The sequence below is a fragment of the Neofelis nebulosa genome, chromosome 6 (assembly GCF_028018385.1).
Source record: "Neofelis nebulosa isolate mNeoNeb1 chromosome 6, mNeoNeb1.pri, whole genome shotgun sequence".
Taxonomy (NCBI): domain Eukaryota; kingdom Metazoa; phylum Chordata; class Mammalia; order Carnivora; family Felidae; genus Neofelis; species Neofelis nebulosa.
The window spans coordinates 29,148,216-29,291,920 of NC_080787.1; the positions used below are offsets into that span (position 1 = coordinate 29,148,216).

A 143,705-nucleotide genomic window follows, 5' to 3' on the forward strand; every position below is an offset into this window, starting at 1 on the left:
TGTCTTGGCAATGCCAGGTCCAAGTTGGTTTGCAGCCTGGTCATGGAAGGAGCAGGGATAACATGAAGATAGCCACAGGGGACAAAAGACCCTCTAGCCATATTTAACCTGGAGTCTCAATTTAAAATTTGTGATCTTTTGTGGTTCTGACTACAGCAGTCAGTTGTGTGAGTACCATTTCTATGTGTCTTACACTACACTGCAATCAGAAGGTACAACAAACTTGAGATATCACCAGAATGGCTTCCTGAATCTTCTCTTCCTTCTCAATTACAGCTCTGACCAGAGACCTCTTCTTATAGCTTCCACCTGCTTCAACTCATACTTGAAGAGTCTGGGGCTCCAGAAGGATCCTGGGGAGAAATATGCCTTGCCCAGGTCTTTTCACTCCCAAGCCTAGTGGACAGCTCATGCAAATCAGAGATCATCCCCATCAGACGGGTTAGAATAATCCTGTCTCTTTGATTCCACATACATTCATTCATTGGAGTTCTAGTATGTGCTTGGCACTATGGGATTTCCAATCCTGGTTCCCATGTTCGTGATGTGCACAATGTATTAGGGGGAACAGATCTGCCCAATCAACCCTGGAAAACAGAGTTCTCAGCCAGAATCATTCACAATCAATAATCAAAATCCAAGGCAATAATATGTGTGTTTAACAGGTACAGCAAGTGTAGGAGGGCCCATTTGGGGTGGGCCAGGAAGACTTCTCAAACAGGACATTTTTGAATGGAATTTTGAAGGATGCCTAGGATTTTCCAGAGAGAAGAGTCCGAGAGATTGCCAGAACAAGGTCATTGTGGGCAAAGCATTTGATTGTGTTGAGAGATCTCTGCTGGAGCATGAGGTCCGTGTGTGCCAGGGCTGGGCTATGCCTGAGGTTGTGGCAACCACGGGACGGGTAGGGAGCTTTGGCAAGAAAGCAGACTTGGGGGAAGTAGGGTTATATCACATAATGTCTTGCACGTTATTCTGGAGGCAAGAGGCAACACTGGAAGGTGTTTAAGCTGCAAGGTTAACTTAGAGCATGATCAGTTGTGTTTTAAAGACAACCTTTGGTAGCAGTGTAGAAAAGGGCAAGGTGGGAGGTCTGGCAACCAGTCCAGAGATGATTATATAATAATGAAAAATTCCAGGGCAATGTATGGCCCAACCTTGTGAAACCTCAGGGTTTCATAGTCTAAGGAACAACAACAGAAAGCAATTCCAGTCTTTCCTTATGCTTTAAAAAATTGCTAAAGGGAATACAATTCAAAGCACATAGCAACACATCTGGGTAGTTCTTCTGCTTTAGCAATTCACACTCCTTAAATGTGAGCATCTGGAGAGTAGGGAGTCTATCCATTTTATTCTCTGCCTCCATGGTTTTTAGAATAGCATCTGGAGCCTCACAGACACTGTGTCGGTAGTTTTTGACTCTGCTGCAGAGCTTCTCACACTCCAAAGCCAGTTCTTCCCACTCTTGACTCCTGTGTCCTTCTTCCGGCTTCCTTTCTTTGCACCTCATGAGCCTAGGAACTCACCTAACAGTCTGCTCTGCTTGGAGGCTGATGTAAAGCTCTGAGGATAAAGATGAGATCCTTTTGTGGGAAAGAGGCTGAGAACACTTAGATATAAATGAGGGGGCGCCTGTGTGGCTCAGTCGGTTGAGCATCCAACTTCAGCTCAGGTCATGATCTCACACTCCATGAGTTCGAGCCCCAGTTGGGCTCTGTGCTGACAGCTCAAAGCCTGGAGCCTGCTTTGGATTCTGTGTCTCCCTCTCTCTCTGCCCCTCCCCTGCTTGTGTTCTGTCTCTCTCTGTCTCAAAAATAAATAAAAACATTAAAAAAATTTTTTAAATAAATGATTTATGTGTCCGTCCCAGGAAAGATATTCCAGGTGAGAGGTGATGAGGACCTAAACCCAGGCACTGGTAATGAAGAGGAAAGCAAGAATGGCTAGGACCAATGTTATAGAGAAGCTTCTGCAGTTCTGCCTCCCTGTAGACTAGAAAGCTGGAGTGTCGTCATGACTAAAAGAAGGACTACTCTGATTTATTCCCTGAACACATATGGCCACATATATGGCCACAAAAGTTAGTAATAGAATTACCCACCATGAATCCCAGCATAAATACATGCCAGACAGTATACTACAATAATGCCTCTGGGCCAGCTAAATGCGCCCAACGTGAAGCTTGAACTCACAACCCTGACATCAAGAGGCACATGTTCCACCAACTGAGCCAGCCAGGTGCCCCCAAAACATTCTTTAGATCATACACATAACCCCTGTGAGGTCGCTGCTATCTATGTCTTACAGATGAAGAAACTGAGGCACTGAGATGATAGGTGACTTCCCTAATGTCACAGAATTAGTGGCAGAACTGGGACTCAAATGCAAAGCTGTACAGTGTCAGAGATCAAAACCATTAAGCTACAGTGTATTTAAGATTTTCAAATTGGGTCAGTCGGTTAAGCGTCTGACTCTTCAGTTTAGCTTGGATCATGATCTCACTGTTCATGAGTTCAAGCCCTGATTCGGGCGGGGCACTGACAGAGAGAAACCTGCTTGGGGTTCGGTCTCTCTCTCTCTCTGCCCCTCCCCTGCTTGCTCTCGCTTTCCTCTCTCTCCCTCTCTCTCTCAGAATAAATAAAAATAAACTGTAGAAAAAAGAAGAGGAGTTTTCAAATACTGATGTCTTGAGGGAAGAAAAATTAGCAATATGTCCTGGTGTCATAACTGTTTTCGAACTTTATTTGCTCTCTCTCTCTCTCTCTCTCTCTCAACCTACTATTGTTTGGGTGGAAAAGAGAGAGGGAGAGAGCAATGGTATATAAGAGCATATTTATGAGAAAACCCATCAGTGTAATTGCTTTAGGTAACTTATGACTTATTAGCTAATGATGTCAGATGATGTCGCATTAGTCAATCAAAAAAATTTTTGTGCACTTATTCTATTTAGATATCTCTACTAGACAATGAGAGAATCTTTGAGAAAGGCCAAAACCAATACAAATTTTGGGGCTGAATGGGGTTGTTACAGTCTAGTAATGTTGAAAACTCTTCTCAGGCTCATAAACTCATCTGGTCATCTCTTGGGCAGTGGCTCAAAGGGCTCATTTGTCTGCACTTGGACTGTGGGTGTCTGTTTATAACTTTGACATGTTAAGGGGGTACCACTAGTTCCCTTCCCTAAGCCCCATTCCTTAACCTTATTTTGCCATTCAATATATGGTCATAGTTGACTTCTTATGAAGAAAAAAAAGGAAATCTTTAAACACTGGATTAAAGCACTAATCTAGTAATTCATCAGTAATATCTTTTCTGTGATCTTCAGCTCAAAATCCACAGCATATGGATCAGAAACAGTGATGACTTTGCTCTGCTTGCTGAGTTCATCCCCTGCCACAAGGATCCTTTGAAAGACCCAGGTTCTTATGCACATAGATGGTGAGCACTGTCTGTTTTTTCCTATTTTTTTCTGATGTACAGTTGGCACAGTGTTAATTAGTTTCAGGTGTACAACACAGTGATTCAACGACCCTGTATGTCATGCTATGCTCACCACAAATGTAGCTACCATGTCACCATCCAACGCTATGATGATACAATTGATTCTGTTCCCTATGCTGGACCTTTCATCCCCATGATTAATTCCACTGGTGGGCACTTTCTCACCTAAATCTGAAGAAGAAAATAAAACTTTCTGGGGAAAAAATCCTCTTGGGCATGATTCAAGGAAGAAGAAAACTATTAGCAAATACTGTATTTAAGTGCAGCACCACATTCAAAGCAGAGAAATATGATTTTTAGTGCATAATTTTTGAAAATAGTGATCAGTTTACACTCTTTTAAGTGGTATTTGCAAGGTTCACATTCATAGGATTTTACAATTAGAAAATACAGTGGAATAAATCATGTCTTCTCAGGAGGAAGCAAGCAAACTTTATCAAAAAGTCTCATATATTTCAGTTATTTTAGGTGAGAGGTTTTAACCCTGTTCTTGTGAAAATAAAAATAGTTCATGCTGTATGCTGAATGACAGGGGCCTTCGGCCATGGCCACACCCTGACAAATATCAACCTGATTGTAAGAATGGAGTTATGTTTTCTTCTCCAAGCCACACTCAACCCACAGTGGAAAGAACTGACTTAAGATCCGGCAAGCCTGAGATCGCCTATGCTTTGGATGGTGATACAGGTTGCAGAGAGAAATCCAAACTGGTAATGACTCACAGGCTTTGCTTATGTCCTACACCTCACCACCCTTGGTATGGGGTGCTAGCATTTTAGAAGCCCCTGTGAGAATTTTCACCCTTCTGGAAGGCAAAATGGCAGATCCCTTCTGTGAAGGATGGGTTTCAACAAAAGCCAAATGCTGAAGTGTGAGCCAGGCAACGACAATTAAAATTATAAACTCTTGACTTTGAATGACTAGTTCAAGCCCTAAAAAGAGAATATGTACATAATGCTAAAATTATCGGTTTCAGGTCATTTTCCCAAGAATAGGAATTTGAGAATCAAGCAATGTTATTGTTGAGGTTTATAATCCTGTCCTAACACCCATGTTTCTTACTTGTCATGTCTTGGAAAGGTGTCCTTTTTATTTTTATGTTTTCCTGAAGATTTTATGGCTCCAACCTGGATATTCCAAAAACAAGGATCCTGTCATAGCTCCGGATTATCTGCCAGCCCTAACCCCTCAATCCTGACGTGTCCCTTCCCGGGCAACGAGGCGCAAAAGGTCCCGAGGTTGTGGGCGGCCCTGCTGCAGCTGCTGCCCGTGCCCGCGCGAGGGCGCCATAGAGTCAGCCCTACCTCAACCGCACCTAAGCAGTCCTCTGCGGCACCGGCTTGTCACATTTAAAGACTTCATTTTCTTCCTGTTAATCCATGGGTCCCTAAATACCTTTTTTAGTCGGGCTCCCCCCTACTACCCTTAAATTGCACAAGAACCCTGGGGGCTTTCGCAGGGTTTTTGCTTCCAAACCTTGAGATGTGAGAGACTTGAAAAGTCTGCTCTACCAGCACCGGTGTTTCTCTGACCCTGACGTTTGGGGGTTACTGTAGAGTATACGGCCTGCAGCCCTCACCGATATTTGTTCACTGGGATAGTCATGCCCTAGATGGATCAGAGCATTCATGGTCCTCAGATTCCCTACAGTGGGCTCCTGAGGGGTAATTCTTTCAGCTTTCATTCACTCAGCCATTGTCCCCAAAGCAGAACATCCTGCGACAGTGGTTGGCACCTAGATTTACTGTGTTATTCCTTTTTAAAAACAAACAACTTCACATATGTAAAAGTAAATGTTAAATAAATATGTATTAAATGAATACTCAAGTACCCACCATGTAATTTAACAAACATTAACATGCCTTTAAAGACTTGTGTGTCCCTTTCCACTACATTACTATTCTGAATATTTCATTATAATTCTACCACTTTAGTATGTGTCCCCAAATAATTTATTTGGCATGTTTTTTTTACTTAAAGTGATAGTGTGACCTGGTTTTTTCCCCCCACTCAGTTTATGATTATGAAATGTATACACCTTGATGTGGGTACCTGTAATTAATTTTTTAATGGGTAGTAAAATGAGTAAATGCTCTATTTTACACAGTGAGTTTTCTAAAGTTGGCTGTTTTAATTTAGATTATAGTCTCTATTTGCTATTTTTGCCAAGAATTTTAGTTCTACTTGCTTTTTAACTCTATGAACTAACTGTATGTATAGTTACTGTTTTATATAGTCATTGTTTGTCTAGACTCCCCCATGTTTACATTTTCCTTGCTCCCATTTCCTATTGCATTTCAGGTCTTCCTCCCTTTTGGAGTCATTGTCCTTCTGAAAGAAATGCAGCTTTCAGAAATTCCTCCAGTAATGTCTATGCACAGCAAACTATATTTTTTGATTTTGTAAAATGTCTTTCTTTTACTCTAATAACTGAAATAAAGGTTTAGATTTATAGTTATCTTTTTTGCAATGTGTTGATGATACAATGTCACTGATTTCTGGTTTCGGTTGCTGCTATTGGGAAATCAATTGTCACTTAAATTATTGTTCCTTTATAGGTGATCTGTCTATTCTTTCCATTTTTCTTTTGTGTCAAGCAGTTTCATGATGCTGTTCAGTGTATAGGTTTTCTTTTATTTATCCTGTTTGAGATGTGTGGTACTTATTAAATCCGTGGCTCTAATATCTTTCATAAATTCTGAGACACTCCCAGATATTGTATATTTTGAAATGTGGCACTTTCCCACCTTCTCATTCTAGAAACCCGAGTAAAAATACAGCAGGTCTTTGTATTCTTTATGCCTTCTAATGTATCTTTCATCCTTTCCATTTCATTCCTTATTCATCCACATCTATCTTTCAGTTCACTAATCTCTCTTCATCTGGGTCTAATCTAGTGTTTAACCTCTTCAATGAGTTATTTTTCAATCTATCTAGTCACTTTTGAATGCCTTTTATATATCGTTCAGTGTTTGATTCCATTTTTATTTCTTTAAAGATTTTATACATTGTCATTTTACATTATGTATCTCATAATACTAATGTTTGAAAGTCACAGGCGGTAAAATCTATTGCTTGGTGTTTCTGCTTGTTCTCAGTCATGATGTTTTGTTTCCTCATGTGTTTGGCAACTTGGGGGGCTTGTATTAGGCTGAATCAGGGAGTATCCTGATGGGCATGGGATGTTTTTTTTTCTACAGAGCAAATTTATGTTTACTTCTTCCTGAACTGAGGGTTGTCATCATTTGGGGCCACCTTATTCCCCTACTTTGTAAATGTGGGTAGAGTAAATTTCATTCCCAAACTCTATAGTACAGGAGAGTTTTTCTGTTTTTGTTTTTTGTTTGTTTTGTTTTTTTCCTCCTACCCAGAGCTGCGATGGAGATAGATTTGTTTCCTGTGTCCCTTTAAGGGCAGATGTAATCTTCCCATCTTCTCACAAGTGGCCCCGTTTATGTTAGGTCTCAGTTCAGTTGCCTGCATTGCACAGCCCCAACTCTGGTCTCTTGCTCCTTCTTGCTAGAGTATTGATAGCAGCATTTGACCCTGAGGCAGCCTAAGGTTCTGCCTTTGCTTATCCTTCTGCTTTTAGCCACTAGTTAGGTCTTTTGTTGCTGTGGGGCAAAGTTGGTGGGGGCAGGGAGAAAGGGCTGGGGACACACTTGAACATTTCCCTTAGTTTCTTATGATCTCAGCAACGCACTGAAAAGTTTGTCATGATTTTTCTGGCCTCTAGAAGTTTTTGCTGCAGGAGGGAGGGTTCTTCAGACATCTTATCTGCCACACAGCAGGAAATGAAAGCCTCAGTGGGGTTTTCAACCTCAATCTTAGCAAAAGAATCCTTGACCCAAAAAATATTAGGCCCTTATTGAGCAAGGGGCCTCAGCTCAGACTTCTTTTTCCACTATGATCTCCTCTATAGGGTCTTGAGGGTTATTTCTTTAAAATGGCTTCTGTTCAGAGCTGATTTCCCTCCCACCCCCACCCCCTGGGGCAGAGGTCCCTAACCTAAGTGGTTCTGATCATAAAGTCTGAAAAAGGCTGCTTTGGTTTGAGCCTCAGTTCTGCCCTTGCAGTGGTGGGACCCTGGCCAAGTTACTTCAACTCTATAAGTCTCAGTTTACCCATCTGTAAAATGGATATAATAAGAAAATCTTCTATACTACCAGCTCTTGCTGGGGGGAATCAGACAAAATGCAGTTCTCTCATCAATGATACAGGAATTCAAGTGACATGTGATCAGATTCCTGATAAACTTTGTCCTTAATTCATTTTAATAAATTTATACTTCAATGCATCCATCCCACTTTACAGAACGAAACAGTAAAAGATGAATAGAAATCAGACATACCATTCTGAGTCTGGATCAGCCCCAGGACTCTTGGGGATCCCAGATAGTATTTCAGACTGTTTCTGGGACCTTAGGAAAAAAAATTACAATATGACAAGGCTAAGGGTCTATTGGAATCTTGCACATCAGGTGGGGTAACTATGGAAGCCAGATTCCCCTTATTTAATAGATGGGGAAACTGAGGCCCAAACATGTTGATCAGCTTGTTCAAAGTTACTCAGTCCAAAAAAAAAAAAATCACTCAATTACTGGCAGAATTGGGACTGAACTCAGGTCTCTGTACTGACCTCTGCTGCTTCTCTTGCATCTCCATAATGTCAGATTTTCCACCTTCTCCTCCTTTGTTCATTGAACACTATATACTTAACCCATTTGGTGAGAAAAAGAATGTAATATATTAGTATAAATTTTATTCTAATCTTATATACCTCTATGTATGTTCCTATGTGATCACAATCAGATTTCAAAAGGAATTTGTGTTTTGTTTTCCCTGGAGTATTTTATGTTTTCATGGAGATACTAACTGTGCTTGTTGGATTATTTAGGATTGCTCTAATTGCAACTGTTATAAAACCATGTAAACCAAAAAGGGTGATATGTTGCCTTGTATGGCTGAAGAACTGAAGAAAGGAACCTTCAGGCAAGGATGGTTCCAGATGTTCAAAGGATGTCATTGGAAAGCTGTCTCTTTATATAGTGTGGATGAACTTTCCTCAGTGTTGGCTTTCCCTGCAGGCCAATGCTCTCTCTGTCATGGCACTTGGCCATGTCACATGGTCACAGCTCCAGGTCCAGACAAGTGTCTCCTTTCCTGGCAGATCAGTGAATTCCTGAGTTGCTGGGCTGGGCTTGTGTGAGGCATGGAACACTGATTGATCAGGTCTGTCAAGTGCCACTCCTGGGTACTAATGATATGTCACACCTATCAAAACCACATGGCTTGGTGAAAGGGCATGATTCCCAAAGGAAAATCCGGGTGTTACCATCAGAAGAAACAGAAATAGATGTGGGACAGCAAAGGTGGCTGTTCACAACCCCTGCCATCCTAATAGCCCAGTGAATGACCATGGCATTCTGTCATTACCCCCATCACAGGCACTTAGGTTGCCCAGAGAGGAACCAGATGCTCTGGGTTCAAATTCCACATCTGCTTCTCTCTAGCTGTGACCCTTGGGCAAGTGTTTTAATCTAACTCTGCCTCAGTTTCCTCATGTGTAAGGTGGAGACAGTAATAGGACTTGTTCACAGGGGTGTTAGGAGGATTAAAGGAGCTAATACACGTGATGAATTTATATCAGTCCCTGGCATATATTACATCCAGCACTTAGCTATTATTACTCACCATCATAACTAGCATTACTAAAAAAGCAAATATTTAATTTAGAAAATGGCATTCACTCTCAGGCACTTCCTTAGAATACTTCCTCCCATAGTTGGAATTTCCTGGGCAAAGCTCCAGCTGTGTTTCTAGCTCCTGTTATTTACCTCCAGGTGCTCTCAGCAGTACAGAGCCAATGAACAGTGTCACAGGCAGAGTGTCCTGGTGCTGTTGCAATCCTAGTGATCTCAAGCCCTCTAGTCTTGCCTGGAGTAGCACTTTCCTTTAAGGGCAAAACAAAATATCTGGAGCACACATCAGATAGCTGGAAGGCTGACTGGGATTGGCCGGGCTGACCCACGGTTCCTGCGTCTTCCCCAAACTGAATGCTCATAAGCCATCTCTTTCCTACCTCCCCATCTTGCCACGGTATCCTGGGGCCCATGCCCGCTCTTGAGACCTGTGCCTGTTTCCCTCTCCTACACTCTCCAGCTGCCAGGAACTACCCTGAATATCCTGAGACTTTTCTTACATTGAGCAACATAAGTTTCTTTACTAACCTCCACCCAAACTAGGTGCGGGACCTAACTACATAACCAAAGAGAACTTTCTGAATCCAAAATAGGCTTCATGCTTCTAAGAAAAATGTTGTCATTGCCTTACATGTGACTGCGGTTATTTTTTTTTTTTCTGTTGACAGCAACTCCTGCAGCCCTGCCAATGCTGTTTTCATTTTAAGTTTTTCAGCAATGAGATCTTAATTATTTTTAATGTTTATTTGGGGGGGGGGGGGTGGGTCGAGAAGGGCAGAGAGAGAGGGAGACACAGAATCCGAAGCAGGCTTCGGGCTCTGAGCTGTCAGAACAGAGGCCAATGCAGGGCTCAGACCCATGAACTGTAAGTTCATGACCTGAGCCGAAGTCAGATGCTTAACTGACTGAGCCACCCAGGAGCCCCTTGACAATGAGATTTTAAACCTCAGCAATGTACAAGGGTACTCGGTGCTATGGGAGCTACACTGAGCTATAATAAGGTCCTAGCCCTTGAAGTACAAACAACTTTGGTTGGAAGGCAGAATTAACATCTTTGGCATACAGGAAACCCAAGTTTTCTCATGGAAGTTGGGCTTCAGGAACTCGGGAAACAGTGAGGAGTCATCCCCTTTAACTTCGGTCCTCTAACTCCCTTATGGGAAGAGGCAGCATCCCCTGGCTGGTCAGACACTCCACCCCTGTGACATTTAAGAGTTGGTGACTTCAGAGACCACACGGTGTGGCACCTGCTTCCTGCCTTGAGGGGGCCCAGCAACCCCACACAGACTGCAGGATGAGGCTCCAAAGGTGGCTGTGCTTCCTGTCCACCTGTCACACTTGTGGCAGCTGCAGTCCGCTGGGCAGGAGGGAGGAGGAGCAGAGTTCATGCTGCCTAAATGGATCTCAGAGGGATCCGTGAAAAGAAGGAAGACAGCTGTTCAGGGAATTTCTCCGTGGGCTGCCTCTTGTCCCCAAACTACAGCCCCCATCAAGTGCCAGGGGCCAGTTTCAGCAAGCACGGGACCAGGAGAGAAACCAGGAAGTGAGCAATAAGGTCCAGTCACGTGTCCACACTTTCTGTCCACCTGGCGTGCACAGGGATATACTCTTAGCACAGGGAAACCACAGCCTTGCAGAGAGCCAAACTGCCGCTTGTGACCAAGCCTGGGGCCCCCAGCGGGTGCAGTGCAGACCTTGTTCCTCTGACAAATACTTAGGGAATACCTCCTGGGATGGGGGCTCCCCATACTGACGCAGCTTAAACAAGACTGGTCCCATCCATGCTTTCATGGAGCCAACAGCCTAGTGATGGACACAAACGTTAATCAGATGGTCCCTGTGTTTGACGTGTATGTGAAAATATCCTCATGTGTTTCCCAAGTAAACAAAACACCACAGAGATTTTTTTTTTTAAGCCAGAAGTACAGGGTATCAGACAGGATATCCAACTCCATGCAAGAGGTTGTGGTGGGTTTCCTTAATCAAGTGACACGGGAGGTGGCCTGGGTGACAAGATGGGGGAGCGTTCCTGTCAGAGGGAGCAGCCTGTGTCATAAGATGGAGATGGGCTCTTGGTGGGAGTAAGAAGTCAGGTATGGCTGGGATGGAGACACAGAGTAGCCAGAGTGCCTGGAAAGGAGACAGGGTCACACACTGTATTCATAGACTAGCTCAAGGATTCTGAATGTTTTCTGAGAGCCACGAGAAGCCTTTGAGGGATTAATAGGCCTCAAGAGTGGCACAAGCTGTGTGTGTGTGTGTGTGTGTGTGTGTGTGTGTGTACTAAAAGAATGTTCTAAGCATTTGTAGAAAATGGGTTCTAAGGGACAAACATGAATAAGGGAAAATTATCTAGGTGGTTGTGGCAATAATCCAGGCAAGAAAAAGCAGCATCCTGGGTGAGCATGGTAGAATCATGGATGGAAATACTGGGCAAATGAAATAGAGGCAGAAGCTGGAGTCAGCAAGACATGACGCTTGATTGAGTGGGAGCCCAGGTGAGGCCCAGGTTTGGGCCCCAAGCATTGGAGGAATGTTCCTGCCACTTACTGAAGTAAGAGGTGGTAGAGGGGGTGTGGGAAGGAGACTTGATTACTGTTGAACTGGAGGTGCCTGGAAGACAATCAAGTAGAATTCTCCAAGCATCGGAAACTTTTGAGGGATTCTGGAGGCAGAGTCTGACTGGGAAATAGCACCACGAAAGAAAGCCAGGCACAGTGAAAATACAAAAATGATGCCAGGCCTCGGACCTTAACTGGCGACACTGAGTCCGGGCGGAGTAAGCCAGCCCCTCCTTGCTCGTCTGGAGCTGCTCCCAATCTAGGAGGGACACATGGGCAGCAAGTACAGCTGAACAATGCAGGGGTTAGGGCACCAGCCACCACCCCCAGGGAGCCAAAAATCTGCGTGTAACTCCTGACCCCCCAAATTTAACTATAATGGGCTACTGTTGACCAGAAATATAGTCTATTAACACACATTTTCTGTCTGTATTTACTACATTCTTACAATAATACATTTTTCTTAAAATTTTCAGTATGTCTAATAGCCAAAGTATGGAAAGGGCCCAAAAGTCCATCAACGGATGAATGGATAAAGATGTGGTATATATATACAATGGAGTATTATGCAGCAATCAAAAGAATGAAATCTTGCCATTTGCAACTATGTGAATGGAATAGAGGGTATTATGCTAAGCGAAATTAGTCAGAGAAAGACAAATATCATATGACTTCACTCCTGTGAGGAATTTAAGATACAAAACAGATGAACATAAGGGAAGGGAAGCAAAAATAATATAAAAACAGGGAAGGGGACAAAACATAAGAGACTCTAGGGGCACCTGGGTGGCTCAGTTGGTTAAGCATCTGACTTTGGTTCAGGTCACCACCTCATGGTTCATGGGTTCGAGCCCTGCTATCAGCTCAGAGCCTGAGCCTGCTTCGGATTCTGTGTCTCCCTCTCTCTCTGTCCCCCCACTCATACTCTGTCTCTGTCTCTCTCAAAAATAAGTAACACTAAACACAAAAATTTTAAAACAACATAAGAGACTGAAATATAGAGAACAGAGGGTTGCTGGAAGGGTTATGGGAGGGGGGAATTGGCTAAATGGGTAAGGGGCATTAAGGAATCTACTCCTGAAATCATTGTTGCACTATATGTTAACTAACTTGGATATAAATTTTAAAATAAAAAGAAAGAATAAACAATAAGATATCACTTCAAAAAAATTTTTTTCAGCAGGTCTAGGCTACACAGTTCATCTGTGAGTTTTTTCAAATTATTGTAAATCTCCAAAAATTTTTCCAGTATATTTATTGAACAAAATCCACGTGTAAGAGGAACTGTGCAGTTCAAACCTGTGTTGTTCAAGGGTCAGCTGTGCTTGGATGAGGAATCTGCAAATGAGCAACTGCAAATTCGAGAACTATACAGAGACACCAAGAATTCCAGTGGAGAAACCCAGCCTTTCGAGGAGCAGCTGGCTGACATCCTTGCAGGCAAGAAGGCTTGGTTTAAGATCACTGGAGACTCCATGCCTGCATATCAGGCTAATGATGGTTTCTCAGTGATGGCAAATCTGCCACCAATGCTAAAAAAACCTCTGCAGAGAAACACCCCCAAACCACCAATCTCAAAAAGGAGAGAAAAAAGAAAGCCTTCATGTGGAAGACAGAGCTACAAATATAAATGCAACTGGTTTGCCTACAGACATTATGGTGGAGGCATTTATACAACTTCTGACTTGGCATGATTCTGAGATCTTCAGAGAGACTTTATGGTCAAGTTTTACAAAGATAACAAGGAAATCTTAAAGCAGATGGGCTTTGCAGTTATTTGAAGAGGGAATCTGTATTGTGCAATAATGCTTTTGCATGAAGATGAAATGAGAAGCTAGAAATCACATACTGAGGTAGCTAAGTTTCAACTGGAGGGGAATATGAGGCATCAGAAAGGAAGAGGTGCAAGCCCCACAGGAAGGATCTGGTTCTGGAATAAAAGCATCTGGACTGCTAGAACATCTTTAGTGCCCCATGAGGGAATGGTCATCACCAAAGTGTTTCATCCTATGGATTTTGAGGATGGTCCATTGGTGCTGATCAGGGTCAGAGAAAACCTTTGAGAGTGTTCAAAGCTTGGGTCAATCAGGAATCTCCTTCTCTTTAAAAGATACCAGATGGCATAACCTCGGTGTCTTTGAGGAAGCTATCTTTGTACTCAAACCTTCGATGGAAGGTGGTGTGATGGTCACAGGACCCCTGTCTAAACATGGGATGGGGCTACAGATGGCCAGGGTGAGAAGACCCATGGGATTCCCATACAGACATGGGGTGGGGGTATAGATGACCAGGCTGAGAAGACCCCAAGTGTAAGAGCAGAACAGCTTTGTGGAAGTCTTCCTTCCATATCCTGAGGCCTACAGAGGTGTTCAATGTTCAAATACTACCTTTGCTTCAAAAAGCAAGGCCTTCTAAGGTAAGGCTTTTCCAGAGCACCCTAGCACATCCAGGATGAATGCTCAAGAAGCCACAACTCACATGGCATTTGAAGAATCTATCCATGGAAAGATATTCGAAAAATGGGAAGATGGGAGAGATTTTGAAAATGCTTCCGAAAAAGATGCTAAAAAACATGGCCCCCAAAATGTCTGCAGAAGGCAGTTCCAGAAGTCTGAAGAGAATAGTTTTAAAAGAAGACCTTCAAAAAAGACTCTGAAGAGAAAAAAACAAAAAAGTCTGCAGGCAACCCTGAAAAGCAAACTGAAGAGGAAGACAGTCTTGGAAAGAGAATCTGAAGATTGCTCTGAAAAGGGCTTTGAGGAAGACTCCAAGAAATAACGAGCAGAAAATGGTGTTGAGAAGGAGTTAGGAAGGAACCATCCTGAGAAATGAGAATCTGGGGATGGCGGCTCTGAGTGGTTGGTGGGGAAGGCTGTGTGTGAAGATTCAGATGGAAAGGAGACACACACGGAGAATTTGGTTGATGATGGACCAGACAGAAACAAGAAGAAGAAAATGCAGATGGAAAAGGGTCTGAAGATGCTGAGGAAGAAAGAGGCGGAGCAGGTGACAGGCTGCTCAAAGATGAGGGTGCCAACAAGGAGTGTGATGAGGAGAGTCCGGTGAGGAGTGGTGTGGGGAGTCTGATGTGGGGACTGTGGGTGGGACTGGGGACGCTAAGGAAGGAGGGCCCCTGTGCATAGGCAGTAGCTCGGTCCTCAGAAGTGAGGAAGAGATTTAATCTCTTAAACTTGCTTTTAGGGAGACCCCTCCAGCTACATGTGCCTACGCTTCAGGGTAATCACTAGTAGTGTTACATAACACGTGCACAGGGGTAGGGCGCTCAGAGTGACACCTGGAGATTTTCTTTTTTTTTTCCTTTAAGTTTATTTAGACAGAAAGAGAGAGAGAGAGAGAGAACAAGAGAGGGGCAGAGAGAGAGAGAGGATCCCAAGCAGGCTCCACACTGCCAGTGCAGAGCCCAACTTGGGGCTCGATCCCACAAACCATGAGATCATGACCTGAGCCGTAATCAAGAGTCCGACGCTTAACTGACTGAGTCACCCAGGAGCGCTCCTTGGAGATTTTCATTGTAACCTGCACTCAATGATTTTAAATGCATGTGAAACAGCTGTTCAGTGAAAACTTCATAGCCATCATGCATGCAAGTAAAAAGAAAAAAAAAAAAAAAGGAAGAAATAAGTCCAAACGCAGCACTAAAACACTAGCTATGAAAGATTAAACTTTCGTATGAAAAAATAGAAATTTCCAAGTTGAGTTATGAAATTAAAAAAAAAAAAAAACTATGCCATTCCAGGAGAACTGTTTGAACACAAGAATACCCATGAAGGTTGAAAACAGGGAGATGGAAAGCTACTGGCAAAGAAAAGCAAGCCTGGGTGAATAATGTCATCCATGAGAGCACCCCCAAGTACAGCCTGCTGATGGCTGAAATGCTAGATCTGGCTACGACACTCGGTCTTGCCCGTCTTTCAATACATCCAGTTCGCTTGGTTGTGACCTTGTTTTATTACAGGACCCTGCTCCCTGTGCATATGCCTGCAGCTCCCCGTGTGCTGTTCCTGTGATGTGGACGTGGCACGAAGCATTACTGCCCGAAGTACCACGGAGGCGTGCAGTCGATGGGCTCTTCCTCCCAGATGGTTTTCAGCCTCTGGGCCCAGGAGGCCACCATCGCCTTTCTCTCTTCTTCTGATGCAATCTCGGGAGCAAAACTGATCTGAGGGGCAAGGACTTTAAATCCACAGAAGTGCAAGGCACCATGCTACAGCCACAAAGAAAGCAAGGAAGTGATTAGAAGACACCCTTTACGTATCATTCAGTTAAATAATCAAAGGTGGGGTGGGAGGTGGGGGGCTGATGGCCTGAAACAAGCCTTCAGAAAATATTAGAACAACTTAATACTATCAGGTAGCCGAAAACAACTGACCTGCCCTATAATCTTACAACGTGGGCCTTTACAAGTGATGTGAAGAACTTTGGTGGACGGTTAGAAGTTTCAAATCCTAATTGAGGTTAATCTGTAATCTTTGCTTCTGACTCCGATAGTAAACTTTATGGTTTTGATTGATTAGGCAAATTACGGTACAGTCATACAATGGATTATTCTAGAATGATGTGACATTATTCTAGCTATAGTGTATAATCATGGATGGTTGCTCGAGATATGTGTTAAATAAAAATGAGAAATTTGTAGCAGTATTTGTAGTATACCATTTATGTAAAGAACATAAGCATAATAACCCTAATAATAAAAAGCATACATATAAAAATATGTATGGGCCATAAAGAAATACATCAAATTATTAAAAGAAATTATTTTTAAGAGGCGGATTAAGAGGATGTTCTGTTTTATATTTTATAGTCTCATCTTTTTTTTCATAATATGTACTTTTGAAAACTGAGAAAGCATATACAAAGATCTTTTAAAAACAAGAAGAATTTAAGCTTGGCTAATAACCTCTAAGAGACCAATTGACCTGTGGATTAGAGAGTTTAGGCCTTAAGTTCTCTCTTTCTTCAGCAAAGCATCACTAAATGGAATCACTCTCCTGTCTTTCAAAGAAGACAACTTTTTTCTAGAAATATCACTCTCCCCCCTCTGCATTCCTTCCCTTAAAACCCTACCTTTGTCCAGACTTGCCCTATCAGGGGTAGGTCAGGGGATGAGGGGCCTACACGCCTGTCTACATTTTTAAAGTAAGCTTGCAAACTGCTGAATATGTGATCTCCTCCTCCCTGGACAAAGAGAAAAAGGTCCCTTCATAACATCCTGGAAGAATGGTTTGCATCTAGGTTTCTCAGTCTCCTGGGAGCTCAGAGCCAGGATGTAGCCACCTGACCCAGAGCCTGCTCTCTTCCTCCTCACCCCAGCTCTGTGCCTCATCTGCTTATGCTTTGCCCCCTGCCTTCCCCTTCACAGATCGCCCAGGGGTGTGCGGAGGCAGGATGATGTCTACCTGGGAGGGCAGGCCCAGAGTCCTGGAAACCTGGAGAAGGGTGTGGCTCTGGGGATAGGGCACAGCCCCCAGCTTCACGGACCCAACACCTGTGGTGGGTGTGAGGCTGTCTGGAATGCTGGCCCTGGGGCACCTCTTGCCTGGGTTCAAGGTTGATGCCCCCTTCACAATGCACTGCCAGTCAGTGTGGACAGCTACCCACCCCCACCATCCGGTGCTCCGCACACACACAGGGCCACCTTGGGGCAGTTCTATTTACCATAGAGCAGACATGAGCTAACCAGGTCTGGCTTAGCTTCTACCCAACAGTATCAAAGGCTATCATTATGTGTTTTCCCCACGGGCCAACTTTTTCAGTGCTAAGTAAGAAACTGAAAAGGGCAAAATGTTGTAACTTCTTGTATTCAGGTGGTAGATAAAATGGTCCGGGTTTCAGGCCTACATCACATCTTATTCTACATCTGGGGGAGTTGTAGGGGGAGTGGAGGGGAGTGGGGGTGCAGCAGGTACCTGGAGGGGCCACAGGAAGTATCGATAATCTCCGCTGACTCCAGTTTTCATGTACATCTCGGCTGTGCCCCCCGTGGTTAATGAAAGGAGGGCCAACTTATTCTGTGGAAGAGAAAGCAAATGCATTTGTGTGGCCTCCAGAGGAGACAAATGTGACCCCAGCACCAAGGTTCATAACCACTGGGAGGGAAAGCCTGAAGTCAGTTCCCTGCAGGGATGGACAAATGATAACATTCTCATCTGCCAAGCCCAGCCACAAGTGGCAACCATGTCCAACAGGGATGGAGTGGACCACATGGACACAGGGCTTGGATATGACCTGACTTCTGGTAGACAGCAGGCCTGGGACACCGTGTGGGAGGTGGGTAAGGCCCACCTGCCAACATCAGGGGCTGCTGTGAGGGCGAGTGAGGTCCCTGACACACAGGACCCTGACACTTGGGGCCCTGACACAAGGGATCCTGGCACACCGGACCCTGACATAGAGGTCCCTGACCTACAGGACCATTCACTAAATGGTGCACTATTTCCAACTAAGATGAATCTTTGTGACTCAATGTTTTCTTTATAAACACTTATAAAAGCATCTTCTGAGGCTTTTAGAATTTAAAACATCGTTAATTTCAGTAAATTATTTAGTATGAAATTCATAGCTACCGTGCACTGCGCATCTACCAGGTTCCATGCAATCCTCACCCTGTAACACGGGTGTTACATCATCTTGTTTTTCGTGGTACGAATGTGAAGCTCAGAGAGGTGAACTGGTGTGAGGTCATGGCTCACCTCTGCAGCACAGAGAAGACGCCCTCTCCTGAGCCAGAGCTGACCACCGTGCAGTCCTCCAGCCCTCCCGCCACACTAATTCCAGGCCCTTCTTGGCCACGCATGTACCCCTCACTAGACGAAGCCCTGTGACTTCACAAACTTCGCTTTTCTTACCCAGGTACAGGACATAGGGTTTTGCACATGGTGCTCAATCAGTGTTTATTTACAAAAAAGCAAACTAGAAATAGAACCTGATGAGACGTGCCCCCAGCAGTACACAGTGGTCCTCATCCCGGAGTACATACCTTGAGGAAACCGGAATCATAGAATCCTGGAATGTCGAAGGCAAACCCCTGGCACAGCACCCTGTCCATCCAGCCCTTCAGGATAGCCGGCATGCTGAACCAGTACAGCGGGAACTGGGGACACAACACAGGGAGAAACGAATGCTACGGGCAGCCTCGGGCTTCATATTTGGTGCTTCAGAAGGAACCCCACTGTCTTCCTCTTCCCAGATGGCTGGGCAGGCGAGTGTAGTAAGAGGGCAGCACAGGCAGGGTGTTTCTTCCCTTTCACTCTGACGCACCCAGTGTGGACAGGATGATGGTGGGGTGGAGCGGGCCAGAGCTGACAAGGGTCCTGGTTGCTGTTAACAGGTGGCTCTGTGTCCCCAGGGACAGACCCTTGGGCTGGTCCCTAGGCAGGTGGGGAGGCACTGGGGCGCTGATGGACACTGGCTCTGTGGCAGCTGTCCTGTGACCGACCCAATCAGGGGCACAAGAGGAAGGGTGTGGAGAAGAGTTTGTCCCTTTATGTGCTGGGGGTGAATTGCTGCCGTCTAGGAGTCACGCTGAGTTAAGTTCTGAGAAGCTTTGGATTTTGATACAAATTAAAGCTTTATCCTTAGATTCTACACACCGGTGGTAAGATGTCCCTAAAGTCCTCTCTGGTCCTCATGGAAGCCCTAACACTATATCCAATATCATTATCAATGAAAGGAGATGAACACAGATAATAATCTGTTACCAAAGGCAGAAGGAAGCCCATGCTTCATGCACTTTTGCTATAAGTCTAACACAGGAGTTGACATTGAAATTTAAGCTCCATAGCCCACTGCTGTGTGATGCTGACATGTTACTTAACCTCTCTGTGCCTCCTTTTCCTGATGGGCAAATAGGGCTAGTACAAGTTACTAGCTCACAGCATTGTGGGAAGGATTCAATGACTTATTACAGTGCTCTGAACAGAGTCAATGCTGAGTGAAGGGGAGTTGAGATCAGGACTAAGCAGCAGTGATGAATGAAATTTTTTCAGTGTTGAATGACAATGCAGACCCTCTGGGCCAACCATCAGGAAAGAGGAAAAGCAGAGGGAAAAGAGCTGTGAGATGCAGTAGGGAAAAAGAAAGACCAGTACAGAAAGAACAAGCTCTGGACTGCTTTAGCTATCCAGCTACAGGAGTGGAGGAGACGGGGGAGGGGAAACGGGCTCTGCGTGGTTACCCGATTCCAGGGAGATAGGAAGAGAAGAGCGAGAGCCAAGTATGGTTCCACCTAGTCCATGTGCCCAGACTGCTCAGCCAGTTGTGATAGAGCCCTCCTGTCCTGGCAAGGCTATTACTCTGGAAGCTAAAGCACATGGCAACCGAAGTACATGGCACTGGGACCCAGCCATATACAATCAGGATGGAAGAACATCTTGCACTTTGACCAGATTAGCAGCTCCAGGTTGCCCAGTAAAGGAAGGGATGGTGCCAGGAAGGGGTGGATGGAGGCAGCCTGGGCAGGGCGGAAGGGGACAGGTAAAGCATCCCCTCCTCCCATATGTGCAGGGTGATTTTTATAAAGGACATGCTGTTTCACCTGCAAACTGATCACATCCCTGCCCCTCACCCTCACATGGTTGTCTTGTTCTCCTGCCTGCTCCTCGCCCTCAAGCAGGGTTAACAGAGACAATTTGGGCCAATCAGATCCATCTTGGAGATTCTGGATCTAGAGACCTCAGTCCCAATGTGCAGTGAGAGAGGAGAACAGAGGCGGCATGCACACAACAGCAGATAAGAATCAGAGGGAAAGGCCAGAGGGGTCCCAGCACCCAGTTTCACTGCCCCTGAAGCCCAGCTGGCCTGCCTGTCCCTGAGTTCCAGGAGACCCGAATGACCAGGGCCCTTAGAATAAATTCCTTCTTTCTAGTGGACTTGGATTTCTGTCAACCCAACAGCTCCAGGAAAGCACAGGTTTATTTTGCTGCCAGGCTCTTGGTGAGCTCCACGAGTGCATGCCTGTCAGGCTGTGGCGGGCAGCAGCCTTGACGAGTGAGAGCCCACAGAAGCAGTGTCCTGGCTCTGTCTGCAGTGAGTCATGGCTTGGGGACAGTTTGTGAGTGAATACATAGAAGGTGGGTGGGTGAGGCAACCAGTGACAGGAAGGAACTAAAAGATTTTCCTCTTAATAATCAGGATGTTTAAGGCAGGACTTGCATTTGGCTTGAACTACCTTGACAAACACTCACGTAGACAAATCCTGTTTTCACGCAGCCTCTGCACGTGTAAGGTGGGCATCAGAAGGGAAGGAAGGCAGCGCCACCTGCATGATGCAGGCATTTCTTGGGCCACCGGGCTAACGGGAAATTACTATTTACTTGGGAGTCGAGATTTTGAGTGACCAATAGTGGCTACATTAATGTCCTTACCCAATTAGACATAAATAAGTGTGTGAATGTGCTAAAAACATTAATACTATTTCTAGGAGTGTGAAACTCCATACCTGGAAAGAGCTTGTACATAGAAGGACTCTAATTCATTATAATAATTAGACGAAACACAAACCTGAAATATCACTAGATCAGCTTCCTGAACCTTTTTCTGCTCGTCAATTATGTCACTGGTCAGAGCCCCCTTTTTATAGGCTTCGTATGCTTCCACCCCATAATTGAAGAACTCAGGATTAGAGACAGCACCTGGAGAAGAACAGGTGATATGTTCTTGCTCTCATGTATGCACCCACAGCCCATCCTGGCCAATCCCACCAGCATCACTGCCACCTGGACTCCCCGAAGCAAGTCACCAGGCATTTACGGAGACTCCAATAGGCGTTGGGCCCTGGGACCAGGCTATGGAAATAAAAAGAGAGGAAGCTACTGTTCTTACCTTCAGGGGACTCAAAGTCCAGTAAGAGAAGTAGATAAATAACCAAATGATCAACACACAGAACAACAGTTAGCTGGCTCAGCCTAAAGCTGTGGTAGGATAAGCCTCACATCTTATAATCAAGATGCACGTGGTCTAACTCAGGACAGCAGTGGCTGGCTCTCCTTGGGTGCATTGTCAATGGGCCCGGTTTAGGGCTTTGAAGATGGAGTAGGAGTTCACCAGGCAGTCTGGAGCACTGGAGGGGAGACAGAGGACACTCTGGGCAAAAGACAGGGAGAAATCAGCGTGTCCAAAAACCACACCAGCCCAGAAAAGGGCCACCAGGAGCACCTCTCGGGAAATGGGTGAGAGGCCAGGAGGGCTGCAGGTAACCTGAATGGAGAGATAGGTCAGCTCTCGTAAGCCTGGCTAAGGAGCTTGACTTTTTCCTGCACACGGGAGGCCATACAATTTAAGCAGGGAAAATAAATAAATACTCCAAATTCGGTTTGGAAAAGCTCACTGTAGCAGCAGTGATTCAAGAACAAGTGTGGTGGGCAGCAGGCAGTGGGGCAGCAGCAGTGGGTATGAGGAGGGGCCTTGGGCTAGAACTTACAGCACTGCCCATGACAGCTAACATGAAGGAGGAGTTATTCTGATCTACACCTTCAGGTGAAATCTGGCAGCCAAAAAGATTCATCGGAGGCATGAATCAGAATTAACAGTAGCTTACCATTTACTGAGGACTTCCTACCTATCAAGTGGTGTGCTCTACACACATTACCTTTTCTATCTTTATAATAACCATTAAGTGTAATTCCCAGTCTACCAGAGAGGAAACTGAGACTTTAGAGAGGCTGAGCGACTCGTTCAACACTACAGAGGTCTTAGCAGCCAGCAGAGGTAGGATGACAAGACCAGGTGTGAACCACTCCACCACATGGAGTCTGGAGAGCAGCAGACAGACCCCTGGCCGTGTGGAAAAGAACCAGAAAGAAAACTGAACCCACAGTCCTCCAACAGATTTGTAATTCAGAAATATTTCAGTGTTCTTTGTTTCCTCTTTTAACCTACTTGTATTTGATTTTCATTTAAAAAGCACACTTTGGGTGTGTCCTATGTATAAGGTTTTGTATTGACAAGAAACCCAAGGATGGTAACTGCTATTAGTGAAGAGATTGTGTTCTCTCAGGCAGGTTCCGGGTAGGGTTTTGGCCACTCAGAGTATGTGGAACCTATAGCAGACACTGGGGCGGTTCTGATAACGGTAAACAGAGATGATAAAATGTGCATAGGCCAAATATATTCTAATATTAACTACTAGAAAAACAGAGGTGAAATTATTATTTGCACATGATTTGACTGTAGATTGGGAAAGCTCCAGAGAATAAAATCTACTACAAAGAGCGAGAAAATTAGTAGTGGCTGGATACACACCACAGAGGCACACAGAGAGGCACACTTTCTTCATGCAGAGAAACAAAAACCAGCTAACAAGAACTGTGCAAGGTCTGTATGAAGAAAACTTATAGAGATCCGTAGGGTTGAAAAAGAAGATGTGAGGAAATGAAAAGGCACACCATTCTCTTGGATAAATACAAGTTCACCTGTAACTGGATTGGGATCTCAATGAAAATATCATCTGATTACTTTTTGAACCTGGAAAATTAATTCAAAAGATTTTATAGACAAGTCAATGAGAAAATGGAGAATATGCCCGTAATTGCCTTATACAGGACAGACCATCTCTGGAGGGATACAGAGAAAAGTGGGTACACTGGTGACCTTGAGGGCAGTGAAACTAGGTGGGTCGGGGCCAGGGATGGGAAGACCTGCCACATGGACTCTTTAGACTTGAGAATTGGGTATCATGGGCAATGGTAAGTTTTTTCAGAACATTTTTTCAATTAACAAAATAGAAGAAAGTTAAAACGTTTAGCCCCTGACTCACCAGTGATATCTTTCCTGGTGGCCCTCGGCTCAAAGTCCATGGCATACAGGTCAGAAACGGTGACAGTGCAGCCCTGCGCACCAAGTTCATCCACAGCCACTTTCTTCAAGGATCCATTGAAAGACCTGGGTTCTTGGTGCGCATAGACAATGAGAACTTTCTTGCCTAAATTGGAGAAGGGTTTCTCTTGAAGAACAATTCCTCTTTGTCAAAATTCCATGAAGACTAAGACAAAAACGAAATGTATATGTGCAATACAGGCTGAAGTTAAGAAATACCAACCTTTTTTAATGGATGACAGTTTTAAAATAATGAACATTTTTTTAAAAAATCCAGTTTTAACGTCATTGCTTGAGCTTGCTAATACATAGATATAAAATGGGTCATGATTCCTCAAAAATAACACCACAAATTTAAAAGCCCAATCTACTGTGGTTATCCTCTATAAGAGGTTTTAGCCCTATTTTCCAACATCAAAATAAAGCCACCATAACTGGGGGCATCTGGGTGGCTCAATGGGTTGAGTGCCGACTCTTGATCTCAGCTCAGGTATTGATGTCATGATCCGTGAGAGCAAGCCCTGAGTCAGGCTCTGTGCTGACAGTGAGGAGCCTGCTTGGGATTCTCTGTCTGTCTGTCTCTCTCTCTCTCTACCTCTCTCCCTGCTCACTCTCTCTCTCTCTCAAAATAAATAAATAAACATTAAAAAAATTAAAAAAAAAAAAAAAGAAGAAAGCTACCATAACTAACCTCTCACGCTAACCCTACTGGGCTGGCATCAGCTACTGACACACAGTTCTGCTTCTTTCTCCTCCACGGCCACTGAAATGTGACATGTAAACAAGGTATGGAAATCGGACCCCTAATCCCAGAGGGAGGCAAGGCCTATATGGAATCTGCTCTGGGTGGCTAAACTGATGACAAAAAGGTTCTAAGGAGAGTCAGGTCTTAAAGGTCCTGGATGTGTCATTAATACCAATACCCTCTGAAGCAATATTTCCTTCATTCAGAAGATTCTGTGAGATTAGGTACTGGTTTCTTCTGGGAAACAGCTTTGGCCTGGTAATGTCTAAGACAAAAATGTTTGAACTCCTGATTTAAGTTTTTCAGTTTAGGCCCTTAAGGAGCAGATACAAATGTTATTTGAAGCAGACAGTTTGGGGGCATTTAACTGGGTGTAAAGGTTGAATTCCATGAGTTAGGTTAATGGTTAACATTATTGTTACATAGGAATTCTACTAATGGATCCAAACAAAATAATCTCCATCAGCTGTTCTCAAGTAGGGGCAGGTTTGGCTCCCAGGGGACAGTTGGCCATGTCTGGAGACATTCTGTGTCATCACAGCGAGGGAAGAAGGTGCTGCTGGCATGTAGTAGAGAGACACTGGAACTGCTGCTAAATATCCTACAAAGCACAGGAAAGCACCACACCAAAGGATTATTTGCCTAAAATGTCAGTAGTATTGAGGTTAAGAAACCCTAATCTATGCCATAAGATGTAAAATAAGGTAAATTTTTACGTTCTGAAAAGATTTGTATGTCATACTGTTGACAGAAAAAAAGTTGCAGAATGGTGTGTGTGTGTCTGCGTGTGATGAGCAGGGACAAAAGTAAAAATTAAGTCATACTGAATTTTATTTTACTTTTTTTAGTGCTTATTTATTTATTTTGGCAGAGAGAGAGAGAGAGAGAGAGAGAGAGAGAGAGAGAGTGAGGAGGGGAGGGGCAGAGAGAGAGAGAAAGAGAGAATCCCATGGGGCTTAATCCCATGGACTTTGAGATCATGACCTGAGCTGAGATCAAGAGTCAGACACTTAACCAACTAAGCCACCTAGGTGCCCCTGGTCATATTGCATTTTAAACCACAGTTACTCCTGGGGCTCATTCACTCAAGAAGTATTTATTGAGGGGTCCCAGATGGCTCAGTAAGTTAAGGGTCTGACTCTTGATTTTGGTTCAGGTCATGATTTCACAGATCATGAGTTCAAGCCCCGTGTCAGGCTCTGCACTGACAGTGTGGAGCCTGCTTGGGATTCTCTCTCTCCCCCTCTTTCCCCCTCTCAAATTAAATAAATACATTTTTTAAAAAGTATTTATTGAGCCTACTACAGCCTGGGGATCATTCCAGAGGCTAGAAGCAGAGTAAACAAGATAAGCATGGCCCTCACTTCTAGTGGGGCTGAAATGGGCAGTAAAACGAGGAAGAAAATACGAAACAAGATAATTCCAAATAGTGATTCATGTTAAAACATGAAACAAGTTTTATACATTTCAGTCTTGTTTGGATTTTTATACATATTCAATTTCTAATTAAAATTTGTATTTAAAAATGTTTAATTTCCCCATAACTAACAGTCACCTGCCATGTTCTAAGAAGTTGGATTCTTCCCCTCTGACCACTGCCAAAGGGAGGGTCTGCTGTTAATCCTGGGCACAGAAGGATTCGCTGTGGCAAGCCCCAGGCTTTCAGCTGTAGTCACTCTTCTCAGTGACCCCGACAATCTGGAAGAGAGAAAACAAACACTTGAAGGACATGGGGAGAGGTAGTGGTGAGGTCCAAGTACCAACTCCAGGCCTCATGAAGGACATGCAAATGTGTCTGAAAAAAAAAAAAAAAAAAAAAAAAAAAAAGCCTTCTCAGCAGGGGGCCACCTGGAGATTTAGGCCTCAGAGGACAAATCATGCAGGGTGGCAACACCAGTACTTTTTTTTTTTTTTTTTGAGAGGACCCAGAACCTTCCGTGAAGGCAGCCCTAATGAACGGGTCCTAGAAAATGAGAATGACAAGAAGCAGGAGGCCGGGCCCTGTGTCCTTCCTCCCTCCCCCTCTCCCACATTTCCACTTACTACAAATAATCAACACAGCTGAACAGACAAAGGTCAGGAGTACAGGTGAGAAATTCACAGCTACCATGTCTACCGTGGTCTGCAAAGTGCCAGACAGACAGTACACACACATGGTGGCCAGCACAGAACAAGACTCTGGAAAAATGTCAGTTCTCCCCAGAGAGCCTCAAAGGCACAAGAGAGACCTGAATCCTACTCCTGGCTAGCCAACTCTGAAATAACTGGCTTCACTCTGGGAGAGACAAGGTATCTCCAACAAACCTACTCCCTCTGCCCCCAAAAAACAAACAAACAGTCCACAGCCTGTGAGTCAAGGTCAGTGTGGAGATGCTGTATGATACGTGCTGTATCCACATGACAATTTTAACATATCAGTGCATCTTTTTTTTAAAGTTTATTTATTTATTTTGAGAGAGGCAGAAACAGCGTGAGTGGGGGAGGAGCAGAGAGAGCCGGAGACAGAAAATCTTAAACAGGCTCTGCACTGTCAGCACGGAGCCTGGTGTAGGACTCAATCTCATGAAACCCGGAGATCACGACCTGAGCCAAAATCAAGAGACAGAGGTTTAACCAACTGAGCCACGTAGGTGCCCCTCAGTGCATCTTTATAGTATAACAAAAAGAACAGAGAGACAGAAATCAGGTTTATCCATGGCTACAACTGGAATCTGGAGCAGAGCCTGAATTAGCTTCTTCCCGGCCCTTGCATACCATACCTTCAGCTGTCCAGGAGCCCCAGGTAAAGGGCTGAGATATGCAGAACACTGTGAAGAAGTGGAAGTGGGTTGCAGGGGGATGAACTCTGCCCCAGGTTGGGTGTCCTGGGGACAGAAAGGAAAGGAAGTTTAAATAATTGTGGCTGGAGGTGAGTTGAGGGCAGGCAGGGCACTTAAACTGGAGAGTGGGCAAACAGCTCTGATCAGACAGAGGGTGGGAACTCCAAACACCATCATAAACTCAATGGTAAGTTTAATCCTTGCCCATTTCTTAAATTGACTGCTGACCGAACAGTTGGAAATCTGCCTCTTTGGCTACCCAACATCCCCTCTTGTTTTTTTAAGAACAGTCCCTGAATTTAGTCATGTGTCAATGTGCCCAGCTAATGACTACATGTCCCGGTCTTCCACTTAGGGGTGGCGAAAGAGGTGAAGCAGAAGCCATTAGGGGTGGCTCTTAGGACATATCCTTGAAGGGGCTGCCTCAGGGGTGGGGAGGGTGGAGGTACCATTTCTGCCCCTGCCATTGGCCTTCATCTGAGCTAGACTGTGGAATGACAGCTAGGGCTCAATTAGCCATCTTGGTACATGGGGGTAGAAGCTATAGACTAAGGATGGTAGAGAAGAAAAACAGGAAAGGAACCTGGATTCCAGATCCTTTCTTGGAGCCACGAGATGGTTCTGAATTGCCAATTTTCAGACATGGGAGATCAAACTCTGAATCCTGTTTAAGCCGTTGGAGTTGACTCTCCATTAATAGCAGTGAATGGGACAAAATTCCAACGTATGCATTCATTCAGCTTGGACCTACCCTCTGGCCAGGTACTGCACTAGGTGCTGAGGCTACAGCTGTGAACAACATAGGTGAGGAGAATGGAACTTTATTGGGGGGGGGGGAGGGCTGGGCACACAAAGGAAGCAGGCAAGGAGAGGCACCTTGGTGGCTCAGTCAGTTAGGCATCCGACTTCAGCTCAGGTCATGATCTCGTGGTTTGTGAGTTTGAACCCCCCACATCAGGCTCTGTGCTGAAGCTCAGAGCCTGGAGCCTGCTTTAGATTCTGTCTCCCTCTCTCTCTGCTCCCCGGCCCTGCCCCCATTCATGATCTGTCTCTCTCTCTCTCTCAAAAAATAAACAAACATTAAAAAAAAAAAAAAAAGAAGCAGGCAAGGAAAGCAACCATAAAATTCTAGATAGTGGTAAGTACTAATAATAATGCTAAGTGACAGCGATAAGAAAATAAAGTACTTTTGGGGCGCCTGGGTGGCGCAGTCGGTTAAGCGTCCGACTTCAGCCAGGTCACGATCTCGCGGTCCGTGAGTTCGAGCCCCGCGTCAGGCTCTGAGCTGATGGCTCGGAGCCTGGAGCCTGTTTCCGATTCTGTGTCTCCCTCTCTCTGCCCCTCCCCCGTTCATGCTCTGTCTCTCTCTGTCCCAAAAATAAATAAAAAACGTTGAAAAAAAAAATTAAAAAAAAAAAAAAAAAAAAAAAGAAAATAAAGTACTTTTGTGGTTAAAATGGCAGGGGTACATTTGTTATTTTAGATAGGATGGTCCAGGAAAGTATCTCTGAACAGGGATGATGATATGGACTCAGTCATGCAAAGATCAGAGGTTCAGGCAGAGGAAATGGCAAGTGTAAGGCCTGAAGTAGGAAATGGCCTGAGTGTTCATCTGTGGTTTAAAAAAAAAAAAGAAAGGAAGAGTTGGAGACATGGTCAAAGAGGTGGGGTAGGGTCTGTAGACCAGGGGCAAGGATTGTACTCTAAGGCTAACAGAAAGCCATCAGAGCACCTTAAGCAGGAGAATGACTGGAACTGAGTACCTTTTACAAGGTCATCTGTGTCACTGTAAGCTCAGGGAACACCTTATGCTGAGATCTCATTTTGGTCTGGATAAAATGCTTTTAATTTCAATGCCCATGGCAAGGCATCCCTTCTTCTGTATCCCCAGGCCTCACCATTCCCTGCTGTTTTGCTTGGCCCAGTTTATGTATTTACATCACATGTCCAGCCACTTGAGGAACTTGTTTGTGACTTTCCTCTCATCCATTCTCCTATTTGTGCAGATTAAGAAACAGGCCCAAGAAGTAAGCAACTTGTCCCAAATTACAGAAAAGACTCAAAACCAGACTTTTTACTAGCTAGTCAGTGTTCTTTACTCCCGGCTCACTCAACTCCCTTAACACCCCCCTCAACAGCAGTAGCATTCTCCTTTGTTAGGAATGATGCACTTACCCAAGTGGAAAAAGGAACCCTGTGGTCTGTGAAAATTAATAAAGGGAAACCTCATCTAAAATGGAATCAGGACACCCTATAAAGGGGCCTCTCACCCACAAACTTTCCCTCACAGCTTATCTCACATTCCTGGACAGGAAGAAGTTCTCTTTACAACCCAGCAGGAGGAAGAATGATTTTCTTTCTCTTTGGGGAGCAACAGCCTAGCCAGTGAGAAACTGCTACGATTCAGCCAATGAGAAACCATCGCCATCCTGAACTCTTCACTTTCTTCCAATAGAGGAAAAGCAGCCCGTCCCAACTTCCTCCTTTGTCTTTGTAAAGTAGCATGCCTCTCCTTTGTTCTCTAGACTGACCTATGGTTTGCCACAGCTTGCCTGTCCCAAATTGCAATTCCTCTGCTATTCCCGAATAAAGTCATTTTGCTGGTAAAATAACTAGCTCTTTTTTAGGCTAACACGTTATAAAACTAGGTATACCCACCTCTGATATTTTTTGTGTATATTATTTCACTTTAATCAGCACCCAGAAGCTATTTGATAATGTTTTCACTTGATTTTTGAGATGTTTAATAAAAGCAAACGTCATTTAGAAGGCAGTTGGAAGCCAGCAGGAGTAGCCCTCACACCTAAGGCTGGGGCAACTGCAGACCTAAGAGGAAGCGATGAACCTTGCACAGGTATCTACTGCCCTAGCAGGAGGAAGAAAGGTTTCCTCCTGCCCCCGCAACAGCCCAGCCAATGAGAAGCCAGTATCCTTGGACCTCCCACTTTCTGCCAATGGACTTTGTTTCTAACAGCCTTGGCAACCTGCGCTCTCCCAGCCTTCCTCCCCTTTCTTCTGGGGACTTGTCTATGACTTTGCCTAAACTTGCTTGTCCCAGATTGCAATTCTCCGCAATTCCCAAATAAACCCATTTTTAAAAAGTCCATTCTTTTTTTTTAATGTTTATTTATTTTTGAGAGAGAAAGAGAGAGAGATGGAGACAGAAGCAGCTTCAACTACCAGCCCTGGAACTCACCAACCAGGAGATCATGACCTGAGCCAGAATCGGGAGCTTAACCAACTGAGCCATCCAGGCGCCTCCAAAGGCGATTTTGCTGGTAAAATAACTATCATGTTTCTTTTTAAACTTAGTATTTCCTACATGCCTCTTTCCATTTAGACAGGCTCCAGCGCCGGTTGTTAATCAGCTACATAACATTTCATTATGTATGCATGCCCATTTGTGATTATTTCTCTCCCTGGGCACCTAAGTAATTTCTCCTACCTCCCCTCACCCCAACTATAAATAGCACTGCTAGCCGAGGTATTGTTTCATACACACTCTTCTTCACGCACTTCTCTGGCTAATCTCAGAAAAACAAAAAGTTAAAGATTACTTTAATAGTTCTGCTACAGACTGCCAAGAAACCCTTGGCAAAGGCCAAGCCAAAATAGAGGCGGGCTCCCTGCGGCCAGCACAGCCCCAGGCGGCGCCCCTTTGGCCTAAATGATGGCACCTTCCCCCTCCCCCGTCCAAACTGACCCTGTTCATTTGGGACCCTTAGGTAATCACACCACGGACCTCCTCGAGTAGAGGAGAGATTATATAAAACGATTCTGCTAAGCATTTATAACCGGACCTATCATGCAGTAGGGCTCAGGAAGAGGTTCGTACGATCCCAGGGTGGAAACGAGGAACGGCCTGCGAAGCCGACAGCAGCGCCCTGTAAAATGCCCCTCCCAAACACCCGCACCCCGGCGAGTGAAGGCAACTCACTCTGCGGGCAGCGCAGACTTCGGAGAAGCAGCGGCAGGACTCAGCCCTCCGCCTCCCGGAGCGAAGCTCTGGGCTTCCGCGCCCAGGTTCCGGCTGCGCGGGGCCACGCACACGCACTCGCACTCGCACGCGCCCGCCGGGCGGAGAGTCGCGGCTGCGCTCTGTGCTGCCCGGACCGCGTGGACTGGAGCGGGCCCCGCAGTTCCCCCGAGCCCGCCACTCCCTCATCCCAGCCCTCTCCCGGCGCCCCGCCCCGCGCGCCCCACGCTGGGCCCCGCCCTCGTCCGGGCCCCGCCTGGATGGCCCAGGCGGGTGCCCCTCCCCACCCTCGGAAGACCTCTGGCTTCCGAACTGGACGTAGGTAGTAGGTGGCGGGAAAGCCCTCCTGCCCTGTGTTCCTTCCTTTCTCCATCTCTAGGCAAGTATCCAAGTAAAACATGAAGGTCCATGGCGTCATGCACAGCAATAAAAGCAATGAACACCCAACAGCCTGTGAGACTCCAGAGAATTATGCCGAGTGAAAAAAGCCAATCCCAAGAGAGTTCCATGCTGCATGATTTAATTTATGTAACATTCTTGAAATGACAAATTATAGAAATGGAGAACAGATTAGTGCTGGCCAGGGCTTAGGTAGGGAGTGGCTATAGGGGCAACAGGAACCCTTGTGGTGATGGAAATGTTCTCTGTATCATTGCCAACATCCGGTGATATTGTACCGTAGTTTGACCAGATTTTTTCATTGAAGGATTCTCAAAAAGGACACAAGGGATGTCTCTGTGTTGTTTCTTTTTTTTTTTTTTAATTTTTTTTTTCAACGTTTTTTATTTATTTTTGGGACAGAGAGAGACAGAGCATGAACGGGGGAGGGGCAGAGAGAGAGGGAGACACAGAATCGGAAACAGGCTCCAGGCTCCGAGCCATCGGCCCAGAGCCTGACGCGGGGCTCGAACTCACAGACCGCGAGATCGTGACCTGGCTGAAGTCGGACGCTTAACCGACTGCGCCACCCAGGCGCCCCATCTGTGTTGTTTCTTAAACTGCATGTGAGTCTGCATGTTTCTCAAAAGAAAAAGTTTAATAAAAAAAAAAAAAAAAAAGGAGAAGGGGGAATGGGGAGGAGGGATGGGGAGGAGAGAGATGGGTGGGAAGAGGGGGGGGGAGAACAAGGAGGAGATTGAGGAGATTTAAGGCCTAGGATAGCCCTTAGAAGTCAGAAAGGTATATGAACCAGAGCCTCTGTGTGTGTGTGTGTGTGTGTGTGTGTGTGTGTGTGTGTGTATCAGAGACAGAAAGAGAGAGAGAGAGAGAGAGAAAGAAAGAGAGGTGCTGGAGAGCAGTTTAGGCTAATTATCTCTTTTTTTTTTCCAGCACTTTCTGTGCTATGGCTATAGGGGCAACAGGGACCTGTTCCCTTCCACTGTGACCTTCCCAAGGGCTCTCCCCAAACTCTGCTTTGATTTCTGGTGTCCTCAGATGACCATATAAAGCAGAAGGAAGGTTTCCTCTGTGTTCACAATGTTCCTAATGAAAACAACCACAGCTGCTTGTAGACCCATGTGTTGGCTTGCTATTGATGTTTTCTGCTGTTGATGTATTCAGAAGTGAGAATATGTGGGTGCCTGGGTGGCTCAGTGGGTTGGTTGAACATTTGACTTTGGCTCAGGTCATGATCTCCCGTTTTGTGGGTTTGAGCCCTGTGTTGGGCTCTGTGCTGACAGCTCAGAGCCTGGAGCCTGCTTTGGATTCTGTGTTTCCATCTCTCTCTGTTACTCTCCCTCTCACACTGTCTGTTTCTCTGTCTCTCTCTCAAAAATAAATAAACATTAAAAAAACAAAAAATAAATATAAATTTAAAAAAAAGTGAGAATATGGTCTCTCTGAGATGCTCTCATGCCAGCAGGAAACAGAGCCACCATGTCTTGTGAGCCCAGGAGATCCTGGAGGCAGTTTTCATTTTAGAATGACCTTTGCCAGAGGAAAAAGTGCTTGAGGCATTTTCGAATGTACTAGAATGTCTCCAAAGGTGGAATTTGTTTTGTTTTATCCCCCCTTCTGTTGAGACTCACCGGAGGGATGTCCTCCAATCATCTTTGTGTCACAGAAAGAAAGGAGTCATCCTAAAAAGGTAGGTGGCAGGCCCTCTAGAATAATTCAAGGTATACTTCCCTGGGAGGAGGGCAAATAACTATTGTCAGGTGTCTTGTGCTATGAGGACTTCTGAGACTTCTGGGTTGTGTGGATCCTGTGGGAAGGTCAGCGAACTGTGGAATAGCAAGTGCCAGACTAAGCACTTGTCTAGGAGCAGGCTTAGTCCTTGGTGTAGGAACTGAAAGAGTTGTGCTCTAAGGGAGACCGACACATCTCTGAAAACATTAGGTAGAGGGGAGGATTGGCAGCTGCGCCTTGGTTAGGCATCTGTGTGATCTGACAGCACCATCTTGTGGTAGTGAGGAGCAATCACAGATGTGGACTGAGCAAAATACTCCCTAGAGAATGGAGGGCCTCCCTTTGCCCTTTTGAGCAGTGTGAATACCCAAGGTGGATTCTAGGACAGTTCAGGAGGAGCCCATCTGCAAAGAGGAAATAACAGAATTTCCTGCTAATCTGGTATTGAGGACTGAGCATTTATAGCAAACAAGTAAGATGTGACCATATTTGTATTCCGAGTTTAATGAGGAGGTGGTGCTATTAAAACAAGATAAATACACTTAACAGAAACAATAAACGTCACCTCTAGGGGTTCTCAGATTTCCATGTTCATTTCACCCCTTGCTATAAAGAAATGCAAGAATCGAATTAGGCATTCTAGGCAAAGAGGCAGCTAAGCCAGTTATATGCTTCCTCTTGTCCACAGTTCAGATGAAAATGAATATCGAGGGCTTCATTAAAGCTAATATAAGCAGCTTGAACTCTCTCCTAGGGGAGTAGTTACCTTTGGTTTTATTTAATGACTTTTCTTTCTGCTAACAGCATCCCCTTTCCTTTGGGAAACAAATTCTTCCTAATAAATAGGTTTTTTTTTTTTTTATTGTAGTGAAATGTAAGAGTTGCCATCTTAACCATTGCAAACACACAATTCAGGGGCATTAATTATATTCACAATGTTGTGTAACCACCACCATTATATATTTCCAAAAGTTTTTAATCACCCCAAACAGAAACTCAATAAGCATTAAGCAATAACTCCCTACTCTCCCCTCTGCCCAGGCGCTGGTAACCTACTTACTTTCTGCCTCCATGAATTTGCCTGTTCGAGATATTTTGTACAAGTGGAGTCATATAATATGTGGCCCTTTGTGTCTGGCTTATTGCACTTAGCATAGTGCTTTTGATGCAGGCAAGCTGGGTCTGAGGACACAGAGGAGGGTCCCACAGGACCAGCCAGGAGGTTCTTGGCTTTCCACAGGATAGAAACCAAATATGAGTCAGAGAAAGTAAAAGCAGAATTTATTTAATAGTGATAGATTATGACAGAAGGAATGTCTGGGAAACTGGTAAAGGAAAAGAGAATGAGTCTTGTTGTTGCTTGGAGTTAGGGGTTTATACTGGAAAAGGGTCCAGAGTATGGTCTGATCAAAGAGGAATGACAGGTGAGTAATAAGTGTTATTTCAAAAATCATCAAAGGTAGGGACTATTGATGGCTGGGATTTGTTTGAATCTAATGTCCTGAATCATGTTTGGGACATGGTTCTTCTTAGATGTTATCAGATATTTGGGGGCCTAGGCAAAACTCAGAGAATGATTAACTGTTTTTGCTTCCCCCTTGGAGTGGGAACATAGCTTCTTTGGTTCACTTACATGCAAAATATAGAACATGAGTAAGAGGGGCCTAACAGAAAAACAGCAGAGAGGGAGCCTTTCTAAAACTGGAGTCCCCTCAGTTTCCCTATCTTATCTTCAAGGTTCACCCATATCATAGTACATATCAGAACTTCATTACTTTTTTTTTTTTTTAATGATATTCCTGCCCTTGACTACTGTGATGAGAAGGGGCATTTGAAGGGTGCTACGTGGATGGAACGTGCATGTGGCTTGATGAACTGTGATCCATGGACACTGGCAGGCACTAAGGCAGTACTTGAGGCAGAAATGAGTCACAGGATGAGTCACCAAGCAAGAGGCCAGCTGAGGCCAAAGCTTCATGATAGGCGTGGGCTCCCGATGCCCTCTCTGCAAGGTCTCAGCTCCAGCCAGAACTTCATTACTTTTTATGACTGAATAATATTGCATTTTGCATATGTAACACATTTTGTTTACCTATCCATCTGTTGGCTACTTGGGTTGTTTGGCTTTGTGAATAATCTTGCTAAAAATTTTGGTGTACAAGTATCTGAGTCCCTGTTTTCAATTCTTTTGGATATACACCTAGGAGTGAAATTGTTGGCTCTTACGGTAATTCTGTTTAGCTTTGTAAGGAACTGGTAAACTGTTTTCCACAGTGACTGTACTGGTTCACATTCTCACCAGCCATGTACAAGGGTTCTGATTTTTCCACATTCTCACCGCATTTGTTATGTCCCTTTGAAAAATTATAATAACCATCTGCTAACCTTAAAAATAAAAGTCAGTTATTTTACCAGCAAAAATGGATTTATTTAGGAATAGCAGAGAATTGTAATTTGGGACATGGAAGTGATGGCAAAACCATAGGCAAGTCCAACAAATGAAGGAGGGGAATGTTATTTTATGAAGAGGAAGGAGAAAATTGGGAGGGATTATTATTATTTTTTGGGGGTGGGGATTATTTTGAATGAAAGCCACTGCAGAAGAACAAGAGTTCAGGGTGATGACGATTTCTCATTGGCTGAATTTGCAGGGGTGGTTAATTTCTTGTAGGAGATGCAATCTATGTCTTTCCCCTTTGGGAGCTTGTAATTGATGATTATTCTTTTGGGGTCTGTATTTGATAATTCTGCCTGTAATTGGCATTGAGTGGTATTGTTAGGGGACCCCAAGACCAGGTTCTGAGTCTCAATGTCATAGAAATGAACATTGAACTCAGGAGAAAGCAAGCAAGTGGAGTTTATTAGAGAAAGCTTGTATACCAGGGACCTGACAAGAAGAATGTTTCTCCCCTAAGAGGCAGGTGTGCATAGCTTAAAAGGGCACTTTTGCAAAGGGTGAGGGGCTAGGAGTGGGACAATGTCCTTCAGTCATGGGATCATTATTTTGTGGTCATTACTCGTTAGAGGTCACAAGACAATCACAGGATGCTTTTCTTCTTGGCAGACATTTTTAGGGTGCCTGAAAGACAAATACTTGTTCAGGCAGGCTTAATATTGTTACTTCTGTGCAAACTGTTTCTTCGGTTTTTGCTCAAACAAGCATTACTCCCTGATGACTTGTTCTCTCTCCTTTGTTCTCTTTCAGAGAAGGAGGTATTTATCTCCAAGCATATGGAAACTTTTCACCCTTGCTTCCCACCAGTGACTGCAGGAATTAAGTCCCTTTCATTTTCCCCATAGTGCCTCAGTATGGCTCCCCTTTCTAGCCTCAGGACTCTTAGTGAGATTCCCCTTTATTAATTTTCACGCATCTTAATAGGTGTGAAGTGGTATCTCCTTGCTTTGATTTGTATTTCCCCGATGATTAACAAAGGTGAGCATCTTTTCATGTGCTTATTGGCCATTTATATATCTTCTTTGGGGAAATGTCTGTGCATGTCCTTTGCCCATTATTTAATTGGATTGTCTGTCTATTTTTTGTTGAATTGTAGCTCTTGATATATTCTCTATATTAGCAGGTAAAGAAGTTGCAAATGTTTTCTCCCATTCTGTACATTGTCTTTCACTTTTTTTGGTGGGGGGAGTCCTATTCCTCTGAAAGCAATTAACTAGATATTCTTTTTCTTAATTCCCTTTTATTGTTATTTCTACCTTGCTGCTGAGGTCTCAGGAAATCAATCTTGCAGGTAGGATGGAGGTATAACATTTGTTCAATGAACATACTGGTAGTTTTGAATATTTTCAGGTTTCTTGGGACATTTCAGGGTGAGCAGATGCTACAGTTTTCAGGGTGTTTTTTGTCTCTAATTGAAGATCATCCAAACTCTGAAATGTCATGAGGAAATCTAATGGTTTTTTCCGCAAACATAACTGGAAGTCATTGATCCCTGCCAGTTTCATTGGGAAATGAGCCATTACGTCCATCTCCTTATAATACCCCTGGTTTCTGAGAAGGTTCTCTCCCTATGGTACTTTGGAAAGGTCTGCTGTTTGTCAAGAGTGGTCAGTCTTGATTCCTCAAAAGCTGTGGGTAGAATTCTAATGGCAACATGGTATGAATTAGCTTTTTGCATTAATAATAAGTGTCAAGTGGATAGCTCTAGATAAAATGGTAGAGACTAGATTCACATTTTGTTATTAAATAGGTTTTTGATGTTAAGTAGCCATTCATACCGTGCATAATTGACTACTCAAATATGAGAACACAAACCTTTCATCTTATTTTAACTAAGGATTTAGTTGACAGCCAAATACTGGCAAATTCAATAAGCCTTTAGAAATCACTTTTGCATATACTTGGACCCAACCAAACCTTCAACATTGTATCACTACCCCAAATCAATCAGAACATTTTGGCAATTGTATGAATAGAGGTATTAGGCTTTCACAGTACACACTGATGTATAATGGGTAAAATTTTGATGAAACATTGGAGATAAATGGTACTTTAAAGATTATACCATTGGAATTGCAAATATAATTGGGCCAAAATTCTGTTCTATGACTTTTTTCCCACTTTCTTCATGACTCAGAGTAATGAAACTTGGATGAGGGAATGTGAATTCAGTAAGTGCTCCCTGCTATTTAAAGTTAAGCTGAGAAAGCAACTTAATATTCTGTGTAATTATTAGAAATAAGAATAGTGTGTGATAATAATCATTAGCATTTGCAGAGGGCTTACCATGTACTGGCAGTATGCAGGGTTATTTACTGTGTGTTACATCCTCACAGCAGCACCCAGGATGCAGTTTCTATTACAATTTCCATTTTACAGATGACAAAACTAAGGTCCAAAGAGTTTAGTAAAGATGCAAAGCAGCCTGGATCCAGAGCCCATCTTTTATGATGATAATGAATTAAAGTATACCCAATGGGATAAAAGGAAGCTGTGGGAAAGTAGGAGGTTATTCATTTTGTGTAAGATTAAAGCAAAGAAAAATCAGAACCACAAACCCTATAAAAATGGAGTCTATTTCCAAAGGAGTTGAGAATTGAAGACTTCCAGAGAAGTGCAACTCTTTATATCTTCTAACTTTTCACCTTTTAGGGCAACAGCAACCATAAAAAGAGCTCATCAACCTCTATGCCCCAGAAGCCTTTAACCTGATTCAAAGTAATTGTGTGGTGTAAGTATATCGCACATCCATGTCTGCATGGTTGGCTCTTCATTCAAGCTTGGTTTCCATTGTCTTTCACTTTTTTAAATAATGTCCTTTGATACACAAAAATAATTTAGTTTTGATGAAATCTAATTTATCTTGTTTTATTCATTTTGTTGTTTTGGCCTTGGACTTTGGTGTCATAGCTAAGAACCTATTGCAAAATCCACGTTCATGAAAAACACTCCTGGTTTTCTTCTAACAGTTTTGTAGTCTTGGCTCTTATATTTAGATTCTTGATTGACTTTGATTATTTTTATATATGGTATGAAGTAAGGGATTTCTTTGCATGAGAAAATCCAGTTGTCCCAGCATCATCTATGGAAGAAACTACTCTTTCCCCCATTGAATGGACTGGGCACCCTTATCAAAATCAATTTGCCATAGATGTATGGGTTTATTTCTGGAGTCTCAATACCATTCCATTAGTGTCTATGTCTGTACCTGTGCCAGGACCACACTGTTTTGATATCTGTAGCTTTGTAGTAAGTTTTGAAATCAGGATGTGGGAGTCTTCCAACTTTGTTCTCCTTTTCAAGATTGTTTTGGCTATTCAGAGCCCCTTGCAATTAATTCTATATGAACTTGAGAACTGGCTTTTATATTTCTGCAAAAACCTTAAAAATGCTGTTGGAATTTTGTTAGGGATTGCATTGAATCTGTAGGCTGCTTTGAGTTGTACTGATATCTTGACAATAAAGTCTTCTTATGTACTAACATAAGATGTTTTTCTATTTATTTAGCTCTTTGTAAATTTAGAAATATTTTGTAGTTTTCAGTTAAATGCACAAGCATTTAACTTCCTTGGTTAGATTTATTATTCTAGGTATTTTATTATTTTAGATGCTATTACAAATAGAATATCGTTCTTAGTTTCTTTTTCATATTGTTCATTACACATATATAGAAACACAACTGATTTTTGCACATTGATCTTGTATCCTGCAACTTTGCTAAATTTTGTATATTGGATCTAGTAGCTTTCTTACGGATTTTCTATATATTTTATGTATTTGGAATTTTCTATATATTTGAGATTTTCTAGATATTTTATATATTCTATATATTTCTATGTATAGGATCATGTAATCTGTGAGTAGCAGTAGTTTTACTTGTTCCTCGCCAATTTTGATGAGTTTTCTTTCCCTTGTCTAATTGCTCTGGCTAGAAATAGGTTTTTCATAAATTCAAACAGCTTGAATGTCTTTCTATTGCTTAGAGAATGATTTAAATTTTTTTTTCCATAAATTCCCTTTATCATTTTGAGGAAGTTCCCTCTACTCCTAGTTTTCCGAGTGTTTAAAATGATTATGAAAGAGTGTTGAATTTTGTCAGATGCCTTTTCTGTGTCAGTTGAGATAATCATGTGGTTTCTTTTGTATTCATTCTATTAATGTGTGTATTACATTAAGAGATTTTTTTCATGTTGCATTTCTGGATTAAATCTCAATTGGTCATGATATATAATCCTTTGAATATGCTGTTGGATGCAGTTTGCTAGTATTTCCTTGAGGATTTTTGTATCAATATTTATAAGAATATTAGTCTATAATTTTATTTTCTTGCAATGTCTTTATCTTGCTTTAGTATCAAGGTATGAGTTTGGGCATGTTCTCTCTTTAATTTTTTGGATGAGTTTGAAAAGGACTGGTGTTAATTCTTTAAGTGTTTGATAGAATTCACCAGTGAGACCATATGGTTCTGCACATTTCTTTGTTGAGAGGTTTTCTTTGTTTCTTTTTTTTTTTTTTTTAAGTTAACGTTAAATTGGGATATTTGGTTTGTGGGGAGTAGTCAAGGGGCAAGAGAGGGGCTAAGAAACTTATATACTTGAATCAGGTCTTCACCACCTCATAAGTTACAGTCTTAATTTTTACTTCCCTGTGATACACTTTCCCATTTCCTGGCTATTCTAAATATCATGGATAATTCAGTTTTCTAAATCATTGCTTTTCCCTGTCACACAATACTCAAAAAGCTTGGATATCTTTCTATTGCTTAGAGAATGATTTAAAAATTTTTTTTAGCCTTCCACTCAATATTTGCTTTGGCTATTTCTTACCCAAGCTCCAAAATAAACTGCTTTGGGACATCTTGGGTGGCTCAGTAGGTCCAGCTTCAGACTCTTGATATCATCGGCTCAGGTCATGACCCCAGGGTTGTGGGATCAAGCCCCACTTTGGGTTCTGTGCTGAAAGCTTAGAGCTCGCTTGGGATTTTCTCTCTCCCTCTCTCTCTCTCTCTCTCTGCACCTCCCCATTCTCTCTGTCTCCAAATAAATAAATAAACTTAAAAAATTATTAATGTTAATTTTATTAAAAAATAAATGAAATGAAATGAAATGAAATAAAATAAAATAAAATAAAATAAAATAAAATAAAATAAAATAAAATAAAATAACTGCTTCTACTGCAGTTAGAACTATGTTCTTGTCTTTTTGATACTAACCATTCTAACAGATGTGAGGTGATATATCTTACTGTGGTTTTGATTTACACTTCCCTGATGATGAGTGATGCTGAACATATTTTCATACCTGTTGACCATCTCTATGTCTTTTTTGAAAACATGTCTATTCAGATTTTCTGCCCATTTTTTAATTTAATTATTTGTTTGTTTTGCTGTTGGGTTGTATGAGTTCCTATATATTTTGGATATTAACCTCTTAGCAGACATATGATTTGCAAATATTTTCTCCCATTCAGTATGTTGTCTTTTCATTTTGTTGATGCTTTCCTTTTCTGTACAGCTTTTTAGTTTCATGTAGTCCCACTTGTTTATTTTTGCTTTTGTTGCTCTTGCTTTTAGTGTCTGATTCAAAAACTTATTGCAAAGACTTATGTCAAGGAGCTTACCAGGAGTTTTATGTTTTTTTTCTAGGAGTTTTATGGTTTTAGTCTTACATTCAAGTCTTTAATCCATTTTAAGTTAGTTTTTGTGTAATACGTAAGATAGTGGTCTAATTTCATTCTTTTGCATGTGGCTGTCCAGTTTTCCCAACACCATTTATTGAAGAGACTGTTCTTTTCCTATTGTATATTCTTAATTAACTATATATGTGTGGATTTATTTCTGTGCTCTCTATTCTGCTCTATTGATCAATGTGTCTGTTTTTATGCCAATACCATACTGGTTTGATATCCATACCTTGTAATATAGTTTGAAATTAGGGAGCATGATGCCTCCAGCTTTGTTCTTTTTCCTCAAGATTACTTTGGCTATTCAGGGCTTTTTAGAGTTTCATCTATATGTTAGGATTTGTTTATTCTATTTCTGTGAAAAATGCCATTGGAATTTTGATAGAGATTGCATTGAATCTATAGATTGCTTTGGGGTGTATGTACATTTTAACAATATTCTTCCAATCCATGAGCATAGATTATCTTTACATTTATTTGTCTTTTTCTATTTCTTTTATCAATGTCTTTATAGTTCTCAGTGTACAGGTCTTTTACCTCCTTGGCTATATTTATTCCTACATATGTTTTTGATGCAAATGTAAATGGGAGTGTTTTTTTTTCTCTTTCTGATAGTTCATTATTAGTGTTTAAAAATGCAACAGATTTTTGTACACTGATTTTGCATCCTGCAATCTTACTGAATTTATTTATTCCAACAGTTTTTTGGTGAAGTCTTTACAACTTTCTATATATAATATCATGCCATCTGTAAATAGTGACAGTTTTACTTCTTCCTTCCTAATTTTGGTGTCTTTTATTTCTTTTTCTTGCCTATTTGCTCTGGCTAGGAGTCCTAGTATGATGTTGAATAGAAGTGATGAGAGTAGGCATCCTGTTGAGAGGTTTTCAATTACTGATCCAATCTCTTTATTTGTTATATATCTGTTGAGATTTCCTGTTTTTAATTTCAGTCAGTTTATGTACTTTTTGAGCTTCTAGGAGTTTGTCCTGCGTAGGTAATTACATTGGTTGGCATACAATTGTTTATAGTACACTCTTGCCATTATTTTTATTTCTATAAAATCAGTAGTAATGTTACCATTTTCACTTCTGCTTTTAGTTATTTATATCTTCTCTCTTTTTTTTCTTTGTCAGTCTGGGTAATGTTTTGCCAATTTTGTTGTTCTTTTCAAACAACCAGCTTCTAGTTTCATTGATTCTATTGTTTTTCTATTTTTTATTTTATATATCTCTGCTCTAGTCTTTATTAAGTCCTACCTTCTGCTAATTTTGTGTTTAATTTCATTTTCCTTTCTAGTTCCTCAACTAGAAAACATTTGTGTAAAGTTAAGGTTTTGATTTAAGATCTCTCATCTTTTTTTTTTAAGTTTATTTATTTATTTTTAGGGAGAGAGAGAGAGAGAGAGAATCCCACTGTTAGTACAGAGCCCAATGTGGGGCTTAAACCCACAAACCATGAGATCGTGACCTGCGACGAAACTAAGAGTCAGGCACTTAATTGACTTGAGCCACCCAGGTGCCCTGGTATTTTTTTTTTTTAATTCATCTTTAAGTATTTTCTAATTTCCCTTGTGATTTCTTCTGTTTAAGACTGTGTTTTTCAATTTCCTTTTTAAAGAAAATTGTTTTCTAGCTTCATTCCATTGTGGTCAGAGAATATACTTTGTATGTTTTCAATCTTTTAAAATTTATTAAGGCTTGTTTTTGTACCCTAAAATATGGCTTATCCTAGAGAATATATATTTTGCTGTTGTTGAGTACAGTATGTTTATTAGGTCTTGTCAGTTTATAGTTTTGTTCATGTCCACTACTTTTTTTTATGTTTTTATTTTATTTTTGACAAAGAGAGAGACAGAGTGTGAGTGGGGGAGGGGCAGAGAAAGTGGGAGACACAGAATCTGAAGCAGGCTCCAGGCTCTGAGCTGTCAGCACAGAGCCCAATGTGGGGCTTGAACCCATGAACCATGAGATCATGACCTGAGCTGAAGTCCATCTCTTAACCAACTGAGCCACCCAGGTGCCCCCATGTCCACTACTTTATTGATATTCTGTTTAGATGTTTTATTTACTACTGAAAGTGGAGTATTAAAGTCTCTAACTCTTAATATACAATAATCGATTTCTCCTTTAAATTCTGTCAGTTTTTGCCTCTTATATTTTGAGGGTCTGTTCTTAGGTGTGTAAATGTTTTAAATGATTGTATCTTCTTGCTGTATTGAAACTTTTACCAATATATAATGTCTTTCATTGTCTTGTTACAGTTCTTGACTTAAAGTCTATTGTTTCTCATATTAGTATAGCCACCACAGATCTCTGTTATTACATTTTCCATGGTATATCTTTCTGTATCCTTTCACTTTCAATCTATTTGTGTATTTGGATATAGGTTGAATTTCTTGTAGATAGAATACAGTTAGATCATGTTTTATTAATCTATTCTGCCAACCTCTGCCTTTTATTAGAGACTTTAATCCATTAACATGCAAAGTGATTACTGATAAGGAAAGATTTCTTCTGCCATTTGGCTACTTGTTTTCTGTATGTCTTATAGGCTTTTGTCCCCCATTTCCTCTGTAATTGTCTTCCTTTGCATTTAGTTGATTTTTTTTTGTCTGAACCATTTTGATTCCCATATCATTTCCTTTTGTGTATATTCTTTAGATATTTTGTTGTTATTGTGGCAATTACATTTAATATCCGAACTTATAACAATATAATTTGAGTTGATACCAACTTAATTTCAATAGTTAAACTCTTTTCTACATAGCTCTGTCCTTTCCTTTATTGTTGTCATAGGTTATATCTTTATACATTTTGGGCCTAATGACATTGAGTTATATTTTATACATTTGTCTTTTGAGCATGTAGAAATAAAAAGTGTAATTACAAAATAAAAATACAATACTTGATTTTATATTTGCCCATGTATTTACCTTTACTGTAATCTCTATTCATACAGCTTTGAGTTACTGCCTGATGTCATTTCATTTAAACTTGGACTCCCTTTAGTGTTTCTTTTATGGCAGGTCTAGTGGTAACAAATTCCCTCAGGTTTTGTTTATCTGGGAATGTCTTAATTTCTCCCTCAGTTTTGAAGGACAGTTTTGCTGGATATAGAATTCTTTTTTTTTTTTTTATGTGTATTTATTTTTGGGACAGAGAGAGACAGAGTGTGAGCAGGGAGGGACAGAAAGAGAGGGAGACAGAATCTGAAGTAAGCTCCAAGCTCTGAGCTGTCAGCACAGAGCCCCACATGGGGCTCGAACTCATGAACCGTGAGATCATGACCTGAGCCAAAGTCTGACTTTTAAATGGCTGAGCTACCCAGGAGCCTCTGGGTATTGAGTGACAGTTTTTCTTTCAGCACTTCAAATATGTTATCCCACTGCCTTTGGGCCTTCATAATTTTGATGAGAAATTGGTTGTTAATCTTATTGACACTCCTTTGTATGGGAAAAGTTGCATCTCTTGCTGTCTTTATGAGTCTCTCTTTGTCATATAATCAGTTTACTATAATGTGTCTCAGTGTGGGTCTCTTTGAGTCCATACTTGAAGTTCATTGAGCTTCTTGGATTTGTAGATTCATGTAGGTTCATGTTGATACAAATGTGTCATTAAAAAAACCCCAAACTTACTGGTTTTATCATAAAGAAAATATATAATATATAGCTAAAGGTATGCTATTAAAGTTTCTCAAGAATATATTTGATAGTTTATAAATTACCATTCTAAAATTAAGTCTCCCTTGGGGAGCCTAGGTGGCTTAGTCAGTTGGGCAACTAACTTTGGCTCAGTTCATGATCTCACAGTTTGTGAGTTCGAGCCTTGTGTGGGGCTCTGTGCTGACAGCTCAGAGCCGGGAGTCTGCTTCAGATTCTGTGTCTCCTTCTCTCTCTCTCTGCCCCTACCCCACTTGCGTTCTATCTCTCTCTTCATCTCAAAAATGATTAAACATTTAAAATTTTTAAAAAAGGAAATAAAATTAAATCCCCCTTCTCTGCTACCTATTTTTAAAATATGTATACTGACACTAATGGAAAAACTAGTGAAATCCAAATGATATCTGGAGTTTAGTTCATAGTAAGGTACCAATGCTGGTATCTTAATTTTGACTAATGTGCCATGGTAATATAAGACTGATTAGAGAAAACTGTGTTGGGGGTGTATGGAAACCTCTCTGTATTACCTTTGCAACTTTTTTGTGAATCAAAATAAAATTTGTATTTAAAATTATTATATGTAAAAGTTTACACATACTACATCCCTGCTTTTAAAAAATCTTATGGGCTAGAAGAGTAAATTTCATAAATATATGAAACAAATTATAAGAAGATGTTATTAGTAATACTAAGATCTCCAAAAAATGTGTTTTTCTAATTTCTTTTGAAACCCCTACTCCACAGCTGCTTATCAGCCATTATTCTAATTTTAGAGACTGGTTTGTTATTCTAGGTTGGTTTTTTTCCCATATTTATCTAATAAAAAGAAAGATCAAATCTGACACGAACAGTGTATGAATTAGTACAAGAAAATCTGTTTTCTGAATCATATCTTGGTCCTGTAATACAGAATTAAAGAATGGTGTTATGCCTTACTACCAAAGGTAGAAAATTATGGCATTTTATCATATCTTTATGAAACACTTTGCCTCTATCATAATATCTCACATTAAGTATCAATGGAAGAAATCTTTTATTTTTGTGTTCTAGTAAATTAAAAGTCTTTAACTGTTTTATATTGTTGTGAACTCAAAAAACAAGTAGATAACAAGTGAACTGAGAACATAGAAACCAAAGCAGAATAAAGGAGGACGAGCACAACACTATCTCAAAGGCTGACAATTAGATCTTAAACATAATATATTAAAAAAAAAAAAACAATAAAAGTAAAGGTTGACTCTAGAAGCTTCAGATTGGTAACAGTCATTCATTCATTCATTCGTTCAAAAAGTGTTTACTATCCACCTTTTCTGTGTCAGTCACCATGAGGGATTCAATTCTGAGCAAAAACAGACAACTGATTCCTTGGTTCCCTGGTACCCTAGTGTACAAACCAATGGGGTAATGGATTGGAACAGGAGCTAATACAAAGAATGATTGCAAAAGAAATTAATGTGTGTGTATATGCATGTGTGTGTACGTGTATTTTTAATTCATGTCAGGATTTTAAAAGAGGTTTTAAGTAAGGAATTATTTGCTGATATTACATGTTTTCCCTAAGTGCAAATATATATAGTCTGTCTTTTTCACAGCCCTTAGGAACAGATAATATTCATGATCTGCTAACCTCATTTGTTCCCAGGGAAAAATAAAACAATTTCATAGTAGTGTCAGAAAGGGTCTCAGTTTCTGTTAGGGGTTTTTTTGGTTTTCTGGGGTTTTTTTTGTTTTTGTTTTTTTTGCATATTACCTTTTACTGATAGTATGGTTCTATTTTTGTAAAAATATTATATAAATGTAGATGTTTCCATGTATACATATTTTAATATACCTAAGGGTGTCTGTGGGTGGAATATTTCATTTTTTACTTTCTATTTACCTGGATTGCTTGATTTTGTTATAGAGACATGTTGCTTTTGCAACTTTACAGAGGTAAAGTGTATGTAGAACAATCTGGGCTGAACTTGGAGTGGAAGGGGAGAGGCTAACATTTGCAGAATTAAAATAGGATGAAAACATTCTGTTGGGGGAGGGCAAACTGAGCTCATGCTGAGGCCTTCACATCCACATCCCTACAAATAGAAAAAAAATATTTCAAAAACGAATAAATCCTTAGTCCCACTGGAAAACAAGAGAACCCTTGGTGGATCAGAAAAAGCTCTTAAAAAAAAAAAAAGAAATCTGGGATTAGCAAAGACCACTGATCAAAACATTCACAGGAGCATCTGGTTATAGAAGGTAGGAACAGCTCCAAGAAAGCCCCAGGCCTGCCCTGTACCCTAGGGGGGGACAGGGATACAGGTACAGTACCCTGAATCTCAGGTAACTCACTTCAGGTGACTGATTAGGGACCCCAGCAGGAGGAATCAGGAAGATCAGCTCTTGAACGACAGTGCTGTTCGCCCACCCATGTGAATAGCAAAACTTTACAATTCCTATTTGGGCTACTTTGAGCATAGTACACTAAGGTAAGTGACCAGCAAGATTCATCTAGTATTTTTTTTTTTTTTAAAGGTGAACCAGAAATGTTTATTGCAGAACTTTGGTCCAAGTTCCCATCAGGGAACTGGCCCCTCTTGGGTTTGGACTGGAGCCCTCTGTCCGGGGCTGCTCAGGTGAGACTGGAAGGGGAGAAAGAGTATGTCTGGGCCCAGGGTCTCAGAGCTGCGAGATGATGTTGGAGGCCAGGCTGCAGGTGAGCCCTGTACCATCCGGTTCCACATTCAAGGACTTCACTACGCCATCCTCTACCACCATGGAGAACCTCTTGAGGCGTCGGTTTCCAAAGAGAGACACCAGAGAATCATCTAGTAACAAACCTGTCTCCTTCCCAAAGGTCCCTGTGGGGTCAGCCAAGAGCCTAACCTTGCCTCCAGAGTTGTGAGCTCGTCCCCACTCTTCGGTGACAAAGACATCATTAAGGCTCAGACAGGCTATCACCTGGACCTCTTTGGCCTTCAGAGCCTCAGCCTGCTCCACAAATCCTGGCAGGTGGGTCTTGGAACAGCCAGGGGTAAAGGCCCCAGGGACTCCAAACAGCACTCCCTTCTTGCCCTTGAACAGCTCTGCCAGGTTCACCTTGTTCCCAGGTTCCCTTTCGAAAACCTCCACCGAAGGGATGGCCTCTCCTACCTTGATTGGGGCCATAGCTGGGGCGGCGCTTCTGAAACCGCAGGCCCCTCCGAGCGTCCACTTCCCTCCTCGTCGCCGATACCCTCCTGCTCTCGCCGCCGCCGATGCAGCGGACCCGATGGCAGTCGCCCGGAGGAGAGCTGAGCCCGCCCTGCCACCTAGAAGACGCAGCCCAGCCAACTGCATGCCCATACCAGAGACCACAATCGCTCCGCCCCCAGGCCCGAGCCTCCGATTCATCTAGTATTTTAAGAATTTGCATAGGATAATGGAAACTCAACTTTTGCGTTGAAGTTAAATTATTTATACCTTGTTTTTGTTTTGGAAAGTGCCATAAAAACAGTCTAAGGTATAGTTAAGATCTCAAATATCAAATTAGAAATTAGAGCGACAATATAAAGCTGGGCCTCATGGACAATATAAAGTCCATGAACAGACTGTACACTCAGTCCCAGTCGCCCTGCGACTTGGGAGAGGACCTGATGGTCTATGGGCTGTTAACTTAAAAAAGAAGTCAAACTAAAACAGAACAAGGTCTTTATTTAGGGTCTCAGAATTGCAATTTGGGGAGAACCGATTCTGGAGTAACCAGAAAAGTGTCCTGCTCCTGTGGGAAAGCAAGGGGTTTTTATGAGAAAGAAAGAAGGGGTCATTTTATGATTTAGAGAAAAAGAAGACAAACCTCCCAATTCGGTGCTAATTTTGATTATTATCTAATCGATTATTTTATTGCTGCTATCAAAAGAACTATACCTGGTATGCGTTAGTTAACTTTTATATCTTCATAAAGTTCATATTAACAGTTTTATGGCCCAAATGCCAGTTATTCTGTTGGATTTTATGAGCAACTGCTTGTAAAACAATCACCGCTTCTGGTACAGTTCAAGAATTCATTAGTTAGAAAGGAAATAGAGCTTCAAAACGGAGTCGTTCCTGTCCAGGAACGAAATTTTATACAATCACACAGGACGTGACCTTGGCAGAGGTCTGAAAGGCATCAAGGTCGACCCGCGAATCCTCTGACGTAATGTGTGGAAGTCTTCCCCTTAGGCTGGACGATGGACACAGTCAATGCCAGCACCCCATGCCGCCCTTGGTCAGGGCAGCTGCCAGCTCAGGTCACTCTGAACGCCAGTCTCCTCCTCTTCTCCGGGTATTCCAGCTTCCCCGGCCTGACCACACTCCCCTCCCCCCTGGCCGAGGCACCTCTGGCGCGGTTGCAGCCGCGGAGAACTCGAGGAGACCTGGCCGCCTCCCCTGGAAATTACCTTCTAATAGAAACCAAGAACGCGCGAATACAACTAATTACGGACGGTGGCTAGTACCGTGTAGGAAATACACAGGGAGCTGTGGTAGAAACTAACAGGCCTCCTCAGGATGTATGACGTGTCACTTGACCCTCCTCTACTTGGCCTGGGCCCCAGGTGAGTCACCCCATGTGATCCTCCTTCCAGGCCCTGCTGCAGCGGCGCCCAAGTGCCTCCCCCTGGTCCCAGGTCCTCCCCTCCAACCCTCGGCCCTAGCCGGGTTCCGCCTGGGATCCCCCGGCCCCTCCAAGGCGCGGTGAGCGGGACCTCTGGGAGCTCGGCTTGCAACTGGGCGCAGGGCGGCGAAGACCCCGGGATGTGCTCTCCCGGACGCGAACCCGGGAGGGCCGGCCAGAAGGGCTCGGCGGGTGCAGGGGGTGCCACGGGCGTGGCGGGGAGGAAGGGGCGCGTCGGGAGTGGGCGGCAAGCAAGTGATCCCGGCCCTCTCAGCCTCGCAGCCTCGCACGCTCTGCTCTCGGGCGAGAGAGGCGGGGGGGGGGGGGGGGGGGGGGGGGGGGAGGAAGCGGGCTGGGGTCGCCAAGGGGACTGGGCGGTTGCCTGCAGCTTTCGGAACTCCGAGCTCCGTTATCGCCCAGTCCAGCTCAGCTCCCAGGCCGACTCGAGCCCTTCCCAGCCTGCCTCTCCTCTTTTTCCGGGAACATCGTGATCAGCCCTCGATGACTCAACCCCGAGTTCCACCCGCTAACTCACCTTTGTCGCCTTCTCGGTTACCCATAACCGAGGCGTCCCAACCCCCTCCCGCCTGGCCTTCCCTGCAGCCTTTCTTGCAGACGCCGCAGGTTCTGATCCCTCCAGCCCAGGCTGGGGAAGAACGGATGGGGCCCCTCCCAAGCCACCAAGTGTTACCAACCTACCCCCTTCTTTCAGTCCCCACATCCCCACAGGCTGAGCATTTCAGCATTTGACTCACGTTCTTCAGGACCCATCCCTCTAGGATCACAAGTTCACACTTCTGCAGCCTTTAGGGTCTGCATCAGACCCTATACTTATTCTGTTCTTTTTTTTTTTTTTTTTAATTTACATCCAAGTTAGTTAGCATATAGTGCAACAATGATTTCAGGGGTAGATTCCTTAATGCCCCTTACCCATTTAGCCCATCCCCCCCTCCCACAACCCCTCCAGTAACGTCTGTTTGTTCTCCATATTTAGGAGTCTCTTATGTTCTGTCCCCCTCCCTGTTTTTATATTATTTTTGCTTCCCTTCCCTTGTGTTTATCTGTACACCTACTCAGTTCTAACGACGACATTGCCACTCAACCACAGACCGTTAGCCTCCTTCTTTAAAACTCTCTTCTCTTTTGTTTGTTGTTAGTAATTCTCTTTCCAGATTCATTTCATGCCTCTGGCTTCCCTTTGTCTTTTTTTGGCTCTTCTTTTCCTCTGTTCATCCTTATGTATTGGTATTCCTGAGGGTTGGATGCTGTCCCCGGCAAACCTCTCCAGCCTGTAACTGCACTGACATCCATTTGCTGATGACCCCTACATTGACCTCTGGCACCTAGACCTCTCACCTGAGCCTTCCATGGAAACTCAACCTACCCTAACCAAAGCAAAATTCATTCCCTTCTCGAAAGTCATTTGCCTTCCTGTTTCCAAACTTCCAATCTTGTTCACTGACGTTGCCATTCACTAGCTCTTCCTAGTGTAATCTGAAAATCAGCGAAGATTCCTCCTTCGTCCACTCATCCAACAATTTCCAGGTCCTGTCCTACCTTCTCCCTGAACAGCTTTTCTTTCTGTTAAAAAGAAAACTATAGGCCCAAAATGGTGTTACTTAGGCCAGACCAGGTTACCAAAACACAGCTTAATACAGTTGCAGTTTCAAACTCCCCCAGAAATGTTGTCTTAACAGGTTGATATGGAATTTTCTGATGGGTGTCAGTGAGTCTGTCACATGGCCCTCTCCATGACCCGCCCCTCCCACAAAGAAGTGAGTAAATCTGATAAAACTCCCTGTGCTTCCCCCTAAGGGAGAGTGACCTTGTCCAGATTGATCCCTTTCTTTTGCTTGTAACCTTCTGGCCCTACCCTCCTTGCCATAAAAACAACTCCTTTTTGAGAGTTTTCATTTTGTACAATTCCTCAGAGAGCCCCTCTGTTTGCTAGATGGGATGCTGCCTGATTCAGGAATCATTTAACACAGCCAATTAGATCTTCAGGTTTACTCACTTGAATTTTGTTTTTTAATACTTCCATCCCCTCTACCCCTCCTGCCACTGCCCTGATTGGGGTCTTTCATTTCAAGTATTGCAGCTCTGATACTTCTGTTTTTTCCCATCCCACTTGTCTGCATTCCTGCAGAGCAGTCTTCCCAGTACATAACTGCTTATGTGACCCACAGTCCAGAATTCTTCAGAGAGTCTCTGCAGCCTATAAGATAGAATAAAAATTTACTGGTATGACATATAAAGCCCTTTATAGATGTCTAGTCTAAACTGCCTCATATTTTATGATATTGCAAGATTTGTTGTTTCCTCCAACAGGCATACTTTTGCAAAGTTCTCTGACTCCTGGTTTGGAATACTGTCCTCTGATTAGCTCAGCATCATTCTTCAGATCTCTGCTCAAGTGTTACGGAGTGTGTGACGCCTTTCTTGATTTCCCCAGCCAGACTCCTTGTTGCTGCTTCTACTTTTTCTTACCCCTATACTAAGGGCCATTAGAGCACATATCACTATTTCATTTGTTTGCATATCTGTATAAGGAAAAGCCACAGTTCAGTCTTTCTCTTGAATAGAGAAAAACTCAGTCCTTTCCTTCTCCTGTGTTTCTCTCCCGTGTGTCTCCTTTACTTCTCATGCAAAACACTTTACTTCTGACCCTTCTCGTCACCAAATGTATGTGGGGGACTTCTCACATCAAGCAGGTCTTCACAGCACCAGCTAAAGTCCTATAATTTCATTAAATTCTAGCACATTCTACCTACAGACCATGTCAGGTCCCACAGGTTAAGGGCTCAGTCCCACAAGGCTGCTCCCCACCCACCTTCAACTTCAGATGCCAGTTGCAAGTAATAGGATTCCCAGGTTACCCACAATTTCTGTCCAATTTGGCTATTAATGGGAGATTCCTATGCCCCCCCCACCCCAGTTTGATTAATTTGTTAGAGTGACTCACAGAACTCAAGGAAACACATTTATCAGTTTATTAAAATATAAATAAAGGATGTAGATGAATAGATACATAGGGCGAGGTCTGGGAGGGTCCTGAGTGCAGGAGCTTCTGTCCTTTGGAGTTGGAGGTTCACCACCCTCCCAGGGTGGATGTGTTTGCCAATGGAGTAGCTCCCCAAATCCCATCTTACTGGGATTTTGTGGAGGCTTCATAATATAGGCATAATCAGTCACTAATTCTACTTTCAGCCTTCTTCCATCTCAAGAGAATGGGGGAGGGGAAGGGCTGAAAATTCCAAGTTTCTAATCACAGCTTGCTCTTTCCAATACCAGCTCTCATCCAGGAGCCATCCAGGACCCCACGGAGAAAAAAAGACACTATTATTAACCGAGGAAATACAAGGGTTTCAGAAATCCTATGTCAGTAGCTCAAGTCAACGACCAAATATTACAACAAAGGAAGTTCCTAGTGTTCTTATCACTTAGGAAATTACAAAGGTTTCGGGAGCCTTGCGTCAGGAGCCGGGGCAGAGACCAATATATATTTTTTCTATTATCTCTTAATATCTATTAGGTATCTTGAGGTCAGGGACCTGTCTTCTATCATTATATTGCCAGACCCTAGTGTAGCTCCTGGCCTGTAGTAGGTGGTCAATAAAAGTTCGTGGCGTGAATGAAATAATTGGTCATACCACCGGTTAGGAGGTCACGCACCATTTCATGAATGCCAGGAGTTCATATAATAAAGTTATTAAGGCTGATGAACAAACATCAAGTTATCCAAGAATAACATTGCAAATGATCTGAAAGACTTTGCTCATCATATTGCTTAAATAACTCACAAGATAAGAACTCCCTGTCTTTGTGAGGATCTTATATTGCCTTTGGAATCCATGATGGCCCGGGGAGAAAGTGTATATGTTGCATAGTAGTGGCCAGGTGATAGAGCCCCGCCCTCAGCCCTTGCTGTTTTCGGGGCTTAAGGAATAGTTCCCTCCCTCATGAGGGACTGAGATTCTCTACCTTGAGGTGGATGGACACCCAGAAAGTAGTTGAACTGCTTGCCTTTGTTTAAAAAGAATGAAAATGTTCTCACCAGCTTTCACTAAGTAGGAGTATTGAAAATGCACGTCGTGTGTCCCTGTTTGCTTTCACTCTACGATACCCAAGCCTGCATTTTGAAATTAAAACTCATGCCCTTTGTGCAAAATCTAGTGCATCATCAAGGGTTTTGCACTCCTTGAGCACTAAGCTTGGCCAAGAAGGCACCCTTCTGGGTTTCCAAGGTCACCACTCAGTGTTGTGAGTCCTAGCTTCAGCCCCTTGCCTCCCTTAGCACCTTCTGAGAGACAGAATGGTAGGGTCTGGAGGGACTTTTTACATCTCAGCACAAGCCATGGACGGACTGAAATTAGCCTCCTGATGGTTGAGCCCTTCTCTCAACCGTTTTTGTTTGTTTGCTTGCTTTTTTAAGTTTTAGGAGTTTCGTTACCACAGGGCCCTGGTCAGGACTGATCTGGTCAAGCACACTAAGTCTCTCTAACTTTGCATTTGGGGAAACAGTTTCCTTGGGCTTCTCATGTAAATTCATCCAGCTCGCTTCAGCAGTGGCCTGGACCTCAGGGTGACACGGCCCAGAGTTGGCGGCACCCTATCCCAGGAAGATGGGTTTCCATTCACGTTTCTTTTTATTTGCATTCTGAAATGGACCACCCACGTGATTCCAGATCAAATAAGACAAGCTTCTCTTGATGAGGGAAAAGAAAAAGAAAAGAAGCGAGAGAGGAACCTTTATTTAGTGATTTAGCTATTTCTTAAAATCATATGATCATGAATATGAAAAAAATCTCCAGAGTAATAAGATTCTCTTAATTGAACTCAGATTTTAAATAAGAGAGCATGGTTTCAAAAGAAATAAGTGAATAAAAAAATGCATGAAATAAAATAACAAACATAGATTCTGGAAAACACCTTCTGTGTTCACACAGAACCAGCTCTAAGCCTCTTCCTATGGAGACCTGGCTTTCAGGTACTAGGTTAACCTGCTGGGCCAGAAAGTGCAAATTTCACCTGAGCCCCTGGATTACAGATGGCCTAAAATAACAAAGAATAACCATTAAGATAGACAGAAGCAGCATTGCTTTGCTTCACCATCATACTCTTGACAAAGATTAGATTTTCTTTTAAATCAGACAATTTCCTAGTATTTTCCTGGCTGCTTCTGACTGTGACTATGCAGAAAGCAAATGGCATGCTCAACTCTGTTCAGGCCTTAAAACACAGTCCTGCTAGCTGACCTCCAGTTCTACCTAGCCTTCTTATTCATCACAGTGAAGATTCTTCAAAGAGTTTCTTAGACACCTCCACGTGTCTCTTTTCATCCTAAATCCCACTCACTTTGATGGTTGTCTTAACTGTCACCAAGGTAAGTGTTGACGTGGGAATGTCAAATGGACTCTCCCTGCTTTAACTCTCCACTTCCTCTAACGCGAGCTGCTCTCCATTGTCCAGCTTCTGCTCTTCTCCATCTGCTTTTGTGCTTTTTTCCCTAGCAACCTTTTAGAATGTTGGTTGCTATTGCCTGGGCTTCTGTCATCAGACGGATGCCTTCCTGATCAGGAAGCTCCACTGGGCTGAGTGCATCCCTCTTCTGGCTTCTAGCTCCTTTATCCCATAGCTTTGTCTTTGTTTCTACTTGTGTCCTGGACATCTTCACCTAAATGTGTTACAAGCACTATAAAGCGCTTTTGACTCAAACTAATTCTTTATTTGACCCCGAACCTATCCTCTTTTTCTCATATTCTCTGAGTTAATTATATCATCTTGTGTCTAATTATTTGAGTTAGAATACTGAAACATCGCTGGAACTCCATTCTTTTCCTTGTCCCTTCCCCCTAAATCCACTTGCACATTAGATCCTATGGGTTCTGCTTCCTGATTAGCTCCCTGCTTCACTGTTGCCACTACTTAGGCTTAGGCCCAAATGGCCTAAAGCCAACTCCTTAACTAACCAACCCCTGGGCACTTTCTTCTGCATCCAAACCATCCTGAAGGCTGATGCTAAAGTCAGAAAAAAAGGGAAGGAGGAAGGGAGGGAGGAAGAGAGAGGAAGGGAAAGTAGGGAAAGGAGCGAATGAATGAATCAGGTTAATCCTCTAGTTAAAATCTTACAATGCTTCCCCATTGCCTGACCAATAAATCCCAAACTCCTTAGATTGGTGTAAGAACTCTTTCCAGGCCAGCCCTAACTTGCCCATTTAACTGTACTTATTCTGTTAGAGAGACATCACATTCACATAACTTTTATTACATATATTACCATAATTGTTCTATTTTATTATTAGTTAATATCTTACTGTGCCTCATTTATAAATTATGCCTTATCATAGGCATGTATGTACAGCAAAAGACATAATATGCATAGGGTTTGGTACTAGACAGATTCAGGCATCCACTAGGGATCTTGGAACAGATCTCCCCACGATTGAATATTGCAAACACAATCTCTCTTTTGCATCCATCTGAACTGCTAAAAAAAAAAAAAAGGGGGAAGGGCCATGTTTTATTCAGTTTTATTTTTCCATTTCTTTGAGACCTGATCCTGTCCACTGAAAGAAAACCAACCTCAAAGTAGGTTAGTGAATGCTTTATTCATTGTCTTCCTGAGGACTATAGTTTGGGAGGTGGTCTTTCTGATTGCTCTGAAGAGCTGCTCCAAAGCTTGTTACAAGAGGAAAGGGGGACCTGCTTTCAATCAGTACTCCAAATACTTGCACATTACAAGGTATAATTTGCTATGGTTATAAAAAGTAAGGTTTACTGATTTACATGTAGACCTGAGAAAGACCCTTAGGTCATCTAAATACATTATATTTCTGTTATATCTGATTGTTTGACAATGTTGCTTGCCTGCCTCTGCTTGACTGGTTTTCCAGTTCTTCCCAGTTTTGATTTCTCATTGAGGTCAGTTACTGGAGGCTGTAACCTCCTGTGACCAGTTACCTATTGCAGTTTTAGTGCACAGTCCCACACTCAGTAGAGTAAATGTTTAATAAAAGAAGTTTGGGGCTTTCCAGCTCTTCTATCTAGTGTGGCTCTGAGGGTGTGAATTTGCAGGGGAAGATTTATAAAACCCAAGCATCTGAATGTGAAAGTGGTTTGTGGTTAAAAAAAAAAAAAAGTCACCTTTCTCATTTTTAAAAATGGTAAGATAAAAAAGTGTAAAGTGTAAAGGAGAGTGTAAAGTATAAAAAAGTGTAAAGTAGAGTAGGAGAGCCCTGCCAGGTTGCATCTCTCGGTGCCTTACCCTCATAAATGAGTTATTTTAATTGTGAGAGTAAAAGAGGAAAATCCATGCTGGATTTCCCCAAGAATTCCAGTAAGGGCAAAGAAAAGTCAGTGTTAGGTCTATATTGAATGACCATGGATTTACCTTGCATTTTAGGGAAGGAAAGCCAGTGTGATAAGGAATCTTCTCTAGCACGTGGTCCCTATGAGTCTGGAAGGAAATCTGGGGGTGATCACCCAGAAACATGTCCCAGTGTTGGCGCCCAAACCTCCACTAAGGTATTTGAAAAAAGAAGGCAGGTAGGTCCTTCCTTCCCTCCCTTTTTTCTTTCTTCCTTTCTTTCTTTTTCTCTTGCTTTCCTTCCTTCCTTTCCTTTCTCTTTTTCTTTTTCTTTCTTTCTTTCTTTCTCCTTCCCTCCCTCCCTTCCTTCCTTCCCCTTTCTAAGACAGGTTCTTTGCCCCAGTCCCAGGTACCTGGAAAGCACTGGGAGGAGGCCCAGCTTTTTGCAGTGAGTGCAGGAACAGGAAGAATGGTGGGAGCACTGCTGGCCAGCCCTCACAAGCTGGGTTGTGCAAGGTTCAGAGTCTTGGATACTCCCCAAACTTTCCTTAAAGAGAAAACCCAGAAAAGCCTGGCATCTACCTTTCAGCTTCTTAGATATTGTGCCAGAAGATTTTCTGGGGTAGAAAAAATCAAGACCTCAGTTTTCCAAATGGCTTCCTCCTGGGAGTGTCACCACCTCCCAGAGGGAGGGAGTATGCATCCTTTGTCCACCCACTACCTGCAGACTCATTGGATCTCTGCTTCTCACATTTTGCCCACTTTGAGCAGGGTCTTATCTTTTTTAAGTTTTTATTTTGATTCCAGTTAATTAACATACAGTGCTATATTAGTTTCAGGTGTACAATATATTCAACAATTGTATACATCATTCAGTGCTCATCACAAGTGCACTCCTTAATTCCTATCACCTATTTCACCCATCCCCAGCCAACCTCCTCTCCCCTCCCCCCCGTAACCATCAGACTGTTCCCTATAGTTAAGAGTCTGTTTCTTGGTTTGTCTCTTCTTTTTCCTTTGTTTTGTTTCTTAAATTCCACAAATGAGTGAAATCATATGGTATTTGTCTTTCTCTGACTTATTTGGCTTAGTATTATACTGTAGCTTCATCCATGTCATTGCAAATGGCAAGATTTCATTCTTTTTTTATGGTCAAATAATATTCCACTGTATATATATACCACATCTTCTTCATCCATTCATCAATCAATGGATACTTGGGCTGCTTCCATGTCTTGGCTATTATAAATAATGCTGCTGTAAACATAGGGGTGCATATATCCCTTTGAATTACTGTTTTTGTATTCTTTGGGAAAGTACTCAGCAGTGCAATTACCAGATCATAGGGTAGTTCTATTCCTAACTTTTTGAGGAACCTGCTCAAACATACTGTTTTCCAGAGTGGCTGCACCAGTTTTCATACCCACCAACAGTGCACGAGAGTTCCTTTTTCTCCACATCCTCGTCAACACCTGTTGTTTCTTGTGTTGTTGATTTTAGCCATTTTGACAGGTGTGAGGTTGTCTCGTTGCAGTTTTGATTTCAGTGTCTTATTTTATTTTAAGTCTATTTATTTGGGGGGGGGGAGGGGCAGAAAGAGAGGGACAGAGAATCCCAAGCAGGCTTGCACTCTCGGGGCTCAATCTCATGTATTGTGAGATCATGACCTGAGCTGAAATCAAGAGTCAGATGCTTAACCGACAGAGCCACCCAGGCACCCCAATTTCAGTGTCTTACCTACCTGGTCTGTCTTTCAGAAGTGACTCATGAACCCAACCTGTTTGTCCAGTGAATGTCTGGGAGAGGTGGCTACAATTTCTTTGAAAGAACATTAGATATGAAGAACCATTAAGTACTGTAATATTGCTAACAGGATTGCCATGTCATTTGAATAACTTTTATGTTGTTCATAGGAAACATTGCAATGCTTACTATCTGTAACGAAAACCAAATAGATGTTAGATAGTTGCCTGGGAACTTATTTTATGGCCTTTAATGGAAGGGCAGAGATTCTAGTTCTGGGCTAGTCTCAGAATTTTGCATTGCAGATGTGTGGTAAATATCCATTTAATTAAATTGAGTTTGCTAAGCAATTGACCTCATCCAGGATAGTTCCATCCATTAGGGTTCTTTTTTTTTTTTTTTTTTAATCACTTAAGGCTTCAGGTGTCTATTTAGACATTTGGCTCATTTTCTGTGATCTGATTTTTAAAAGGTATAGTTAAATCAATACGAATCCATTTCTCCTGCTTAGATCAAGGTAAAAATGCTCTTCCAGTTTTATGGAAATTAGTTCCAGTTAGCCTACATAACACTGAGAATATACATAAAGAACAATAGAATTACATAACATAAATGTCACGGTGAAATGTTCCCAGTTAAAAGGGGAGCATCCTTTCTTCTCTTTTTGTGTTAGGGTTGAAACGTCAGCAGAATAGAATGAATTTATTCAGGGTGATGTTTTAGTCACTGTTCTGGTCACGGGTGAGTTACTGTGCTGTACGCTAATGTCAAAACCAACTTGTGTTCAATGAGCTGAATACAGGTTGCCGAATGCTTTTTGAATGGGTTTTTGTCAATCTATTATTTCCAACATTTAAAAGGGGAATTATTTTCAAAAATAAAACACAACCAAACAAAATATTTACCTGTGACAGTCCCAGATTCCTAAGTAAAATGAGCTGTGTTAGTATCATAATCAAGATTCTTGGTCAATCTTTATTTCCAATTTACTGATTGTAAATTCAGACTGCTTTATAAACACCTAAAAGGTTCTGTTTACTTTTATTTTACCTGGAGTACCAAAGTCCCAGTCCCCATCCAGGGAAGTCCTGGGAGATGAAAGGCCATGCTGTTGCTGAGAGTAAGAACTATACGGTTTCAGGCAGGGTTAACAACAGAGAGCAATTAAACTGGGATTGGAATGAAAAAGACATTCTCTGGAGCCAGATCTATTTGTTGACATCATTGCCATATCTGAACTGAGTTTTCTAAACATTAGACACCAATGAATCACTGAGTACTCCTGAGCAACTAGCCTTTGGCAAATGGTCTGGGATATTCTTGACTTCCACTCTACTGCCCTCTCTTCCTCCAGCCATCGGCTGGGACTGAATTGAAACTATACAAATACTGGAAGAAAACACTGGTGAACTGTATAATCTGGAGAACGAGTTTCTAACTATGAGTCAAAAATCTAGATGCAATAAAGGAAAAATCATTAAATTTGACTACATTAAAAACAAAAAATATGCCAAAATCACCAAAGCAATGTCAGAAAACAGATGAGAAGCTGGGAGAAAATATTTGCAACTTATACTACAAAGGACTAATGCTACTATATAAAGAGCATGTAAGAACTAAGAAGAAAAAGACCAAACAATTTTAAAAAATGAACAAAAGTCATGAACGGTTCATGGTGGGGGCGGGGGGGGGGAACAAAACAACAAAGAGGCAATGCTTTTAAACATATGAAAAGATGTTCAACCTCACTCATAATACAGGATATGGTAATTAAAACTACAGGAGATAAAACATCTCTCCCCTATCAGATTGGTAAAAATCCAAAGATGTCCATGTATTACTGTTAGTAAGGCTGTGAAGAAGCACTCAGATATAGCTGGGGAGAGGACAAAATGATACAAGCCCTATAGAGAGAAATTTGACAATAGCTAACAAAAATATATGTGTATTTGTCCTTTAACCTAACAATCCCATTTCTAGGAATCTAGGAATCTGGATTGGTGGATATTTCTCCATCAGTACAAAAGAGTATTTACACTAATATCTTACTACTGAAAGCATGGTCTACGGAACAGCAGCCTCAGCTACCTGGGTGCTTGTTAGAAATGCTGAGTCTCAGGACCTACTGAATCAGAATCTGCATTTTAACAATACCCCAGATCATTTACATGTGCATTCAAGCTTGAGAAGCACTGCACTAGGTTATTCGTGGCATTATTTGTAATGACCCAAATGGAAACAACCCAAATGGCCACCAGTGACACACGAAATACGATCAGCCATGAAAAGGAATAAGGATGCTGTGTAGCAAATACAGAGATTTCCAAAATGTATTGTCAAGTGAAAAAAGCAAGTTGCAGAACTATCGACAGATAACAAATGGATAGGTAATAGAATGACACTCTTGATAAGCGTGCACACGCATACACACATACATGTTTGCAAAAAGGTCAGCTGGAAAGACATGCCTGAAGCTAAACAAAACTGGGTTGATATCTCTGGGCATTACTTTATGTTTCACTACTCCAAAAATAAAATTTAAACCGTCACAACTGGGAGAGGGATGCTACAGGCATGCAGTGGGTAGAAGGGCCAGGGATGCTGTTAAACATTCTGTAGTGCCACAGCACAACAAAGAATTATCCAGCTCAGGTGTTAACAGTGTCCATGTTGAGAAATCCTGGCCTAGGGTAAGGATGGAGGAAACGCAAAAACAATTTGAGGTTTCCAAAATTAAACTCATTTTTAAAACGTGGCTAGCGTTTTCCCCTTCTCCTCTCACCTTTCCGTTCTCCATGACTGCTCCAAGGTGGCAAACATGGACTTTGTACACATTTGTATAATTTGTTAGTACCCTGGAGTTTAATTCACATGGACCAGAAGACTACTGCATTATGAACACACAAGATCGCGTAGGCTTTATTTAAAATTTCTGTCCCGCACTGTGCAACTTATGCCTACGTACCAAGAACTGGCACTTTTCTGGTCACTGACAACATTAATTCACGGTCTCTTTACCAAGTCACAGTAAAGCGCTGGTGTGTCCGCGTACTGTCGCTCTCTGACTGAAAACTCCAGAGGTTTTCGTTTGATTCACCTACCTGGTGGCCCAGTGGGCGAGGTCAACGCAACTAGACTAGAAAAGTACGCGCGGCCCATAGGCCGGCCCCAGGGTGGCGGTCAAAGTGCAGTGGAGTACCTGGCGCACACCTGGTCACCTCCCTTCACCGCCCTCCTGCGAGCCCCAGGCTGCTGACGGACAGCCGCCCCGGGATCTGGGGATGGGCGGTGCGCTGGCTCGCTTCCCCTGACTCCGCCCGCCCTCCGGCTCCGCCGGTATTTGAGCCCCAGAGCTTCTCCCTTCTCTCCAGACCGCCGCGCCAACCCTCCGAGGTACCGTCTGGTGTGGGACCTGCCCCGGCCCGCGGGGACCTGTCCTCCACTCCAAGGTTAGGAAAGCGCCGGAGGCAGGGTGGGGCCGCGAGGGGCGCGTGGACGGGCTGAGCTTGGTAGCTCAGGGATCAGGGTTTTGCAGGGACGGGGGCGTGGCCATGCGGGGCCCGGGGGCACGTAGGGAGGGCGTGGCCTCGCGGGGGTCGGGGACGCGCGCGGGGAGGGCGTGGCCTCCCGGGGTCGGGGCGCGCGTGGGTAGGGGCGTGGTCACGCGGGGCCGTGACCCTCGAAATCTTGAGGGGGAGGGGGTGGGGTATGAGCGTTTGGGCTCGGGTTCCCTTGAGAAGTCCAGTGGTCTGGCGGACACTGACACCATCTGGTGAGTAGTGTCTGGCCGCCCAGACCCGGACGCGCAGCCCCGCGTCCGCAGTGGAGGCAGCGGGAGCCGGCATGGGGGCTGCGCTGAGCGTCCAGAGCTGCTGCGCGGGGCCCCGCAGCCACAGGTGACCCCGCGAGGCCTCCGGCCACAGGTGACCTCGCCTGTTCTATCCGCGAGGCGCCGGGCGTTGGGAACCCAGGGTAGGGGGCTTGGAGGCCTGAGAGAAGGCCAGGGGTCGGTGCCAAAGGCGGCCGAATTTGGGCTCCCCAGCGCCTATTCACTGAAACTGCTCCTTGGTGATCTTCCTGCCCACACGGTGTGGCCTGCTGGCCTGTGGTCAGGTGCTTCGCAAATTCCGCAGCACCTTCCAGGTTACTCAGGCCTGCGAAGATAATCGTGAGCATCATTCCAGATATTGTTACCTCTGTGTTTTTTTTGTTTTGTTTTGTTTTTTTATTAAACTTACTGCAGACAAAATATTACAAGATGTGGTGTCTTCAGGGCTAAGAGGACAATGGGGAAAATTTTAATCATACTTGGGGTTTGTGTGCTAGATGAAATTGGCACATGAATTACTTTCTTCCCCCTCTTCCCCATATAAAGCTCAAGTTCAGAAAAGAGAAGTATGGAAAATTAATATTCATATGCTGCCAGGAATACCTAGATGCCAGGGTGGAACTGGGTCAGTGTTGGTACTTTTGCTGCCTGGGCCTGTACAACTGTACCTGGGGACAGGAATATGACCCAAGGCTAACTGCTTCTTCCTGGGTGTGGTTTAGGACTGGTGTGGTGAGATGGGATGAGAAAAATAACCTTGGATTCAGCATTGTATTGCTGTATTGCATTTCTGGGGCTAAGAAATGTGCACTCTGGTTGACATGAATGAAACTGTTATCAGTATTACAGGGTGTGTTCCAGTATTGCATGATTACTTTTGAGTGATTGTATCCTTCGGTTTATACCATCACAGAGAAAGGGTGCAATTTTAGTCATACTTGGCCACATAAACTAAATATTTAAAATTATACAAGGCCAATTCCAATTCAAGGCATTTTATTACATTTTAGCATCTTATAGTTAGCTCCACCTGTAAGAGTAGAGTGAAATTAGAATGAATGGAGTCATCATTCTTTTCTGTTCATACTAAGAGCACCCTCTATCACACCAAGTGTGTGTTGTAAGACCTGGGGAGGGGGTGAGGGAGGAACCACACACCTTATGTTTCCAAGCTTGCTGACCTGAGATCAGGCCTAGACAGAAGAAAGGAAATAGTGTATAATCCTACCCATTTGTTGAATACCCACTGTGTGCCAGACATTACTTTATTTAATCCTCACAGTAAACCTGCAAATAGAAGGAATCATCCCAGGACACCTGGGTGGTAAGCTTCTGACTTCGGCTCAGGTCACCATCTCATGGTTGGTGACTTTGAGCTCTGAATGGGAATCTGTGCTGACAGCTCAGAGCCTGGAGCCTGCTTCGGATTGTGTCTGTCTCTCTCTGCCCTGCCCCCCCCCCCCCCCCCACTTGTGCTCTGTCTCTCTCAAAAATAAATAAACATGAAAAAAACCTAAAAAAATAGAAAGAACCATCCCCTGTTTACATACTAGAGAACTGTTGTTCAGAGAAGTAAAATAAAAATACACATATGCTTACACACAGTATACACACAAGTACACCAGAAAACAAAGGTAGGGATGAAGCAGAAGCCCACATCTCCATTAAGCCAATCTTTAAATGGTTGGATTTTGTAGGAAATTAAGGCATCTTTAATCCAAGAAGCACAAATAGTGACACCTTAAAAAGTTAACAGTCAGTTGAATCAAATCAATTGTGAACAATAATTGCTCAAAGATAACTGATAGTGCTATGGGGAAAATAATAGTGCTAGGATAGATTTGATTTGTTAGTCTTGTTTTATACACACACTCATATGTGAAATAGAAAACCTTACTACCCAATTTTTATGTTTGTGATTAAGTATTGTTTTTATTTTTAAAAGGTACACTGTTATTAAAACCATAAATAACTTTGGAATATATAATGCATTTTGCACATGTATGTGTGCATCTGTGTGTTGAGTATGAAGGACACTTTTGGTTGTCTTACTGAAGCCAAATAGTAGGGACTTGGAAAGCCAGTGATAAGGTGTTGAGTTTCCAATGTGATCTGTGAGATATGCATCCTTATTACTGGTGTGTTCATTGAATGGATAGGAGAAAGCTTGCACTTCCTTAAAAAAAAAAAAAAGAAATCCCACACTATAAAAATCTCACTAGATTGTTTATAATTTTCTTTGATATTTGAAATATTGTAGTGAGTGGTAAACTATTTAAATTTGAGTTTATTTTTGTTTCTTTTCTAGAACTAAGATCGCTTTGATCTTTTATGATTATTAAGAATTTGTATGTTATTACAAAGTGATAATGAAAGTTGTTCTATGATTATGTACTAGTGGCCTATAATTAGTGGGGTATTTTCAAATTCACATTTTAGGACAAGATGGATTTTAATAAATAGCATTCAATGCTTGGGCATTTATTTCACAAGTAAAAGAGGAATTGGGTAATAGCCAAAGAAATGGCTTTTAAACATTGTTTAACTCTGCTCACAAAAGTAGTTGGTAAATTTGTGATATGTGTTCAGTTCCTTTCATAAAACTCTACTAAAAATGACATCAAGGAGCCCTTGAAAGCATTAAAAACAAAGGACAAAGAAAAGGAGAGGGGACAAACAGTGGCCAAGTGATGTCAGAATTTGGGAGGAAAGTGATGGAGGAGGAGTTCCATGTCATGGAGATGACAGTGGTCAAGGTTGGAGGCTCCAGTACCTGCAAAGGCAGGAATGAAGTGCAGGGCTGAAAAATGGGGCCCTGTTAGAAAGCGTGTTGCCAGATCCATTAGACCCCATGGTATCCCTGAACCTGGCAACTAGGAAGCCACCTGCCAGAAGATCGGGTTTCAGCCATATAGGATCTGATGCTCAAACTCAGGGACCTCAAGCACTGGGTTGAATTGAGGAGATTACTGATCTGATAGAAATTCCCCAGCCCTACCCTGCTTGCTTCCAGAACACCACCAGCAGCCAGATCAGAAGGTTCCTCCCATTTGCTGCACAACAACAAAAAAATGCAGCTATCAGGTGATCACACTGCATGAAAGCCTCCAGCTGACTTCCTCTCCATGTAAACAGAATTTGCAACATTGTTTTGTGTTTTCCTCTTAAATGTGACTGCTCCCCAAGGATTGTCCCCCATTTGTGGGAAGCCTGTGTATGAAATAGACTTAGATAAAGCAAACACAAACCACAATAACAGCAACAACAAAAGCCTCAGAGAGAGAGGTGTGTGTAGGGAGCAGAAGACATCTCAATAAAACCGTAATGTTGTTCTCCAAGGAATTGGAATGGAGGGCTGTAAAGAAGGAACAGCAGAGAATAAGGAGAAATCCTTGGAAATTAAAAATATAATGGCTCAAATTAGAAAAAAATCAGTAGAAAACTTGGAAAAAAAAAAGTCATGGACATCCTTCCGGAAATGGAACAAAAATGGCACTGTGATGGAAAATGCAAGAGAAGAAGAGAAGAAAGAGCAGAGCTTTCCACCTCTGTAGCAAGCAGCCTTGCCCATCTCACAGCACCCTACAAATACTGTTTTCAGTGTGTGCGGTGATGAAGGCGCTTAGTATCTGGTAGATCAGTCCACGAGTTCTAGTGTCTGACTAATAGAGGATACAGAAAAAGAGAACAGAGTCAGTCTGAGGGAACTAACTCCTGACTTAATTTGTTTCCCAGAGAGGAAGGAAAATTTGAATTGCTAGATTGGAAGGGTCCCCCAAGTGCACAGCAAAATAAGTAAATGGGGCCCCTCTTAAGGACACACTGTGACATCTCAGAACATCAGGGATAAGGATAAGAATTTGTGAGCTTTTTAAGAATGAGGATGTGGGGAAGGGGGAATGGAACTGGGGTCAGAATGTCATCAGACTTACCAACAGCAGAGCTGAAGGCTGGAAAGCAATAAAGCAATGTGGCAGAAATTTGGATGTAAAATAATGTGTAGTGCATTCCAGACCCTGAGAAACTGTCAGTCATATGTAATGGTAAAGACTTCTGGGCATGCAAGATCCCAAAATGTATGCATTCTGTTTTAGAAAACTATTGGACGATTTCCTTCATCAAAATGAGGTAAACAATGAAGCAGGAAGACATTGGGGTCTGACACAAAGGGTATTTTTAGCAAAGAGATACCTCAGAGAAGATAGCAGTGTGGCAGGCTGAAGAGCAGTCCAAAATGTGGCTGATAAACAGTTGTATCAACACGCAGGTATAGTGAAAGAGAAAAGTGATGCACTTGCAGCGCAGATGAACACCTCTAAGTGCAATTATGTTTTATTTTATTTTATTTTTAATTTTTTGTATTTAAAAACATTTTTTTAATGTTTATGTTTTGAGAGAGAGAGAGAGAGAGAGTGTGAGCGGGGGAGGGGCAGAGAGCCAGAGGGAGACACAGAATCTGAAGCAGGCTCCAGGCTCTGAGCTGTCAGCACAGAACCTGATGTGGGGCTCGAACCCACAAGCTGTGAGATCATGACCTGAGCCAAAGTCAGACGCTTAACTGACTGAGCCACCCAGGTGCCCCTAAGTGCAATTATGTTTTAGAAAAATTAGGTGTATAAAAACTTTATGTGGTAGTCTCATTTACAGCATAGCATCTTAAGGACTTGCAAGGAAACCTCTATCCAGCTTTGTCCACTGGTGTGGCCCAAACAATAACACCAAAACTCACACTCCTTGAAGATTCAGATTTTGTATTTACAATTCTCCATTAAAAGAAACCAGGAGAAGGGCTGATACCTCATGTCTTTGGACTGGAAATAAAATAGATAGGTAAGTAGATAGATAGATAGATAGATAGATAGATAGATAGATAGATAGATAAAGAACCAGGGTTGTTGCCCTAGAGCAGGGATGTTTGAGATCAACATGTCAAGATAAAATAATCAATTTCAAGAGACACCCACTAGCACAGTTAATGACAGTTTGAGCGCCAACAAGAAAACCAAGACCAGCTAATTGAAATGCGTTGTCAAAATACCTGAGTCCATTAATAAGTTCAGATGAGGCAGACAAAATGAGTTTTAAAAAGGCACAGAAGAATTTGAATAATGTTTTTCAGGAAATGCTGTGTGATGATCCATATGTGATTGTTATGTAAAAAGTTCTGTTATTCCAGGTTCCTAGGCTAACAAGCACAGTAGTTCTACAACCATAAAGGCCTAAAAATTCAACTAAAGTACTTATAGACCGAGTCTACAATGCAGGTAGAGGAAAACGCATAGCATTTCATTTTAAAGAAAGACATTGGGTTACCAGGAACTGAAATTTGGTGTTTGGATGAGGCCTTGTAAAATCCCAGCAAAGGGAGAAGTGAAGCTCAAAACTCCCCCACTTACTGGAATGTGCTGGTTACTCACTAGAGTGAGTGCTGGGTTCCAAGGAGCAGCTGGGATGGCAGGTGACCAAGAATCAGGCTTCCTGTGTTTGTGTGTGTGTGGGGGGGATGGTCCCGAAGCATTAATATCACCTTAGGAAATATATAAGAAGATATAACAAAGTTAAAATATGTTAAACCCGTGGTGTTAATACTTGAGCACAGGGGTAGAAATGAGTTTGTAACTAATGTTTTGTGTCTTAAAAAAAAATTTTTTTTTGTTTATTTTTGAGAGAGAGACAGAGCATGAGCTGGGGAGGGGCGGAGAGCGAGGGAGGCATAGAATCTGAAGCAGGCTCCAGGCTCTGAGCTGTTAGCACAGAGCCGGATGCCGGGCTCGAACTCACGAGCTGCGAGATCATGACCTGAGCAGAAGTCTGATGCTTAACCAACTGAGCCACCCAGGCGCCCATTTTGTGTATTTTTATTTTTTGTTTATTTTTTTAATTTTATTTTTTAAAATTTACATCCAAATTAGTTAGCATATAGTGCAACAATGATTTCAGGAGTAGATTCCTTAGTGCCCCTTACCCATTTAGCCCATCCCTCCTCCCACAACCCCTCCAGCAACCCTCAGTTTGTTCTCCATATTTATGAGTCTCTTCTGTTTTGTCCCCCTCCCTGTTTTTGTATTATTTTTGTTTCCCTTACCTTATGTTCATCTGTTTTGTCTCTTAAAGTCCTCATATGAGTGAAGTAATATGATTTTTGTCTTTTCTCTGACTAATTTCACTTAGCATAATATCCTCCAGTTCCATCCCCATAGTTGCAAATGGCAAGACTTCATTCTTTTTGATTGCCGAGTAATACTCCATTGTATATATATACCACATCTTCTTTATCCATTCATCCATCGAGGGACATTTGGGCCCTTTCCATACTTTGGCTATTGTTTATAGTGCTGCTATAAACACGGGGGTGCACGTGTCCCTTCGAAACAGCACACCTATATCCTGTGGATAAATGCCTAGTAGTGCAATTGCTGGGTGGTAGGGTAGTTCTGTTTTTAGTTTTTTGAGGAACCTCCATACTGTTTTCCAGAGTGACTGTACCAGCTTGCATTCCCATGTTTTGTATATTTTTAAACGTGTTTGAAAGTCTTAGGTTATCCTAGCTTATTGGATTTGTAAGTCTTGATTTATAAGGTTTATAGAAGTCTAAATGTTTACTAAGGTTTAAATATTTTTAAGTTTGCTTTAAATATTTATTTTTTTCATTTTTTTAATGTTTATTCTTGTGAGAGAGAGAGAGAGGGAGAGAATTAGTCTGACAGGGGGCTGGAACTCATGAGCCATGAGATCATGACCTTAGCAGAAGTTAGATGCTTAACCCCACCCAGGGACCATTAAGTTTGCTTTGAAAGATGTCAAAAGCATTAAAAAATCTGATATATTAAAATAAATAACTGATGCTTAAATATTTAAGCACAATAATTTCTTTGCAGTGTAAGCCGTATACTGCCAAACAATTGACAATTAATGAAAGTATTTTAGTAGGGAATGTTGTTCCCTGTCTATGAAAATTCCTTTTGGGCAGGAAGGCCCCTGAGCTCAACAGCAGGGCGATAGACTGTGGGAGAGGAGAAGGGGACCAGTAGATGACTCTGTATCTGAGCATATGAAACAGTTAGTGGAAAGGTCTAGTGACATGTAGAACATTTGGGGGAAGTTGCCATAGCTACATAGAAAACTAAAGAAATGTGGGGGTAAAGGCAATATTAACCTAAGGAAAAGCAGTGTTAAGTGATAGGAAATGTGCCCCTAGGATACTACTTGGTTTAGCACTGATCACTACTAGCTCTCATAAAGCAAGCCATGGGTGGGGAAGGACAAGGGCAGCAGTGTAAGAGAACCTGTAGTTATTTGTGATATCTCTTTGAGCACTGTCTGACATTTAAACTAAGTGTGTGAATATTAATTTCACAAAAATAAAAATGAACCAAATCCTGGCCCCTAAAAATAATAGAGGCATGTTGTAGAAAATGTGAAAATGCAGAAAAATATAAAAAATATAAAAATGACCTGTAGCTGAGAAACATTGGGTGCACAATATTTCCTTCCATTCTGTCTTTAAAGTATGCTTACATGTACTTTTCTTCCTAGTTAACATGGAGAACATTTAAAAGTTGTATTTATAGTGTTATATCCTCTTTTTCAGCTTAATTTTGTATAGCCTGGAACATTAGTATGCTTTTTAAAAAATTAATACCTCCTTTACTGTCCATCATGAATGTGACAGAATTTGTGGTTCTCTGTTGTTGGGCATTTAAAACTTTTCTATAGCATATGAAGTAGTTAGTAGTTGCTTTTGTCCGTAATATTTTTTTATATTAAATTTATTGTCAAATTGGTTTCCATACAACACCCAGTGCTCATTCCAACAGGTGCCCTCCTCAATGCCCATCACCCACTTTCCCCTCTTCCCCACCCCTCATCAATCCTCAGTTTGTTCTCAGTATTTAAGAGTCTCTTATGGTTTGCCTCCCTCCCTCTCTGTAACTGTTTTTATTCCTCTCTTCCCCTCCCCCATGGTCTTCTGTTAAGTTTCTCAGGATCCACATATGAGTGAAAACATATGGTATCTGTCTTTCTCTGCCTTATTTCACTTAGCATAATACTCTCCAGTTCCATCCAATGTCCATAATATTTTTTACGGTTTTATTGAGAAATCATTGACATATATCACTGTGTAAGTTTAAGGTATACAGCATGATGGTTTGATATACATATGTTGTGGAATTATTACCACAATGGGTTCAGCTAACATTCATCTTCTCATACAGATGTGATAAAAAAAAAAAAGAGTAAAGGGAAAAAAATTCTCCTTGTGGTGGTAACTCTTAAGACTTACCCCTTTAACTATCTTTTAACTACCTTCTAACATAGCTAATGGCAATATTAGTTTACAAGCATCATGTTGTACATTACATCCGTGATACTTACGTATCCTGTATTTGGAAGTTTCTACCTTTTGACCACCTTCCTCCAGTTTCCTCTCCCTTCAACTCCCACCTCTGGTAACAAGTCTAAACTCTTTCTTATGAGTTTGTTTTGTGTTATTCCACATATCAGTGACATCATACAGTATTTGTCTTTCCTCTATCTGAGTTATTTCACATAGCATAATGCCTTCAAGGTCCATCCATGTTGTTGTAAATGGTAGGATTTCCTTGTTTTTTTTTTTTTTATGGCTGAATATTATTCCATTGCATAACTATCACAACTTCTTTATCTACTGATCCACAGATGGACACTTAGGTTGTTTCCATGTCTTGGTTATTTCAAATAATGCTGCAGTGGACATGGGAGTTCAGATTATCTTTTCCAGTTAGTATTTTTGTTTCCTTTGAATGTAGTCCCAGAAGTGGATTTGTTGGATCATATGGTAGATCTATTTTTAATTTTCTGAGGGTCCTCCATACTGTTTTCCATAGTGGCTATACCAACCTCAATAGCAGTGCACAAGAGTCCCGTTTTTCTCCACATGCATACTAGAATTTGTCATCTTTTGTCTTTTTTGATGATGGCCATTCTAACAGGCATGAGGTGATATCTTATTGTGATTTTAAATTGTATTTCCCTGATGATTAGTGATGTTGAGCATCTTTTCATATACCTGTTAATCCTTCCTATATCTTCTTTGGGGAAATGTCTATTTTCAGGTCATCTTCTTTATCCATTCATCTGTCAATGGACTTTTGGGCTCTTTCCTTACTTTGGCTATTGTCGATAGCACTGCTGTAAATATTGGAGTGCATGTGCCCCTTTGAAACAGCACACCTGTATCCCTTGGATAAAAACCTAGTAATGAAATTTCTGGGTCGTAGGGTAGTTCTATTTTTAATTTCTTGAGGAACCTCCTGTTGTTGCCTGAGTTGTTAATTTAGCCACTCTGACAGGTTTGAGGTGGTATGTCATTGTGGTTTTGATTTGTATTTCCCTGATGATGAGTGATGTTGAGCATTTTCTCAGTGTCAGTTGGCCATCTGGAAGTCTTCTTTGGAGAAGTGTCTATTCATGTCTTTTGCCCATTTCTTCATTGGATTATTTGTTTTTTGGGTGTTGAGTGTGATAAGTTCTTTATAGATTTTGGATTCTAACCCTTTATCTGATATGTCATTTGCAGATATCTTCTCCCCTTCCATTGGTTGCTGTTTAGTTTTACTGATTTTTTTCCTTCGCTGTGCAGAAGCTTTTTATCTTGATGAGGTCCCAATAGTTCATTTCTGTTTTTGTTTCCCTTGCCTCTGGATATGTTTTGAGTAAGAAGTTGCTGCGGCCGAGGTCAAAGAGATTTTTGCCTGCTTTCTCCTCTAGGATTTTGATGGCTTCCTGTCTTACATTTAGGTCTTTTATCCATTTTGAATTTATTTTTGTGTACGGTGTAAGAAAGTGGTCCAGGTTCATTTTTCTGCATGTCGCTGTCCAGTTTTCCCAGCACCATTTGCTGAAGAGACTGTCTTTATTCCATTGGATATTCTTTCCTGCTTTGTCAAAGATTAGTTGGCCATTCATTTGTGGGTCCGTTTCTGGGTTTTCTATTCTGTTTCATTGATCTGAGTGTCAGTTTTTGTGCCAGTGCCATACTGACTTGATGACTACAGTTTTGTAATATAGCTTGAAGTCTGGGATTTTGATGCGTTCAGTTTTGGTTTTCTTTTTCAAGATTGCTTTGGCTATTCTGGGTCTTTTCTGGTTCCATAAAAATTGTAGGATTGTTTGTTCTAGCTCTGTGAAGAATGCTGGTGTTATTTTGATAGGGATTGATGAATGATCATTTTAATATGCTGCTGAAATCAGTTTGCTAGTATTTTATTAATTTTTGCATCTACATTTGTCAAAGATGTTGGCCTATAGTTGTCTTCCCTAATAGTAGGGAAAGCCTTTTCTGGTTTTGGTATCAGGATAATGCTGGCCTTATTAAATGAATTTGGGAGTGTTCTCTTCTCTTTGAGTTTGAGAAGGATTGGTATTAATTCTTTAAATGTTTGGTAAAATTCACCAGTGAAGCCTTATGGTTCTGGCCTTTTCTTTGTTGAGAGATTTTTGATTACTAATTCAATCTCCTTTCTAGTAATTGGTCTATTCAGGTTTTTCTATTTCTTCCTGATTCAGGTTTTGTAAGTTTTATGTTTCTAAGAATTTTTCCATTTCTGCTAGGTTGTCCAGTTTATTGGTATATAGTTATTCATAGTAACCTCTTATGATCCTTTGAATTTCCTTTTTAAATTTTTAAAAAAATTTTTAAATTTATTTTTGAGAGAGAGAGAGATAGCATGAGCAGGGGAGGGACACAGAGAGAGGGAGGCACAGAATCCAAAGACAGGCTCCAGGCTCTGAGCTTTTAGCTCAGAGCCTGACGCATTTAGCGTTTAGCCCTTTAGCATTTCTTGTAAGTCAGATCTGGTGGTAATGAAATGTCTCAGCTTTTATTTGTGTGAGAAAGTCTTTATAACTTCTTTGTTTCTGAAGGAGAGCTTCATCGGTCATAGAATTGTTGACAGGTTTTGTTTGTTTCTTTGTTTTTCAATATTTTGAATGTCATCCCATTTTCTCCTGGCCTGAAAAGTTTTTGTTGAGAAATTTGTTCATAGTCTTACAAGGGTTCCCTTAAGGATGTAACTTCTCTGTTTTCTCTTGCCGCTCTTAAAAATTCTTTCTTTGTTGACTATTCAATTATGGTTGTTGGTGTAGCCCTTATTCAGGTTCAGGCTATTTGGGGTCCTTTGGGTCTCATGGATGTAGACATCCATTTCTCTCCCCAAGTTTGGGAAGTTTTCGGCCATTATTGCTTTAAATAAACTCCCTGTCGCTTTATTTCTCTTCTCCCTCTGGAATTCTCATAATGCAAATATTGTTTCTTTTTGCTGTGTCCTATAGTTCCTATGGACTTGCTTCACAGAAAATTTTTGTTTCTCCTAACTTTCAATGTCTAGTCCTCCAGATCACTGATTGTTTTGTCTGCATGAACAAGTCTACCCACTTACTTACTTACTTACTTACTTACTTATTTATTTATTGTTCGAGAGAGAGTGCACAAGTTTTGGGAGAGGGGCAGAGGGGGAGAGAGAGAGAATCTCAAGCAGGCTCCACACTCAGCATGGACCCCAATGCAGGGCTCAGTCCCATGACCCCAGGATTGTGATCTGAGCTGAAATCCAAGAGTCAGACACTGACTGAGCCGCCCAGGTGCCTCAGGTCAAGTCTACCTTTGAAACTCCTGAATTCTTCAGTTTAGTTGTTGTACTTTCAACTCTAGGATTTCAGTTTTCTGGGGTTTTATGGTGGTTGTTATTTCCTTTCAGACTTCTCATTTTGTTCATGCATTGTTTCCCTAATTTTGTTTAGTTGTGTGTCACCATTTTCTTTTTGTTCACTAAGCTTCCTTAAGAGGATTATTCTGATTTCTTTTTATGACAGTTTATAGATCTCCATTTATTTTAGGTCAGTTACTGGAGCTTTATTAGTTTCCTTTCATGGTCTCATATTTACCTGATTAATCATGATCTTGATTCCTTATGTTGGTATTTGTGCACTTGATGAATGGGGTTCATCTTCTAGACTTTATAGATTTGTTTTGGGAGAGACAGCTCTCCACCAGTAAGCCCAGCTGGGTTTCTGGCTACATCTGCTGCTAATGATTTGGGGCATGTAGGGCTTATTATTATGGTCTCTTTTGGGGTGAGGCAACTGTTTGAGCTCTGAAGATGGAGATGGTGGGGTGCCAGTTGGATAGGACTACTGGCTTGGTTCCCTACCTAAGTGAGGCTATAGGATAGGCTCAGCAGTTGCTTGCATTTTCTGGTCTGGCTTTGTAGATGGTCAGGACTGGGTACTATATTCAGTAGTAGTTGGGGCTGTGAATTAATAACTTCCTGCCTTGGCAGGGCAGCCAGCCAGAACCCAGGGACTATACAACTCATTGTTTGCTGGCTGAATCAGGCCAGAGCATGCACTGAGTTCCCTGCTCAGGTGAGGCCACTGGTTTCACTCTGCAGATGGTGGAAGGCACAGGCAGTGCTCTCTGTTCAAGTGCCTCTGTGTGTAGGGATGTTTTTCATGTGCTCTGGTTAGGTTCCCTGGTTGGAGAGGCTGAAGGCTATATTCAACAAGTGGGGCTATAAATAAAAATCCCTGTTCCAAGGCAGTGGGAGAAGCAGGTCTAGAGTTGGTAAAACTCTTTGTTGTCTTTTTTTTTTTTTTTAAAGAGATAGAGAAGGAACAAAGGAGAGAGGGAGAAGGAGGGAGAGAGGGAGAAGGAGAGAGAGAGAATCTTAAGCAGGCTCCACACCCAGTGTGGAGCCTGACACAAGGCAGGACAGGATCTCATGACTCTGAGATCATGACCCAAGATGAAATCAGGAGTCAGACACTTAATCAGCTGAGCCACCCAGGGGCCCAAAACTCTTTGTTGTCTTAACTCAAGCTGATCCACACCCTAATTTCCCTGCTAAACAGGGCCACTGGCTTTACTCTGTAGATTCTCAGCTCTATCTGCCCTTCTCTTGGCTCAGCACCCCTGGGCTGCACAGCTCCCAGGAGTTGTCTCCAGCCCTTTTATTCAGGTGGGGCCAGAAGACACTCTCCACAGGCAGGTGGGGCTGTGATTCAGCTACCTTGCCTGAGTGGGAGAGGGAAGGCTGCTCCAAGTTACCTTCAGTTTCCCAAACAGGCTGTCTGGTTGGGAGAGTCCTGGAGTTACCCTGAATCCTCTGTGAATTAATCCCACTGCCTCCGTACCTGGTACTGGCTTTGCTCTGGGGGCAATCAGCTCTGCCTGCCCACTTCTCAGCTTGAGCACCACTGGGTAGCACAGCTTCCAGGAGTTGTCACCAGGCCTTCTGGTCAGATGGGGCTGGAAGGCACTCTCAGCAGCCGTGGGTGGGGCTGTGACTCAGCATCTTGCCCAGGCATGGGCAGACTGGGCTCTAGGGCTGGCAGAACTCCTCGTTTGATGATCTGAATCAGGCAGTTCTCCACTCTGGTGTGTTCCCTGGTCAGAGTGCATCGCTGACTTAGTTCTACAGATGAGGAAAGCCTCCGGGTGTGATTACTATGTGGACACTGCAGGCATGAACTTGGTCTGCCAAGATCCATGTGCTGGTTGTCGCAAGCCCCTCCCCTCTTCTCCATCATGGATTCCCAGTGGTTGAGCCACGCAGATTCCACTGCAGTCTCTGTAGAGTGAGAGACGCTGAGGCGACCTCTCCATGTGCTGCCGCCCTGTCCTTTATTTTTATTTTTTTAATTGCAAATTATGCTCTGGAAATATTGGCAGAGCAATTTATAGGATCATTTATACAGTATAGGAAGGAATACCTATCTTAGTCATTGTTGGAAATTAATGGTTTTTTAACTTTCAAAAATTGTGTTTTAAAAAGGTATGTTGAATTTGCTCTCCACCTCTCCTTTTTTTTTTTTTTGGAAGTCTGTATGCCTTAGTGATTGAACTCCAGTGCCATGCAGACCTGGTTTCTAGCCTTCACTCTACCATTTGTATAGCCTTGTGATAAAAGAGCAATGGCTCCCATTTCTTTGCTTATCAAATGCTGATCTTCTCAACCAGCTTTACAAGGTTATAAGAGTCATTTAGGAAAAGTACTAATATAGGTCCCAGTGTGTAGTATATACTCAAAAATGGGTATTTATTTTTTCTGAAGTTAAAACTTTTTAATGTAATCACTAGTTATTGTTCTTGTTTGAGGCACAAGGGAACTGTTTCTAACATTTTATCATCGATGATGGCTGATACTCCTTGTCACATTAAGGAAGTATAGGAAGTACCATTTTCTTTTTGTTTTAAGGACATTTATTATGAGTGGGCAATTCAGTTATTTCATGATTAACTTATTTTCTGCTATAAGATTATCCTGCATATCTGGAATAAGCCTACAACCATCATTGATTTCATGTTTCTTTCTTATTTAACAATTTTCATAGGACGTGGATATAACTTTTTTAAATGTTTTATTTATTTTTGAGAGAGAGAGAGCACAAGCGAGCATGAGCAGGGGAAGGGCAGAGAGAGAGAGAGGGAGACACAGAATCTGAAGCAGGCTCCAGGCTCCGAGCTGTCAGCACAGAGCCTGATGTGGGGCTTGAACCCACGAATGGTGAGATCACGACCTGAGCTGAAGTCTGCTGCTTAACCAACTGAGCCACCCAGGCGCCCTGAGTGTGAACATAATTTCACTTTTAACAGCTATCCGTCGTTGTCAGCTGAGAAATGGAATGCTGTTAGACTTCACCTTGGGCTTTGAAGAGTAAACTCCTCTCTGGCTCTTTTTTCTGCATTCATGTTAACAATAGACATCGAAGATGGCAGGGCACACAGATTACCTGGCCTCCTCTTCCTCATGCAGGGAGCAGGAACCGAGTAACACATTCAGAGTCCCAGAGCTGGAACTGAAAACCTCATCTCCCTCCTGACTTGTGCCTTTTCCTCTGAATGTCCTGGGTTGGTTTTTCCAGGGTCAGTGTTTAAAGCCAGAAGACTGAAGCTGCTTTATGTTGAGGAACTACTGCTCTTTGAGCTTTCTCAATTCGCTGAGGGGCTGGGTAGCCAGCATCAGTGGGGGCTGAGCCATCTTGGGGGCCAAGCCAGAGGTGTCCCTGTCCCCAGCTAAGAGGAAGATTTGTGTGGTGGGGGACCCACAGACACCTGCCTGAGTCTTGACATTGGATTGTGTCAGGAATGCTTGGGATTGTGCCTCTTGCCCTGTGGTACATCCTCGTACCTAATTCTTCATTCTTAAACCTGTTTTCACAGTTGTTTCTCTTAAAATTGAGAAGCAGGCAGCACTTGCTGATGTAAAATCCAAATAAACAATATAATTTTTGCATCAGTTCCATAGAATAGCTACTTTTGTTTCTATTGATGTTCCCAAGGGTCTGCAAAATCTTGAAGTTATTTCTGTATCAACAAAGAATCCATTATTTCAGAAGAATTTTAATAAGGTGTATGTTCTATTGTACTTCTCTTAGAAATTAGTAATTTCAGGGGTGCCTGGGTGGCTCAGTCGGTTAAGTGGCCAAGACTTCGGCTCAGGTCATGATCTCACGGTCCGTGAGTTTGAGCCCCACGTCGGGCTCTGTGCTGACAGCTCAGAGCCTGGAGCCTGTTTCAGATTCTCTGTCTCCCTCTCTCTGACCCTCCCCCGTTCATGCTCTGTCTCTCTCTGTCTCAAAAATAAATAAACGTTAAAAAAAAATAAAAAAAAAAGAAATTAGTAATTTCAGATATGTATGGAAAGTCTGAGCAAACTAGGAGTGCTCAGCACCCCAGCTATTCTCTATAGTGAATAAATAGAGTTTGCAAACAAAATGTTTAAAACAAGGATAGTAAATAAAATTTATCAGGTATGTAAGTTGCAGTATTAGTTTGCTGTGGCTCTTGTAGCAGATTCCTGCAAGCTCAGCGCATTTGTTCTCTCATGCTTCTGGAGGCCTCAAGGCTGACAGGCTTCACTGAGCAACACCGGGGTTTTGACAGGGTTGTGCTCTCCCCAGAGGCTGTAGCGGGGAGTCTGTCACCACCCCTTTTCCAGCTTCTAGAGCTGCAGTTTTTGCATTCCTTGTTTGTCCCCACTTCCTCCAGTTTTCAAGCCAGCATGATAGCATTTTGCTTCAGTCCCCACATTGCTTTCTTCATTGTTCAAATTCCTCTCTGCCTGCCTCTCATAAGGATATGTGTGATTACATTTAGGGACCACTTGAATAATTCATGATGATCTCCCCACGTCAAGATCTTTCATTTAGGGGTGCCTGGGTGGCTCAGTCAGTTAAGTGTCAGGTTCTTGATTTTAGCTCAGGTCATGTTCTCACGGTTCCTGAGACGGAGCCCTGCATCAGGCTCTGTGCTGACAGTGAGGAGCCTGCTTGGGATTCTCTCTCTCTCTCTCTCTCTCTCTCTCTCTCTCTCTCTCTCTCTGTCCCTCCCCTGCTTGTGCTTTGTCTCTCTCTCTCAAAATAAACATGAAAAAAAATCCTTTCTATAATCACATCTACAAAGTCTCTTTTGCTGTGTAAGGGAACATTCTCATGTTCCAAGGGTTAGTATGGGCGTATCTTTGCTGCCCATATGCAGCCAACCACTGTAGTTATAATCATAAAGCCGTGAAGATCTCCCCTCTTGCCTCTCCCTTTCCTTGTTCTGTAGATTCCCCCCCATAGCTCAAATGAGTCATTTCCTCAATCTGGGGAAACGTAGTTTGTAAACTTCTGTAAGTGATATCAGAGCAGGCAGGTGCTGCTTTCCCCAGAATCTGCTCCCCACTAGCCTGTTCTGCTGCATCTACAGCTGACTGACTGCTCGGACCCCTTGCTGCCTCTTGTCTTCTCTCCTGACCCCTCTGTGCTGTACTTCAGGCTCTTCCTGAAGTGGGGATATCTAGAGGAGCAGTGGAAAGACAGTTTGCTGGCCCTGAGTTCAGCCTTAGCTATTCAGTTCCTTAGCCTGGAAACATCACTTCACTTCTGTGAACTTCAGATCCCCCATGGCAAAGGGGGAGTCAATAATAGGTCTTTCTAAAGACCTACTGTGCTTTAACCTGCTTGAAGACTCTCACATCCACCCTATCCCTGACTGCCCAGAACTATTCCTCCTCTGGACCCTGCCTAGGCCACCAGGGATGTGGCCACATGTCCTACATGCCCAATATGTGCTGTCTGACCCCTGACCTCTGAAGCCTGTAACCAGAGGTGGCCATGGGCAGGCACCTGCTATCCAGTGCCCTTGTCCAGAACAAAGGGCAAGAAGGCCTGGGCCTGTGGGCAGTAACAGATCTGGGGAACATGGCCCTGGGTTTGGGCTTTGACACAAGCACAGGTTTCATAGAAGGAGAATTGAAGGTCAAAAGTCCTTGTTTTTAAGGCATTCGTATGACTTCGTATGTGGTTTGATTTATCTCTTATCTTCAGGCCACAGGCTACCCTAAAATTGGGTTCTTCTCTCCCACATGATAAAAGCATTCAACCATATTTTTTTGTGTGTGTAACCTTGTGGTTGGATTTATCATTTGAATGGTTTTTAAATTATAAAACAACACATATATGCCCCACATCATGCCAAACAATACAGAAATAGAAGCAAAAGCCAATTAAGTCCTTTCTTGGTCCCACCCCCAGGAAGTAACTCAGGTAAGCTGTCAAGTGTGCAACCTTCCACGCTTTCTCTGTGCTCACAGATAAGTGCACGTAGCAGTCCCCTGCTCCCCCCCCCAAACAGGATTATATTATTAATATCATTGTTTGTTTGTTTTTTTCATGTAATATTAGAAACATGCAAAATAATTTTGAGGGCCCCCAAAAGAAATAGAGTTTTGTGTAGGTACCCATTTGCCCACTGAACCAAAACGGTAACTATTAATAACAGAGTGAAATACAGTCAGCATGTAAGCCTGTACTTATGTGATACTGATTTTAAATCTGTTGTTTCAGGCTCACCATCATGGATACTCTTTCAGAAGCAAACGGCACCTTTGCCTTAAGTCTGCTGAAAAAGCTGGGTGAAGACAACTCGAAAAATGTGTTTTTCTCGCCCATGAGCATCTCTTCTGCCCTGTCCATGGTCTTCATGGGCGCCAAGGGAAACACTGCAGCCCAGATGGCCCAGGTATGTGCCTGAAGCTACTTCTGGGCAACCGTAAATGCCATTAATTTGTCAGTTGGGCTGGTCCTCCACTTTCACATCCAGGATTTGCTCTTGACAGATCCCTCTGCTGGTGTTGCAGGATGGGGACAGAGAGTTAGCCCTGCGCGAGTGGGCACCCCAGAGCGGGTGTCTCAGATCTGTTGGGGAGGAAGTGGTGTGCTCCATTTAGAAGAATGAGTGATCTCACTACCCCTGATGATAGTTTATACATGAGTTTGAGTTTTTGAGTAGGGGTAAAGTCACAAGGTTCAAGTTGAGTTCTGTGATATATTTTGGATATTGTCATTTGCTTTTCAATTATTAGAAATTAAAAAAAAATTTTTAATGTTTATTTATTTTTGAGAGAGAGAGAGAGAGACAGACAGTGTGAGTGGGGGAGGGGCAGAGAGAGAGGGAGACACAGAATCCAAAGCAGGCTCCAGGCTCTGAGCTTCCAGCACAGAGCCTGATGTGGGACTAGAACCCACAAACTGTGAGATCATGACCTGAGCCGAAGTCGGACACTTAACCTACTAAGCCACCCAGGCACCCCAATTATTAGAAATTTTTGTTTTAATTTTCTCATTTAAGTGTAAAACCTTCTTAGAGTGGCACTTGTCAGCCAAAAATGTTTTCAGTTGTTTCTTATTGAGTAGCAGCACCCTAAAACTTAGTGGCTTAAGATGATAATTACTGTTATAGGATTCTGAGTGTGTTGGGCGATGCCTCCGCTTCACTCGGTCCCAGCTGGGTCACTGGTGTGGGGTCTTGGGCCTCTTCCATGTGGCTTCCTCCATGTGCTGTCTCCTCCCTTCGGCTTCTACGTGGTATCTCCTTGACAGGGTAGCCTGGGCATCCTTACAAGACAGTACCCAGCTTCCAAGAGGAACAGCTTAAATGTACAAATGCTTATCAAGCCTCTGGTACGTCATGTTTGCTAACGTGCTGTTGGCTGACACCAGTCAGGTGGCCAAGTCCAAAGTCAGCCAAAGAGGGGCTGCATAATGATGTGAATACTGAAGGCATTGACTCATTGGGTTACTGATGACTGCCGTGGTCTGCCCTTTGGCCCCTAATGATTCCCAGTCCTCCACAGGTAAGGTACACTTATCCCCTTCCCAAGACCCCAGAGGGTCCAGTCTTGGGCTTGAAGTCCAGGAGGAGCAGGGCTATGAGGTTGTTTAGTATGGTTCCTGGGTGCAGAGTTTTGTGACATTCTCTTCAAAAATGGCGGGGGGATGTCTGAGTCTGCTAGCGGTGCTATAACAAGGTACCACAGATCGAGGGGCCTAAAGAACAGAAGCGTATTTCCTCGCCGTTCTGGAGCCTGGAAGTATGAGATCGAGATGTCGGCAGAGTTCTTCCTCTAAACAGTTGTGGGGTTTCTATGTGTCAATTTATAATTGACATAGTGATATAAATGATAATATGCACAAACCTGTTTGAGGCAGGACTCTGTGTTGGCCTGGGATGAGAGTACTGGCTGACAATGTCCTTAAGATGCTCAGAATCCCCTTTGTCTAGCTGAGTGGGTCTGTGAGGCACTTAGTCTGCCTTCATCTTTCTCAGGTTTTAATAAAGTAGAACTTGATCCTGCCTTGAAGCCCATACCTTGGACTTGATCTTTGTTCTGAGGCGATTTCTCACATTTAGAATCATTTGCCAGCTAGAGAGGCTGGGAATAAGAAACCTTTTAATTTTCTACCCACCAAGTCTTAGATTGGAAAAATTTCCTTTAAATTCTGCTTGAAAATGAAATAATTCCTAGGGGAGCCTAGGTGGCTCAGTCGGTTAAGCCTCTGACTTCAGCTCAGGTCATGATCTTGCATTTTGGGAGTTTGAGCCCCATGTCGGGCTCTGTGCTAACAGCTCAGAGCCTGGAGTCTGCTTCGGATTCTGTGTCTCCTTTTCTCTCTGCCCCTCCCCTGCACACTCTCTGTCTCTCTCTCCCTCTCAAAAATAAAATAAACATTAAAAAAAAAAAAAAAAAAAAGAAAATGAAACAATTCCTTCTTTACCTCTTCTTTCCCTTCCTGTACTCTATCCTAGGCAGCTACAAGCCCCATTCCTTCTGGACATCTACTTAGCCAGATACCTGGTTTGTTGGGGAAACGCCCAACCTTCCTCGCCACTGCAGGTTACAGTCTCTTCTGCTGGGACATGCCAGGAGCCCCTTTTCTCCAGCCACCGCTAGTGATTTCTTCAATGGCTTTCTAGCCTCTGCTTACCATCTCCTCACTCTCCTTCCTCCCGGCCTTTGCCAGCTGCCTGGGCCCAAAGCTGCTGCCATGTTTTGGATGTTGTCAGGGCAGAAGTCCATGTCTGGATTGCTGCATGAACTTCTATGGCTACAAAACAAATTGTCCCAGACTTACTGGCTGGAAATAGCAAAGGCTGATTATTTCTCAGATTCTGTGGTCTGACCCACATGGTGTCAGCTGGGATCATGCATGATCTAGGAAGGCCTCTATCATGTGTCTGGGGCCTCCATTCTCCTATAGGTAGTTCCCCCATGTGGTGTCAGCTCTCCAGGACTTTCCATGTGGCCTCTAGCAGGATGCCCTGGGCTTCCTCATATCATGGTGGCTGGGTATGAGAGAGTAAATCTGGAGCTGCCAGACCTTGTAAGGCCCCGGCCTGGAATAGTGTCCCTTCTCCTGCATTCTGGTGGCCAGACCCCATCACAGCACCAGCCAGAACCAAGGATGGATGGGAGAGGCCAGACCTTTCAGTATGAGGAGCGGCCTGTGTTTGCAGAGATGGGAGGCCTGTTGGCAGCTTTATTTGCAGCCCTATAGAGCACATAGAACACGGTGTGTGAAGGGGCACTGCCACTCATGCCAGTGTGGGCAGTGCCCTGACTCCTTGCAGAACGTACTGGAGGATGGCAGACTGGGTGGCTTTCGAGCTGCTTCTTGTCTTTAACTGGATGCATCTTCTTTTAAGCTCTAGTTAGGATCTGTATGGTTCTTAGGCGGAGTTTGGTGTTGTATCCATTTCCTGCAGTCAAGGCACACTTAAGTTAGGTATTTGTATTCTGTTTTTCATTTCAGACACTTTCTTTAAGTAAGAGCAGCGGAGGAGGTGATGTCCACCAGGGGTTCCAGTCGCTTCTTACTGAAATCAACAGGACTGATGCACGGTACTTGCTTAGAACTGCCAACAGGCTCTTTGGAGAGAAGTCTTATGATTTCCTCTCAGTAAGTCATACTTGCTGTTTTTGACTGAGAAAGTAAAGACACCGGGGCAGTGGGGAGGAGGGGTCACTCAGTATAGCAGAAAACCTGTGGGCTATGAATTCATACAGGTGCACATGAACTCAGGTCTCCACTTACTAACTTCATGCATTGCCTTGAACCCTGTTTCAATTTTAATCTTCTGTAAAATGAGCCTTATAACAAATAACGTCCAGATTTTTGTGAGGCTTCGATGAGACAATTACAAAAGAACTAACTTGGAACAAACACAATTCAAAGTGAATTGGCTGAAACAAAGAAGTGATAAAAATGAGTATTTCTAATCATTGTTTTCTACATATCAATAATTTTTTATGCATTGTGATACTTGTTCAACTTTTTACACATGTAAATATTTCTATTGTTTTTTCCAGTGCAGAATTTTTGTAAAGTTACTTGTCTAATTATACTGGTTCTGTTTACTTATAGTGCTTTAATGCTTTTTATCATTTTTCAAAAACTACTCAAGTAATATGTGAGTATGTGAGTATATGTTTGTTGCATGATGACTATATTCTTGTTACACAAAAATGCAAATAAAGCACTCAAAGCAAGAGTCCTCACACCCACTTCCACACCTCCTCATTCCCCTCCCCGGTATAAGCTTTCATAGATCTGATGTGTATCCCCCGTACATATACAAATCTGTTGTGTGGGTTTTTTCTCTATGTCACATCATTATACCAAAGTATTATGGGCATTCAGACAGTGAATGTTAGTGTACATGACTCCTGTACCCTACGAATGTGTGTTACTCTAAGATGGATTCGTAGCAAGGAGGAAGGGAGTGAAGCTTTGAAGCTATAGCAAATATTGAAATTGTCCAGAGTACTGTGGCCGTTTACATTCTCTCTAGGGGTACCAGCGGAGTACTCATTTCAACTCTTCATATCAACACTGCATGTTGTTAACCTCTTAAATTTTTATTATTAAGAGATTGATCATCTTTCCTTATGTTTATTGAACATTTGTATCTTTTCTGAGAATTTTCTTTACATACTTTTTATTGGGCCATCTTTTTCTTACTGATTTATTCTTTTTCTATGTTTGGGATATCAATGTTATTCTATTATATGATTTTTTTTCAGTTTTTAAACTTGCTTCAGACTCATTGTTTTAAAATATTTGGAGTAAAGTAAATGTAGTCAAGCACGAGGTCAAATAATGCTAAGATTTGTTCACTATGGTGTGAATTTTTTACAGCCTGTTTTACTTATTTTTATCAGTCTTAGCTACTTCCTAGGCTGTTGCCTCATCTTTTTATAAGCCTTTGGTATAAAGAAGAAACAAAATTTCCAATAAACACAAAGAATTGGCTGATTTTCTTTAATTTACTTTCTTTTCTGATGGATATTTTTAAGAAATCATTGATGTTTCAAATCTTATTTTGATATTGAAATATAAGATAGAGGGTTTAGGAGTGTTTCTCAATAATTTCTTATCAATTTAGTGTTCCAAGAATACAATACCAATCACAACTAATAATTAGATATTCCCTCAGTTTGACTAGTCATTGCTTATAAAATAGTAATTTAAATAGCAAACAATTATTTTCAAGTGTGTTTAAAAGTTATAGAAATTGAAACAAACATATGAACACAGGGGAAAGGAAAGAAAAATAAGATACAAACAGAGTGGGAGACAAACCATAAGAGACTCTTAAATACAGAGAACAAACTGAGGGTTGCTGGAGGGGTGTGGGAGGGGGATGGGCTAAATGGGTGATGGTCATTAAGGAGGGCACTTGTTGGGAGGAGCACTGGATGTTATATATAAGTGATGAATCTCTCAATTCTATTCCTGAAATCATGATTACGCCATATGTTAACTAACTTGGATTTAAATAAATAAAAAGTTTTAGAAATCACCCGAGGATCAATACACGAGTGCCCAGTTTGCTTCCAGACTATTTTCTTAGATTGAGAGACTGAAAACATTTTCAAAGGCATTGAGCAACAGCAGAGCAGCAAAGTTGGCGGAGCACAAAGTATCTGAGGACTAAGTAAAACGATATACCTAGATCACCTAGTGCAGTGTCCGCGACATGCTGAGATTTCATAAAACAGCATTGATGATAAGAATTCATCTGGTCCTCGGATGGATGCCGAATCCTCATTTACAGGGAAAGACAAGGAAGCTTAGAGAAACAGGGTGACTTTTTAAAGGCCACACAGCTAATAAGTTGCAGGACTTGTGTTTGTAGCTACATTACTGTGCCACGTGACCTCTCTGACACTATATCAAAGGAGCAATGTGAAATCCTGTAATAGAAAAACAGTCCTGAAAAGGGAAATTAAATATTTAGCTGTAAGCTGGTCAAAAGAAAGATTGGGAAACCATTCCATAGCATGCTTTCCACAAATTTGTTATTTCACTCCATTTACTCTCTATCAGATTTTCTGCTTTTATATGGCATAAAGTAAGTGTTCACTAATGTCATCATCATTTAATAGACTTTGTTAACACGATACAGTTTATACTTTTTTTTGAGAGCTGCTCATTCTCTAAAACTGAGCCATCCAAAATGGTAGCCACTAGACACATGTAGCTATTTAAATTTCAGTGTAAATAATTAAAATTACAGTTCAGTATTCAGTTCCTCAGTGGCACTGCCAATATTCCAAGCATTCAATAGCAGCACGTGGCACTGTTTTGGGCAGTGCAGGTTTGGAACATTGCCATCATCACAGAACGTTGTAGTGGGAGGGGTGGTGTAGAATCATACACTTTCCACCATTGTATGGAACAGCAGGCCCTTGTTTCCAGTCCATTGTTCTGAAATGCACAGGCAGCTGTGGCTCTTGCTGTGGTCAGGACTCACAGAGCAAACGCAGCGGCTTGTCAGGAATGACACTCTGTAGTAGCTGCGTGTCCATGTGTTTGTACTTACCTCACTGATGTGCAGTTAATCCCTCAAAGAATATGGTAGTTATTGATATTTGATGTTCAGACAACTGTTTTACTTGGTTTAGAAGCTAAGTTTAAACGTAGCTGAAAAATGAGAAATTGGATTTTCAGTTAATTCCTCGTATTTATTTGTACGTTACATATGTAAATCAAAATTGCCTACATTCTGATTTGGTGCAGTGAAGAAGTAAGCTGTAAGTGTTGATTATTTCTGCAGCCATGTGATGATGTTGCTCTGTTTCTTCTAGTCTTTCAAAGACTCCTGCCGTAAATTCTACCAGGCAGAGATGGAAGAGCTCGACTTTATCAATGCTACAGAAGAGTCCAGGGAACACATCAACACCTGGGTAGCTGAAAAGACGGAAGGTGAAAATACACCATTGCTCTATCTTAATAGTAGCTTAGTTGGTCTCACTGTCATCTTTCACAAGACCATCAAAATGTAAAGAGGAATGACGCTTTTCTCTAAATAACTGTAAATTTTAAAAATCTGCTTCTGAAATACTGTCAGTGTATGCTTATTTTCTCTAGCTCTTCCCTGTTTTTGTCAGTGTGTCTGTGATGTCTCTCAGTACTCGGTACAGCTGTTCCAGAATGATCCACTTTGTTGCCATTGTTGTTGTTAATGTTAACATACAGTCTTTCTTTTCACAAAGACTGTAAAGAAAAAGCCAGATACAGGTCTCATCCTGTATAGTTACCGTGCGTTATTGCAGGATCCTTGGTTAGGCCCTTATTCACCTGCAGCTCTTAAACTCTTCTGTGTACTCCTAGCCTCTCACCTTTCTGACTGTCCATTAAATCTCTTTCTTCAAGGGACCAAGCATTTCCTTCTGTCCAACTTGTGAATTCAGCCTGCACATACTTCTTTGTTCATCTTATGTTTTATTCAAGGCATGGTATTTTTCTTACCAGGGCTTTTTAAGTTTTTGTTGCTACTGTTGTTATAAGGACCAGAATCCCCTTATGTGGTTATATTTGGGGGACTGTGAACTCCTTTATCTGTGTACCTCACAAGGGGATTGCCCAATCTAAATATTATCCCTGATGAATGCATCAGGAAACTCTTTTTTTTTTAATTTAAATTCGAGTTAGTTAACATACAGCATAATATTAGTTTCAGGTGTACAGTATACTGATTCAACACTTCTGTGCATTCCTCAGTGCTCATCAAGATAAGTGTTCTTTTAATCCCCTTTACCTGTTTCACCTTGTCCCCTGCCCACATCCCACTGGTAACCATCAGTTTGTTCTCTATAGTTAAGAGTCTGTTGTTTTGGTTTGTCTCTCCCTCTCTTTTTTCCCCTTTGTTCCTTTCTTTTGTTTCTTGGATTCCACATATTAGTGAGATCACATGGTATTTGTCTTTCTCTGACCATCGGGAAATTCATTGATTCTTTAATTCTTCTTTTCAGGTAAAATTACACAGTTGTTATCTCCAGGTTCAGTTGACCCAGTGACGAACCTGATTCTCGTGAATGCCATCTATTTCAAAGGAAACTGGGATAGTCAGTTTAACAAAAGCCAGACCACAGAAAGACCGTTTAAAGTCAGCAAGGTAAGTATTTCACATTAATAAAGGAGATTCTTGGAAACAGTCCCTGTGTTCACCCTGGTTTTTAAAACATGCAAGAAAGCTCATCTCAAGTAGCTTGTGGCCTGTATGGCCTTCGGCAGTCCAGCATAAGGGCTCCCCATCACACCTTCCCTTTCTCCTTTGCTGTGTCATCAAAAGTAGCTCTGAACTCAGAGGCTTCCGGTCTGGCTCCCCATGTCACCTGCCATACTGTTGCCAGGTGTTCTGTTTACAGTCACAAATCTGATGTCAGTTGTCAGTCTTAAGGTCTTTTTGGCTTTCTAGAACTTTTGAGATAAAGTTTGGACCAAAATATGGTATATAAGGTTCTTTGCAGACCTGGATCCTACCCATTTATCTCCATTTCTCTGTCTTCATTGCCATGAGTACCTATATATTCCTTCCTTTCCAGGAGCATCTGGAAACCTTCCCTAACAGTCCTCCTTCCCCGTGGGGATTTCTGTCCCACTCCTCTCAGTGGCCACAGTGCCCCCTCTGGGTCCTCAGGGTAGCACTGCAGAGGTTGGATACCCAGCACCACCTGAGGAGGGCAGATAGATGGCTGTCTCACAAGTGCCGGTCATGTAGTTGGTACTCAATAAATACTGAACAGATGTCCCATCTGCAGTCTTGTTTGGATGATAAGGATAACAAACACTAATTTTTCTTTAAAAACAAGCAAACAAAAGGACATGTATATAGGATAGACATCATGTTGAGCTATCCCCACATTTGAAGAGGTTATTTGTGGTGGCCTTATATCTTTTCTGTCACCGAATCTAGTATATTCTTTCTTTTTAAATTATCTTTAACTGTAGAGATTTTTGCACATACACCTTAAGTAGACAGAATAGATCAATTACAGCCTGTTCTGGATCACTGACCATGAGTTAGATCTTCTAAGCAGACATGAGCCTGAACTTTCAGTTTCTCAAGAAATGTATTTTCCTTTGAGCTTTATTCTTTAAAGAAAAAAAAATTTTTTTACATTTATTTTTGAGAGACAAAGAGAGCACAATCAGGGGAGGGGCAGAGAGAGAAGGAAACACAGAATCTGAAGCAGGCTCCAAGCTCTGAGTGAGCTCTTAGCACAGAGCCTGATTTGGGGCTTGAACCCATGAACCATGAGATCATGACCTGAGCCAAAGCTGGATGCTCAACCGACTGAGCCATGCAGGTGCTCCTATTCTTTTTTTTTTTTTTTTTTTTTTTAATGTTTATTTTTGAAGGAGGGAGGCAGAATACGAGTGGGGGAGGGACAGAGAGAGAAGGAGACACAGAATCCCAAGCAGGCTCCAGGTTCCAGGCGCCAAGCTGTCAGCACAGAGCCCGACACAGGGCTCGAACCCATGAGCTGTGACATCAGGATCTGAGCTGAAGTCAGATGCTTAACTGACTGAGTCACCCAGCTGCCCCCCTTTGAGCTTTATTCTGAAATGAGTTGCCCTGTTTTCACCTGGGGAAATTATTTCTTTCCTTGAAATTAATCTTTAATAAGATGTATATTAGGACTTGATTCATGGAAAGTTCATGTCCCCTAGCAGAGACATGCAGGTGGGCAGGGAGTAGGGCTGCCGGGGTACCAGGGTGGCAGGCGCTCCCAGGGAACCAACTGTCTCTCTTCCTGCTCTGCTCTGCTTAGCACGTGGCCCTTTTTCAGGGTCATCATCATGGTATCTGTCATCCAGGCAGGAGGAAGGGAAATGACAAAAGGCAGAACAAAGCCTCCTTCAGGGTTCTGACATTCAGAAAGTGAAACCTGTCTTCTGTATCTCATGGACCAGAGTTAGGTCTTCTGTCAGGTGTGGCTTCTGCCATAGCTGGGGGGAGGTGAAGACTTCTGTCTTGCTTCCTCATCTCTCCAGTGGAGAAAGACAGAAGGAGGGTAGTAGGTGTTGAGTGCACAGGCCTTTGGGGGGTGGAGGTCGTTGTGTCTGAAAGTGAACAGATTTTAGTTCATCTGGATTTTTAAAATGCCTTTATTTCTAAATAAGATTAAATTTATATACACAGTTGTGTATTTAATGAATCATTCCCTTTCTGAGATTGGATCCTTTTATATTCTAAGACTAGGGGCTTTGAACCCTGGATGGGTAGAAGGAGAAATTGCCTCAGGCAAGGCTTGGCAAACCGCATGCACCCTGAGGTCGAAACCAGCCCACCACTTTTTTTTTTTTTTTTTTTAATAAAATTTTAATGGAACACAGGCACATCTATTTGTTTAGGTATTTCATGCTACAACTGTAGAGTTGAGCAGTTGGGACAGAAACTGTATGGTCCATAAAGCTGAAAATATTTACTACCTGGCCTGTTATAGAACAAGTGTGCTGATAACTGGCCGAGGACTGAATGAGGAACTAGGAACGAGGGGGCAGGTGTGGCTGAGGCCAGTTCAGGCGAGCCTTTGAGAGGCACCAATGGAAGGCGGTAACAGAAGTTTCTTCCATCTAATACAGAATAATGTGCTGCCCCAGAGAACTGGGGACTGCAGCCTGGGGCCAGACAGATTCACAGCAGCTGTAGGTCTTACACTGCACATGAATCAGGAGTGGAGGAGGGCTGTTGGCTGAGATGTGGTTGCTGTCCTTGGGTCTTTCTTACTGCCTGGCTGGGGATGCACTGGTGGCAAATGCATTTTTCTCCTAGTAAGATGTGTTCATTTTGCCTGGTCCTTTCAGTTTTCCTGTCCTTTAGTTGTTTATCCATTTATTCAGCAGATGTTGGTTTGAGACCAGGCTTCGTGCAAGGTACTATCACAGTGTGTACAAAACCAGCGACTCATCCCTCCCATGAAGATTAGGTCTTCCTGGGGGCGAGACAGCGTAAATAAGAAAAGAAGAGTGTATGAGATAGTGGTAGTGATCCAGAGACAGACACAGAGGAGGGACACAGGTTGTGGATGGGGGTACGGTTTCAGGTGGGCTCTCCAGGTTTTGGGGTCGAACTTGTTGGGATTGACCATGGAACCATCAAGGGGCAAAGGGAGATGGGAGCACAGGGCATGCGGGACAAGCTCTTGTCAGAATTACAGGTCTTTTTAAGGACTTGAACTTTTTTACTCCCTGGGAGTAGAGGGGGAGCTGCAGAAAGGTGTGATCTCATTTATGTTAATATTTTAAAAGCAGAGCCAATGTGATTTGTTAATGAGTCCATTGTGCAGTGAAAGACAGGAGTCAGGGGTACTCCTTAGTTTTTGACAATGGGATGAGTGGCATTGCTATCATTTGAGATGAAGAAAATTGTAGGTAGAGCAGACCTGGAAGGGAATATGAAGAGCCCAGTGTGACATATGACATTGGAGGTTTCTTTAATGTACAAATGCAGGTCCCAAGTAAGCAGTAAGATGTTTGGGAGTATAATATATGTGGAGTACATGGGAGAAGTCCCAGCTAGAAATCTAAGTTGGGGGATTCTGTTTAAAGTCACAGGATTGAGGTCACCAGGAGACAAGCATTGTAAGGACTGAGCCCTGAGTACCCCAGGGTTTGGAGGCTGAGGCAATGAAGATGGGCTGGCAAAAGAGGGGGCTGAGGTGGTATTCTGGAAACCAAGGAAGTAAGTGTTTGTAGAACCCAGGCTGGCCAGTTCTGTCGATTTGTCCAATGTGTCCACTGGGTCTTATTTCAACCTAACATTTATCTGTTTCCATTTTAGAATGAGGAGAAACCTGTGCAAATGATGTTTAAAAAATCCACCTTTAAAATAACCTATATTGGAGAAATATTCACCCAAATTCTGGTGCTTCCCTATGCGGGTAAAGAGCTGAATATGATCATCATGCTTCCAGATGAAAACATCGATTTGAAAACGGTAACAAATGCTGAGCAATAATCACGCTATGATGGCAAGGGGATCGTGTGAACAGTTTCTAAAGCTATTGTCACTTCCTGTTACTGTTGTCTCGCCCTGCAAAGCCCAGAGCATTCACATCCCAGCAGATAGTTCTGTTGGGCAGCACGGGTCTGGATCTAAAAATCTTCAACTGTCTTCTAGGTGGAGAAAGAAATCACTTATGAGAAATTCACAGAATGGACGAGGCCAGACATGCTGGATGAAGAAGAGGTGGAAGTGTTCCTCCCTAGATTCAAACTGGAGGAGAATTACAACATGGAGAATGTCCTTTGCACGCTGGGCATGACCGATGCCTTCGAGCAGGCCAAGGCAGACTTTTCTGGAATGTCGTCCAGGAAAGACCTGTATCTGTCCAGGGTGGTGCACAAGTCCTTTGTGGAGGTCAATGAGGAAGGCACGGAGGCTGCGGCCGCCACTGCGGCCATCATGATGTTGCGATGTGCAAGAATCATGCCCAGGTTCTGTGCCGACCACCCCTTCCTTTTCTTCATCCAGCACAGCAAAACCAACAGTATCCTGTTCTGTGGCCGATTCTCCTCCCCGTAAGGAGATGGTTGGCACTGTTCGTGGTCCTTCTCCTCTCTCCTGCTGACCCACTTTTCCTCTGACACTTCACAATGTGCCTACAATGCAAAGTGACCTTTGGTGACAATCCAAAAATAAAAGTCCCCGTTTTGAAATCCCATGTTCTGGACTCATGTATGTTCGTGTGTTCACATGTCTGATGTTCTCTAGGATCCGAAACTGCCATTCAGGAAAGTCTGTGCTCATGTCGGCCGGGCCAGCACTAGCTGCTTAGCAAATCCCCCTGCTCTGAGAGGTCCCATCCATGCTCGTAGCCGCGAGGCCCTCAGGTCTTCAGTTGGGCAGAGTGTGGCTCTTTTCCAGGCACAAGAGGGTACCTGGTGCCTTTCTCTTCTCTCTTCGATGGCACTGTCAGTGACACACCCTGTGAGGAGCTGCAGGCCTTGGAGACCCCCTGTGGTGAGCTCTATCCCAAAACTTGTTGCAAGCAAGTGTCCCAGAAGCCTGCAGAGAAGCAGGGAGAGCAGTTAACTTAGGAGAGAAAGCAGTCCCATTGGCCACCTGTGTTTCTGCTTTTCTTCTGTGATTGTAGCTTGCAATCCTAGAGATCTGTGGCCACACACCTATCCAGATGGCCAATAGCCAGTTTCCCTGAACTTTTTTTTTTAATTTTTAAATTGTTTTTATTATTTATTTTGAGAGAGAGATACAGAGTGTGAGAGGGGGAGGGGTGGTGAGAGAAGGAGATGCAGAATCCAAAGCAGGCTCCAGGTTCCCAGCCCTCAGCACAGAGCCCAGTGCGGGGCTGGAACCCATGAACCATGAGATCATGACCTGAGCTGAAATCAGACGCTCAACCAACTGAGCCACCCAGGCACCTCTCCCTGAGCATTTTAAATTGCCACCAGGGGCCGGAGATGATTAGGCAGGTTCTGTTCACAGTGGTGCAGTCTAAGTCCACGTCCTGAGTTGTAAATACCAGACAGTTTTGTTTTACTGCAAGTATTAGAGACAAGGTGGCTAAGGTTTCTGTGGCCACTTGTGTTACTTGCTAGAAACATGATCACCGTGCTCAGTGACACTGGAACCTATCGACGGGTGAGGTTCAGGTTCAAGTGGGAGGGCTGTGCTGTGTTTTGGGGACACCCTCAAGGACTTCGTCCAGGACCTATCCTGATGCAATCAGAACTTCACTGATGCGATTTGTATTTCCCTTCTGTTGCTGGTCCGCTTTCTCCATTGTACCCAAGCCAACAACTTAGCCGTGGGGAGAGGCTGGTGATGAGGGAAACAAAGGCAAGAGAAATGTAGCTTAAAATTAAATCTCCTTGCAGCTTGCAGCCGGCTGGTAAACACCTGAAACATACAGAGTGTGACCTTCCTAAAGAAATTCATGCTGCCTTAGTGCCTTTATGTTTTATTAAAGTGAAAAGCAACCTTATCTTAGCAGCTAGCCCCTCAAGGTCCTAAAAGCCTTGCTTCAAAATTCCTTAAAAACTTATCTCCATCCCTTCCCCCTACACACTTAGAAGTATATAATCAGTCACTCCTCACAATCCCAGGGCCGCTCTTTCTGCCCACTGGTCCTGTCCATATGCTATAATAAAAATCACCTTTTTGCACCAAAAACGTCTCAAGAATTCTTAACCATTTGCTCACAAACCACGCTTCATAATTTAATCAGCTGGGACTGAAAGAAACAATGTTATGAGTGGTTTGAGAAGACAAAAGAGGGGCTATGTGGGGTTGCTGGTTGGGTCACTGTCATACCCCTATCCCCACCCCCCCACCTGCTGTGCCCCAGCACTGTGTGTGTTTGCTGCTCTCTGGAGAACTGTCAGGCTGTGTCAGTAGTAAGTTACAAACGTGAACAGTGGCCGTCAGACCACTAGACCTATAGACCTATAATACAGTAAGACCTTAACCATGTGAAAAGTCACAACGCACACAGAATAAACATGCATGCTGCTCTAAGAGCTCCCACAGAATTGTCTCTAAAACTGTAGCTATCAAATTGCCTTTGAATGGTCACTCACTCAATATCTAATTTTAGTAAAAGGCACAGTCACCTGAATAATGTTTCCACATCTTTTATGAAACTGCACCAGAAGACATTTCCATTATGTTCTGCAGTTTCCTGTAAGGATCTACAACATAAAATCCTCCCAGAATTTAATTCTAGGAGGAAGTTGGTCCCACCCATTCACAAAGGTTTACGAAGTACCTGATTTGCATTAGGTGTTTTACATAGATTATTTTATTTGATCCTCAGCAATGAATAAACCCAGGAGGAATTTGAGGCCCAGCGAGTTAAGTAACGTGAACAATTTCTTGCAACCAGCAAAGGGACAGAACTCCAAACTTCTCCTTCTGGGGGGCTGAGTGGAGACCGAAGCTCCCGCCAGGACAATCAGCAAAGCTGCGCAGGAGAGCAGGAAATGTTCCAGCCTCCAACGGGAAGTCTCGCCTCTTGGCTTCTGTTTTACCATCCGGAAAAGCGGGGCTGGGACAATTCTAGCCCCGAAAACACATGAAACTGGATCCTGGACAAGGGCCCTGAGTGTGAAACTAGAGCCGGGTGGGCAGGCTCTAGGCAACCCGCCAGGGCGCCCGCCGCTCCTGGACGGCTGGAGGGAAGGTGCTGCGAGGCCCCGCCTCCTTCGATTCAGCCTCAGTTCTCAGAGGAGGGGCCTCAGGGCCTTGGCCTCACTGAGCTTGTAGGCGTCGGAAGCTTGGAGGCCCTGCGCACGGAGTAGTGGCGGCAAGCGGCCCCCTCTGCGCGTTGACCGCAGGGAGGCGGCGGCCGGGCCGCACAGCCTGGGTGGAAATGGATGGACTGCGGATCTCGCGCACCAGGTGATCCTGATCGTACATGTCCGCTGGTGGGCAGCACGGAGCCGGGCGTTCCTGGCAGGTGGAGGCGGGGACCAGGGCACGGGGGATGAAGAATCCCAGGAGGGGCGGCCATTGGAGCAGGGATTGGGTGCACCTAGGAATGTCTCCCGAGTCGTGGGGTCGCGCGCTACTGAGCTCCCTTCCATGCTAGGATTTCATTGCCGTTTCTTAAGATCTGTTCCATAGTGGGCATAACCCAGAATCTGGCTGTTAGGATCATCTTGAGCAGATCCAAAATCCCGTTGGCTTCAGGTGAGTAGAACTGCAAGAAATTTACACGCTAACATGTTTAAAATAGGTTCCAGGATTGTAGATATATATCTATATCTATATCTATAGATATCTATATCTATATCTATCATCTATCTATATAGACATAGATATATATCCAAAAAATAATAAGCAAAATATGTGTTTATATACATATATATGTATATATATACATATATATTTAAATTTTTTCTACAACGAATATGTATTCTTACATAATCAGGAAAAATTATTTAAAAACTGTGTACAGGAAAGAAATGCTTTGTTACATTTAAATATTGTGGAATTGGGTTTGTAGGGTGTGCGGGGTCTGTTCTTTCCTTTTATTTTTTTTTTAATTTTTATTTTTTTTAAATTTTTTTTTTTCAACGTTTTTTATTTAGTTTTTGGGACAGAGAGAGACAGAGCATGAACGGGGGAGGGGCAGAAAGAGAGGGAGACACAGAATCGGAAACAGGCTCCAGGCTCCGAGCCATCAGCCCAGAGCCTGACGCGGGGCTCGAACTCACGGACCGCGAGATCATGACCTGGCTGAAGTCGGACGCTCAACCGACTGCGCCACCCAGGCGCCCCTGTTCTTTCCTTTTAAAAAGAATATAGTCACCATGCTGTGCATTCTATGCCCAAGATTTATTTCGTATACCTGGAAGTTTATGCCTGGAAGTCTGACCATCTTTACCCATTTCACTCACCTTTGCCCCAGCCCTCACCTCTGGCAACCACCAATCTGTTCTCTGTATCTATGAATTTGGGGGTTTTACCCCTTGTTTTAGATTCTCTATGTAAGTGAGATCATATAGTATTTGTCTTTCTCTTATTTCATTAGCATAATGCCCTAAAGGTCCATTCATGTTGTCACAAATGGCAGGATTTCCTTCTTTTTTTATGGCTGAATAATATTCGTGTGTGTGTGTGTGTGTGTGTGTGTGTGTGTGTGTGTGTGTGTGTTTACCACATTTTCTTTATCCATTTATCCATCATTGGGTACTTAGGTTGTTTCCATGTCTTGGCTATTTTATATAATGCCGCAGTGGACATGGGGGTGCAGATATCTCTTTGAGATAGTGATTCATTTCCTTTGGGTATGTATCCAGAAGTGTAATTGCTGAAGCATATGGTTTCACCAATTTACAATTCCACTAACAGTGCAGAGGGGTTCCCTTTTCTGTACATACTTGCCAACACTTGGGATTTCTCATCTTTTTGATATAATCTTTCTAATAGTTATGAGTTGATTATCTCATTGTGGTTCTGATTTGCATTTCCCTGATGATGAGTGATGCTGAGCATCTTTTCAGTTGTCTGTTGGCCATCTGGATGTCTTCTTTGGCAAAATGTCTATTCAGTTACTCTCCCCAGTTTTGAATTGGGTTGTTTGTTTTGCTGTTGAGTTGTATGAGTTATATATATACCTATATCTATCTACCTATCTATCTATCTATCTATCTATCTATCTATCTATCTATATAAAACATATCTATATGTTTTATAGATCTATGTTTTATATAGATAGATATATAATGTTTTATATATATATATAATGTTCTATATGTTTTAGATAGATAGATAGGTAGATAGAGGTAGATAGATATATAGATATGAGTTCTTCTTAGATGTATGATTTGCAAATATTTTCTCCCATTTTATAGGTTACCTTGTCGTACCTTTTCATACCATTCCATAGGAGACCATTTTTGGTGATGGTTTCCTTTACCATCATGGAATGGAAACTTTTTAGTTTGAAGTAGTGCCACTTGTTTTTGCTTTTGTTGTCTTTGCTTTTGATGTCATATACAAAAAAATCATTGCCAAGACCAATGTCAAGGAGCTCACCCCTCCCCCCCACCTCATGTTTTCTTTTAGGAGTTTTATGGTTTCAGATCTTACGTTTAAGTCTTTAACTTATTTTGAGTTAATTTTTGTGTATAGTGTAAGATAGCGGTCCAGAATCATTCATTGCATGTGGCTGTATTTTCCCAACACTATTGAAGAGACTGTTCTTTCCCTGTTGTGTAGTCTGGGCTTCTTTGTTGTGAATTAATTGACCATACATATGTGGGTTTGTTTCTGTTAATCTCCATGTTAATCTTCTGTTAATCTATCTTTAATCTGTGTCTGGTTTTGTTTTCAAACCCAATACCATACAATTTGATTACTATAGCTTTGTAATATAGTTTGAAATTAGGAAGTGTGATGCCTCCAGCTCCATTCTTTCTCAAAATAGCTTCGACTCTTTGGGGTCTTCTGTGGTTCCACACACATCATAGGATTGTTTGTTCTATTTCTCCGAAACATTTCCCCAGGATTTTGATAGGGGTTACATTGAATCTGTATATTGCTTTGAGTAGCATGGCTATTTTAAGAGTATTAATTCTTCCAACCCATGAGCACAGAACGTCATTTTATTTATGTGTCTTCAATTTATTTCATCAATGGCTTATAGATTTCAGTGTACAGGTCTTTCACCTCCTTGGTTAAATTTATACCTAGGTATTTTATTCTTTTTGGTGCAATTGTAATAGGATTGTTTTCTTAATTTCTCTTTCTGATCATTTGTTATTAGTGTATAGAAACAGAACTGATTTTTGTATATTGATTTTATGTCCTGCAACTTTGCTGAATTTGTTTGCCATTTGTAACAGTTCTTTTTGTGTGTGTGTGTAGAATCCTCAGGGTTATATATGTATGTGTGTGTGTATGTGTGTGTGTGTGTGTGTGTGTGTGTGTGTGTGTGTGTGTATGATATCATATCATCTGTAAATAGAGACAATTTTACCTGCCTAGTTGCTTTGGCTGGAACTTCCAGTACTATGTTGAATACAAGTGCTGACAGTTGACATCTGATGTTAGAGAAAAATCTTTCAGTTTGTCACCAATGAGTATGATTTTAGCTGTGGGCTTGTCATATATGGGCTTTATTATGTTGAGATGTGTTCCCATCACACCTGCTTTGTTGAGGAGCACTTTTGTCATGAATGGATGTTGAATTTTGTCAAATGCTTTTTCTGCATCTATTGAGTTGAGTATATGATTTTTATCCTTCGTTTTGTTAATGTGATGTATCACGTTGATTGATTTGTGGATGTTGCATTCCTGGAATAAACCCTGCATGACTGTGGTGTATGATCCTTTTAATGTACTGTTGAATTCATTCTGCTAATATTTTGTTGGGGATGTTCTTTCCTTTGAAGTTGTCATAAATACCTGCAAGGATGTTCTCTCACATTTCTCCTATCTTATTCTCTTTCCTCCTCAAGTTCTTATATCAGTTCATTCTTTCAAACTACTCAGTGTTAAAGTATCAGTGCAGGCACCGTTGTGGTTGGAATAGTCCTGTCTGAATTTGGCCAGTTGGCCTACAGTGGCCATGCAGATGGTGGCCAGAGCCAGGAGACATGCCTGTCCTTGGATGCATTTCAGTATCTTAATTTCAATAAAATACTTTGACCTCATATTATTCTTTCTGAAGCTTTCATACATGGTCTGAGGAAAGGAGAATGGAATCAGTTAAGGCCCAACTATTTTGTGAATGTACTGAGGCCATGTTTTTATTCACTCCCTTGCTGCGACAGTTTGGATCTTGGTAAACAGGGCAAGCCTTGCAGTTAGATGGAACCTGCGAAACTATATGTAGCAATCAAGACACAAATCAATCTTAGCCAAAATATGCTGAGAATGAAACAAAACAAAATAGAACAAAATGAAAAAATGACTCATTGCACATGGCTAGTACAGCCTTGATAATATAAGGATAGTATGGAAAAAGTTGAATTTATCCCAGGAATCCAGTCAGCAACGTGATAAAATTAACATCATCTGTCTCATTCTTAGAACAAAGGAGAAAAATTTTAATAGCAGATGCAGAAATAGCTATCTAACCTTACAGGAGAAGACAGTGGAAGACAGTGGCTAATAGACACAATAATAGACCCATTTATTGATAGTTGTTTTTTGATAAGCTAGAGCAAATGCAGAGCCCTTTACATACACCAACTCAATTTCCATTGCTCTCTTTTGAGATCAATGCCACTTATATATTGCTGTTATTATTTTAATATGTAGATAAAACTTTAGATTTTCTCCTCAAGGTTAGAAAAGTGTTTCAAATCTCATTAAAAACCCTTTCTTTTTACAGTCATGTAGATACTTTCTTAGAATGCCAAGGGCAATTATATTACAGTTTTCTTGAAATTCACAGGCATACATGTAACTTTCCTAAAAAGTAGTGGGCTGCAAAGGGAAATGAATGCTGAAAGTAGGTGTCAGAACTTCTCTGTGAGCTTGTAGCTAACTTAAAAATATTCTTTTTTAGAAGTAACATTTCCTTTTCCTCCCCTATTCTTAGAAGAAATAGATCAACACACAGCTGAAATCAAATTAGAGAACCATTCACATATTTTTCTGAAAACCTAGAATTATTCTTTTAGTATCTAAAGCCTATGTAACACATATACACATCTGTATAACGTGAAATATTAAAGTGTGGAATCATGGGCACCTGGGTGGCTTAGTCAGTTGAGCATGCGACTCTTGGTTTCTGCTCAGGTCATGATCCTAGGGTTCATGAGTTCAAGTCCCGCATCGGGTGAGCCCCACTTCTCTCTCTCTCTCTCTCTCTCTCTCTCTCTCCCCCTCCACCCCCTCTTGCCTCTTGCTCACTTGTGCATCTCTCCCTCTCTCTAAAAAAAAAAAAAAAGAATGAATGAATGAACGAAGGAAAGAAAGGAAAGAATTGATTGTCTTATTTTTAGAAATTTATTTACTGACTGCCAATTTGGTTTTTTAAAAAGTGGACCTAAAAATAGTTCTTGTCAAAGTGGTCTTCAGAAATACATTTTTTAAGGGGGGCCTGGGTGGCTCGTCAGTTAAGTGTACAACTTCAGCTGTGGTCGTGATCTCATAGTTCTTGAGTTCGAGCCCCACATCAGGCTCTGTGCTGACAGACAGATTTTGTGTCTCCCTCTCTCTCTGCTTTGGATTTGTGTGCCCCTCTCTCTCTGCCCTCCCCCGCTCATGTTCTGTTTCTCTCTCTCTCTCTGTCAAAAATAAAATAAACATTAAAAAATAGAAATATGTTTTTTTCAAAAGATTATAAATTAAGTAGCATAAATTAAAAAACATAAAGCAAAAATTTAAAAATATACTGATTATCTAAATGTTTAAAAAATAAATAGAGTATTCTTGCTACCTATATTTTGCTTCTTAGCCGAATCTGCTGAAATGTCACTGGTATATTTCTCATTTATTTTTCAATATGATCTTATTAGAAATTTTTGACAATTTTTCATCCATTGTATTAGCAAATTTGAAATTACTGTCATCGTCAATCGACTCTGGTCTGTTGACGGCCTCTTGGCTTCATAGGCACATGGCCTTTACAGCCACTCTGAGCCCTTGTCAGAAGGGCCACACTTGGTTTAATGCTTTCTTACTATCATCTTGAATCTCCAAGTTTTGATCAGAGCGTCCTTCATTTTCATTTTGCACTGGATCCTGCAAATTATGTAACCAGAACTGCTGTAGATTACAGCATTTTTTTTTTTAACTGAGAAAACACTCTTTTTTCAGGTGCTGAGGGACCTAGGTAAGTTTAGAGCAAATTGTGAAAAATAAGGATCTTCACAGTTCTATTTTTTTCATGTTAAAATTGATAAAGCAAATTTTCAACCTTTAATAAGTTCTTGGGCCCTGCTCCTGGGCTCCCAGGGAAGCCCTACTTGAACTTTTACCAAGGTCAGAATGACTTCACCAAACCAGAACATGAGCTCTCTTTCTGCCCCAGCACACATTGTACATCTGCTTCCTTAGCAAATAACCTAGAAGAAACATTTCAAACTAAAGGTAAGAGCAAAAGTCTCCCTAAATTCCCATCTGTACCTGGAAGCCTGAACCTTGCACATGCTAAAAGCATAAGAGAAAGTTTGTTATTTTCTGTAATGTCTTCTGTTATGATGATTTGTAACTCTTGATGCAACAAAAAACATACATAACTCTGTATTGCACATGGCTTCCCTGCAGCACTCTCTTCGTGAAGATCGAGTATCCCCAATAGTCGTCCTCCCTTGAGCTGAAATAAAGCTCTCATCCTTTTCTTTTTTTAGAAATTCTAAAAGATTTGTTCATTTTGCGTTGACAAAATGTGTAAATGTGTAAATATTTCAGTGGGAATATTTCCATATGTACGGTCGTTTTGCCTCCACACAACATATATTTCTTTTCCGAATATTTTTATAGGACAAAACTTATCAAATGATTTGTCTATATAATTCTTTTCAAGTTTTCACCAAATTTATATGCTACAAACTTTTGGACGCAGTTTCATTGGATTCTTATATAGAGTATACATTTATCCAATTAAAAATAGAAACTCTATCTAAAGATTCTTCCCTCCCCCCCTGCAGCCAGGATATTCCAAAATTCAGTTATAGACTTTCACAATTCAGTCCTGTATACAGTTGAGCTCAGGTTATTTTGTCACTTTCTCCATGTTCTTGTAGGTACAACTTTGAATTTTGTGTTTGACGATTTCCAAATCATCAAAATTTTATTTTAGAGACTCCACTCTGAATACTTTGATTAAACATTTCTAATTGATTTTGAACAAAATGCATGTGACACTTAGGAGACTCACTTCAAAGGTTAATATCATCATTGGACATTTAGGCTAATTTAAGATGATTCTTCTATAAAGCACATGTAACTATATTCCATCTGCTGATAGACGCCAAAGAGGAAAAGCATGTACTAGACGCCAAAGAGGAAAAGCATGTACTTCCACGTTGACGTGTGTATTGTCTTCATCAGCAGCTTCATCACAAATAGTTTGTGGTTGTGATTATATTAAAAATATTTTTAAGTTTGCACAACTACATACTATGTTTCTTGGAAGAATATTGCAACTTGTTGTCACAGTCTGAACGCTGTGTATATTATAACCAGCTCCAAGTCATTTCTTCTCCACAGGTTTTTAATTTAGTAAGAATATTGTTTTTGCACAGGGTATGTTCCATCAAAATTTGATTCATATTGTTATTACAAAAGTCTTCACTGATACACATTTTAACTAAGTTAATAACAGCATTTATTCACAGAGTATTACATATTTCACCTCTGGGAGACACAACTCCTAAAAGCTTAACTTTGGTTCTATCGATGAATGAAATGAAAAACTTAAACTGCTTTTTTATTTGAAGCCTTGATGAAACTGGCTTTCAAAATATGTAATTTGTCTTCTGGTACTGGAGCTAACACTTTCACATATTGGTTTACCTTTTGAAAATGGCAGAAAGTAATTTAGAATAACAGTCATTTGATCAAATGAAAAGTCAGCTTAACAAAGTCACATGTACAATCACCCCCCCCCCCCAGAGCTCCACTTATTAGATTGTCATCTGTGGGTAGAATTTTCTTAAATTAACTACTGCCTTTTGAAGGAAATGCTGGTATTTTCTTTGAGTGAGAGAGAGAGAGTGCGCGCACAAGAGAGAACATGCGCACAGGTTGGGGAGGGGCAGAGAGAAAGGAACAGAGAATCCCGAGCAGGCGTGTGGAGCCTGATGTGGGGCTTGAACTTATGAACTGTAAGATGATGACCTGAGCTGAAACCAAGAGTTGGATGCTTAACCAGCTGAGCCACCCAGCGCTGGTATTTTCTTATAGATAGTATCTTGGTCTTCACATGGTTAGAGATCTCCCTGTGCTACTATGGTGGGTGGTAAACACCATTCTGTGCACATTACACACTCTGTTTCTTGAGATAAGAAAACACAGTACTTAATTTTTGAGCCCACCACTTGCTGAAATGATTTATTGCAAAATAAAGGAGTATGGGGCGCCTGCCTGGGTGGCTCAGTCGGTTACGTGTCCGACTTCGGCTCAGGTGTGATGTCACCATTTATGGGTTCGAGCCCTGTGTTGGGCTCTATGCTGACATCTTAGCGCCTGGAGCCGGTTTCAGATTCTGTGCCTCCCTCTCTCTCTGCCCCTCCCCCACTTGCACTCTGTGTCACTCTCTCTCAAAAACAAATAAATATTTTAAAAAATTAAAAAAAAAAAGAAGTACAACCACACAAAAAATGTCTGTAGGTTTTCACTCAATAATGAATGATAAAATCACTGTTGCCAGAGAGTTTAGACTTTTTTTCTATAATCTCTATAACCAGATTTTCTATAATACATCATAACTGGATTGGTCAGCCTCTATTTCCCTGTACATATTTTACATATGTCTACACTATAATTTTCCATGTTTCCAACTGACTTGCCATATGGTGGCCTCTCATATGCCTTGTATGAACCATGGCACAACCAAGTGGCAGATGAGGAAAGAAGTACCAAATACTTCTCCCACCGACACTGGAGACCAGAAGGACTTACCTGTACCTAGCTGCTATGACCAAGCATACCACCTTGCCAACAGATATGCTGTGGTTTTATCAGTACAGTAGTTCCTTATATAGGCATACCTCGGAGATCTTGAGGTTTGGGTTCCAGACCACCACACTAAAGCAAATATTGCAATAAAGCAAGTCAAATGAATTTTTAATTTCCCAGTGCATATAAAAGATATGTTTATACTATAGTCTATTAAGTGTGTAGTAATAGCATTATATCTAAAAAACGTACATAATTTAAAAATACTTTGTTGCTAAAAATGCTAACCATCATCTGAGCTTTTAGTGAGTAATATTTTTTTTTAATTTTTTTAAGTTTATTTGTTTATGAGAGATAGAGACAACATGAGTGGGGGAGGGGCAGAGAGAGAGGGAGACAACCCGAAAGAGGCTCCAGGCTCTGAGCCGTCAACACAGAGCCAGATGCGGGGCTTGAACTCAGAAACCATGAGATCATGACCCGAGCCAAAATCGGGTGCTTAACTGACTGAGCCACCCAGGTGCCCCTAGTGAGTAATCTTTTTGCTGATGGAGGGTCTCGCCTCCTTGTTCATGACAGTTGATGGATCAGGGTGGTGGTTGCTGAAGGTTGGGGTGCTGTGGCTATAACTTAACAATGAAGTTTGCTGCATTGATTGACTCTTCTTGTCCTGAGCAATTTCTTTGTAGCATACAATGCTCTTTGATAGCATTTTACTCATAGAAGAACTTTCAGAATTGGAGACCATCTTCTCAAATTCTGCCGCTGCTTTATCACCGAAGTTATGTAATATTCTAAATCTTGTGCTGTCACGTCAACAATCTTCACAGCATCGTCACCAGGAGAAGCTTCCATCTCAGGAAACCACTTTCTTTGCTTCTCTGTAAGAAGCAGCTACTCATCCGTTCAAGTTTGATCATGAGATGGCAGCAGTTCAGTCACATCCTCAGGCTCCACTTCTGGTTCCCTCGCAGTTTCTGCCCCCCCTGCAGTTGCGTCCTCCACTGAAGTCCTGATCCCCTTGAAGTCATCCATGAGGGTGGGAATCAACTTCTTCCAAACTCCTGCTCATGTTGATATTTTGACCTTTTCCCATAAATCGGGAATGTTTTGAATGCCGTTTGGTGAATCCATTCCAGAAGTTTTTCGGTTGACTTTGCCCAGATCCATCAGAGCAGTCATGCTCAATGGCACCTCTAGCCTTACAAAATGTGTTTCTTAGATAATAAGACTTGAAAGTTGAAATGACACCTTGATCCATAGGCTTCAGAATAATATGTTCAGAATATTAGCAAGTGTGAAAACAATATTCATCTTGTACATTTCTGTTGGAGCTCTTGGTTGACCAGGTGCATTGTCAACGAGCAGGAATATTTTGAATCCTTTCTTTTGAGCAGTGGGTCTCAACAGTGGCCTTTAAATATTCAGTAAACCACATTATCAACAGATATGCTGTCATCCAGGCTTTGTTGTTCTAGAGCACAGGCAGAGTAGACTTAACATAATTCTTAAGGGCCCTAGGATTTCTGGATGGCAAATTAATATTGGCTTCAACTTCAAGTCACAAACTGCAAAGCCCCTAACAAGAATGTTAGCTGACCTTTGAAGCTTTGAAGGCTGGCATTAACTTTTCTTCTCTAGCTATGCAAGTTTTAGATGGCATCTTCTTCCAACAGAAGTCTGTTTTGTTTACATTGAAAATATGTTGTGCAGCTGCCTTCGTTAATGACCTTAGCTAGATCTTCTGGATAGTTTGCAGCACTTGCTGCTTTGCCTTGCACTTTGATGTTATGGAGATGGCTTCTTGCCGAAAACCTCATGAACCAGCCCCATCTAGCTTCAGACTTTTCTTCTGCAGCTTCCTCACCTCTCTCAACCTTCATAGAATTGAAGAGAGTCAGGGCCTTGCTCTGGATTAGGCTTTGGCTTCAGGGAAGGTTGTGGATGGTTTCATCTTCTATCCAGACCACTGAAACTTTCCCCATATCAGCAGTAGGGGAGTTTCACTTTCTTATCATTCATGTGCTTCCTGCTTTGGCACTTTTAATTTCCTTCAAGAGTTTTCCCTTTGTGTGTACAGCTTGGCTGTTTGCCACAAGAGGCCGTCTTTGTTTTTGACATGCTTTGCTCGTTCTTGTAATCATTTCTAGATTTGATTTAAAGTGAGACATGTGTAACTCTTCCTTTCCATTGAACAGTGATTAATTTCAATATTTTCAATATTGTTGTGTCTCAAGGAGTAGGAAGTCCCGAGAAGGGAGAGACATGGAGGAATGGCCAGTCAGTGAAGCAGTCAGAGCACAACAATATTTATCAGTTAAGCTCTCCATCTTATATGGGCATGGCTCGTGGCACCCCCAACAATTACAATATAACATCAAAGATCATTGGTCCTAGGGGCGCCTGTGTGGCTCAGTCGGTTAAGTGTCCAGCTTTGGCTCAGGTCATGATCTCACAGTTCGGGAGTTCGAGTCCCATGTCGGGCTCTGTGCTGACAGCTCGGAGCCTGGAGCCTGCTTTGGATTCTGTGTCTCCCTTTCTCTCTGCCCCTCCCCCGCTCACACTCTGTCTCTCTCCCTCTCAAAACTAAATAAACATCAAAAAAAGTTTTAAAAAAAGATCACTGGTCACAGATCATCATTACCAATGTAATGACAAAGTTTGAAATATTGCAAGGGTTACCAAAATGTGAGACACAGACACAAAGTAAGCAAATTCTGTTGGAAAAATGGTATCAATAGACTTGCTTGATGCAGGGTTGCCACAGGCCTTCAATCTGTTTAAAACAAAAACAGTATCTGCAAAGCACTCAATAAAGCACAGTGTGATAAAACGAAGCACAGTAAAATGAGGTCTGCCTGAATGATGTGCTTGAGAAAAGGGAGGGCCTGGAAAGGGTCAAGAAAAAAGAAATTCACTAGTTGCCTTTTAGATTTAACCTCAGGTTATAGTGAGTAGTGCGAACTCTATGAATTGCTGCGTCAGTTACCAATTTACTGTCTCTCTGCTCTATCTCTACTGTTCACTGAATCAGTATTACTACTTCACCAGCAGGTACAATGTTGGATTCATCAGTAGGGAGCGCTGGAGAGACAGTTCGAGGAGACAGCAGTGGAAAGGCCCTGATTTCCCTCCCAGATGCTGGTCCTCCTATGGTTATTCAGTGCAGGGGCCAGCAACCCACAGTGACCGTTTCTACCTGCATTCCCATGCTTTCCCTGTGCAATGGCCTTTCTGCAGTCACAAAGCCCACAACCCCATTCTGCAGTCACTAAACCTGCAACCCAGGCAACTGTATCCCGTCCTGGCATTTTGCTTCTACAGACCAGCTTCTCCCACCAGCAACAGCCAACAGCGTCTCTGGGCCAGCTCTGACCCATGCCCTCTGGCCAGTGGCTGGCTTTGTGTTCCTGTGGCAGTTACCCCCTCTTCAAAGAGCTCTGGACCTCAGTAGGGTTCTCCTAGGTCATTGGTCCTTTCGTTGTGTTTCATTGTCCACTCTTCTCAGCCCCGAGGTAGCAGCTGGCCCTTTGCACTGCCTGCTTCTGCTCTCCTGGATCCCATTTCACTCCTTTGCTTAATGAGCAATTCTGTATACTGATTCCCCTATTCAAATAATGGAGGTAGCTATGTCTCCTAAGTGGGCCTTGACTGATATTGCACATGAGAGTCACACGCTGTCAGCCAAGACCATGGCAGAATCTTTATATACTAAACAAAGGTCTACCAAGCCTCTCCTGGTTTAGTTTAATGTAACTATTAGCAGAAATCCATTAAAAATGAAAAAGCTAGGACAGATGCTGAACAGATGGTCTGAAGTCAGGACAATAGGTATTAATGGCACTGTCCCAGGCAAACCAAGGTGTATGAATTACACTATACCACGTTCCTAGAGGATATGAGGGTTATGTTTCTATTTAACTTACTACCTGCAGTGCTAGTCAAATCCCCCCGAAAAGGAATGAACATATTTAGGAGACAAACAGACCGCTCTAATTATTTGTCACACAACTCCTTATCATTTAATAAAGTCGACCTTTTTTTTTTTTTTTCCCAGACAAAATGAGCCCAGGATCTTTCTAACAATGGTAGTAGTAGGTCTATTGGTAATGACAGTGCTCAAAATTTGGTTTGATTCATCCTTATGCAATCAAGACTAACTGCTTGCTACACAGGAGTCATTCTGAGTCTTCAACTTTGTGTGTGTGTGTGTGTGTGTGTGTGTGTGTGTGTGTGTTTGCGTGCGCATGTGTGCATATCATCTCCTGGGCCCTCAATTCCACTTTTACTGTGTGCATCATTTGCTTTGCTAGAGCATATCCTGTGGGAGCTTTCTGCAAAATTGTCTCATAGGAGGTATGTTTTTGGAGAACCTCTTTGTATAATTGTTTTGTTTTGTTTTTTTGAAGGAGAGAGACAGAGCATGAGCGGGGGAGGAGCAGAGAGAGAAGGAGACACAGAATTTGAAGCAGAGACCTCTTTGTATAAAAAGGTCTTGATTTTACCATTATTTTGGCTTCTATTTTGAATGGGAATATAATTTTGGTTTGGAAACTTTTTTTCCTCAAATTATTAAAGATGTTGCGCTCTAGAATTCTCTCTTCTAATGCTGCTGTTAAGAAGTCTAAAGACATTCTGATATTCGGTCCTGTGCACCTGTGTATGGAAGTTTGTTTTCCTCTTGAGATGTACAATCTTTGCTTTATCTGTTGTTCTGTATTCTCATGATGATGTGTATGGATAAGTGTGTGCAAGGGGACTTGGTAAACGCTTTAAGTCTAGAAAGCAGGTCCTTAATTTCTGGGAAAACATTTAAAAAAATGTTCTCACATTTTTAACACTTTCTTCTTCTCTGGCTTCACTTTCTGGATAATACAGTCGACCTTTGAACAGCATGGGTTTGAACAGCATGGGTCCATTTATATGCAGATCTTTTTCAGTAACTGCTGTACAGAACCATAAATATATTTTCCTTATGATTTTCTTCATACCATTTTCTTTTCTCTAGCTTAGTTTATTGTAAGAATACAGTATATAATACAAAATAACATACAAAATTTGTGTTAATTGACTATTTATGTCATCAATAAGTCTTCCAGTCAACAGTAGGCTATTAGTAGTTAAGTTTTGGGGGGGTCAAAAGTTATACACAGATTTTTGGCTGTATGGTTGGGGGGTGCCCCTAATCCTGTGCTGTTCAGAGCTTGACTGGACTTCCAAATAACACCCTTAAAATTAAGGGAGGGAATGACAGTGCCCTAACCAGGCACTGCTGGCAGTTAGCAGATGCTATTATGTCACAAATGCTTGTTTCTTTCACAAGTTGATTGAAATACAAAACCTGGCAAACTAATTAATGTGATGCTTTTGAACTTGAGGTACCGGGTTGTTTCTGCACATTCCTAGGTCCATATGTGTCCACAACATTTCTTTCTAATAGCATGCTTTCATTTTGGTAGTCCTCTAAACATTTGAATATGAGCATGCTTTCGATTATCTGCATGATCACTTGAGAGTGGAGTATTCTGGATTTAGGATCATGCTGATACGAAGCAGTACAAGTCGCATTGTGGCAGGGTAGTGAAATAGGACAGAAATAGATCTTACATAGTGATTCATGAACTCTGTGGACTGGCCAAATAGCCAGTTTTAGGTCAGTTTGAATGGAGAGCAGTGGTGGGGACACTGGGGAGAAGAGACTTCGGCAAGTCAAACCCATGCATTGGTGTAGATGGGTACACTGAACTCAACAGAAACACAGTATCGTTTTCAAGTTAAAATGGAAGTTTGTTCCAGCAAAGCAGTGTCACAGGTAATGAGAAGATGACTGCATAGAACCCTTCAGTCTGTTCTCAGGAAGTGAAAACTCCGTGCCCTAAGCATTCACACAACCACACCCTAATCCTTAGTGACACTCGTTCACCATAATTAAACTACTCCTCCCTCACTGATGGGTGGGGCACTCTTTTTTGTTATTATTTTAGAGAGAGCCTGGGAGCAAGCTGAGGAGAGGGGCAGTGGAGAGAGAATCTCAAGCAGGCTCCACACTCAGCATGGAGCATGATCCTGTGACGCTGGGATGGTGACCTGAGCTGACTCAACTGACTGAGCCACCCAGGCACCCCGGCACTCTTTAATATTGTCTTGTGACAATATTGTTACTACAGGGTATGGCAGAAAGAGCTTGCTAAGGAAAAGAGGCCTATGGACCACAGCCTTATTTCTTGCATGAACTGTCTGTGGGACCCACAGTGAGCCACACAAATGACATCTCTTTCCCTCTCCTCCGCTGGAAAACATGAGGAGTAGAGTCAGCAGTCTATGTGCTTTCTAGCTCTGACAGTTCATGATGCTATCTCTGTTCTCCTGGGATGAATTAACGGAGGCAAATGCATTGTTTTCACTCCACATCTTCTTGAAACCATGAAAACCTGTTGGGAATGTTGCTGGGAGAGTGGGAGGGGAGTCAGGGGAAGTGCAGGTGGTTGTTGCTGAAGTCTATGGCTGATCACTGAATGTGGACATTCCAACTCCCAGTGAAGGCTAAGAAGGCCTCCTCACAATTAGTTCCCAGCAAACTTTTCAATGTGAAATATTACCACATCTAACGATATGGACTACAGGATCTCAACCTGTAGGAACTCTGGCTGTGCCTGGACTCCCCAGCCCTCCCGGACAAGCAGAAGTCTGAGATGGAGGGCCTGGAGTTCAGCCAGAAAGTGAGCTTGGGGTATATCTTTCCTGGGGTCTCCAAAGTTCTGAGCCAAGGCAATCAGAAAAACCACATCAAGGAGTTGGGGCTTGAGAACCACACATAATACAAATATTAGTTGAAGAGGTGTGAAAAATGAGGTATGGGTTAAGAAGGACAGAATGTGAGACTGAGAATAGTGTCTCTGAATCATGGCTGGAAACTTCTCATCAGGCACCTTTGGCCACACTGATGGGGAAGGCCTCTGTATCCCCTGCCTCAACCCCGTGACACACTTCCTCATCTCTCACCTTCACTGTGCTTGCCTAACATCATGCCTCACTGCTCATGGTGGTGGCCTCCCACAATATACTCTTCATAATGCAGCCAGAGGAATTATTCTAAAGTGTAGCCAGAAATAGCTACATGTCTCCCCACTTAAGATCCTTTGATGATTCCCCATAACCCATGAGACAAAAAGTAAAGTCAGTGTGATGATTAAGTTTATGTGTCACCTATGGCTGTGCCATAGTACCGAAATATTTGGTCAATACCAGTCTGAGTATTGCTGTGAAGGTATTTTTAAATATGAAATTAACATTTAAATCAGCAGACTTTGAGTAAGGTAGATTACTCACAGTAATATGGGTGGGCCTTATCCAGTCAGTTTCCCTTGAGAGAAAATGACTGAGGTTACCTGAGGAAGAGGGAATTCTGCCTTCCAACTTGAGCTGCAGCATCAACTCTTCCCTGCCCTAGAGATTTTGGAACTGCCAGCCTCCATAATTGCATGGGGAAAGATTGAGAGAACTCTCCCTCAATGGTCCATGGTCCTCAACCTTTGCCCCACCCTAGAATCCATCCCACTGCCTGGATTTCCACTCAAGTGATCCTCCCTTAATTGATTTGGGGTTCAGAATGGCCATAGGAGTTTTTTGAAATAAGAGAGGCAAATGCTACTTGGAGGTATCTGAGAAAGCTTCCTGGAGGAGGCACTGTTTGAACTGAATTTTGACAGAGCAACTAGAGTGCCAGGCACCCTGTGTGTACATGTAGAGGAATATGCATGTAGGATATGGAGGGATGACAAAAAGTTTACCACAGCTGGAAAGGAAAGAAGACAGAGTCAAGATCTTAAGAGGCTTATGCTCTTTGATTGACAATTTGGACTTGATCTTTGAGATAAGAGGGTGTTATGAAGGATGATCAGATTTGGAATGATTATTTGGGATCCAGTGTGGAGAGCAGGTTTTCATGGATCAGGTGAAGGAGAGAAAGGAGGAGAGCCTCATCCAAGCAGTGGAGGTGACGAGGAGAGGGTGGATGGGAGGGATGCTAGGATGGTAGAAGTGACAGGGCCTTTGATCATTTAGCTGTGGGGTGAGGCAGAGGGCTCCCTCCAGGTTTCTGAGAGATGTCTAGTAGTACAGAGACTGGAAAAGCCTACATACAGCTCAAGATATAGGCTAGAGATTTTGACATAATCAGTAAGAGTCAAAACTTGAACCTGTACATATAGCTGAAGTCATCCAAGAAGAGCATATTACAGAATGAAAGGAAGAGAGCTTAGAATGGAATAATGGAACATTTCAGGTTGAAGTAAAGGAATCTGGAGAGAAAGGAAAGGGACTAGGAGAGTCTTCTGGAGATCCCAGCAAGGCAGCAATGGCGAAAGAGCAGAACATTGCCAACATAAAATGAAATAAGAGCCAGGGTATGTTTTTTTTTTTTTTTTTTGGTTGTGACAATTAGAAGGTCATTGGTGACCTATGGGGGAAGTTTTGGGGAATATTGGGGTGAAAGTCAAACTTCAGTGGGTGAGGAATAGATCAGAAGATCAGAAAAAGGCAACAGTTAATGTAAACTTTAAAAAATTTTTATTTATTTATTATTGTTTAAAAACATAATTTATTGTTAGGTTAGCTAACATATGGTGTATACAGTGTGCTCTTGGTTTTGGGGGTAGATTCCCATGATTCATGACTTACATACAACACCCAGTGCTCATGCAACAGGTGCCCATCACCTTTTTTCCCCTCTCCCACCCTCTGCATCAACCCTCAGTTTGTTCTCTGTATTTAAGAGTCGATTACGGTTTACCTCCCTCTCTGTTTGAAACTATTTTTCCCCCTCCCTTTCCCCATGGTCTTCTGTTAAGTTTCTCAAGTTCCACATATGAGTGAAAACATATGATATGTTTTCTTTCTCTGACTGACTTGTTTCACTTAGCATAATACCCTCCAGTTGCATCCACTTGTTGCAAATGGCAGGATTTCATTCTTTCTCATTGCCAAGTAGTATTACATTGTATATATTAACCACATCTTCTTTATCCATTTATCAGTTGATGGACATTTGGGCTCTTTATATAATTTGGCTATTGTTGAAAGTGCTGCTGTAAACATTGGGGTACATGTGTCTTTATGAATCAGCACTCCTGTATCCTTTGGATAAATTTCTAGTAGTGCTATTGCTGGGTCGTTTTTTGAGGAACCTCCAGCTAATCTTTGACAAAGCAGGAAAGAGTATTCAATGGAAAAAAGACAATCTCTTTAGCAAATGGTGCTGGGAGAACTGGACAGCAGCATGCAGAAGAATGAAACTGGACCACTTTCTTAAACCATACACAAAAAATAACTCAAAATGGATGAAAGACCTAATGTGAGACAGGAAACCATCAAAACCCTAGAGAAGAAAACAGGCAACAACCTCTTTGACCTCAGCCACAGCAATTTCTTGCTTGACACGCCTCCGAAGGCAAGGGAAATAAAAGCAAAAAATGAACTATTGGGACCTCATCAAAATAAAAAGCTTCTGCACTGCAAAGGAAACAATCAACAAAACTAAAAACCTGCAGAATGGGAGAAGCTATTTGCAAATGACATATCAGACAAAGGGCTAGTATCCAAAATCTATAAAGAGCTCACCAAACTCCACACCCGAAAAACAAATAACCCAGTGAAGAAATGGGCAGAAGACATGAATAGACACTTTTCCAAAGAAGACATCCAGATGGCCAACAGACACATGAAAAGATGCTCAACATCACTCATCATCAGGGAAATACAAATTAAAACCACAATGAGATACCACCTCACACCGGTCAGAGTGGCTAAGATGAACAACTCAGGAAACAACAGATGTTGGTGAGGATGTGGGGAAATGGGGACCTTCTTGCACTGTTGGTGGGAATGCAAACTGGTACAGCTGCAATGTATACTTTTTAAAGAAACTTAACTGTCAGTGGAAGAATGAGAAATAGAATGGTAGCTACAGGCATGAGAAGTAAGAGAAGTGTGGTTAATTGGTTTTTAACATAGGAGGGACTGGGCATATTTATGAGATGTGAATAACATGACTCCAAAGGACTACAAGAGATTAAAGATAGAGGAGAGAAGGCAATTAATAGAACCATGCCCTGGGGAACGAGGAGGGGGTCTGCTTTCCTTGAAACAGAAGGGGTGGAGACATGGTAGGTCAGATAAGGAGAGTTGGCCACTCCTCCAAGAGCTGGAATAAAGAGGCACCTGTCACCAGGCCAGGTGCTGGGACCTCATTCAGTCAGGAGCCCCTGGCTAAAACCCTCCCCCGGAGTGCCAGGTGAGCAGGGGGAGAGGTGGGGGAGGGAAAACCCACGCAGGCAACCTGAGGAAGAGATAGGAGGGTGACAACAGGACATAGGGAAAGCGGAGAGTGGGACGGGTGCGGAGGCCAGGGGTCCTCATGCACGCCCACTGTGTCGTGGGGGTGTGCTGGGGGTCATCACGCACGCCCTGCTGCCTTGTGTGGATGGGGGCATCACGTGGGGCCCCCAAGGCCAGGTGCTAGAGTTGTAGTTTCTTAGCCTTGGAACAGAAGTCCTGTGGGCCGGTGGTTCAGAAGTGGGAGCAGGGGTGTCTTTCCTCAGGCTCGTGGGCGGTGGGGGGCCAGTGGTGACGTTGCTTTGGATTTGGTGGCCTGGAGTTGCCATGGCCTCCCTGGGGTCAGTCCCTGCCACCCATCTGCCTGGTCCCTCTGCTAGTGACTTACTGGCGACCTCATGTTCTGCTTTTTCTCTGATTAAACAGAAGTAAACAATTTGAGCTTATCGCCTTCATCCACCACTTCCCCTCAACTTGGAAAAAATGCTTCTTCACTTGGCTGCCTTTTGTGGTGCGTCACAGGAGCTCCCTTAACCCACTTCCTCACCCCAGATACTCCTCGGCCCCCACCGCTGGGCCCACCCACTCCAGAAACACCTGCCCCCCAGCCACCTCCCCTGCCTCATGCACTCCCTGCCTCCTCATACAAACCTCCCAGATCAACCATTTCCCACAGAGGCATCACAGGTACCTCCTCTTCCTTCTTCTTAGTACCTTCAAATATTGGAAAGTACCCAGAACTAGTTGAATTTCTTTCCTTGTGTCTTCACTATACATTCTTAGTAATTTCATCCATTCACAGGCTCCTGCCTGTTTTCACGACATCCTTGGTGTCCTTGGTGACACATTCTTTTGGGAGGTCCCACAAACCTCAGAAGGAACGTATTGTCTTCCCTGTTCTGAGGCGGCTTCCTCGTGAAACTGGCCCTGCGGCCCTTGGCTGACCCTAAGTATAAATTTAGCTACAAACTAGAATAGTCCTTGACTTCTCCTCCTCCTCCTTAAGCCTATGTGGCCAGTCACCCGGCATGGCACTTTTCTCTCCTACTTCTCCACCAAAATTCTTTCCTCTGCATTCCAGCCATTGCTAGTCTGTTGTAGTGGCCTACCCACAGGCTCCCCAGGGGCTTTCGCCAGTGGATGATGGGCCACATTATTTTGCTAAAATTCCAAATTACTCCTGTCCAACATTTGTTTAAAACTATGCATGACTTTCTAAACCATAGATCAAGTTTAGACTCCACAACCTGCCACAAGGGTCCTCCCCCTGGGTCTCCAACCACATCTCTGACAGGGCACCCTGCAGACCCACTCACGTAGGCCCTGCGTGGACTTGGTCTTCCCGCTGTTGTTACAGAGCTCATGGCTAACTGGCCAGCAGTGCATTCATGTATCTCCTCTCCCCTGGGGCCCGAAATCCAGGTGAGGACTTCGAGCACCTAGTTTGTATTTTTCATCCCCCAAAACATGTAAGGAAAGGTCTGCATATTTGCTCTTTGAATAAACTCACTTACGGCAGTTTGTAGAGAAGTGGGGAATTCACAGGCATACAAGGGTCCCAGGAAGCTCCTACATACTGGAGAGGAGAAGCCTTGCTTTTGAGATGTGGCATTCTTTCTGTGAGATCTGAGGACAGTAATTTCATTGTCACAGGTCTTATTTGTTCATCTGTAAAAGGAAAACTAGTTTGATGCTAATTCATTTTAATGGCTGGAAGTCAAACCTTTCCACAGTTCAGTATTTATGACACTGTAGCACTGTGGCCCTGGCATTCATACGTATTATTTGTGTTAGTCATATTTAAATGAATTCCTATTTAGACTTTTTGGGGGAGGTCCACATTGTTTGAAGTTCCAGCCCTCTCAAAAGCTTTACTGTGAGAGTGGACTGGACCACCAAGAAGAAGTGGGAGAAGGAGTTATTCTGTTACCTCCCTCCCACCCTACTGACACTGGTGTGAGCTGAGACACACCCCAGAGACCCACTGTGTGTGAATGTGTGTGCATGCCTGTGTGTCATGGCTATGGAATAGATAATGATGGGAGATATCATGCCACTGACCAGCGCCTGGATGCTGAAAAGGATTGGAAATGAGGAATGGAGATGAAAGAAGAGAAAAGACAGGAGAAACTAGAAGTAGGCAAAAACAAGGCATTAAAAGTAGTTAACATCTAAAAGTGAGGTTGATGGGATATTTGAGTTCATTTTCACCAATTCGGACAGGACAGTGAAACACACACACAGACACACGCTCACCAGCCTAGGTTTATGCCTGCAAAACTCTCAAGCTCAAATAAGGTCAAATTCAAATTTTATTTGTGTCTCTGCTCTTTGCTTCACCTAGTTCTCTCCTTCTTTGGTCCTCTTTAGTTGGTGGACCCCAGTGCTTTGAAGTTTGAATAGCTCTTTCTGGCTCTCAGCTCTTTCTTTATTTCCTGAAATGTCTTTAGGTGTAAGGTGAGGTCGTGTGGACTGGAAGAGGCCTGGAAGAGGCTGGCCTCTGCTCTGCCAAGGGCTTGCCCATGGCCAACACACCAGCCTTCTAGAAACTACAGCCTTCAAGTATAATCAGTGCAGCTGAAGGATCCCGAGGGGCTTTGTGATTTGAGGACAGTTGAGGAACTTTAACATTTAACATGATCTATGTCACTATTATACTTTCTTGGTTGACATTTTCACACATCCTTTGAGACTTAAAACAACTTATATTAGTTTTGGCTGTTCTTTATTTAGAGAATGGCCTTTGCACATTTTTTTTTTAATGTTAGACACTCCCTCTTAAACTATTTTTGGAGGAAGCTTACCACAAAACATCCAACTGTGAGATGCTCATATTGAAACCGAGATCCCTTAGTTTCATCCACCCAGCTCTGCTTTCCTCCCACCGTGCCCTAATAAACTCAAAGGACTGTTCTTAAGGCTTAATGGAGCACAGTTTCAAAACTGCATCACTTTGTAGCCCCCCTGGGAAACAGGAAGATGAAAGATCAGATGATGACCCATCTGTGAAAATGAGTCTGTAACAGCATGGTGGTTCCCCAAAAATTAATCATAGAGGTATCATATGATCCAGCAATTTCACTTCTGGGTATTTACCCAGGAGAATTAATAGCAGGAACCAGATATTTATATATCATTGTTCATAGCAGCACTATTCATAATAGCCAAAAGGTGGACACAACCCAAGTGTTCATAGATGGTTGAATGGATAAACCAAAGGTGCTGTATACATACAAGGGGATATTATTCAGTCTCTAAAAAAGAAGGAAATTCTGACACATGCTGAAATATGGATGAACCTTGAGGACATTATGCTCAGTGAAATAAGCCAGTCACAAAAGGACAAATATATGATTCTCCTTTTGTGAGTTATCTAGAATAGTCAAATTCAGAGACAGAAAGTAGAATGGTGGCTGTCAGGGGCAAGGGTGGGAATGGAGAGTTAATTTTTAATGGGTTTTCAGTTTCAGTTTTGCAAAATGAAAAGAGCTCTATGGACGGATGGTAGCACAACAGTGTGAATGTACTTAATGTGACAGTGCCTTAAACTGAACATTTAAAAATGGTTACAGCAGTAAGTTTTGTTATGTGTATTTTACCATAATTAAAAAAGAATTAAAAACCTCAAATCTGTGCATGATGAACCTTATATCTGGATAGAGTTTTCAGTAACCTTGTTTTGCTTAGTTTTGAATTTCTTAAACTAGACACTATCTTTCATATATATATATATATATATATATATATGTTTATTTTTGAGAGAGAAAGAGAGAGAGAGAGGGTGTGCATGAGAAGAGGAGGGGCACAGAGAGAGCAAGACACAGAATCCAAAGCAGGCTCCAGGCTCTGAGCTGTCAGCACAGAGCCTGATGCGGGGCTTGAACCCAAGAACAGTGAGATCATGACCTGAGCTGAAGTTGGATGCTTAACCGACTGAGTCACCCAGGCGCCCCGGACACTGTCTTTCTTATGTGGCTTTAAAATTTTTTGAGCTAAGAACCAACAGTCCTAATATTTTTATGGAACCAGAAAAGACCCCAAGTAGCCAAAGAAATGTTGAAAAAGAAAACCAAAGCTGGAGGCATCAGAATTCCGGACTTTAAGCTGTATTACAAGGCTGTAATCATCAAGACCATATGGTATTGGCACAAAAACAGACACATAAATCAATGGAATAAAATAGAGAACCCAGAAATGGACCTACAAATATATGGCCAACTAATCTTTGACAAAGCAGGAAAGAGTATTCAGTGGAAAAAAGAGTCTCTTTGGCAAATAATGCTGGGAGAACTGGACAGCGACATGCAGAAGAATGAAACTGGACTATTTTCTTACACCATACACAAAAATAAATTTAAAATATAAAGACCTAAATTTGAGGCAGGAAACCATCAAAATCCTACAGGAGAAAATAGGCAGCAACCTCTTTGACCTCAGCCACAGCAGCTTCTAATTGGCATATCTCCAGAAGCAAGGGAAATAAAAGCAAAAATGAACTATTGGGACCTCATCAAGATAAAAAAGCTGTACAGTAAAGGAAACAATCAACAAAACTAAAAGGCAACCAACAGAATGGGAGAAGGTATTTGCAAATGACATATCAGATAAAGGTTTAGGATCCAAAATCTATAAAGAACTTACCAAACTCATATTCAAAAAACAAATACTCCGGTGAGAAATGGGCAGAAAACCTAAATAGACACTTTTCCAAAGAAGACATCCAGATGGCTAACAGACATGAAAAGGTTCTCAACATCACTCATCCACAGGGAAATACAAATCAAAACCATAATGAGATACCACCTCACACCTGTCAAATGGCTAAAATTAACAACAGATGTTGGTGAGGATGTGGAGAAAGGAGAACCCTCTTGCACTGTTGGTGGGAATTCAAACTGGTACAGCCACTCTGGAAAACAGTGTGGAGGTTTCTCAAAAAATTAAAAATAGAACTACCCTATGACCCAGCAATAGCACTAGTAGGAATTTATCCAAAGGATACAGGAGTTCTGTTTCAAAGGGGGCACATGCACCCTGTGTTTACAGCAGTGGTATCAACAATAGCCAAGTATGGGAAGAGCCCAAATTTCCATTGACTGATGAATGGATAAAGAAGTTGTGGTATTTATATACCTTGGCAATGAAAAAGAATGAAATCTTGCCATTTGCAAGAATGTGGATGGAAATAGAGGGTATTATGCTAAGCGAAATAAGTCAGAGAAGGACAGATATGATTTCACCCATATGTGGAATTTGAGAAACACAACAGATGAACATAGGGGAAGGGAAGGAAAAATAAGATAAAAACAGAGAAGGAGGCAAACCATAAGAGACTCTTAAATACAGAGAACAAACTGAGGGTTGCTGGAGGGGTGGTGGAGGGGGAAGGGGTAATAAATGGGTGATGGGCATTGAGGAGGGTACTTTCTGGGATGAGCACTGGGTGATATACAGTATGTTAACTAACTTGAATTTAAATAAAAAAATAAACATAAATAAATAAAATTCCAACTCTGCCTTCAAAATGAAATAAAGCTTTTCAGGTAAAAATATACATGCCTGTAAAAAACAAATAAAATAATAGAGAAAAGCAGATTGCAGAGCTGTGGTACTGTAGATGATTTGTCCCTTTATTCCCCCAAATGTTTTCAATTATAATGGCAAAGCAACTCAGGGAGGCATGGATGAACTTCAATATTATATTGAATAGTAGTCCAGTCAAAAATCAACACTTCTTGTTAAATAAGGTTTGTTGAGACCTTATAATAATTTGCTAAACTTCTTTTAACGAATAGTAAACTGTAATAACTTTTTTTTTAAGTTTATTTATTTTGAAAGGGAGAAAGAGAGAGAATGGGGGAGGGGCAGAGAGAGAGAGAGAGAGAGAGAGAGGGAGAGAGAGAGAGAGGCAGAGCATCTTAAGTGGGCTCTGTGCTGACAGCAGAGATCCCAGTGGGGGACTCACTCATGAACTGTGAGATCATGACCTGAACTGAAGTTGGACACTTTTAACCGACTGAGCCACCCAGGCCCTTCTCTTGGAGGGCATCTTTTCATACTTTCCATGTGCATGATGGATGAATCCTGCTACTCCTTCTGTGGGAGTGTGTGTCATACAGCTGCCATGAGACGTAGCAGCTGGGCCCACATGAACATCTCAGTAACAAAAGCAGACAAAAGCATCGGTATATTAGAGCAAAATTGCATCTTTGATAAGTAAAATAAAACTATAATTCTTTCACAAAAAGGCAAAGGATTTCAATTTTATTTTAAACTTTTGTGAAAAACCTATTTAAAATTGAAGAATGCAGTTATCTAAATGAACTCGTAAGTGGGTATTGTTAGTATGTGGTTATGTGTAGTGGAAGAATGCCACACAAAGTTGAACTTCCATCTTCTGGAGTTATTTAGAGGGGATATAGAATCTGCTCCAAAGAGGGTTATGTGTGACCTTCTGTACAAATGAGGTAATGGGTCATGCTTTAGGGGAATAGTTCTTAGCCTCTTTGTGTTTTAGGTTTCTTTGATGATCTAATGAATGTGTCCCAGAGCATTTCCATTTGCATAACCTTTTACACATAATATCAGGAGTATTTGAACACCACCCCTGCAGCACGACTGTGGAGCCCAGTTGTAGTTTCCCTGAGGTTCTGTTCTCCAGTTTACTGAAGGACGGAGGCTTTGGGTTGGGGGTAGGAGACATGGGAAAAACCTATATTCTCATTCTGACTTGACATTTAAATTTCAATCTGGTCTGTAAAATTTGTAGTGAAACATTTTCATTTTTATTTCTGCTTTTTCTCTTGTTCCCTGAGGCCATGTTAGATTCAATCCCAAAGACTTTTTTTCTTTTTTTTCTGCGTCCTGTTATCATGCCTTTTGGATATGAATAATTCTGCTCCACTGGTTTTCAGTGGGAGGAAACTGTGTCCCCTTGGGAGATATGTGGCAATACCTGGAGACACTTTGGATTGTCATAATTGAGAAACTGCTACTGGCATCTAGTGGGTAGAGGTCATGGATATTGCTGCACATCCTAAAACACACAGAGAGCCCCCACAATGAAGGACCAATCATATGACCCCAAATGTCAGTAATGCTGTATAGTTGAGAAAGCCTGTGCTAGACAATTAAATTCCTTTTCAAAAAGGAACCCACTTGATCTTTGGTACAGAGATTTGTTTGGAGGTCACTCTTTGGGGAATTAGAATGCAGTGTTCAAAGCAGTTGGTGGTGTTTTCTGTTAACAGACACTTTTGTTTAAACAAAGATGGACATATTCACCAAGGTTTCCACTCACTTCTCAATGAAGCTAATGAACATGGCACACAGTGTTTTCTCAGAACTACCGACAGCCTTTGGAGAAAAAGTGTGTAAAGGAAAATAACAGAGAAACTACAGAAGAGCAGAGAATGATGAACAGATATTCCTTGACTTGCAGTGGAGTTATGTCCCAATAAACCCATCATAAAGTGAAAATATCCCAAATTGAAAGTGCATTTAATATACCTAACCTATCAAACGTTATATCTTAGTCTAGCCTACCTTAAAGGTGCTCCAAATACGCTGTGCTTAGTCCACAATTGTGCAAAATCATCTAACACAAAGCCTATTTTAGTGTTAATGATCTCATGAAATTTATTAAATACTGTACTAGAAGTGAAAACCAGAATGGTTGTGTGGGCACAGAGTGGTTGTAAGCGTACTGGTTGTTGACCCTGGTGACCGTGTGGCTGCCTGGGAGCTGCGGCTGCTGCCCAGTGTCATGAGAGAGGATAGTCCCGCATATTGCTAGCCTGGGAGAAGTTCAAAATTCCCAATATGGTTTCTACTGAATGCGTGTCACTTCTGCGCCAACATAAAATAAAATCATAAGCCAACGTGTCGTAAGTTGGGGGCTGTCTATAACTCCACTGCCTTAAAATTGTGCTTAGAAATACACTTTTGTAATTTTGAATTTTAATACTATTTCTGAATTATGTCTTTCTTTTTTATTGTTTTCTGACACATCTCTCTCTGGTGTCACTCTCAGTATGTCCATCCCCCTGCACCCATACCTGCTTCTCCCCCTTGCCTCCCGATCCCCCACCCTGCTGTAGAAGTCAGAAGCTCAGCCATCCGGAGTCCTCCCTGGTCTTAACCTCTGGTGGGTGAACTGGTTCCCCTGCAAGATCTCTTTAATTTGCCCCCTCTCCTGAGTCACACTGCTGCTGCCTGAGTTCAGAGTCTCACTGTATCTTCTACACTATTATTTTAATTGCTACTTGACTGGTCCTCCAAGCACAGCCTGGTCCTTTCCTCTGTCTCACCAATCTGCACTACTGGCAAAAATAGTCTTTCTAAATAAAAATTTTACTGTGAAACTGAGGCCTTTGAATCGGGCTGGCTTCTATAAAATTCCTTAGTCCAGAAAAACCCTTCTTTAATGCAGTAAGTGAAGCAAAAAAACAAAAACAAAAATAAAACTACCATATAATACACAGGGTGATGTGATAATGAGATTAATGAATTGGTGGAATGATCCTGGCCATCTGACTGGTTGGCAGTGCCCAGAGTTGTTCTGTAAGTCACAAATACATCCTTGCCCTGGTGGTGCCATGCCATGGAGGTTGCCTGCTCTGGGCTTAAGTCTCCTTGGCGATGATCCTGGGTCCTTTGGCTGGCTGGGTCTTCCAGGATTAGCTGTGGTGATTCCAGGAAATGTCTGGTTAATGTTCATTTTTGAACATCAGCCTGATCTTTCAATATTGGAGGATGATATTAGGGGCACAGGGAATGACCTGCCACTTTTCTTGGTTGCTTGGCTTCTCTTTCACCGTACTTCTCTTTCTTCTATAAAAGCTGAAATATTTGAAAACACGTGATGAGCGGGAAGATGGGAGCCAATTGCCAAGCTCTTTATATCTGAAAACAAATAATTATGGGGAGTTCTCTGTAGATTTTATAGGTCTTTCCTGATTTGGCCTCAGAATTAATTTTCAATTATCATCCCCTGCCATTGCATTCTCCCTAACCCCTACCCTGAAAACACACACACACACACACACACACACACACACACACACACACACATCCAGACCTATTCCAGTCCATTCCCAGAAGACCTTTCTTACTCTCTGTTCTCTTAAGTTACCATGACGATCCAGATTTAAAATGCTTTTTCTCTTTTTGTTCAGTTGGAGACCTATATTTTTAAATGATCACATCCCACTATGAAGCCTTTGAGTCATTCCACAAATATATTTCAGACACTGTGGTGGTTGATGCTGTTGACAGAAAATGAGTGTAGGAAAGTGAGGCCATCATAAGGCCTACAGTCTGGTGTGGGGGACAGAAGTTAATGGAGTCCATATGGAGTATAAGTGTGGGACAGGGAAATTCTTGGCATTGGGGGATCATAGCTGCCACCATCCATTTTCTCATAACACCCTGAAAGTACCTCTCTATACTTTTGGCCTCTGTCATCAGGCTCTGAGTCACCTCAAGTCAGATACTGTGTCTTGAACTTGATGCCAAGCACCTAGCACAGTGACAGACAGATAGTAGATGGTTATACTTTTTTGTTAATTGAGTAATGAATCTTGAAATGCAGCATAATCTGTGCAAGTATTTATGGTAGAAAGATGGTAAGAGGGGAAAAAAGTGTTTTCAAAGTTGTGGAAACTTTTACGGAATAGAGCCCCATTCAGTATTTGTGCTCTTTGTAAGGAATCCTCTCAGAGCTCCCTGAGGCAGATCTAGAGAGGCTGTCCTGTGCTAAGGATACAGAAGAGTCACAGAAAAGACAAGTAGCTAGGTCACACAGTGATGGTGTGAGATGCTAGCTTGGGGGGTCTCTGAGTCAGGAAGGAAAGAGGGACTATGCCTGGCTGGGGCATAGTATTTTCGGGTTTAGCCCTGTGACTCGGTTATGTTTGTGTGTGCTTGCTGGATCCCCAGGCCAGCAACACAATTCTGTTATTTGTCTTGGGTCTGTAAGGTCATGAAATAGTGATTTTCAAAAAATACTTAAACCTCCTCCCTTCTGGACAGCGCTGGGAAATCCCTGAAAAATGCTTCCTTTTTGGGACCCTGTTTATCTTTTATCTGGGAGGACTCTTAAAGGTCAACCAGATATGGAAATATTTTTCAGATACTATAACTTTAAGTAATAAGATGAGAAAGATTTTTTTTTTATTTTTTTTCAACGTTTTTTATTTATTTTTGGGACAGAGAGAGACATAGCATGAACGGGGGAGGGGCAGAGAGAGAGGGAGACACAGAATCGGAAACAGGCTCCAGGCTCTGAGCCATCAGCCCAGAGCCTGACGCGGGGCTCGAACTCACGAACCGCGAGATTGTGACCTGGCTGAAGTCGGACGCTTAACCGACTGTGCCACCCAGGCGCCCCAAGATGGGAAAGATTTTGATGGACAAAAATAATTAACTTATTTCAAAACATCTCAATTCTTAATCTTTTGCTGAATGGATTTCATGTCCCCTGTGTGTCTTTTACTGGGGGGAAGAGAGAAAAAAACCTAAAATCATTTTCATATTCAAAGTTCTGTTTTTTCATCCTTAGTCAAATCCATCTTCTGTCCTTGGCAGTGTGGTTTGGATTGGAGGTAAGTTTCCTCTCAGCCCTGGAGCACGGAGACAGACAGCATGTGTGTATCATGCTATCATGCTCTACATTTACTCACTTTCTTGCAATGTAGGTGACAATGATGCCTATTTGCCTTTTTTTCTCCACCTATAAATGTACCATCTTTATTTAATTCAGTATGGATAAATGATTGGTACTTTCTAATTTTTATCAGTTTGTGAATCCCTGTGGTGGATATCTTTATTTTTATTTTATTTACTTATTTATTTATTTATTTATTTATTTATTTATTTATTTATTTATAAATTTACATCCAAGTTGGTTAGCATATAGTGCAATAATGATTTCAAGAGTAGATTCCAGTAGTTCATTCCCTATGTATAACACCCAGTGCTCAACCCAACAAGGGGCTTCCTTAATGCCCCTTACCCATTTAGTGCATACCCCCACCAACAACTCCTCCAGCATCCCTCAGTTTGTTCTTTGTATTTAAGAATCTCTTATGTTTTGTCCCCCTCCTTGTTTTTATACTACTTTTGCTTCTCTGCCCTTAAGTTCATCTGTTTTGTATCTTAAATATGAGTGAAGTCATATGATATTTGTGTTTCTCTAACTAATTTCGTTTACCATAATACCCTCTAGTTCCATCCACATAGTTGCAAGTGGCAAGATTTCATTCTTTTTGATTGCCGAGTAATACTCCATTGTGTGTGTGTGTGTGTGTGTGTGTGTGTGTGTGTGTATACATACATATCTCATATATATCTCATATATACATACGTACATATCTTACATCTTCTTTATCCATTCATCTGTCAATGGACATTTGGGCTCTTTCCTTACTTTGGCCATTGTCTGTAGTGGTGCTATAAACATTGGGGTGCATGTGCCCCTTTGAAACAGCATACCTATATCCCTTGGATAAATACCTAGTAGTGCAATTGCTGGGTCATAGGGTAGTTCTATTTTTAATTTTTTGAGGAACCTTTGCACTGTTTTCCAGAGTGGCTCCACTAGTTTGCATTTCCACCAGCAGTGCAAGAGATCCTCTTTCTCTGCATCCTCATCAACATCTGTTGTTGCTTGAGTTGTTAATTTTAGCCATTCTAATCAGTGTGAAGTGGTATCTCATTGTGGTTTTGATTTGTATTTCCCTTATGATGAGTCATGTTGAGCATTTTTCATGTGTCTGTTAGTCATCTGGATGTCTTTTTTTTAATGCTTATTTGTTTTTGAGAGAGAGAGATGGATAGAGCATGAGCAGGGGAGGGGCAGAGAGATAGGGAGACACAGAATCTGAAGCAACCTCCAGGCCCTGAGCTGTCAGCACAGAACCTGATGTGGGCCTCGAACCCACAAGCAGTGAGATCATGATCTGAGCCAAAGTCAGACGCTTAACCAACTGAGCCACTCAGGCGTCCCACCTGTATGTCTTCTTTGGAAAAGTGTCTATTCCTGTCTTTTGCCCATTTCTTCACTGTATTATTTGTTTTTTGGGTGTTGAGTTTGATAAGTGCTTTATAGATTTTGGATACTAACCCTTTATCTGATATGTCATTTGCAAATATCTTCTCCCTTTCCATTGGTTGCCTTTTAGTTTTGCTGATTGTTTCCTTTGCTGTGCAGAAGGTTTTTATTTTGATGAGGTCCCAATAGTTAATTTTTGCCATTGTTTCCCTTGCCTCCAGAGATGTGTTGATTAAGAAGTTGCTGTGGCCCAGGTCAAAGAGGTTTTTGCCTGCTTTCTTCGCAAGGATTTTGATGGCTTCCTGTCTTATGTTTAGGTCTTTCATCCATTTTGCATTTATTTTTGTGTATAGTGTAAGAAGTGGTACAGTTTCATTTTTCTGTATGTTGCTGTCCAGTTTTTTCACCACCATTTGCTGAAGAGACTGTCTTTATTCCATTGGATATTCTTTCCTGCTTTGTCAAACATTAGTTGACAATACATTTGTGGTCCATTTCTGGGTTCTCTATTCTGTTTCATTGATCTGAGGGTCTATTTTTGTGCCAGTACCAGACTGTCTTGATGATTACAGTTTTGTAATACATCTTGAAGTCTGGCATTGTGATGCCTCCAGCTTTGGTTTTCTTTTTCAGGATTGCTTTGGCTATTCGGGGTCTTTTCTGGTTCCATACAAATATTAGGATTATTTGTTCTAGCTCTGTGAAAAATGCTGGTGTTATTTTGATAGGGATTGCATTGAACATGTAGATTGCTTTGGGTAGTATTGACATTTTAACAATGTTTGTCCTTTCAATCCATGAGCATGGAATATTGTTCAATTTTTTGTGTCTTCTTCAATTTCTTTCATAAGCTTTCTATAGTTTTCAGTGTATAGAGTGTTCACGTCTTTGGTTAGGTTTATTCCTAGATATTTTATGGTTTTTGGTGCAATTGTAAATGGGATCAATTCCTTTATTTCTCTTTCTGTTGCTTTATTATTGGTGTATAGAAATGCAAATGATTTCTGTGGGTTGATTTTATACCCTGTGACTTTGCTGAATTCATTGATCAGTTTTATCAGTTTTTTGTGGAATCATTTGGGTTTTCTGTAGAGTATCATGTCATCTGCATAGAGTGAAAGTTTGACTTCCTCCTTGCTAATTTAGATGCCTTTTATTATTTGTGTTGCCTGATTGCTGAGGCTAGGACTTCCAATACTATGTTGAATAACAGTCGCATGAATGGACATCCTTGTTGTGTTCCTGACCATAGGGGGAAAGCTCTGGTTTTTCCCATTGAGGATGATAATAGCAGTGGGTCTTTCATGTATGGCTTTTATGATCTTGAGTTATGATCCTTTTATCCCTACTTTCTTGAGGGTTTTTATCAAGAAAGGATGCTATATTTTGTCAAATGCTTTCTCTACATCTGTTGAGAGGATCATGTGGTTGTTGTCCTTTCTTTTATTGGTGTGATTTATCCTAATGATTGTTTGTGGATATTGAACCAGCTCTGCATCCCAGGTATAAATCCCACTTGGTCATGGTGAATAATTGTTTTAATGTACTGTTGGAACTGGTTGGCTAGTATCTTGTTGAGGATTTTTGCATCCATGTTCATCAGGGAAATTGGTCTGTAGTTATCCTTTTTAGTGGGGTCTTTGGTTTTTGGAATCAAGGCAATGCTGACTTCATAGAATGAGTTTGGAAGTTTTCCTTCCATTTCTGTTTTTTGGAACAGCTTCAAAAGAATAGGTATTAACTCTCCTTTAAATGTTAGGTAGAATTCCCCTGGAAAGCCATCTGGCCCTGGGCTATTGTTTTATTGGAAGATTTTTGATTACTAATTCTATTTATTTACTGGTTATGAGTCTGTTCAAATTTTCTATTTCTTCTTGTTTTAGTTTTGGTAGTTTATATGTTTCTAGGAATTTGTCTATTTCTTCCAGATTGCCCAATTTATTGGTGTATGATTGCTCATAATATTCTCTTATTGTTTGTATTTCTTCAGTGTTAGTTGTGATCACTTCTATTTCAGTCTTGATTTTATTTGTTTGGGTCCTTTCCTTTTTCTTTTTGATCAAACTGGCTAGGAGTTTTTCATTTTTGTTAATTCTTTCCAAGAACCAGCTCCTGATTTCATTGATCTGTCATACTGTTGTTTGGTTTCTATAGTAATGAATTCTGCTCTAGTCTTTATTATTTCCTGTCTTCTGCTGTTTTGGGGTTTTATTTACTGTTCTTTTTCCAGTTCTTTAAGGTGTAAAGTTAGGTTGTGTATCTGAGATCTTTCTTCCTTCTCTAGGAAGGCCTGGATTGCTACAGGCTTTCCTCTTATGACCACCTCTGCTGGGTCCCAGAGATTTTGGACTGTGGTATTATCATTTTCATTGGCTTCCATGTACTTTTTAATTTCCTCTCTAACTTTCTGGTTAGCTCATTCATTCTTTAGTAGGATGTTCTTTGGTCTCCAAGTATTTGTTGTCTTTCCAAATTTTTTCTTGTGGTTCATTTTGAGTTTCATAGCGTTGTGATCTGAAAATATGTATGGCATGATCTCCATCTTGTGTACTTGTTGAGGGCTGATTTGTGTCCCATTATATGATCTCTTCTGGAGAATGTTCCATGTGCAGTGGAGAAGAATGTGTATTCTGCTGCTTTAGGATGAAATGTTCTGAATATATCTGTTAAGTCAATCTGGTCTAGTGTGTCATTCAAAGCCATTGTTTCCTTGCTGATTTTCTTTTTAGATGATCTGTCCATCATTGTAAGTGGGGTGTTGAAGTCCCCTACTATTATCGTATTGTTATCAATGAGTTTCTCTATGTTTGTGATTAATTGATTTATACATCTGGGTGCCTCCACCTTTGGAGCATAAATGTTTGCAATTGTTATATCTTCTTGGTGGATAGACCCCTTAATTATGATATAATGCCCTTTTTTTCATCTCTTGGTACAGTCTTTATTTTAAAATCTAGATTGTCTGATATAAGTATGGCTACTCAGGCTTTCTTTTGGTGACCATTAGCATGATAGATGGTTCTCCATCCACTTACTTTCAATCTGAAGGTGTATTTTGGTCTAAAATGTGTCTCTTGTAAACAGCATATAGATGGATCTTGATTTCTTTTCCATTTTTTGACTGGAGCATTGAGTCCATTGACATTTAGAGTGAATACTGAAAGATATGAATTTATTGCCATTATGTTGCTTGTAGAGTTGGAGTTTCTGGTGGTGTTCTCTGGTCCTTTCTAATCTTTGTTGCTTTTGGTATGTATGTATGTATGTATGTATGTATTTATATTTTCATCTTTTCTCCCCTCAGAGAGTGGCCCTTAAAATTTCTTACAGGGCTGGTTTAGTGGTCACAAACTCCTTTAATTTTTGTTTGTCTGGGAAACTTTTTATCTCTCCTTCTATTTTGAATGACAGTCTTGCTGGATACAGAATTCTTGGCTGCATGTTTTTCCAATTCAGCACATTAAATATGCCTTGCCACTCCTTTCTGGCCTGCCAAGTTTCTGTGAATAGATCTGCTATGAACCTGATCTGTCTTCTCTTATAGGTTAAGGACTTTTTTTTCCCTTGATGCTTTCATAATTCTTTCCTTGTCTGAGTATTTTGTGAATTTGACTATGATATGCCTTGTTGATAGTCAATTTTTGTTGAATCTAATGGGAGTTCTCTGTGTTTCATGGATTTTGATGTCTGTGTCTTTCCCCAGGCTAGGAAAGTTTTCCATTGTGATTTGCTCACATAAACCTTCTACCCCTTTTTCTCTTCATCGTCTGGGACTCCTTTGATTTGGATGTTATTCCTTTTTAATGCGTCAGAACTCATTGTAGTTCTCTAATTCTTATATTGTGCTCATTTGCCTTAGTTTCCCTCTTTGTTTCTGCTTCATTATTCTCCATAAGTTTGTCCTCTATATCGCTGATTCGCTGCTCTGCTTCATCCATCCTTGATGCCATGGCATCAATTTGAGATTACATCTTAGTTATAGCATTTTTAATTTTGTCCTCACTAGATTTTACTTTTCTTATCTCTGCAGAGGGGAACTCTATGCTTTTTTCAACCCCAGCTTAGTATTATTATTATTATTGTGATTCTAAATTCTGGTTCAGACATATTGCTTGTATCTGTGTTAAGTCACTGGCTGTCATTTCTTCCTGTTCTTTCTTTTGAGGTGAATTCCTTTGTTTTGTCATTTTCAAGGAAGAAAAAGAATTAATGAAATAAAAAATAAATGAAAATAAATAAATAAAATTTAAAAATTAACAACAACACAAAAAAATCAAATAAAGGATGCTAGATCTTAGGTGTGTTTTGGTCTGGTTGTTGAGAAAAGCTTGATAGAATAGAGAAAAAAGGGGAAGAAAAGGGAAAACAAAGAAAAGGAAAACGTTTGAAAATTAAAAAAAATGAATACAGTAAAATAGAATAAAATGAAATGAAAGTAAAATAGAATTTTAAAAAAATTTCCAAAAACGTAAAAAAATATATTAGGAAAAAAAATTTAAAACCTTTTTTATAAAAATGGAAAATAAAAACATTTTTTTCTCTTTTTGTATTCAAGAATAAGAAAAAAAAAGAAAAAAATTGAATAGATGGACCAGTGAACAGAATTAAATATGATTGAAATTACATCCAGTTTCCCCTAGAAGTCAAACTATGATGCACTTTATAGTCCATAAACTACACAGGCGGAGAGACTTGTGGTGTTCCTCTAGAGCGTGGTTCGTGCTCCGTTCTCCACTAGATAGTGCTGCTTAGTTTACTGGAGTGGAATGTGTGGCATGTGTAGGCGTGTATGCACATGCGTGGGAGGGGTGAAAATGTGTTACCCAGCTACCCAGTCTCTAGTATCAGAACTCTGTGTTCCCCCCACAGGTAATCAACCACCCCTTTTTGTTTCTGCTTCTGTCCATTACCAGACCATTAGCCTGTCAGGTGGCACTTCCCTCAGATGGAGCTGTGTTTCTAAACCCTTCACTTCTGAGGATCCTGTTGCTTTGACTTGCTCTGGTCCTTTGGGGGAGGGTCTTGCTGATCAATGGCTGGGTACCAGCCAGTACCCAGAAATGTTTGCACAACCGTGCTGCTGCACATGCCCAGAGACTGTGGCCAGGTGCCATCTAGCCCCAGAAAAAGTTCACAGGATCATGTAGCAGCAGCATTGCAAAGATTATGGTAAATCACAACACATATCTGGTGCCCAGCTTCACCCTTAATGGCCTTCTTCCAACACCAGCAAACGTGGCTGTTCTCTGGGGTTTGCTGGGACCTTTTCCTGTGGGGAGGCCGCACAGCCTCTACCAAATGCCCTCTCAGCAGAGGAACCGCCTCTCCCCGTGTGGCTTGAGGCCCCCTTAGACTTGGCTGTCTGCTCCTGGGGATTCACCCTTCCCACCAGAGCCCCTCCAGGTATCTGCAGAGTTTCAGATTCTGCACTCTGCTGTTTATAGAGACTTAATGGAATTTAAACCCTCTCCTTTCTCCTTTCTCCCTTCTCCCTTTCTTATTAAGTCTCTTATGGCTGTTTCCACTCTTTATCTTTCTCTCCAGCTGCTTTCTGGGGGGGGGGGGGAGTTTCTGTACTCTCCACCTGTCTTCATCCTCTCTCTGCAAGCAACTACCCTCGCAGCTTCTCTCTCCCAGTTCTCCTCTCCACACCCTATACCTGCTGAGTTCTGTGGTTCCAGTTGTCCAGATTGTTGTGTTAATCCTCAGATCAGTTTTTTAGGTGTGCAAGATGGTTTGGTGTTGATCTAGCTGCATTTCAGGGATGAGAGAGGCAAAAAAACCTTCCATGCTGCTCCGCCATCTTGGCCCTGAGTCCCAGTGATGCATATTTGTTGTCTTAAGATTGAGGACTCTACAATTCTGAGCTCAGGAAAAAAGTGTTACCATTTTTAAGACTGTTAAGGCTAACATTAAACCCTTTCCTACACTCCCTTTTGAATGTGATGATGGATGGGATCAATAGCTTGGATTTGGCCTCCATAAACTTAATATACATATTACTCAAATATATAAAGTATAAAATATATTTGAATACATTTTTAAGCTTTATAGTTATATAGTTATATTTATATGATATAACTTCAGGATGGAAGGATAACTCCCTTTGGCCAACAATACCTTTTCTCACCAGAACCTTTTCCCCAAAGGCTGGAATATTAGTTGATGATCCTCTTAACTTGGAGAAATACTTTTTTTTAAGTTTATTTTATTTGTTTTGAGAGAGAGCAAGCGAGTTCATGAGCAGGGAAGGGGCAGAGAGACAGGGAGAGAGAGAATCCCAAGCAAGCTCCATGCACTGTCAGCACGGAACCCCATGGGGGGGCTGGATTTCAAGAGTCATGAGATCATGACCTGAGCTGAAATCAAGGGTCCCATGTTTAACCAACTGAGCCACCCAGGTGCCCCTTGGAGAAAAAAAAATTTAAGTTTATTTATGCACCTTGACAGAGAGAGAGAGAGAGAGAGAGAGAGAGAGAGAGAGAATCTCAAGCAGATGCATTGTCAGCAAGGAACATGATACAGGCCTTGAACTCACGAGCCATGAGATCATGACCTGAGCTGAAGCTGGACGCTTATACAACTGAGCCAGCCAGGTACCCTGAGAAATACTTTTAAATTGGAAGATCCATGGGGGTATTTCTTTATGCAGGTTTTCAAAAGAGAAAAAAACACAATTCCTTCCAAAACTAATATAGAAAGTTTATGTCTCTCTATATTTACCACTCTATTCTCTCTATTTGATATGTGGGAACAATAGCACTTTGTACTCAACACTAAGATGTACTGATGAATATTTTACATTTATCAACATAAAAACACAGAGGTAAAAACTCTCTTATCTATCCCTGAGGGGTTCTTCCAGTTAGATGTGTCATTTTGGGGGGTAAACTATGCTCATTTTTCAGTAATCTAATTTTGATTTCCTGTTTTTGTTAGGAAAAAGAAACAGTATATATGATATTTAAGCCAGGTAAATTAAAAACAGGGTATATAGGGGCTTCTGGGTGGCTCAGTTGGTTAAGCATCCAACTTTAGCTCAGGTCATGATCTCACAATTTGTGGGTTTGAGCCCTGCGTTGGGCTCTGTTTTGACAGCTCAGAGGCTGGAGTCTGCTTAAGATTCTGTGTCTTCCTGTGTCTCTTCCCCTCCCCTGCTTGCACTTCGTCTCCCTCCCCTGCCTCTCAGAAATCAACATTAAAAAAAAAAACTTTAAAACAGGGTTTATAGACAGATCCAAACACCAGACCTGGGGCTGCCCTATGCATAGGAAGACACAATATCATTCTGCCTCCTGACAGCAATACCCATCTGGTCATGGTAAGCCCTAAGCAGTGAGTCTGAGTATCTGTGGATTCCAGCCTGAGCTCGTTTCTTTAATTCCATCCACAAGCCAGCATTCGGGGACTTTCCAACTTTGGGTTATTACAAATAGTGCTCGATGAACACCACTGCATGTCTTTTTGTGAACATGTATATGCATTTCTACTGGGTATTGAATTGCTGGTAAGGACATGTTTTGATGAAGCTAAGAAGAGAGTGTGCCAAAAATATAAGGACATTATTCTTTATTCTGAAGGGAGGGGCTTGTTGAAGACTCAGTAATCATTGAACAAGAGTATTAGAAAAGAGGGTAGGGATTGATCTAGTCAGTGTTTCTCAAATATTAATGTGTCTAAAAATTGTTATAGGTTGAGTTGTGTTCTCCGAAGTTCATATGTTGAAGTCCTTACCCTCCTGTACTCAGAATGTGACCATATTTGGAGATGGGGTCTTTAAAGAAGTGGTTAAGTGAAAAGGAGGTCGTTAAGGTGGGCCTTAACCCCACACGGTTGATGTCCTTATAAGAAGAGGAGATTTGGACATAGACACAGAGGAAGAACCATGTGAAGACCCAGAGAGAAGATGGCCATCTACAGGCCAAGGAGAGAGGCCTCAGAAGAAACCAACTTTGTTGACACCTTGATCTTAGATTTCTAACCTCCAGATTGCAAGAAAATACAATTTCTGTTGTTCAAGCCACTCAATCTGTGCTACCTTGTTATGGCTATCCTTGCAATCTTATTTAAATGCAGACTCTGTTCAGTAGGTGTGGGTGTGGACTCAAGGTTTTTATTTCTAACAAGATTGCACATAATACAGATGCTGCTGGCCCATGGACCACACTGTGAGTAGCAAGGATCTAAACCACAAGTGAGGAACTTCTCTTAGGAGGAGAGACCTCTCTCTCTAACAGGAAAGGAAGAGAGTTCAGGACGGAAAAGTAAACTTGTATGTGGGAGGTAGAGGATCAGTGGCAAACTGGCTCAGCGGATCCAAAAGGGATGTGTATGTGTTGGGTGGGGGAGGGAGAGGCCCTGAATAATGATGTTTGCTGGTTCCTGTGGTATAAATGCTCTCTCCGTGGCTGACTTTAATTACCAAGATTTTAACAACTGGCTTGCAAAGTTCCTGGAAGTTTGACAATGGCCTCTTGCCACAGGTAGGGCCAGCTCCAGCTCACGGCTGTCCTGGGTGCTGCGAGGGGCCTGCCTGATTTCCCTGCCTTCTCTCATGGGACCAGAATGTGCTTCTCTTGTGGGGACACAGGTGAGATCTTTCATGGCTACTTGAAGAAAATTAGTAGAGACGAACTAGAGCTGATGTCCCATGAGTTGTCGTTGAAGAGGAGCGCTCACTGGAGCTCTGGGTAAGGGGAGGAGCAGATACAAGTGGAAGCCCCTGTATCTCCTTTCCTCCTTCCCTGTGGACAACTCAGAATGAGTGACAGCTCCTAGGGGCCAGGCTGACTCCAGGGCAGGCAGCTAGCTTGCAAGTGAGGGCAAATGGGAGATGCCGGAAGTTATGCTTTTGTAATTCCCATTTCCACTCTCAGCTCTCAGGAAGAGCCCACCCTTCCTGCACAGATAATCTTTGATTTTCTCCTCTTCCCTAGAGAGAGCTACGATCTTTGTCTCTCCTTTGTCAGACTGCCCTCTGACTCACAGTAATGTCAGTAAATGTAACAATCGATTATAAGAATTTTGAAATTAGGTATTTCAGATTAAATATTTTAAATGAGTTTAGGGAAAAATAGTTCTTTTTGAAAAACTCTGCTGGCCTTAGTTGTTTTGTAGCTGTTTTACTCTTGTGTCCCTAGGACAGGGAAAACATGAGAATTTGGGAAGAGTTTTGGTGTGTTTATAAGAAGAAAAAATCTGTGCATTGTCTTGGACCAGAACTTCCCACGTAGTTGCACCGGTGGTGTGGGTGCTGGGAGACAGGTGGGGGATAATACATGTGTGCATGGGCACATTATGTTGTCTGGATTCTAGGATTTAACTTTGTTTTTCCAGGTGGAAAAAACACTAACATCTGAGAAGTTCAGATCCTGGACAAATCCAAAAAAGCTGACTAAAGAAAGTTCAATTTCTCCTCCACAGATTAAAGCTGGAGGAGACTTACAGCTTGGAGTCTTTTTTTTTGAAGTTTAGGACTGGTGTGTTTAAGGAAGCCAAGGCCAACTTTCCTGGAATGTTAATAAGAAGTGTGTGTCCAAGGTCATGCACAGAAACCTTGCAAAGGGACTAGTGAAGAAGGCACAGAGGCAGTGTCTGTGCTCAGGACTGCCTGGGCCACAGAACAGAACCCAGACTTCACGGACGGTCCTTTTCTTCTCTTCCTCTGGCACCACAAAACTGGCAGCATTTTGTTCTGTAGTGGGTTCTCTTCTCCATAAAAAGGCACGGTTGCTGGCCATGTCTTCCCTTCCCCTTCTGCCTACCTTGCCTTGATTTAAATCTTGAGTGACCAAATCAGTGTAGCAATTTGCATGGCAAAATAAAATGTGTGCACTTGGGTGGTTTGTGAATGTTTGTTGGGAGCATTCCACAGCTGCTTGAATAACTGAGGCTTTGGATGTGTGATGTTTGGGGCTGATGCTTGTTTTGCAATATTTGTGGTGTCCTTGAGTGGTTCTGCCCTCCCTCTATAATCTGGGATGGCTCCCCTCTCAGACTGTGCTTACTATTTGTGGGTGTTTTTGGAGCATCTCAGGGATCCATGGACCAGTCCTCTGCCCTTCTGTCCTGGGATCACATCAGAGCTCTGCTGCCCACTCCTGCCAACCTCCTCAGGAAATGCCAGTGCCCAGGCCCTGTGACTCACAAAGCCAGAGATCTTGACATGTTAACCCTGCAGCCACCCAGGGTCTGTCTCTTCAACAATTGAGGCAGTATCCCTCAGTGTCTTCTTCAGTGCCACACACAGCCCTGCATGTTCCATATCTCAGAGAGTCCCTTGTAGAAATAACTGAGGTACACGTCCAGGCCTTAGCAATGAGCTTCAGGACTGGGCTAGGAGGTGGTACTCTGAAGCAGAAGCCTGCAGCCCTCTCCATCTCTGTCCCTGGAAGCACACACCAAACTCTGCCTAGTTCTCCTGAAGCCCCCAAGGAAACCCTCACATACTCACCAGCTCCTGGGAACAATGGCCCGTGTTTATCACACATGCTCCGATGTGGCTCAGGCGTATCTCTTGCTAAAGAAAAGATCTCCCTACATTAATGTATATTTTGATTACAAAAGAATATGTGTCGTGGCAGAAATTTGGACTATAGAAAATATGAATAAAATTTAAGTTGTCCACAGATCTGTGGCCACGCACTGAAGAAGTTCTCAGACAGACGTGAGTGGACATGCAGGGCTGCCCTGGGAGACAGCAGCAGCCACAGCAGCCTGCACACAGCCTTTATTTCCTATCTCATTAGATAGAAGTATCAAAGAAGATCACAGCATGGAAAGAGGGCACAGAGGATCTTTAGACATTAACCAGACATGCACCTGGTGGCTATGTGAAGGCAGGCAGGGAGCACATCTAGTTTCAAGGAGTGTCAGGGAGTTATAGCAGGTTTTGTATCTTAACTGTCCCCTGGGGGATCATGAGGCTCTGTATCTCATAATGCTATTGCCTTCAACAGCCTTTAGACCAGAACCTTGGTGACAGTTCAGCTATCCCCATTCACCCTCCAGGACATATAATACATTCTCTAGAAATAACTCCACACAAATCCACACCCAGCAATCACTACTGTTGATGGTGAGATGTGTATATTTTTATATATCCCCTTCCTTGGGGAAGGTCATTGAAAAGGCATGACTGCCAGTTGACCTGTGAGCTGGATCCAGGCCCTCAGAGGCTCCACACACTCTTTCCCCTGTCCTGGGTATGTGGGTTTCACTTGCAGAGTGAAACTTGCAGTGACTGCTCCAAGGACACGGTTTTGAGACTGATGTGGCGTGGAAAATATCTGCATGGTGTATGTGACTGAACTCAGTTAAGGTCTCTTTAGAAACTTTTTAAGATTTGGTGGGTGGGTGCTGGGATCCATTCATCTTGCTGCCACCCAATACAAGCCAAGCTTAATAAAACTGTCACCTGTCTACCAACCTGGAGTGGCCTGCCTCTTTCTTCAGTCTCTCCCTGCCCTCCGAGCATGGAGCTGGTTTCATATTCTTCCAAGGAAGTTCCTAGGAGGGTTTCCAACCAACAATATGTATGGAAATAAAAACTTATAAACACAAGTTAAACTTTCACACAAGTTAATCATAGACTTCTATAGCACCTACTTACTATGAACCTTAATTGACTTGTATGATTTTCCATATTTCTTGTGATCTATTTACTTGTAGACAATTTGGGTAATTTAAATTATTTATATTACATGCTGCACTGTTATATTATGTACCGTACTGTTGCTCATTCCTTAATGTTTTAAAGGAAGCCTTCCTAAACATAATACTGTTGAGATAAAAGTTGGGCATATTTTAAGGCTTCTTCCAAATTGGTCTCCAAAAAATAACTGATTTACACTCCCACTTGCACCATCACTGACTGCTGCCTGGCTTATTTTTTAAGACTTGGACTGAATCATGGTTGCTCCTGCTTCTACTTTGGATTCACGGCTCATTGGTCTGTTACCTGAGCCATTTACATTACAGCTCTTATTAAAATCTACCAAGCTAGACTATGTTCCTGGTTAGACCACATCCATTTCAGGGACCGTGCTTTCTAAACTGGATTTGGGGAAAAAATTAATCCATAGGACTGGGAAACAGGCATCTACAAATTTTAATTTTTTTTTGTCCTCTAAAAAATTACTTTAAAATTTTATTAAGGTATAATGAATATAATGGACTTCACATAGTTGACATGTACAATTGGATAAGTTGTGATATTGTAGGCACTGGTCAAACCATCACCATGATCAAGATAATTAGCATATCCATCACACCCTAAAGGCTCTTCTTATACCTTTCAGTCCTTCTCTCCCATCCCTCCTTGCCCCGTCTTACCCACATACCCTCAGTCTCAGGCACCCACTACTCTGTTTTCTGCCACTATAGGTTAATTTGCATTTTATAGAGTATTATGTAAATGGAATCATACAGCATGTACTTTCTGGGTATGGCTCCTTTCACTCAGTACAATTATTTTGAGATTCATCCATACAGTGTGCATCAATAGTTCATTTTTTAATTACAAAGTTATATCCCATTGTATGGATACATTACAATTTGCTTCCATTCATCTGCTGCTGGATATTTGGGCTGTTGCAAAGATTTTAACTATTACAAATAAAACTGCAATGATCGTTCATTTGCAAAGTCTTTGTATGAACGTATGTGTTCATTTCCCTGTGTGAATACATAGGAGTGTGAATAGCTGAGTCATATGGCAGGTTTAAATTTTTAAGAAAATGCAAAATTTTTTTCCAAGATAGTTTTACCCAGTAGATCAAATGAGAGTTCCAGATGCTCTGTATCCTCACCCACACTTGGTATGATCAGTGTTGGTAATTTTAACCATTCTAATCGGTGTATAATGTTATCTCATTGAGGTTTTAGTTTGCATTCTCTAATTCTCTAATGTTCAGCATTTTTTCATGTGTCTATTTGCAATCCATATATGTTCTCTGGTGAGATACCTTTTTAAATCTCTCACACATATTTTATTATTTTGTTGGGGAGAGGTTGTTTGTTTATTGAATTTTGAGCATTATTACAAATACCAAGTTCTCTATCAGACACACGACTTGCAAATACTTTCACAAATCTTGTGACTTGAGTTTTCATTTTGATAACAGCATCTTTCAAAGAGGAGTTCTTAAATTTAACGAAGTCCAATTTATTAAACTTTTTTGTTTATGTATTGTGCTTTATCTAAGAACTCTTTGCCTAAGTCAAAGTCAGAGAGAATGTCTCTTAAGTTTATACTATAACATTTTATGTTTTGGCCTATGATCCATTTTGAGCTCATTTTGCATATGTTGAAAAGAGCATTCTTCCTCCACTGAACTGCATTTGCACCTTTTTCAAAAATCAACTGATCATATATACATGGCTCTATTTCTGGACTATATTTGATTTTGTTGATCTAATGTGTATCTTGGTGCCAATACCACAATACTTGATTATTGTAGCTTAATAGTAAGTTTTGAGGTAATGCAAGTCCTCCAATTTTATTCTTTTTAAAACATTTTTTAATGTTTATTTATTTTTGAGAGAGAGAGAGAGCGCGTGTGTGCATGAGCAGGGGAGGGGCAGAGAGAGAGGGAGATAGAGGATCCAAAGTGGGCTCTGTGCTGACACCAGAGAGCCTAATATGGGTCTTGAACTCAGAAACCGTGAGATCATGACCTGACCTGAGCCGAAGTCAGTTGCTTAACAGACTGAGCCACCCAGGCACCCCTCCAATTTTATTCCCATTTTTCAAAATTGTTTTGGCTATGTTGGGTACTTTGCTTTTTCCTATAAATTTGAGAATTAGACTCTGTTGACCTTTGGGCTGTTGTTTTCATATGTGTTATGAACCCCACAATACATTGTTATTATTTTAAAGACACTTAAAATACTATTTAGGGGAGCCTGGGTGGCTCAGTCAGTTAAGCGTCTGACTTCGGCTCATGTCATGATCTCACGGTTCATGGGTTTGAGCCCCATGTCGGGCTGTGTGCTGACAGGCTGGAGCCTGGAGTCTGCTTCTGATTCTGTGTCTCCCTCTCTCTCTGCCCCTCCCCTGCTCATGCTCTGTCTCTGTCTCTCAATAAATAAATAAATGTAAAAAAAATAGTATTTAAAATATTATCTTTTAAAGACATTTAAGAAATAAGAAAGAAAGCCTTATGTATTTATCTGATACTTATTAACAGTGCTCTTCTTCCTTTGGGTACATCCTTGTTCCTTTATTATTTTTATTCTGCCTGCCTGAAGGAATTACTTTCACACGTCTTGACAGGCAAGGTTGGCTGGTGGTGAGAACTTTCAGGTTTCATATGTCTGAAAAAGTCTTTATGTTACCTTCATTTTCGAAAGGTATTTTTGAAACATACAGAGTTCTAGATTGATGGTTTCTCTTTTTTCTCCCAGTATTTTAAAAATGTTTCTGCACTGTATTCTTGCTTGCATTTTTTCCCCAAGAAAACTCGGATATCATTTTCATCTCTGTTTTTCTGTATCTTTTTTCTTGGATCGCTTTTAAGATTTTCTTTTTGTCTTTTAAGCAGTTTGATCATGCAGTATGATGATGAAGTGAATAAAAACCTACAGTGTTAAAACTCAACAATAAAAAGACAAATAATCTAATTTGAAAATGAGCAAAGATTTGAATGGATTTTCCCCTGAAGGAGATTTACAAAGAGCCAGTAACCACATGGGGAGGTAAAAGATGCTCAACATCATTAGTCATCAAAGAAATACAACTCTAAAACATCATGCAATGCCATTTTCACACCCTCTAAAGTTAAAAAAAAAAGAGACCATAGATTTCGAGAAATTGAAACCCATGTACACAGATGGTAATAAAATTTTGTAGCTGCTTTGAAAAATAGTTTGGCAGTTTTTCATAAAGTTAAATACAGAGTTACTATATGACCTAACAATTCCACTCCAGGTATAGACCCAACAGAAATGAAAACATACATCTAAACAAAATCTTATATGTGAATGTTCATAGTAGCATTATTCATAACAAACAAAAGAGAGAAAAAAACCCAAATGTCTACCAATTGATGAATGAATAAATAAAATGGACACACACAATATTATGTCATCAGTCACTAAAAGAAATGAAATATAGACCACTGTTACCTTGAACCAGCAAAGATCAACCTGAGAACACTGCTAAGTGAAAGAAGGCAGTCACAAAAGACTATATTATATATGATTCTATCTATAATATCCCACAATAGACAAATCTAGGCAAAATGGATTAGTGGTTGCCGGGGGCTGTGGGAAGAGGGAATGGAGAAAATCGTGAATGGGCATGGTGTTTCTTTTTGAGGTGACACAATGTTCTGGAGTTAGATAGTGGTTATAGTTGTACAACTTTGTGAACAGACTAAGAACCACTGAATTGTATGCTTTTAAAGAGTGAATATTATGGTCTGTTAACAGGTCTCAATAACGCTGTTAGTTTTTGAAAAGGGAGGCACCCAGGGTGTGAAATTTAAGGAGGCACTCACTGTCAGGGTCACATTAAGTACAGGGGTTAACCCCTAAGAGTGTGTGCCTCTTTACATTTAGTTACCTGGCTTGCCTCTCTCCCTAATTCAGACCCTCAGGAGAATGCACTAATTCAGGTTTGAATTTGAAATAGGAAGAGAAATCTGCTTCAGGAAGTCATTTAATCTGTTCTCTTCCTCTGGACATCATCACATCAACAAGAAAGGCTTCTAGTTGCTGGGGTCTCTGGTCACTGGCCACGAGGGATGGGAAGAATGTGGGTATCTGATAACCTTTCGAACAACCGAATCAACCATCCGCAAGCCCGCCCTGCGTCAGCACCCCCATGTGCTGAGGCAGTCCGGCTCAGTCTGTCTGTTCCCATCACTTTGGAGATAAATGGTAGCGACTGCATACACAGCAGCACCAGAGCCCAAACACCAGCAGGGGAAAAGGGCTCAGGTCCTAGAAGGTAGGCCGCCTGGCTTCTGTGTCTGGGTTCAGAACAGCTAATTAGTGTGGGATCTTGAGCAGATATTTTATTCTAGCTGACTCTTTCATCTGTGTAAGATGAGCGGTGTGGAATAAGACCCACAGGCCTGTCACTCCACCTTTGCTTCTGGAAGTAGACAAGCCCAGGCTAAGTTCTGTCGCCTCTCGCTCGCGTCCCCGGGGTGTTCTCCACTTGTGAGCCAGCGCGGCGGTACCAGCCCGACTCACCTATCCGTTTGAAAGTGCTTTTCCTTTCACAATCGGTTTGGGAGGCAGTCAGCCCTTCCAGTGACCCCCGCAGGGCCTCACACGCGAGGCGGGGCTGCGGAGGGTGGGTGTGGGGGGGGTGGGGGTGGGTGTGGGGGGGGTGGGCGGCCGCAAAGCCGGCCTGGGACTAGACCCTGGCCGCGCCCAGCCGGCGGTTACGCGGGGGCGCAGCTCACGCACCGCCCCCAGCGGAGGGCAGGAAGCGTGGAGGTCGCCGGGGCGAGCATAAAATTCTGCGGCCGCTGCCTCCCGACGCGAGCTGGACCCAGGGGGCGGCTCTTCCCGGAGAGGTCGGCGTAGGCCCGGACGACAGCCACGGGAGGAGCGCGGCGGTGCCGAAGGTGGCAAGTGGGGGCGTCCCGGGGCAGGGCGGGGACGGCGGAGGACGTGAGCCCCCAGCGCTCGCGCTCAGACACTGGACGCGAGGGCCATCTCTGTAGAAGCGAACCGGATCAGGTGGTGCCTCGCCCTGTTCACAGAAACAGAGCCTCTTTGGATCGCAGCCGCACAGTGGTGCAGCTGCGGCCGGTCCCAGAGCCCAGGCCACCTGATTCCCTCCTCCACTGTCTTGTCTCTGCGCTTCCCAGGTCTCTTCCTCTCCAGCCGCCTCCCCCCACCCCCCCACCCCGCCGCCCTACTTCTTCACCCCATCTCTCTCCTAGGGATCCGCGCACTGACCTCTCCCTACCTCTCCTCTTTCCTGCTGAAATCACCATTCTGCAGCTGTAAATCCGAGCACTACTTACCCATCCTAATTCTTGCAGTCACTCCACACAAACTTCTGGAGCCCTTCCTTTTCCCTGAGCGCTCTTCCCGGCCCGCAGGAC

General features: G+C 42.2%; 4 protein-coding genes, 2 long non-coding RNA genes and 1 pseudogene across 14 annotated transcripts in view; 4 read left to right on the forward strand and 3 right to left on the reverse strand.

Moving 5' to 3' along the window:
* Nucleotides 1-12,992: 12,992 nt before the first annotated feature.
* LOC131515373 (HIV Tat-specific factor 1 homolog) lies at nucleotides 12,993-14,164 on the forward strand (annotated as a pseudogene).
* A 1,549-nt stretch (nucleotides 14,165-15,713) lies between these two features.
* Nucleotides 15,714-31,308, reverse strand: NQO2 (N-ribosyldihydronicotinamide:quinone dehydrogenase 2). Of its 2 annotated transcripts, none has more exons than XM_058733176.1 (7): nucleotides 31,100-31,308; nucleotides 25,899-26,041; nucleotides 23,540-23,704; nucleotides 21,286-21,416; nucleotides 18,764-18,877; nucleotides 17,694-17,795; nucleotides 15,714-15,988 (listed from the first exon to the last, which is right to left on the reverse strand). In XM_058733176.1, exons 2-7 carry the CDS (start codon nucleotides 25,903-25,905, stop codon nucleotides 15,812-15,814), a joined length of 696 nt encoding a protein of 231 aa, XP_058589159.1. In that variant the 5' UTR covers nucleotides 25,906-26,041; nucleotides 31,100-31,308; the 3' UTR covers nucleotides 15,714-15,811. The 2 variants fall into 2 exon arrangements, with proteins under 2 accessions (XP_058589159.1, XP_058589160.1); XM_058733177.1 differs by having other exon boundaries at nucleotides 23,540-23,764.
* A 16,271-nt stretch (nucleotides 31,309-47,579) lies between these two features.
* On the reverse strand, nucleotides 47,580-48,419 carry LOC131513425 (peroxiredoxin-5, mitochondrial-like). The gene has a single exon (XM_058732597.1). The coding sequence runs from the start codon at nucleotides 48,386-48,388 to the stop codon at nucleotides 47,723-47,725; it is 666 nt and encodes a 221-aa protein (XP_058588580.1). The 5' UTR covers nucleotides 48,389-48,419; the 3' UTR covers nucleotides 47,580-47,722.
* Nucleotides 48,420-49,235: 816 nt separating this feature from the next.
* Nucleotides 49,236-52,276, forward strand: LOC131513873 (uncharacterized). Its single transcript, XR_009262857.1, has 2 exons — nucleotides 49,236-49,620; nucleotides 52,008-52,276. It is a non-coding gene; the product is annotated as an uncharacterized LOC131513873 (long non-coding RNA).
* A 379-nt stretch (nucleotides 52,277-52,655) lies between these two features.
* On the reverse strand, nucleotides 52,656-57,559 carry LOC131513874 (uncharacterized). The gene is made up of 2 exons (XR_009262858.1): nucleotides 57,399-57,559; nucleotides 52,656-54,384 (listed from the first exon to the last, which is right to left on the reverse strand). It is a non-coding gene; the product is annotated as an uncharacterized LOC131513874 (long non-coding RNA).
* A 4,437-nt stretch (nucleotides 57,560-61,996) lies between these two features.
* Nucleotides 61,997-92,877, forward strand: SERPINB6 (serpin family B member 6). 3 transcript variants are annotated; one of them, XM_058733179.1, is made up of 7 exons: nucleotides 61,997-62,177; nucleotides 80,429-80,603; nucleotides 83,675-83,821; nucleotides 87,013-87,130; nucleotides 88,180-88,322; nucleotides 91,995-92,150; nucleotides 92,334-92,877. In XM_058733179.1, exons 2-7 carry the CDS (start codon nucleotides 80,439-80,441, stop codon nucleotides 92,736-92,738), a joined length of 1,134 nt encoding a protein of 377 aa, XP_058589162.1. In that variant the 5' UTR covers nucleotides 61,997-62,177; nucleotides 80,429-80,438; the 3' UTR covers nucleotides 92,739-92,877. The 3 variants fall into 3 exon arrangements, with proteins under 3 accessions (XP_058589162.1, XP_058589161.1, XP_058589163.1); XM_058733178.1 differs by lacking the exon at nucleotides 61,997-62,177 and adding an exon at nucleotides 62,380-62,500; XM_058733180.1 differs by lacking the exon at nucleotides 61,997-62,177 and adding an exon at nucleotides 62,707-62,896.
* Nucleotides 92,878-95,313: 2,436 nt separating this feature from the next.
* SERPINB9 (serpin family B member 9) overlaps nucleotides 95,314-143,705 on the forward strand; it is a 60,594-nt gene continuing 12,202 nt past the window's right edge. The window contains exon 1 of one of the 6 annotated variants that reach the window (XM_058733185.1): nucleotides 95,314-95,864. Coding sequence is in view for 2 of the 6 variants with exons in the window: in XM_058733183.1 (XP_058589166.1) it covers nucleotides 142,386-142,591 (206 nt within the window). In the remaining 4 variants the exon portion in view is untranslated. The other 5 variants (XM_058733183.1, XM_058733182.1, XM_058733186.1 and 2 more) reach the window with 5 other exon arrangements.

Excerpts from the sequence above, each read along its gene's own strand:
- SERPINB6 (XM_058733179.1), top strand. The coding sequence starts at position 80,439 with ATGGATACTCTTTCAGAAGCAAACGGCACCTTTGCCTTAAGTCTGCTG. Across the intron at positions 80,604-83,674 it reads CTGCAGCCCAGATGGCCCAG|ACACTTTCTTTAAGTAAGAG; the intron begins GTATGTGCCTGA and ends TTTTCATTTCAG. Across the intron at positions 92,151-92,333 it reads AAAACATCGATTTGAAAACG|GTGGAGAAAGAAATCACTTA; the intron begins GTAACAAATGCT and ends ACTGTCTTCTAG.
- LOC131513425 (XM_058732597.1), bottom strand. The coding sequence starts at position 48,388 with ATGGGCATGCAGTTGGCTGGGCTGCGTCTTCTAGGTGGCAGGGCGGGC.
- NQO2 (XM_058733176.1), bottom strand. Across the intron at positions 21,417-23,539 it reads CACCAGGAAAGATATCACTG|GTGCTGTCTCTAATCCTGAG; the intron begins GTGAGTCAGGGG and ends GTTCTTCTCCAG. Across the intron at positions 18,878-21,285 it reads CTGATCTAGTGATATTTCAG|TTCCCGCTGTACTGGTTCAG; the intron begins GTTTGTGTTTCG and ends TTGTGTCCCCAG.